Source organism: Rhineura floridana, chromosome 3, assembly GCF_030035675.1.
Source record: "Rhineura floridana isolate rRhiFlo1 chromosome 3, rRhiFlo1.hap2, whole genome shotgun sequence".
NCBI lineage: Eukaryota > Metazoa > Chordata > Lepidosauria > Squamata > Rhineuridae > Rhineura > Rhineura floridana.
Window position 1 is genome coordinate 75,587,911 of NC_084482.1, and position 140,671 is coordinate 75,728,581.

General features: G+C 42.5%; 2 protein-coding genes across 16 annotated transcripts; one reads left to right on the plus strand and one right to left on the minus strand.

Annotated features, from left to right (window-relative positions):
* The first annotated feature begins 5,104 nt into the window (after positions 1-5,104).
* Positions 5,105-35,295, plus strand: LOC133380090 (transforming growth factor beta receptor type 3-like). Of its 8 annotated transcripts, none has more exons than XM_061616649.1 (18): positions 5,105-5,207; positions 10,007-10,144; positions 13,419-13,591; positions 14,124-14,243; positions 14,706-14,889; positions 15,496-15,655; positions 16,251-16,407; positions 17,284-17,470; positions 19,332-19,582; positions 20,254-20,433; positions 21,987-22,307; positions 23,024-23,159; positions 23,672-23,746; positions 24,143-24,253; positions 26,025-26,069; positions 26,557-26,667; positions 33,651-33,756; positions 34,597-35,295. In XM_061616649.1, the coding sequence occupies exons 2-17, from the start codon at positions 10,054-10,056 to the stop codon at positions 33,734-33,736; spliced, it is 2,388 nt and encodes a 795-aa protein (XP_061472633.1). In that variant the 5' UTR covers positions 5,105-5,207; positions 10,007-10,053; the 3' UTR covers positions 33,737-33,756; positions 34,597-35,295. The 8 variants fall into 8 exon arrangements, 7 of the variants coding, with proteins under 7 accessions (XP_061472633.1, XP_061472632.1, XP_061472636.1 ...); XR_009761362.1 differs by lacking the exon at positions 5,105-5,207 and adding an exon at positions 8,448-8,763 and having other exon boundaries at positions 26,557-26,657; XM_061616648.1 differs by lacking the exon at positions 5,105-5,207 and adding an exon at positions 8,448-8,763.
* Positions 35,296-36,087: 792 nt separating this feature from the next.
* On the minus strand, positions 36,088-112,648 carry EVI5L (ecotropic viral integration site 5 like). 8 transcript variants are annotated; one of them, XR_009761363.1, is made up of 21 exons: positions 112,174-112,439; positions 86,950-87,175; positions 81,885-82,074; positions 77,008-77,232; positions 73,891-73,965; positions 70,737-70,862; positions 70,327-70,470; positions 68,700-68,789; positions 66,344-66,441; positions 61,782-61,842; positions 61,208-61,261; positions 60,118-60,150; positions 52,137-52,277; positions 50,749-50,877; positions 49,668-49,808; positions 47,992-48,150; positions 47,485-47,631; positions 46,607-46,702; positions 44,361-44,456; positions 42,536-43,269; positions 36,088-37,944 (listed from the first exon to the last, which is right to left on the minus strand). XR_009761363.1 is itself a non-coding variant. In XM_061616662.1 (21 exons), exons 2-21 carry the CDS (start codon positions 87,129-87,131, stop codon positions 43,260-43,262), a joined length of 2,277 nt encoding a protein of 758 aa, XP_061472646.1. In that variant the 5' UTR covers positions 87,132-87,175; positions 112,174-112,440; the 3' UTR covers positions 43,176-43,259. The 8 variants fall into 8 exon arrangements, 7 of the variants coding, with proteins under 7 accessions (XP_061472640.1, XP_061472639.1, XP_061472642.1 ...); XM_061616662.1 differs by lacking the exon at positions 36,088-37,944 and adding an exon at positions 44,056-44,135 and having other exon boundaries at positions 43,176-43,269; positions 112,174-112,440; XM_061616656.1 differs by lacking the exon at positions 112,174-112,439 and adding an exon at positions 112,500-112,648 and having other exon boundaries at positions 36,088-43,269.
* Positions 112,649-140,671: the final 28,023 nt, after the last annotated feature.

The following is a 140,671-nucleotide window of genomic DNA, read 5'->3' on the forward strand; positions in this document are numbered from 1 at the left end:
TGACTTGACCGAAAAAGCATAGTTTGGCTTTTAGAGCATGAAGCTTCTCAAAACTGTTTTATTAGCAGTTGCCAGCATAAATTGGTTAGATGTACACCAGAGCACTAAACCCTAATGGCTGGCTAGGCCCTGGAAATCTTAATCAAGAGACAGTAGATTAGGAGAGATCTGATTGTACAGGAATGTTATTAGCACTGAATTTCCTTCATGCTTATGGAGAGCAATGTCTCCTTAATCATTGGATTGGCTTTGCAGCTGTGAGGTTTTTCTCTTTAAGGATGGCCTTTAGACTGTGTTTTTTCCTGTTGCTGGAGAATTAGTAGGTATCTGCTTTGCTGCTCTTAGAAACTTTATTCAGTTCAAGACTCCAAATGATGGAATTGTCAAGTCCTATGAATAAGTGCCTCTTGCTATCTAACTCCTGAAAACCTATTTTGTCAATTGATTTTTAGTGGGTATTTATTGAACTTTTGTGTCACATCTTGGAACCTGGGATTTTAAAAAATGAGCCCATGATTGAAAGTAGCTTAAAATAAGCAATGCTGAGTTCATTGGTTATGTTCAGTCTTGCATTGTTTTAACTTTCCATCTGGAAACCTATACCAGCCATATTTTGGCTTTTCTGTCTTTAGTGCCTCATGTCTTCAAGTTCCAGAAGTGCTTCTCCCACAAAATTGTAAAATGAATTCACCCAAATGCTTGGAAATGTGACCTATGAGATTCCTTCTGCCCATTTTATCAAATGGACAGCAAAGCAGTAGCAGAGCTATGGAGAGGTTTTTTCCAGGTGCCTGCGTGTGCCATCTTGTCTTTCCAAGCCAAATGATGTTGTTGGTACCAGGGACTTCAGGGGAATTAGGCTAACTTGCACTTAGATGCTTCAGTACAGTCAGAGTGAAATTGAAGCATCTGTTTGAGTGTTTACAAATTGCTAATAAATGAAAAGCAGTGCAGTAGCTTGGTAAAGTCCTAGAACTAAATAAGGTTTCTAAAATGGAAATTATGCAACTGCCAATCAAGGTTAAAATTCAAGATTGGAAATATTTCTCTTAAAATATGTCCCATTCCAAGTGTAGGAAAGAAGGATAGAGCATGTGGCAAAAGTGTTCAAAAATGGGTTAGATTTAAAAACATTTTCAGAGGTTCAGAAAAATTTGGTCGTTGCTGGGTGTTTGAAGTAGAAAGTGGCTGGATTCACTAGAAATGTTTGTACAATAGAGGTGCTGTACCATGCCCCATATGAGAAATGAATGTAGATACAGTATTTTGTTTCTGTTTGGACTTGAAACTCCCAAACACTGCAAACCATCCTAAAAAGATTGGCCCCTTGAAGAGCATGCTTCTTCTTTCCTTTGACATCAGGAGAAAGCAAGAATAATCTCTCAGCAGGAGATTTCCTAACTCTCAGATGTGGAAGGAGTGTTTTCCACTCTCAAAAGAAGATTGAAATTTAGATGGCCCTGGTAGGGGTGGGTACAGGGGTTTCATAGATGTGGGAAGTGTTGGAAAGTTTTTTTCATACGTTCAAAAACACAGGATGTCTTTTCAAGAAAAACTGAGAAAAATGCAGTTTTATTGCATTTGTAAAATTATTTTTTTAATGTATTAATTTAGAACAAATCTTTGTTAATGTTATTTTTAATCTGGATGGCTAAATGTTTACAATCGCCTGCCTGACATCTGCTCTTAAAGTGTGTGGGGACATGGGGGTGGGTGGGGCACATGTGTGCAGAGTGTGATGCATGCAGTTCAAATGGGGGATTTTAAAAACAAAAGTGTAAAAACATCATGCCAAAGGTAAGGCAGAGACTAGCTGGGTAGATGGTTATATTCTAGGCATTAGCATTTCACTATATTCTCTATATATCACATATTATAAATTTGCATGTTAAAGTAAATAGAAGTAATTTCTATCTTATACCGAAAGGGATTTTAACTTTAGAGTACTTGTAAATTTGGTCACTTGTCTTCATTCAGGATTGCCTGAATACCTGAAGCTTTAGGGACTGCTTGATTTTGTTTTTGTTGTTTTATTTTTGTAGCCACCAAACATTTGCTTTGCTGCCTTTTCATTAAAAAGTGCATGATCCAAAGTTTCCTAGACGTGTTTGAGAGCAGAACTACTAAAGAGCAGCAGCAAAATTGACTTGAGTTGCAGTCACTATGGAACTAGTGGCCAATTTCATCTTCTGAAATACTATATCTTCCTTTGCTGGTCTGTTATACTGTAATCTACATCATGGAAACATCTGGAAGTTTTGTATCATGGAATTCAACCAGGATAATGCTAAACTTCTGTGAGCAGTCAGAAGATTTCAGATGGCGAGCAGTCTAGCATTCTTTGTTCAACCAGCCTTGCTCTTGTTAGTTCCAAGTAATCAAAGCTACACTAGTGCACATTTATTTATTGCCCACAGGGAACTCTTTGTGTGTGTGTGTGTGTTAATTTATTTTTTAAAACTTCCCTTTGACTTCTTATGGAGGGTGTATTTTTGAGTAGACTATTTCATCAAAGTAGAAGAATGGAACAGCAGATTTAATTTCAGGTTGTAGACCATTGTCCAAATAAATCCCAATGCTTGATTCTTTTCTAAGAGACTTGAAATGCTCAGGCTGTGGTTGGGCACTGAGGTCTTGGAACCATGTAACTAAAATCCCCAGGATTCAATGTCTTAGGGCTTAAGCATCTGTGAAATTGCTCATAGGCAATATTGGAAGAAGGAATGAGGCTGGAAATTAAGACAGTCATGATTATGCAGATTGATTGACCAAATCCTTTGTTGAAGAATTCATGAAATATGCTTTAAAATCATAATTAAGCTAATTAGTTAAATATTATTGCTTGCCCTCTGGCTTCAGATTTTTAATGTAGAACAAACACTATATTCTTTTCTAAGCACCTGATTCACAAGAGTTGCAGTCAAAAACATGAGAATTTATAGCCCTATAAAGGAGAGCCAGTGCAGTGTAGCGGTCAAGGTGTTGGACTGTGACCTGAGAGACCAGGGTTCAAATCCCCACACAGCCATGAAAGTCACTGAGTGACCTTGGGCCAGTCACTGCCTCTCAGCCTCAGAGGAAGGCAATGGTAAACCCCCTCTGAATACCGCTTACCATGAAAACCCTATTCATAGGGTCGCCATAAGTTGGAATCGACTTGAAGGCAGTCCATTTCATTTTCAAAGGAGGGGAATATTGGCTCGGGTGAGATGAGCTGTAAAGCTTGTACACATCCTCCAACACTGAATTTTATTCCAGAGTAGGGAGAGAATACTGTTCCTCTGTAGCTTCCATCACAGTGGATTTCACCTAAATACAAGAAAAATGCAATACTTCAGGATTATAACACAGGAATTGGTGTGCAATGTGAATTGATTGAGGTACATATGTAGGAAACAGGACTTCAGGAAACATAGTTCATACTGGTTTCTTCTACAGAGTCTTAGAGATGTATGTTTGCACAGTGAAATTTAGAGAAACTGCATTATCTTGCAAAAGTTTGGGATAAGGTCTGAAGAGAAGCCCTATTTCATTTATCCTTAAAGGGAGTTTTTTTTAAAAAACTACAAAAAAGTTATCTATATAGTTTTTTAAAAAAAATAATTTGGCTCTAGTTTCACATTGGTGCTGAAAACCAAACCATTTAAAAAAGAAAGTAATGCTCTTTATGCCAAAGTACTTCAGTGATTTGTTTGGAAGTTTTGAATAACTTAATTATTAACTCCTTTCAGTCTCTCGTGAACTAGGTCCAGTCTACTTGTTAATATTCCCACAACAAGCCATTTTAGTGTGACAACTATCCTTACTCCAGTGTAATGTCCAGTGTGGCATATGGATCCTCTTGATCTTGTGGGAGGGTTTTCTCACCAGCGTTGAATGTTCCCAGAGCCATTTGTCACTGGCAAGAAAAGGATTCATGTGGCTAGCATGCTAGATATAATGAGGTAAAACTAGGTACTTGGAAACAGCCTATCCCAAGGATAACATGTAGAATAATCTTTGATAAAGTAAGCACTGGTGTTTGTCTGAGAAGGGGAATGTTCTGATTTTTTATTTGCATTTAATTGATTTCAGACTTGGTAAACAAATATTCCCCCAGGCCCTCTGATCAGTTTCTGTGGATGGGAGGTTGAGCTCATCATGGCTGAGAAATTTGAAAACAAGCAGATGTCCTTTCTTTGAATATCAGTTGTACCTTAGATATAAAAGATAATTAGAGAATAGTATCTCCTGGAGTGTCTTCAAGATTTTTTGTGAAACATTTCTTTCAGTGCCCTATGGGAAGTAACCCATCCTGTAGGTTTGGTTCAACAACATAGGACAGTTCATGGTCACTTATTTCCATTTATTGTTTGCTAATCATTTCTAAATGTGTTTTCATTGCCCATGACTTGGCATGTACCAAATCTTAGAAGAGTCCTTCCTTTTCCTAGTCAGCACCCCTTTCCCTCCCCACCAGCAGTCCAAACATCTTGTCAGAAGTAGTTGTCAGTCTGATTGATTTTAGTGGAACTTTTGGATTTAGAAACACACCTACAATAGTATACAGTAAATGACTTTCTTGATTACTTCTGGAAAGCTTTTTTTTACTCTGTTTGTAAAAACCCTCATAGAAGCTTAAAAATAAAACTTTCTTTCCCTAAATGTCTCTGTCTTTCCATTTCATGCACATTTTTCGAGTTTCATCCTTTCCCAAAATAACTTCAAAGCCATGAAGCATTTTGTACTCGAAAACAATAAGAAAGGCATGCTGGCCATCTTATGAAAAGGTGGCTCTGTCATGATTTAAAATGGGTAGGGAAACTCAGGCCCAGGGTCTATTCAGTGTGGCAATTCAGGCCTCTCTATCTAGAATTCAGGATTCTCTTCAGGCGACACCCCTCATCGACCTGGCTTCCCAACCTCCATGAGTATGTTGCCTGGCTGGAATGTGTCTTTGGATTCTGATAATGCCTCTTGTGTGGATGAAGGATACAGAGGTGTGTCTGTGTGTAGAAACTAGTTACTGTCCAAAGGTAATACTCAATTTGTTGCTCTGCCTGCTTCTGCCTTTGGCCCCACCCATCAGTCACATGCCCTTCTCCCTGTAAGGTTGCCCAGAAGTGAATGTTACCCATGTGCTGGAAAAGGTTCCTCCCAATTTAAAAGATGGAGATTTCAGAGGTGGGCAGTGTTGAGTTATCTGACAAACTTGTCACTTGGAATAGGTAAGTACTCTCATTTTTATTCACATTAATCTGTGGTCTTTTGGCTCGACGGAGGCCCCCAAGCAGTTTACAATTAAAAAGAATATGCAGCAGTTTCTGGGTGCAGTGTCAAAATATGCAAATTGACTCTTGTAATGAATTGCAGTGAATATATCTGCCACATATGATCTGTTGTGACTCATAGAAATGGGGCCTTGTTTGCCTATTTCCTGCATCTCTTTAGCATGTGGGGTAAACACACTATTGTAACATACAAACAACCTTAAGGTGCTCTAAAAGTTGTAAATCTTTTCAAGTGGGGAAGGGGTCACAGCTAACTGGTTGCTCTAGGGATGCCTCATACTTTGCTTTCTGTTTTGACTCCTTTCACAAACGATGGGAGTAATTGTTGCAACTCCACTGCTACCCCACCACCAAGATTTACAACAAATGGGGGAGGAATCTGTAGTCTGTATTTGAATTCTTCCTCACAAGTGACGCCAGCCGCAATGGGCTTTTCATGCGTTTAAGTGCCGTCTAGGTCCCAAGTTCTTTTCAGTATCGACTCTCAAGTCTTGCATGACAAGGTGTGTGGAGTGGATACAAGGATGGTCCTGTGTTTTGTATCCAGCTCACCCACGTCCCAACTATCAAACACTGGGGATGTGTCTGGTGTTCTGGCAACAAAAGATCAGGTGTCAAGATCACACAGGTTTTCTCCTTGTTCTGGCAGCTGCAAAGCAGCCGTGCCCTTGAGTGGGGTTTACTTGAAGTGCCCTGTTCAAGGACTTGATCGGCTGAATAGCTTGTAAGCCTAGTGTGTGTACAGTCTATTCCTTTTGCATCAAGACCTTAAATCTTGCTTGACAACATTTTCCTTTGCCACTAGTAAAGGACTGCAAGTATTTCCCACATACTTTGTGGTCGGAGTGAACTTGCTACTGGAACCCATTTAGATGAAGATGCCAGGGTTTAAAGCTATAACCATTTATTTGCAAGCTTTGGGCTATGACACAGAGCCTCCCCTCCCCACTGCCCAGGAAAGGAGGTTGGCTTGGCACATCTGTACTGAATCGTAATTTCAGGATATGCAATGCTGATAACTCTTAATAGTGTTAAACAAATGCAAGCATTTAAATTATGTGCTTGTTAGAAATCGGACGCCAAGGTGGATGGATTCAGGCAGCCAGAACTTGCTCATTTGACACACAGTCCCATTCCTAAGTTTGCTTTTGAAAAATAACTTTTGAGTACAGCCCAGTTTAGCCCATAACTTTGCAAAGGTGAAAAGGTCTGGTAAACCTGTTGCACTCCACAGAATGCACTTAACATTTGATGATGACAGCAATTTGTTAAGCCTTCACTTTTAAATCCCATAGACACCTGTTTCTGGCATGTTTAGTTAGTTAAACATTGGTGTTTTCTGAGACACATCAGACTCTCCTCTCTAACCACTACCACTGCAAGAATTTAGATCAGCTCTCCACTGGCTGGCTTAATATCTTTCCTCCTCCCTCCCAGGCCATGCCTGACAAGTCTTCCAGGAAAGGAAGGGACAGAGAGACTGCATGGCCAGTCTCTGGATGGGATGGACTATGAACTGCAAGGGTAAAAGCTAGGCTGGTTTGAGGTTTAATCTTCCAGAATTAAATACTTTAGCAGTCCCTTATTGTGACAGAAGAGAACTCTGCCCACCCTGACATGCTTTCCAGAAGTGACTACACAACACTTTTTCTGTCCAATTATAATAAACAGTGTTTATTAAAGACAGGAAAAATCAGTGGATGAGATTGGGGGGGGAGTGTGGAATAGGTGGGATTCCTAGTTTAAGATAAAATAGTTGTATGCAAACCGGCCAGTTTGGGGTACTGAGTTTTCAGAGGCAATTAAGCTTTTTTTCAAATTCTTCTAAAGATTCTGGATTGGGAATAACCAGTACTTTAACGTTTCTAGGAACACTGGTAAAAATGGATAGGAGTTTGCACCCACCTCAGAGTGGCAGAGATCAGCACACTAATGCCAGTCTTGGAAAGCCATGAGGCTAACTTCAACCTTGGGTATCAGAAGAGTATGTACCATGGATGCCAGCATTGGAAAAGTTCCCACTTACTGTAGGATGTCATCTAGAAAAACACGTTCCATATTCAGATCTTTGGTAGGACATTTAGTGATGTGTTACATCCACTCATACAATTCCTTATCCAAGCTTTCTTCAACCCAGACTGAGCACTAGCCAAGCATGGCCTGGTGGTTTTCTTTCATACATCTTACGCAGTGGACTCTACAGTACATCTGTTGGTTTTAAAGATGCTGGAAGACACTTCGTTTTTGCTTTGACAGACATGCAGTGATACTCTGGAGGTTTGTGGTAGGGAGGAGGCAATGCATTCTAAGGCCTGCCACTGCCTTGCCATGTGGCCATGGATCAATGCCCTAGATTACACGATTTATCCCTCCCTGTGAGGCCTGATTCTTTTCTTGAGGACATGGGAGTCTGCCACAGTGCCTTGGGAAAGAAGAGCATGTTGTAAATGGGGAGCCTGTGGCCTCAGAGCCACATGTAGCCCTCGCCTAATTTTCATCCAGGTGGGTGGGTAGAAAGAGAAAAGAGGGTGGCAGAAAGAGAGGACTGCTCCTCCTGCTTTTGGCTTCAGTCCTGCCCACCACTGGCATGCAGCCCCAACATTACCCATGACAGAAAAAAGATGCCCCACTCCTGGTTATAAAAGGCCAACTTCCCTTGAGCCTCTTTGCTGCAACTTTGAAATTCCTTCCCTTCCCTGTTGTTTCTCTGTCCTCCGGTTAGTGATCCATTAAAGCCAGGACAACCACCTGGAGTTTCTCCTTCCCAGCCCTACCTCACGGGGGTGGCAGGCAGGTCACACTGACCCAGAGTGTAGCACAGCATTGGGCTCAACATACCTGCCAGTCCCTCTCAGGAAATCTCCTCCTCTGCCTGTGTTAATCATAAATCCACCCCATCGCCTAGGTAACCCAAGTGCGTGGCCTTCTCTTTCTTATTCTGTGGGACATCATCAGGGTGAAGGTCGCTTGTTTGGCTCTCGCCCTCCAAAGATCTAGGCATCGGGAGGGGGGGCATCTCCCTACCTCAGAGAGGGATGAAGCTGCTACTAGCGGGGGGAGTGCCTTGAAAGCTGAGGAGGGAAAGCCAGAGAAAGGGAGCCAGATGCTGCTCTTGAGTGTGCTCCTTTTCTCTCAAGCACCTTTCCTCCACTGCTGAATTCCCTTAGAAATAAACAGTTGCCACATAATCCATGCACCCTCCCCTTTCACTTGTAACTTGACCCTCCTACGGGCCCACTGTTATTTTTAACCTTACATTGACATATAACTGGCATATAACTTATCATTATTATTATTGTTCTGTAAACTACCAGTCTGTGGATAAGGAGGCACTGAACTGGACGTAATTTAGTACTCCTGGATTAGTAGTGTGAGACCTCCCACCTTCTTCCTGCCCCTCAGTTCAGGTGGCAGTTTCTCCAGCCTCCACTTTTAATATTTCTCCTAACCTGCATCTAGATCGAACCATAGTGGCGCAGCTGTGCTGGGCAAGGTAAGTGTTTTCCTGGGATTTCTTCTCCAAAACCTGGTATTTACCAGCAGAACGGTGCATGTTTGCTTGCGGTGGGTGGCACTAAGAATTCTTGAGTGCAGCCAATCTAATCCTGCAACCCCAAAACTTGAATGCATCTGTGTTTTAAAATAGTCAGAAAGTGGGAGAGAAGATTTTGTGGGAAACTGAGTTAGAAGGGGTGAAGTCTTTCTAACGGTGGGAAAAGGGGGTGAGGAAGCATAACTTAGTGGTGTGGAGCATGTGGTTTGCATGCAAAAAGATTCCAGAGGCAGCCTCTTGCATCTCCAGAATGGAGAAGCAGGTGCTGGGAAAGATCCTTGTCTCTGGCTCTTGGAGTCAGACTGATGGTCACAGTAGTTAATGCTGGACCAATGATCTGACTTGGTATAAGGCAGCTTCCTATGCGCAATGAGTAGAACCTAGCTGATTTCAGATAATTGGGAGTGGGGTAGTAGGCCTTTGCTATTGTATGGGTCTGGAGTCCCCCATGGGCAGCTTGTGATCACGGTGGCATCAGCCAAGGCCTCCTGGCCCCATTTATTTTTAAATTAAGGCTTGAGGGCTGTTCCCCCCCCTTTTTTTCTTTTTTGCTGTGGAGGGGGTACCTGTTTTTGTTTTTTTTGTGGTGTTGCCTTCTTTTGTGGTTTTGTTTTGTTTTGGGGAATGTGTAGGTTTTTTGCCTGTTTTTTTGAGCATCACAATCTCTTCTTTTGTGAAATGGGTATGTTGTGTACCTATGACAGTTTATTAGATTTCCAAATGTGCCCCCAGACCCAAATTGGGGACTCCTGCTATACCTAATCATGCCCTTCCACTTTGTGGTGGTAATCTGGAAAAGGTACCCCCCTGACCTGTGCTTGAAGTCACAAAAGCATAAAAGCAGCCAATATGCCCCAATGCACTCAAAAGCATGCATTGGAAAGATGAAGTCCTTTTCTCTCTGCACCCCCTTTGCTATGATTGCACATATGACAGGATAGTTAAAGGAGTGTATAATTCATCTGTATTAAGGGATCTTGAGTGTGCTTTGTATGCATGTTTCTGTAGCAGCTAGATCAGGAGAGGAGAGAAAAAAGTTTGAAGTTCTGTCCCAAAATCTGAACAACAAATTGACTTGACTGGAATTAGATCTGCAACATATTTCCAAGTAGCTCAGAGGTCCTGCAACAGCTTTCTCTCCAACTCTCGTGCTTTGTTGCCTTTGTTTTGCTTTCCTTCCTAGGGTGGAACGAGAGAAGATTCACTGCCTTATTTTGGCTTTTGAACACCATGCACGGGAACTGCCAGCAAACAGATCACCGATGGAGACAATGTCTCCTCTTGCTACTGCTGCTTGTCCTTTGGGGGTGTTCTGGGACAGGTAAAGTCTGGGCTGGTGATGTGCAGTTGCCCTTGGCCCTTAATGATAGCGCTGGTGTGGGGGGGCAGGCTGGAGGGAATGGGGAGGAATAGTAGCCCCATCCATGTTATACATTTCAAATGATTTTTTGTCAGGAGCACACTTGTATCTCTCAGTAGCTCAGCAGTTCAAAACAGAGTTGTTGTTGTTATAAGCAATTAAATGGGCTGTGTACTTAGTTATCCACACCAGAGATATAAAACCTTCTGCTTTTTTTAAAAGGGGGAGAGAGAGCAGGTGTGTAGTCGTCCAGGGGCTCAGGGGGTCTTAGACCCTTTATTTTTTTAAGAGCAGGGTCCTAGCAGGGTCCCTATATATCCAGCATGCTATGAGCCAATCGGCATAAAAGGGGTATGTGTTAGCCACGGAGAAGAGTCTTCTAACGTGCTTCTTTATCCTTTCCTGCTGATTGAAACCTTCTCGGTAGCTAATAACACTCTCAGCTTTCATGCTTATTGGCTCCTAGGAGTGTCTGTTGTTGTTGGAACAGGCATTTAATAAGATTCATATGATTCTTATTAAATGCCTGTTCCAACAACAAAAATCTCATTCTCAACCTCGCAGCAAAAAAAAAGGGGGGGGACGTGGCTGTGACTAACATGAAGGGACCCTGCACTTCTGAATTTGCCACTGCGCTACTGGGAGAGAGACTGTCCTGTGTAAATGACATTGCTGTAGATATCCTGAATGGTGTGTGTGTGTGTGTGTGAATAATCAGAATGAACATTAGTAAAACATATTTTTCTTTGCAACCTTGAATGTATTAACCTTGAATATATTTAAGAATAGGTCTTTCAACCCTCGCTAAATGGCATCTGCATGTGGGTTTGTGTGCATGCACGCACACAGAAACAAAATCTAAAACAATGTGGGCAAACTCATCTAGTTTTCCCATGCAATGGAATAGGTAGATGAAGTGGTCAAAACTTTAAATGCTTTCAAGAGGGTTTTATTCAGGGTTTTGTAATGCTATAAGACACTTCTGCTGTTTTCATCTTGTAACGGTGATCCTGCTTCTTTTTATTGGGTTTTCCTCCAGTAAACTACTTGGATTGCAAAGTATCCTTTATTTTGAATCTGCTTATTTTGCACAGGATACAATTTCTGAATCTGTTCCTTGATAACTGAGAACATGCTGCTAAGGGCATGTTTAATCTCTAGCTGTGTACTCAGTATTGGTCTTTGACATTGATTACTGTAGGGCAGGTAGAGAGCCAAGCTGTAGGCGGTGCCTGTGGGTTGTTTATCTCACTGGAACTCCTGAAGTACCTGCTAAATTCATGGCCAGCAGACTGTGGCTGCTTCCTTGAAAGAGAAAGGTAGGAGCTCCCAAGGCTGCCGAGGAGTCATAGTTTCCATTCTGAATGGCGAAGGGAAGGCACTCTGCACATGCTGACAGGCACTCTGATTATTCATCCGTTCCCAAATTGAACAAACACACTGAAAGCTGTTCCTGCCACTATGCTTTGGTTCCTGATACAGCTCTGTTCCTTTCTCATGGCTGCTTTTGGTACCAGTATGCATTGTTACACAGGGAATCATTAAGGCCAAATGAGAAGGGAAGAATCCTCATGTGCTGACTGGGACTGTACCATTTCAGGGCACTGGTGCAGGGGTGATTTTTGCTTAATACTCCCATGTGTCAAGCTCCTTGCAAAAGTAAAATGCTAGTATATTGAGGAGAAAGTAGTAGCTCCCTGGGGCTAATTAAGACTTGTCTGCCTTGAGGGTAGGCAGAAGGAAGGGAGCCCAGGCCAGGCAATTTGCCCCGTCAGTGCCTGAAGTCAGCCTGATAATATTTTGTAACATTTGTTTGTGTCAATATTTTGAATTGTAACCTGCCTTGGCAGAAAGGTGGTACATAAATGCAATGACTAAATGCAATTACGTGGTAAATAATGTGCTGGGCTCCTGCTGGGAGGAAGGGTGGGATATGAATCTAATCAACAAACAAACAAATACATGCAATAAATAAACTAGCTCAGCCTGCTCCCTGTTGTGTGGTTTTTCCTATTACAAGGAACTGTTTTGTTTATGTTGCGGAGAATTTAAAATGTGATCCTCCACACATCTGCAGTCTCAAAATGGTACAAACTGTTCTGCCACCTCAGGACTGCCTGCCTTCATTCTCACCTCAGTCTGCTGCATATGTAGAGGCCATTCCTGATTATTGCATGGGGCAGCTACTGCCACATGGCTGGTGTGTTTGTGTGTCATGTGTAGTTCCCATACAAAGCTAGAAACTTTGTGTCACATTAAATGGCTAACCCCCCCCCCAGAAAAACTAGGACACAATGGGAGACAATATCCCATTTCTCTCTCAAAAAAAAAGAAAAGAGAGAAAAGGGATGATTTACAATAATGTTTTAATCCATGAAATTGAAAGGATTGTAGCTCAGTGGTGGAGCGCCTGTTCTGCATGCAAAAGGTCAATCCCCAGCATCTCCAGCTAGGGCTGGGAATGTCCTCTGTCTGAATCCTAGAAAGTTGCTGTCAGTGTAGAAGACAAACATTGATTCAGTATAAGGCAGTCTCCTACGTTCATAATTAAAACAGACATTGAATAATAATAGTGAACTCAAAAGGCTGAGTACCAGCTGGATTGGAGCCAAATCACAACCACTGAAAAACAAGGGGAGCTGTCAGCTTGCCAGGAGAACCCCAAAGCATGCCAACAAAACTAAAAGGGGGCAACCCCCTAAAATACACACAGCCAATGAGGACTCAAAAGTTGGGTGTCTTTTGGAGAAGTAATACAAAATGTAAGGTGCCCCTTACAGCTCATAATATCTTGGAGGAGGGCATAGATGCACTGAAAAAGGAACACTTTTTTGCTAGGAGGTGAGGATAATACATTGCAACAATTTGTTGCATGCCCAACTTGTACAATATAGAAATGACTCAGTGAGCCATAGAGCAATTCAGGGAGACACCCCCACCCCCATGTGGGGACCATAAAATGCCCAGTGAGCCATTTCTGGTTCCAAGAGCCCTATCACACCAATTTACCCCCACCATCCTCAGTCATGGGCCATATATTCCATAATTTTTTATTTCTTGGACATAGACTAACTTATGCAAAAAAGTAAACATGTATAATTTTTGAACTCTAGTCCTTTGGCAGAGACTCTATTTTGGGAAGAGGGGATGCCGAATGTCCACATAACTGTAGAAACTGGTTTTCCAAAATCCGTTTTCTTCCGGTGGACCAAACTTTGCCCTCCTTTCTCTGCAGCTGTCTGGCACCATCTCGCTTGTCTCCCCATGTCTGCTTCCACCCCCCATCCTGTCCTTGGCTTCTGGGAATCGCTGCAAAGAGGCACTGGATGCACTAGCCGGGGACGGTCTGTCACAGGGCAAGAAGTCCATGTCATCAGCCTGCGCAGAGGATTGCCAGCAAATGCCCAGGTATAGGGCATTTATGCTTTTATGGGGGGATCCATGCCCTCCTGTTGTGGTGGTGCATAGACCCTTCCCATGAGGGGCAAGGCTGAAAGGTCTTGCTTACTGCTCTGTTGGAGATGCTGCCAATATGGCAAATCAGCTTGGCACTGCAATGCAATATATTTGAGTCCTTAAGGCAAGACTCTGTTTCTGTACTAGCCTGAAATAATGCTGGCCTCTCACCATGTAATCACAGTTGTCCGGACCTGGAAGTAATCTCTCTCAAATCACAGACACTACACACGTGAAGCAAAGAGGAACATCTTGGGAACAGCCGCCATTTACGTAGAGACTGGCCTACGTGCTTCGTGCCTGGGAGGCGTGTCTTGCTTGCTGCTGTACATCCCTGGGCCAGTGCCCAAGGGAAACCCCCTTTGGCTGTGCAGCCTAGCTTCCTTAGTTTGTCTTACTGAGCCCTTTCCTCTCTCCACTCGGTTTCCCCCTGCGATCATCCATGGAGAAAGGTGTATCACCTGTCTCCTTGACTCTCTTTCAGGTAACTCTTGTGACTTTGGACACAGATCCCCTCGACAAAGCCCCCATCTTTGTGCTGCACTCCCAGGAGCCTGTGCATTGGATGCTGCTGTCTACCCCTGGAAAAAATTGGACCTTCCAGGTGAGATGAGAAAGTGGGCAGAAGAGCCTGTAGAGCATCCTGGGGATCATTGAGTTAGGCACCTCTGAGGGGGGTTGTTGAGGTCCCTGCTCCATGCAAACACAGAGGATGAGCAACAGCAGTGATGCTGTGGGAAGGACGTGTGGAAACACCAATCCATGATCTCCACAACACTTTTCATAAAAACATGTACAAAATGCTTTCTAATCTAACCTTGTTTGTTTTCAGAGACATCTTGTGTAGTAAGTTACTATTCTTCCCATTTTACAGATGGGGGCTGAAAGAGGCTTGCCTAAGGCCACCCAGTGAGTCTATGGCTGAGGTGGAACATGAACCCAGATCTCCCAGGTTAAAGTGCATCCCTATTCATCCTTAGTACTTATTCATCCAGCCTGGGGGACCAGAAAGGGGTCAGATCATCCAGGCTAGTATCTTCTATCTTCGTCTTCTCCCTGTCTGCAGGTCTCCCCTGGCTCTACTGTCTCAGCCCCCGGGCCTGTGGCTTCTGCTGAGACCAACTTTCCAGAGACACTGAGAGGCCTGCTAAAGTGGGCACGGAGGGAACATGGAGGGGTCACCTCTCTGGCCGAGTACCATGGAGTCAACAGAATCTACACACGCCTGGGGGCTGGTATGGACAATGAGGGTAAATATTATGATTGCATGTCAGTTCTGTTGGGGGAATGGTGTCTCCTCCATGGGGAGGGGCAGTAGTCTGAAGGAAATAGTCTTATTAAAGCCATTAGATGGTCACTGTAATGCAGGAATTGGGAAACTTGTCCCCGCCACCACTAAGATGTTGCTGGACTACAACTTCCATCATCCCTGACCGTTGGTCATCCTGGGTGGGGCTGATGAGATTTGGAGTCCAACAACACATGGAAGGCCACCTGTTCCCCATTTCTGCTGTAGTGTGATAGCAAGAGGGAAGTGAAGTGATCCTTTAGAGTGAATTAGGGTTAGATCCCAGGGCATGGTCTAATGCAGCAATTTTGCAGAAGCTATGCAGGTCAGGTCAGTGTTTGGGTGGGACATCATCTGGGAGGGAAATCTGTGTGCACTACCTTGCGTTTAGTCATGGAAGAAAGATACAGTACACATGAAAAAAGTATCAACGGGAGAGCCTTTTCCAACATTTGTGTTGCTTGAAAACCAGTGTGTTTGAGGCTGAGTTGAGGAGATTAATCACAGCAGTTGTTCTGTGGCCCAGTTCCAATAAATGCACAAATTTTTCGTTACTTTCCTTCTTCAGATGGGACTGCACCGGCTACTTGCAAATTGCGTAGAAATTTCCTAACACCTGTGCACTTTGCCTCTGAGTGCCGACTCCAGCCTCTGAGAATTTGCCTGAATTCTGACCCCCCTCAAGACCTTGAAGTTCACATCATCCTCTCTAGAGGAGTTGCTCCAAGGTGTGTGTCAGTACACTGCCAAAGCCTAAGCATGCAGCTGTTGAAAATGCTCATAACAAGATCCAATGTTTTTAACAAGGATGGACTTTGACGGAAGGTTGAAACTGGTCTTAGGGTAGAAAGGAAGGGAGATAGTTGTGGAATTAAATGGGGATTTGAAAAATGTATATGATAAGCCATTTTGAGCAATGCTTATCTGAAAATGAACAAGATATAAACTAGGAAGCTGCCTTATACTTAGTCAGATGGACTGGCAGTGGCTTTCCAAGGTTTCAAACAAGTAACATTCCCAGTCCCTTCTGAAGATGCTGGGAATTGAACCTGGGATATTCAGCATACAGAGAAGATGCTCTACCACTGAACAATGACCCTTTCCCAGAGTTTGGGGCGAGGAGGCAGACAGGAACACTCAGTGCTTGTATAGCTGAGTCTCTGGGCCAGAATCGAGGACTGACACCTAATGGTCCTTGAGTAACGCGGGGAACTCTTGAGTGTGTCTTTGGATTAAGAAGCCTCAGTGGTGCTTGGGGATATGGCCTCTCTTGCCTCCGTCATGTGCTTAACCCTATGGTCTGATATTGGGGGATGGGGGCAGTATGATCTCTTCTAGGTCCAGCTTGGCCCATTTGACTGTGGAGCTTCATGCTGTCAGAAGGTCCCCACGCCAAGGGCTGCTATTAATACTGAAGAGTGAAGAAGCTGCTCAGTGGATGGTTCATGCCCACCGCCTCACTGGACGGCTGCATGTGCTGGTACGGGCTGGACCTGCCTTGGCAATAGATTTGTATGTGTGTACACACACACACACACACACACACACACACACACACCCCATCGGTGGCAGTGGCAGCTACCTGGAAGGGGATGTATGTGTGTACATGCGCTCACATCCAGATAGATATACTATGCAGGCATGCAGCCTTACTCAGCGGTTCAGGTAAGCAGTGGGGATTTTGTGTGTGTGTGATGGTGCTCACCGGTATGGAGTACAGGCACCTCTTTTCTTTGGTTGCCTGTAGCAGCCTTTTTGTGTTGGCATGCATAGCATTTTTATCAAGAGATGTGTACCGGCACCTCATTTTTTTTTACAAAAAAAAAGTACTGGAGTTAGGTAATTTTAGACCCTGGACTTAATGGTATTATAGTCCTGTCTCCCCCGCCCTTTAAGAAGGTAATGTGTATCACTTCAGTTTCTTCAAAATGGGGTAATCTAACGCTTCTGTTTATTGAGGTGGGGTGGGGCTCCTGCTCATTCTGCAGAGTGGGACCCTAGAGTTCTGTCCCGAAGTCTTGCCCTGACAGCCCCACTGGCCTGACAACCCTCTTCTAATAAGCTTCACTGGCGTTCCTGCTGGGATAAGTCACTGCCCGTTTGGCCTGGATCTTCGATGTATAAGCTATAACTCTAGGCTTGCCTCCCACCTGGCCCCATTTTGTTAAGGTGAGCCAAGGAGTTTTCCTTCCACTATCCCACTGGGTCACTCCCTATCGGTGGAAAGTGGGATTGCCTTTCTAGGGGCCTGTCTCGTTGGATTCCCCTGGACCATCCCCACTTTGTGGCATGCCTGTTGCTGGTCTCTTCCTCTCTGTCCTCTGTAGATGTAATTCAGGCTTGGTTTTCCTTCCAGGCTTCACACAAAGTCATAATCAGCAGCACGGAAATGGATCTACCTCTGACTGTGACCCAGCGTACCTCCCCTGGGCTGGCAGTCCAAGATCCTTTGCAGTATGCAGCAGAGCAGAATCTGCCTGCGTTCACATCCTACATTGAGGCTGAGCGGGTGAACAGGTTTATCCTTTTTGTTGGGAAGAATGGTAGGTGACGCATGGAGGGTTGAATGGGCATGAATGGGAAAAGTGTCCACCAAAGAACTTAGGCACATAGCAGTCATGACCACTGCAGAATCCTGGCACTGTCCTTTTTACCACTCGTCTTTTGAGCCTGCCCTGGAAATGTGTGTTCCATTTCCTCCTGCACCATTCTACCCAAGGCTATATCTGTACAATTCTGAACCAGTTTTACTTGAGGTATGCACCAAATCAAAGCATTTTCATGAAAAGTATGCTTTCGAGGGGACTGAAATGCTTCCCCTGCCCCCACCAATTACCCACTTGTGTACTTTTTGGTGTCTGTTCACAGCTCTGTTGCCGCTTCACTTCCATTTTTCCAAACCTTTTAAAGCGGCCTTTCCCAACTTTTGGTTTCCCAGATGTTGCTGGACTACAACTCCGATTAGCCCCAGCCAGCATGGTTAATGGTCAGGAATGATGGGAATTGTAGTCCAGCAACATCTGGGAAACCAAAAGTTGGGAAAGGCTGCTTTGAAAAGCTTCTTTCCCAATCACTATATGATCCCAGCCAATCAGGAATCATGTAGTTATGATATAATAGTATCAAATAGCCAACCAGATTTAAGCTACAATAGTAACATAAGAAGAGCCTGAGAGATCAGGCCAATGGTCCATCTAGTCCAGCATCCTGTTCTCACAGTGGCCAACCAGATGCCCACATGAAGCCCACAAGCAGAATCTGAGTGTAAAGAGAGCTCTTCCCTCCTGCGGTTTCCAGCAACTGGTATTTGGAAGCATACTGCCTCCGACTGTGGAGATGGAGCATGGCCATCATGGCTAGTAGCCACTGATAGCCTTTATCCTCCAAGAATTTGTCTAATCCTCTTTTAATGCTGCCCAAATTGGTGGCCATCACTGCCTCTTGTGGGAGCAAATTCCATAGCTTAACTATGCGCTGTGTGAAGGAGGACTTTTCTTTTGTCTGTCCTGAATTTTCCAGCATTCAGCTTCATTGGATGTCCATGAGTTCTAGTGTTCTGAGAGAGGGAGAAAAAACTTCTTGTTGCTCATATCTGAGGGCATGTGAACCCATATTGCTTTTGTTCTGAATGGGCTTCTGAGGAGAAAGGAACAGGGTTCCTGGAAGAGGTTCCCTGTCTTACTGTGCTCCAGCAGCTTTGTTGCCTGCCTCTCAGGAGTGCAAGGTAAGGAACACCTTCAGCTGTTGCTGAGATCAGTAGGTCAGTGCTTCCTGTCTTGCTGAACTGCGAAGGAGCAATGACGCTGGTGCTTCACATGTGCATGTCTCCTGGTTGTCTTGGCAATACAGAAAGAGTCCACTCTCATATAGTGGATGAGCCCCCCCCTTGTTGAAATGGAGTGGATGCCCCCCCATATGAATGAATAAATAAGATGGGTAAAAGCTTTCATGACAAGTACACTGCCCAATTTTGTGTCAGCCCCATGATTTATTGTGAATGCTGAGCCCATGGAGGAGAGGGGGAAGGTGCCCCATATTTTGACAGAATTCATACATCTATCACTTGGTTATAGATGGAACAGATATGGGGTTGCCAATGTTCTTGGGCCCATGGACATGTCTGCAAACCAGAAAAAATGTCACAAGCATCACACACCCTGCAGCCATTCACACATCGCAACCTATTCTGTTAGTTACAGTAGAACACTTGTTTTGAGCCTAATTTCAGTGGTGAGAGCGGAGGGTATGCTGCAGGTACTAGAGAAGAACTTGGTGGGGACGTGTGTGCCCACAGGCACTATGATGGTGATGCCTGGAATACATCATATTCTGATTACAATGGTATATGATGCATCTGACTGCACATGACTGCATCACACCCACACACCTCTATTTTCTTTGTAGAGGCCCCATCTGCTTTTCTAGAAGATCCTAAACTATTTGGGCCCATATTTCTGCCTCCCCCCAGACTTGCAGTCTCTCAACAGGACTTTTCAGAGGCCATCACAGGAGGCTGGGAGATGACCAGGCAAGACTTTTGGGGAGAGGATGGTTCAGCTGTCCTTTCACTGCCCACAGCCAAAACAGAGGAAGTGGAGTCTGTCCTGTGTCTTGGGGATCAGAAACCTATTTTTGCAAACCAGGATATTCAGAGAGTGAGTAACCAAGCTGGGCATCTCCAGATGGGCTGAAGGGATCAGTTTTCCTACATGCGCAATTTCATGTGGATGGGGCGTGTGGGCATTCTCCCACTGTCGATGGCCACAAACTCCTGAAAATATGAAGCTGCTTTTTACAGTTTCAGACCATTAATCTCTCCCACCTACTCCCCCGCTCTGTTCCTGCTGGCAGTGGTTCTCCAGTATGCTGTCCTTCGAGCCTTTGAACTGCAGATGCCAAGAATGTAAGGCGTTCCTGTTCTCCCAGTGGCCAGCCAGATGCCTCTGGGAAGCCTGAAAGCAGGACCTGAGTATTCCTTCTCCCACCCCTTGTGATTCCTAGCAAGTGGCATTGAGAAAGATGCTGCCTCAGACATTGAAGGCAGAACATAGCCATCATGGCAGTAGCCACTGATAGCCATATCTGTCATAAAATAATTTTAAAAGGAACCTTCTCCAATCTGGAAACTGGCATTTAAGGTTCTCAGGTGCATTTGTGAGCTTTACATTGATTAAGGCTGTGTACAAGAAATTTGAGTTGGACATAAGCGAATCTAATGGTGGCTTTCTTGGTTCTCAGCACAGGATGATTTTTTTCTGCTTAGCAGCTGGCCTCTGATTCAGACGGTGCATCAATAGCACAGCAAAGGCCCATTTCTCTTCCGCAGGTCCCCTGTGTTTCACCTTCTCCAACCCAGATATCTCTGCCAGAAACCACAGTGGCCTTCCAGGATCTTCCCTTTCACCTTGGCAATGCCCTGCTTAACCTAGAGGTCTACAACTCAGCAGCTTTTGCCAAGCAACCAGGGCCCTGTACAGTCTCAGCCAACAGCCTGGTCTTTGTGGAGGTAAAGCTGATGCCGAATCTGCAAAAGCTGGCGTTTGGGCTCAGATAGGGCAGTTGATCTGCTTGTGGCTTTATGGAGGTGACAAATTAATACTGTAGCTCTCAAAGGGACAGAACGACAAGGGATGTTTTCTGTCATGTTTTGCCAGCTTAGCATGGCAACATGCGTCCCAGGGCTGGCTAAGCTTTTGTATGCTAAAGAGCAAGAAATAGATTGAAGCCCAGTTCAAGGGATATCTTAACACCACCCTTGTCTCACATAGAGAACCCCAGGGTGCTGAAAACACAGACCAATGTGCTGGGTCTGGTAGAAATCTATACAGTAGGCATAACCATGTACTGCTAATTGTTTTGTAGACAACTGAACTCTGGGAGATGCATCTTTTTGAAATCCCTGCTATGTTATGACATGCCAAGCTGAACATACACACCCTTCTTTCATCTATACAATGATTAGTGAGAAGGCTAGTTACATACCTGCATTCTTATGCTAGAGTTTCTGACTTCCCAGTTTACTCTTAAAGAATGCTTAAGAACCAAATAGCTTAGTACACTCAAGTCCGCCTATCAAGAGAAAACAGGCAGTTTTCAACAAGAAAGCAAGTTTGATTAAGGGAAACGGATAACAGCACTTTAACAAGAAAAGACTGTGTGTATACTGTGATTCTGTGGGAGCAAGCGCAGTCAAGCTACAGAATGTTGTATGAGAAGCAAAAGTCAGCTCCCTGAGAAACGCAGCATTTTTCCTTTATTTTTAATTTTTTTAAAGTTTTTTCCCCTCATGGCAGGAGAGATACACCTGATATAATTTGGGCAATTTATTTTTCAGGAGTTGGGAACAAGATTTCACTGCCCTGCACAGTTTCTTACTACACCCTATGACTAGCAGAACCAGTATAAATTATTCAAACACTTCTCAGAACCAGTTTAAATTATCCAGACATTCCCATAATTTGCACAGCTTGTGCAAAGTATACTGACCTGTCATTGTGTGGATTTTAAGCCTCCAGGTATCTGGCAACAGGAGACGCCCTTTAGGAATCCTGGCAACACCCCATTATATTAATGAGCTTTCCTGAGACTTTGGGAGGGAGGGGTTTCAGAGGTCAGATGACCTAAGAGCCAATCCCAGTGCACTTCAGGTCACTTTGGAAAGAGACCAGATTGACTGTGTACTTTTGGATAATAGCTGTGGTGGACAAAGGAAGAAGGAGATGGGCTGAATCCATAGTCTCCATGCTGGGTGTTCCTCTGTCAGGAATCTTCCCATGAATGGGCCTTTAGCTTAAAGGTGAGGGAAGATTGTGATTGCCCATCTGTTGCATATGCACAACAGTACACTGAGATAGGACACTTGGGAGGAGTTTGAGAGGAATGGCTGCCGTGTGACTCATCAAGACACCTGTCAAGCAAAATCTGCTATGATGTGATTCAACCTGTATGCCACAGCACCTCCATGTAGATGCTGTAGCACCCTGTCTGTCTATCTCTTCCAGCTTTTTAGGAACAGGCACTTGTGCTTGCAGACTAGACAGTGTTTCCTTCCTCCTCCAGGCTTCCTTGGCTACCTATGACTTGTCTCTTGGCTTCACCATCCAGCAGTGCTTCATCTCCAACTCCTCAGATTCTTCAGTGGCCTCTCTGTATCTGCTGGTCCAGCATGGCTGTGCTGTTGCTGACGCCCATGTCAGTCTCTTGGAATCTGAGCAGGCTGCCCAGGGCCAGGTGTTGCCTCCAGGATACCAGGAACGCCAACGGCTGAGCTTCGTGTTGCGACCCCACTCCAACGCCTCCATTTATTTTTTGCATTGCCGTCTGATGCTTTGCAGCAGGGAGCCTCATGACCCTATGAAAACCAAGGGTCCAATCCCCAAGGTCTCTGCCTTCTTGAGCTAGAGAATGCTGGTCTATAGCAGCTATCTGGGGGCAGGATAGTGTTACTAAAGACTTACTGCTTCAAAATAGGCTCTCCTGATTGGGGATGCTTCTCTAGGAAGTTTATTTATTTTATTTATTTAATTTATATACCGCCCTAAGCTCGAAGGCTCTCTGGAGTTGATATACTAGGGCAGGGTGCCCACTTAGCCCAGAGGTAGGCAACATGGTGCCGTCCAGATGATGTTGGACTCCAGCTCCCAGCAGCCCCAGCCAGCATCTGGGTCAATGAACAATGATGGGGATGGGACTACTGAAGGTGTAGTCCATCAACATCTAGAGGGCACCAGTTAGCTACCCCTTGGCCCATTATTGTCTACTCTGCATGGCAGTCTCTCTCCAGTGTCGCAGGAAGAGGTTCTGGGACCTTCAGTATGCAAAACGTGTGCTCTGCCACTGAGCTGCGGCCCTTTTCAAAAAATCCTTGATATATCCCTGCTCCTGAGATAGAAGGGTGATGCCTAAGAGAAGATAGGGTCAAGATGAGAATAAAGGGGGAGGGAACTCTCTGGAATGGGTCTGTGTACAAGAACTTTCAACTTAGCCTGAAATCCACATGAAGAAATGAGAGAGCTGGACTTACTGAGAAGAGGGGAATGTATTGTGTTTCCTACTGCTGAGATCAATCACTCTTCTGAGACAGGTTTTTGTTTCAGTGTCAGTCTGAGAATGAGGCCTGCAGGGGAGAAGAGGAGGTGGTGGTCAGAGGCCGTTTCCAGCGCACCATTACAAAGCCCATCATAGTAACTGTGGGGACTCCGTTCAGAGCTGCCACGCCTGGCCTGGCCCCTGGTAGGCATTTTTACATGGGTTCTGGACAGTAGCAAAAAACAGAACTGTTGATGTAGAAGCCTTGCAATTCAGTACCTTGGCTCTATGCTGGATAGCGGTGGAGAGGATGCCCTGTGGAGTTCCTTGCTGGTAAATGAGGAAATGGAAGAAGAGACTGATGGGGGAGCCATCCTTGCTGCAGACATGGAAGTCTCTTGATGCACATGTCTCAAGAGCAGAGGTGATGAACCTGTGGTCCTCTAGCCAGCATGGCCAATGGTCAAGGATGATGGGAATTGTAGGCCAGCATCATCCAGAGGGCCACAAGTTCTCCACACCCACCCTAGAGATTCATTCATGCACTGGATCCCACCACACTGCAGGCTTAGACTCTGCCAATGACCTTTACAACTCCATGTTGAGAGACAGAATTGTGCACTCTTCCCCCCCCCCCGAGACAACTTTCTGCAGATACTCCCTCAGGTTATCCTATTTCCCATTCCTTCCTTGACTTTTATATCCTTTTTTTGCAGTCAATTTCCTGGACAGTCAACAAGGAAAAGCACCGAAGGATGCAACCCACACACGGAAGATGCAGCCAGTTCCAAGTTAGTAAACATCGCCCTGCTGCCTCACTGGCCTCATTTCCATGGAATTTGGGAACTGGGATTGGTTCTAGACCAGGACCTTCACTCCTGACTCTAGAAAGAGCATACAGCCAAGGGTTCCTGCTGCAGTATGTCTGCAGGCAAGTCTCTGTGTGTGAAACTAGTGAACCAGCAGCAGCACATATGGCCTTCTCCAGGAGCCAGGGTGTTTTCCCTCCCTGTTCATGGAAGTGAGCTGGGCTAGGAACTCTGATCCTGGGACTTGTCCATTCTGTGTCACCCTGTTTAGGGACTTGGCCCATCTCCTGCAGCTGGTCTTACCCAACGTAGAGTCAGAATGAATTCTCCCCCCCTCTCTCTTTTCCTGCACCTTCCCCATTCCCTGCTTCTCTGTAGCTGCAGCTGCGCCAGGCCTGGAGCTCCCAGCAGTAGTTGGCATAGCTTTTTCAGCCTTCATCGTTGGCATTTCCCTTGCTGGTGGGCTCTGGTTCATTCATTCCCAAACAGGTAGGTATGAGGAGGGTGCCCTCAGGGTCATAGGTACCATCTATATTACTGTAATGACTGATTTGGCAAAGCCTGGGGAAGCACATCCCAACTGGTTAGCCACATTTCTGTAAAGGTGCTGGGGTACACATCCAAGCTGGAGTGCTCCATAAAATAATGCCAGTCTTCACCAAACTGTGCCTTCTAGATGTTTTGAACTTTAGCTCCCATCATCCCTGATCATTAGCCATGCCACGTAGATCTGATGGGAGTTGTACTTTAAAACATCTGGCGGGCACTAGACTGGGGTTGGCTGGCTTATGCCAACTCTCTGTCCCATGCCCTTAGTCAGAGCCACATTGCAATCTTCAACTTGGTATATCTCTGGACAGCATTTCTAATTTCCAGTGGACACAGCTTCTCCAAGAACAGTAGGCATCTCGTGGTTTTCCTCTGTCTTAATCTATAAGACTTTCTCCTGACTGTTGCAATGAATTTCATGTAAAGATAAGAAGAGCCTGCTGGATCAAGCAAAGGGCCAACCAGATGCCTATGGGAAGCCTGAAAGCAGGACGTGAACACAACAGCACTCTCCCAGCACTGAGGAGCTTACAGTAATTCAGCAAAGCTTTTGACAGAGTGCCCCATAATATTCTGACGAGCAAGCTAGCTCAATGTGGCCTATCAGGTGGATCCACAGTTGGCTACAGAACTGTATACCAAGTCACTTATATCAATGGTTCTCATACTGAGGGGAGGTAACAAACAGGGTACAGTGCTCTTCAACATTTATATTAATGGCTTAGATAAGCAGGTGCAGGGAATGCTTATAAAATTTGCAGATGATACAAAATTGGGAGGGATAGCTACTACCCTGGAGGACAGAAACAAAATTCAAAGTGAGCTTGATAGGCTGGAGCATTGGGCTGAAAACAACAGTATGAGATTTAACAGAGATAAATGCAAAGTCCTTTACCTAGGAAAAAGAAACCAAATGCACAGCTATAAGATGGGAGACACTTGGCTCAGCAATACTTCATGCAAGAAGGATTTTGGAGTTGTTGATGATAAGCTGAATATGAGCCAACAGTGCAAAAAAGGCAAATGCTATTTTAAGCTGCATTAACAGAAATATAGATTTCCAATCACATGAAGTATTAGTTCCCCTCTATTTGGCACTGGTTAGGCCTCATCTTGAGTATTGCACCCAGTTCTGGACACCACAATTTAAGAAGAATGTAGACAAACTGGAACAGGTTCAGAGGAGGGCAACAAGGATAATCAGGGAACTAAAAACAAAGCCCTGTGAGGGGACTGAAAGAACTGGGCATGTTTAGCCTTGCGAAGAGGGGTCATATGATAGCACTCTTCAAGTACTTGAAAGATCGTCACACAGAGGAGGGCCAGGATTTCTCCTTGATTATGCCAGAGTGCAGGACACGGAATAATGGGCTCAAGTTACAGGAAGTCAGATTCAGGCTGAACATCAGAAAAAACTTCCTAACTGTTCAAGTGGTATGACAGTGGAACCAATTACTTAGGAAGGTGGTGTGCTCTCCAAACCTGGAGGTGTTCAAGAGGCAGCTGGACAGCCACCTGTCAGGTATGCTTTAAGTTGGATTTCTGCATTGAGCAGAGGGTTGGATGCGATGGCCTTATAGAACCCTTCCACCTCTACTGTTTGATGACATTTTTGAGCAGACACTGTTCATACACTTTCATGCCTTTCTGTGAAACAATGAGGTCTAGATACCTTAATTACTACATTTTAATGTGAGCCTTGAACTCTTAGGTGAGGCAGCTTTCAAAAAGAGAAGCCAATCTGCAACTGACAGAGGTAAGGTGGCCCACTGGCTTTTGAGAAATCAGTCTTTGTGGGAAAGGTTCTGATGCTGTACTCATTTCTGTCTCTGCATGTGAATTAATTTGTGCTGCAAAAATATATCGAGTAGCTAATGTAGCACCTGCAGATGCACATGAACCCCCAGAGGCCTTCCTGGCACCCACAGGTTGCATCCTTCCTGCTGAAATTAGGCTTTGTGTGGGGGGGAGAGAAACCTTCTCTTGTAGCCAACAGAAGCCACCTTTGAAGCCTAATTACAACAGAGAAGGGGCTATTTCAGGAGGAGGTCACAGCTGGGGATGGAAGGAGGATGGCTTTCCTACCCAGCTCCAACAAGTACACACTGCTGCAATTAACTTTGAGAAAAGCCTTCTGTTTGCCCCCTTAGCAAGCTTTTCCCCAAGCCTAGTTATTTGGGGGGGGGGGTTGATCATCCTGGAGATTGCAGATGAGGAGGAAATGTTAACTCTTGCTTTCCCAGCTGTTGTTGTTATGTGCCTCCAAGTTGATGACGACTTATGGCGACCCTATGAATCAGCGACCTCCAAGAGCATCTGTCATGAACCACCCTGTTCAGATCTTGTAAGTGCAGGTCTGTGGCTTCCTTTATGGAATCAATCCATCTCTTGTTTGGCCTTCCTCTTTTTCTTTTTCTTTTTAATAATTTTTATTCAAATTTTTCAAAAGACAAACAAAACAAAGTAAAAAAACATAACAATACAACAACAAAAAAATAAAAAAAAATAGTTGACTTCCGATTTGTCGCAGATCAGCTATAAGTATATAATATACATCAAACCTGTCCCTTAATATATACATACAGGATCACTTTTCTCCATAGGCTATCTTAGTTAATCGTCAAATCCCAATATCATCATTTTATTTTGATCTTTCAACAAAAAGTCTAAGAGAGGCTTCCATTCCTTAAGAAATGTGTCTATCGATAATTTATCCATCTCTACTAAGTCCATTAATTTCAATAGCCATTCTTCCATTGTTGGTGTTGATTCCATTTTCCACTTTTGTGCATATAATAATCTTGCTGCCGTAATCATATATAATATTATTCTTCCATATTTCTTTCCTATTTGTTTATCCATAAAACCCAATAAAAAAAATTCTGGTTCTGACTGAATATTTATCTTTAGAATTTTTTGCATCATCCTACCTATCTGTGCCCAAAATGATTTTGCCTTTTTACACAGCCACCACATATGATAAAATGATCCTTCTTGTTGTTTACATTTCCAACAAACATTAGAAACATTACTATACATTTTTGACAACTTTTCTGGAGTCATGTACCAACGGTACATCATTTTATAGAAATTTTCTTTAAGATTATAGCATAATGTAAATCTCAAGCCTTTTTTCCACATATTTTCCCATTGATCCATTTGTATGTTATAACCAAAATTTTTTGCCCACTTTACCATACACTCTTTTACTTGTTCTTCCTCCATATCCATTTTCATTAAGAGTTTATACATTTTCGCAATTATATTTTCATCATTTGTACACAAACCTATTTCAAAATCAGATTTACTTATTTCAAACCCATACATTTTCTTGTCCATTTTATATTTCTAACAATTGTAAATAGGCAAACCATTGAGAACTATATCCTTCCTTTATCAGTTGTTCTCTCTCTTTCATTATGTATTCTCCATGTACATTTTCTAATAGTTCTTGATAAGTTAACCATTTCTCTTTTCCAGCCATTTCTCTTCTGTAAAACGCTTCTTAACTTGAGACACATTTCTACTCCCTTCTGTTTTTCCCAGCATTATTATATTTTCTAATGAATCATGTCTTCTCATTATGTGTCCAAAGTATGATAACCTCAGTTTCATCATTTTAGCTTCTAGTGATAGTTCTGGTTTAATTTGTTCTAACACCCAATTATTTGTCTTTGTCGCAGTCCATGGTATGCGCAAAGCTCTCCTCCAGCACCACATTTCAAATGCGTTGACTTTTCTCTTATCCGCTTTTTTCACTGCCCAACTTTCACATCCATACATAGAGATCGGGAATGCCATGGTCTGAATTATCCTGACTCTGGTGTTCAGTAATACATCTTTGCATTTGAGGACCTTTTCTAGTTGTCTCACAGCTGCCCTCCCCAGTCCTAGCCTTTTTCTGATTTCTTGACTATTGTCCCCATTTTGGTTAATGACTGTGCCAAGGTATTGATAATCCTTGACAAGTTCAATGTCCTCATTGTCAACTGTAAAGTTACATAAATCTTCTGTTGTCATTACTATAGTCTTTTTGACATTCAGCTGTAGTCTTGCTTTTGTGCTTTCCTCTTTAACTTTCACCAGCATTCGTTTCAAATCATTACTGGTTTCTGCTAGTAGTATGGTATCATCTGCATATCTTAAATTATTGATATTTCTCCCTCCAATATTCACACCTCCTTCATAAGAACATAAGAACATAAGAAGAGCCTGCTGGATCAGGCCAGTGGCCCATCTAGTCCAGCATCCTGTTCTCACAGTGGCCAACCAGGTGCCTGGGAGAAGCCCGCAAGCAGGACCCGAGTGCAAGAACACTCTCCCCTCCTGAGGCTTCCGGCAACTGGTTTTCAGAAGCATGCTGCCTCTGACTAGGGTGGCACAGCACAGCCATCACGGCTAGTAGCCATTGATAGCCCTGTCCTCCATGAATTTGTCTAATCTTCTTTTAAAGCCGTCCAAGCTGGTGGCCATTACTGCATCTTGTGGGAGCAAATTCCATAGTTTAACTATGCGCTGAGTAAAGAAGTACTTCCTTTTGTCTGTCCTGAATCTTCCAACATTCAGCTTCTTTGAATGTCCACGAGTTCTAGTATTATGAGAGAGGGAGAAGAACTTTTCTCTATCCACTTTCTCAATGCCATGCATAATTTTATACACTTCTATCATGTCTCCTCTGACCCGCCTTTTCTCTAAACTAAAAAGCCCCAAATGCTGCAACCTTTCCTCGTAAGGGAGTCGCTCCATCCCCTTGATCATTCTGGTTGCCCTCTTCTGAACCTTTTCCAACTCTATAATATCCTTTTTGAGATGAGGTGACCAGAACTGTACACAGTATTCCAAATGCGGCCGCACCATAGATTTATACAACGGCATTATATCGGCTGTTTTATTTTCAATACCTTTCCTAATTATCGCTAGCATGGAATTTGCCTTTTTCACAGCTGCCGCACACTGGGTTGACATTTTCATCGTGCTGTCCACTACAACCCCGAGGTCTCTCTCCTGGTCGGTCACCGCCAGTTCAGACCCCATGAGCGTATATGTGAAATTAAGATTTTTTGCTCCAATATGCATAATTTTACACTTGTTTATATTGAATTGCATTTGCCATTTTTCTGCCCATTCACTCAGTTTGGAGAGGTCTTTTTGGAGCTCTTCGCAATCCCTTTTTGTTTTAACAACCCTGAACAATTTAGTGTCGTCAGCAAACTTGGCCACTTCACTGCTCACTCCTAATTCTAGGTCATTAATGAACAAGTTGAAAAGTACAGGTCCCAATACCGATCCTTGAAGGACTCCACTTTCTACAGCCCTCCATTGGGAGAACTGTCCGTTTATTCCTACTCTCTGCTTTCTGCTTTTTAACCAATTTCTTATCCACAAGAGGACCTCTCCTCTTATTCCATGACTGCTAAGCTTCCTCAGAAGCCTTTGGTGAGGTACCTTGCCAAACGCTTTTTGAAAGTCTAAGTACACTATGTCCACTGGATCACCTCTATCTATATGCTTGTTGACACTCTCAAAGAATTCTAATAGGTTACTGAGACAGGACTTTCCCTTGCAGAAGCCATGCTGGCTCTGCTTCAGCAAGGCTTGTTCTTCTATGTGCTTAGTTAATCTAGCTTTAATCATACTTTCTACCAGTTTTCCAGGGACAGAAGTTAAGCTAACTGGCCTGTAATTTCCAGGATCCCCTCTGGATCCCTTTTTGAAGATTGGCGTTACATTTGCCACTTTCCAGTCCTCAGGCATGGAGGAGGTCCTGACGGACAAGTTACATATTTTAGTTAGCAGATCAGCAATTTCACATTTGAGTTCTTTGAGAACTCTCGGGTGGATGCCATCCGGGCCCGGTGATTTGTCAGTTTTTATATTGTCCATTAAGCTTAGAACTTCCTCTCTCGTTACCACTATTTGTCTCAGTTCCTCAGAATCCCTTCCTGCAAATGTTAGTTCAGGTTCAGGGATCTGCCCTATATCTTCCACTGTGAAGACAGATGCAAAGAATTCATTTAGCTTCTCTGCAATCTCCTTATCGTTCTTTAGTACACCTTTGACTCCCTTATCATCCAAGGGTCCAGTTGTCTCCCTAGATGGTCTCCTGCTTTGAATGTATTTATAGAATTTTTTGTTGTTGGTTTTTATGTTCTTAGCAATGTGCTCCTCAAATTCTTTTTTAGCATCCCTTATTGTCTTCTTGCATTTCTTTTGCCAGAGTTTGTGTTCTTTTTTATTTTCTTCATTTGTACAAGACTTCCATTTTTTGAAGGAAGACTTTTTGCCTCTAAGAGCTTCCTTGACTATGCTCATTAACCATGCTGGGGAACCAATCGGTTTCTCCATATTCTGTCCTTACAGTAGCCTCTTGTCCAGAGTATAGGTTGCGCATCAGGACAATCAGATGCTGTGGCACCCCCATTTTTTTTAAAGCATTCCATAGTTTTTCATGATCTACACAGTCAAAGGCTTTGCTGTAAAGCACAGAGTGCTTTTCTTCTGAAATTCCTTGGTCCGTTCCATTATTCAATGTATGTTTGCAATATGATCTGATGCCTCTTCCCTTTCTAAATCCAACTTGGACGTCTGGCATTTCTCGCTCCATATATAGTAAGAGCCTTTGTTGTAGAATCTTGAGCATTACTTTATTTGCATGGGATATTAAGGCAATAGTTTGATAATTACTGCATTCCCTGGGATCCCCTTTTCTTTGGAATTGGGGTGTATATGGAACGCTTCCAGTCTGTGGGCCATTGTTTAGTTTTCCATATTTCTTGACAGATTTTTGTCAAAATTTGGACAGATTCAGTTTTAGTAGCTTGTAGCAACTCTATTGGTGTGCCATCTATTCCTGGTAATTTGTTTCTTCCAAGTATTTTAAGAGCAGCTTTCACCTCGCATTCTGAAATTTCTGGTTCTTCATCATACGGTTCCTCTGTGAATGAATCTGTCATCCTGGCATCTCTTTTATAGAGTTCTTCAGTGTATTGCTTCCATCTTCCTTTTATTTCATCTCGGTTAGTCAGTGTGTTTCCCTGTTGATTATTCAACATCCCTACTCGTGGTTTAAATTTCCCTTTCATTTCTCTAATCTTTTAGAACAGGGCTCTTGTTCTACCCTTTTTGTTGTCCTCTTCTATTTCTATACAGTAACTATTGTAATAGTTCTCTTTGTCCCTACGTACTAGTCGCTGTATTGTTGCATTTTCTATCTCCTTTTGCTTTTGCTTTCCTTCTCTCTTTAACCATTTTGAGAGTTTCTTCAGTCATCCATTGAGATCTTTCTCTCTTTTTAACTAGAGGTATTGTCTTTTTGCATTCTTCCCTGATAACGTCTCTGACTTCATTCCATAGTTCTTCTGGTTCTCTGTCAACTAAGTTTAAAGCCTCAAACCTGTTCCTTATTTGATCTTTATATGCTTCTGGGATGTTATTTAAATTGTATTTTGGCATTTTGATATCTTCGTTGGTCTTCTTTAGCTTTACTCTGATTTTCGATACGACCACTTCATGATCTGTACCGCAGTCTGCTCCTGGTCTTGTTTTCGCAGAAAGTATAGAACTTCTCCATCTTCTGCAACCAATTATATAATCAATTTGATTCCTATATTGACCATTTGGTGATATCCACATGTACAGTCGTCTTTTCAGTTGCTCAAAAAATGTGTTCGCAAGAAACAAATTATTGGCTTCACAGAATTCAATCAGTCTCCTGCTTCATTTCTGTCTCCTAGGCCCCATTTCCCCACAATTCCTAATTCTTCTCTGTTCCCTACTTTTGCATTCCAATCCCCCATGATTATCAGTACATCTTGTTTTGGTGTGTGATCAATTTCTTCCTGTACTTCTGTGTAAAATCTCCAATTCCTCTTCTTCTGCGTTTGCCATCGAAGCATAGAATTGGATGATGGCTATGTTGATAGGTTTCCCGTTTAATCTCATTGATATAACTTGCTCAGACCTTGCGTTGTAGCTCCTAATTGCTCTTGCTACATCACTTCTCACTATTAAAGCAGCCCCATTTCTTCTTAATTTCTCATTTCCTGCATAAAATATTTTGTAGTTGCCTGATTGAAAATGTCCCATTCCCGTCCATTTTAGTTCGCTCACACCAAGTATTGTAATGTTGATACGTTCCATTTCTTGCTTGACAATTTCTAACTTTCCCTGGTTCATGCTTCTCACATTCCATGTTCCTATTGTGGTCATCGTACAACTCGGGACTCTCCTTTTGCATCTGTGTGCATCAGTCTCTGGGCTTCCTTTCGGCTTTGACCCAGCTGTGTCACTAGTCATAGCGCTACTCGTACTTGTCCTTTGTTCTTCCCCAGTAGCTCAGTGAGTGCCTTCTGACCTGGGGGTCTCATCTTCCAGCACTATCTCATGTTGCATTTTGGATACTCTGTTCATAGGGTTTTTGTGGTAAGAGATATTCAGAGGTGGTTTACCATTGCCTTCCTCTGAGTTTGGATGCATCTTAGTCTGGTTTCAGCTTTGACCATTCCGCCTTGGGTGCCCCTGCTAGGAGTCTAGCCTCTTGGTCTAGACTCCTGACGGCATTGCTCTCAGCTTCTTTGACACTCTCAAACCCCCTCACTATGTTAAGGTGTGCATGCTAGAGGAGGCTTTCCCAGTTACCCTGTACAAAAAGATAACTCTCTCATCAGGCTTGGGGGGAGGGGGAGCCAAGATACTTTTCTCAAAGTCTAATTGCTTGCTGTGGGTGAGGGAAGAAGTATGAGTGTGTGAATGGTTGCAATGTGTACACAGTACCCATTATAGTTTCTCCTCTTTGGAAATGTGCCTATGGGCCAAAACTGTTATATTGTTATGTTATACTGGCTTTATATTTAGCTGTCATGGTTTCCTCCAAGTATATCATAGTTTGGTGAGGTGTTAAGAATTGGCTTGCAGAAAATATAGGTGTTTACCACTTTCCATGGAGGCCCCTGAACTGGTTTGATCAATCCATATTGCAAAGGCATCTGGAGTGGCCAGAGCTGGGGATTAGAGAGCTGCTTTTACCAGAGCCGGTTGTTCTATGCAAAAGATGCAGTTCATTGCTCTGGGACTAGGATAGCTTCCTAGCCAGTTTTAAATATATCCAAGCCAAGACTGTTTTGCCTTTCTGCTGGGTTTGCTTTGTCTTAGTACTTGCCAGTGGAATACTATAAATATGCAAAGACTTGGATAAATTAACATCTGGAAACAAGTAGAGGGTGTGTTTGTTTACCTTTTGGGAGAGGTTGAAACTGGTATAATGGGGGGGGAGAGATTGATGATTGCAGTACAATTGGGGAAGGGGGCATTGCTGCATTTGCTGTCTTCCTCCTGCTAGATCCTGAAGAACCATCTGTTCCCAAGCCTCAAGACATTTCCTCAGCAGTGACTGCAGCTGGACCTCCATGTGGTTCCCTGCCCTAAGAAGTCTCTCCTGAACATGGGTAATTGGCTTTAGAAATGTTCATGGGAAAAATGAAGCTGGGGAATTTTAAGGGCACAAAAAGGAGCCACAGCTAAACATACGGATCAAATTTACTGCAGTGAATGAGGATGGCTTCGTATAACTGCAGTGCATTTCTGCATCAAAACATTTTAAATCTGGCACATGGATTCCTAAAATGTGTGGCTTTAATAAGAAAAGCAACTGATGTGAAGCACTTATGTCCAATAATGAAAATGGTGATGTAGACCCCTGCAGCAGGTCAGCACTGGAAATAATTATTTATTTGAGTAATTTATACCCTGTATTTCCATGGTGTGCATCTACTAAAATGTAGGTTGCTCATTCTTATGCAAGTGGGGTGGTTATGTTCTTGGGTGATTTTTGCAGACAAATACTTTCACAGTAGATTTGTTTCCTTTTAATAGATTTTGTTGTATATTCTCTGTCTCTTGAAATCACTTTGGGATTCCTTTTGAAGTGTGAAGCAATGCATCAACTGAATAAATTGGATTATTCTTGTTATGCATTCCATGTCTGTAACTGAGACGTGAATCCTACTCTAGTAGAGATTTTGTGTAAAACTGACCCTCTTCTGTTGTTTGTCCCATATTAGCATTCACCAATGAGACATTCCAGCCAAATTAAAGGTTATTCTTAGGGTCAGTTATGAAAACATGCCTCTCCAGGTTGCCATGATGCAACAGTTAGTTGGGTGATCTCTGGTAGCAAGATGATGGAGAATGTGCAGACCACTGGTAGGATGAGAGTGGAATGAGACCTTGAGTGAGCTGAGGAGGGAGAGTGGGAAAATCTCATCCACATTTTATCTTTTTTGTAGATTCTAGGATGTTTCTCCTGCGACCAGACATGTTTCAGTGAGTCTGCTTGTATCTTGTACTGGAGACTCTCATGCTAATAACATCTTTGTGGCTTCAGTCTAGCATTATAACTGGCTTAATCATTATCTTTCAACACCAGATAACCTCAGACTTTAAACTTTAACTGAAATAAGTAATTATGTTTTCTGGAAACAGTTGTATGGGATTTGCATTGCTTTGGAGAGCTTCCTTGGGAGTTTTTCTGCTTCCTCATTGAGTGTTTCCCTTTATTTCGGCACTGCTGAGTGGACAAAAGCAAACTCCTGCTCAAATCTCTGCAAGAGTACTTTTAACATTCCAGTACCCTGTATTCGGTCTGCAGCTCCCCATGCCTTTGGGAGAAGTTAACTACCCATGGGGCCTTATAATATCACTTAGGCAGCACTTCGGGAGAAGAAAAACACCCGATTCGGTTTGGCTGACATTGCTCCTGGGAAAGTGGACACAGCATTGTCTAGTTGTTTGTTCCCATCTGATTACAGTAACATCTTGTACTCTCTTAGTAGATTATGCTGGGATGTAAATGTTAGTTTTCATGCAGCTGCCCAAGTTCACAATGGAATAAAGAGGACTGTCCCCCCCAATGATTCAAATTCAGTAAACTTTTGACTTCTCTGATTCATCACCTTGCAAATCATGTAGTTTTTTATTAAACAGCTGTGCAGCAGAACTGCTGAAGTATGTTGTCTCTCTCTTAATGGGCAGTCGAGTTCATTGAAACACCACTGGTTCTCTTGTAATAACGGGTTTGTCTACAGGAGCCTGATTCAGTAAAACAGAGAGGCTATTGATATCTGCACTCACCTCCTGACAGGTTTTTTGGTACAGTAGTAAACAGACTCTGTTTAAATCTTGTGTGGAGAGAAAAGTTGCATGTGGGTCTTTGGTGTAGTTTCTGCAGTGTATACAGAAATAGAACACAATCAATTCTACCCATAAACTATAATTGCAGCATTGCAGGGAAGCTTAATCTTCTGGTGCAGGGAAGGGAATTTGTGGCTCTTCAAATACTGTTGGACTTCAACTCCCATCGTTTGTAAATACTGGCTATTTTTGCTGGGGCTGATAGGAACTTGCATCCAACATGGAGAGCTATAGGTTCTCCACCCTTGTTCTAGGGCATTTGATACCGAAGTCAGCCTCCCTGAAGTTGCCACATATTTTGGATCACTTTTGGGGCCGTGTATTATTTCATGAAAATGCCGCTGCTTGCATAACACAGCTCTGGGTGTGATGTGCTGTCATGTGTCTGCTTTGTCAATGACACGGATACCGCGATCTGGGCCTTTTAACTGGCCACTGCAATCCAGAACTCCCCAATGCCCAGTTTTTTATGTGCATTTCTCTTGCAGAGGGACCTGTGCTCTGTGCATGTTAGCACCCTCCAGTCTATGCAAGTACTCATTTTCAGTGACTAGTACCCAGCATCACAACCAAGGTCTGAGACAGAATTATTAAGACAGTGTAAATAGTTTATTTTGTTCTTGAAAGTACATATATTATTTTGTACAATAGTATTTGTTTTAATATGGGTATGAGCTGGAAAGAATGGACGTTTGGGTTTTGAGGAGCAGAGGGGGTACACTGGTACATAGTTACACTAAACACATGATTTTAGGAACAGTTGGGGCTACGAGGAGAGAAAGACACCTTCCAACCTGGAAAGCAATAACACTGCAACGTGCACATTCCTCTTGGAAATCCAGTTGTGTGGCACTGCTCTAGCTGCACAGCATATAGGGGCTTTCAACCATGTAATCTCTGATTTTAACCCTGTTCCACAAGCTGGCACAAGTGGGAGCCAGATTTGAACATAAAAGGTGTGGTAAGTTTGTACCACTGCCTCCATGCAGTGTGGCTGCTTTATATCAGCTGGGAAACTGGTCCCCACTGGCTTTGAGTAATCTTGGATTTTTAAGTGAACTTCAGAAACTACCACACAAAACAGCAACAATATTTTACATTTTATATACACCCACCAGAAGTCTTGTTTTGAAAAAATGGTGATCTGGGATTTTCCAGGCACTGTCTTCAGAGCGAGGCTGATGCTCTCCCCTTTACCCCAAAGTTAGTAGCCAGCCTTTAACATAATGGTTGTATAGTTACAATCTCCACTAATACTTTCTTCATATACATATATTCCCCACCCAATACTGAAAAGAGTGTAGTATAATCCACTTTAGTCTTTCTCAGCATAAACAAAGCTCCTCATCTATGCTGTCTTCTTAGTCCATTGCTCCTTTCTGTCAACTAACCTGTCTCTAGGCACATTTCTTCTACTGCAAGCTCTTCCTCCTCAGCAATTTCTGCTGCAAAGTTATTCTGGTCAAGCTTAATTTTGGTACCACTAAAAGCACCCTTCCATCATAATATCATCACCATGCTCTGTGTGTGTGGTGGGGGAGGGAAACCAACAGATATGAAAGAGAGCTAGTGCAACTAGCCAGGGCCTTGGCCCGTGCAGGTCCCAAGCAAGGTAATATTTTCAGCTCACACTGAGGTCATGATTATTTGCATTTTTAGACATGTGTAATAGTGAAAGATCATTTGTTCTTATTGGGCAGGGGTTACAACTGAGAGTGAAGGCTGATGTATCATTCATTCTAAGAGTACTCATAGTGGGTTTTTCATTTGTGAAATCCAGCTTTGCAACTTGCTTTCAACGTACATAGTAGCAGCTTTAATGTTGGAATAAAATTTGTTTTTCTATGCCGAGGAGGTGGGTCTTGCTCTTGCCCTAGGACAAGTTTGCTTGGTCTTTATAAAGTGGCACGTGTGTGTTATGCATAAAAAATTTCTTCCAGGAGGAAAAAAAAGCAAACATTTATCAACAACATTGCACACAGTTTAGGAGACAGTACATGTTGGCAGTTTTGCAGGTGCTAACCAACAGGTGCCCACCAGCACTCTCTTTTTCCAAATTTCAAGCTTAACCAGACTGAGCCTATTACCAATTTCTCCAGGACAAAAAATAAACACTCACATGGTGGGCAGCGCTAGTACTCTTAATTTAGCTCTGCTACTTTTAAAATGCCCTCATTTTTCTCGGTTCAGTGATCAGAGACTAAACAAGCTAGGTCTTGGAGAATACACTGCCATTTCCTCAACCTCGGATTCCCATTCTACTCTGTCCCCTGCAGAATACCATCTTGGCAACTTGCACATTGGGGCCTAGTATGGAAAGCTAAGTCCTATACAGTCTAATTAACAATGTGCCACATGTTTTCTTCACAGTAGTATGCTCAGCCTCTCCTGCTTCTGTAGAATGGGAAGCTGTGGCATTCAAGAAGGGAATGGAGGCATCCAAGCTAGAGAACAAGTAGAAATTAAGTGTTAGAGATGGTACGAGAACAGAGTCCCAACCCCACTCTAAACACAGCACCACATTGTTTTCCCTTGATGATGAAGGGAAAGAGTAACTAGTAAAGTGCAAATTGAACCATGGCGATAGCAAGCAAAGATCACAGACAAGGCGCTGCCTCCAGCCTATCCTACCCAGGAGAACAGACTGGAGCCAGACATAAAAGCCTGCTCTAGGATATTGGTGTTGCCACATAGGTGACGCCACCATTTGCTGATGGTATAGGAATCTGCAGCCTATGGTGCACAGGTGGTCAGATTCCTGACAACCCTCTGCTATCAAAAATACTGGAGGAGCACAGGTGTAGCCCAGAGAGGAGGAAAAGTCTGTGCAAATGTATTTTTGGGCAGAAACAGGCATGCATCTGTGAGTGCTCTGTATGCAAGGCACATTGCCTTTTCTCACCAGGTTCCTACCATTCTGGGTACATATGGGAGCTACCCATACTCCAGAGCACTGAGTGGGCTGAAGTATTTGGCACCTTTGTTTGGAAAAGAACAAACAGCTAAAGAATAGCTGAAAAATGGGAAATGCAGGGGAGGATAGCTTGTAAGAGTCACTGCATGTAAGAATTGGCTTCATCCTTTCAATTCCATTCACCATATTTAGTGCTATAAGACACAGTAATAATAAAAATACTGAAGCACAACTGTGAAGGTGGCAGGGGGCAGAGGAGACGGCTTGGCCATTTTATGTCTCATGCTGATGCCCAGAGAAACTCCTACTAACTAAAGGGATCTGGATGGGCAGAAAGCCCTTACCCCAAGCCACAAGTACAATGATGCTAAGAGAGGGTTGTGTATAGCCAGACTGGCTAGCCGCAGATCTTCTCCTATGCCCTGGCAGAAGCTTGTAGTATGTATGTGTATGGCCAGTATGCAGAAGGCCAGCACTTCTAGTACACAATTCTCCATCTCAGGAGCCCCCAAAATACAGAAGTGCCCGTTTAGCCAACGATTAGAACAAACAGGCAAATCCCTTGTGTAAATTAGAATTCATGCTATACTTTTTTGTTAGCTTGATTTAAAAGGATTTAAAAAATGAACTAAAGTAAATTTGCCTGAGAAGTAAGCTACTTCAATGTTATCAGGTATAATGTGACCTGATGTTATTCAGTTCACTGGGGCTTGAGAAAAAACAAGCTATGCCAACTTGAATAAGTAGGGTACCTTGTGCTTTGTTATGAATCATGGCAAAATTAGAATGGTCCTTGCACCAAATACGTTTCATTCCATGGTACCAAGGAGTGAAATTAGGCTTTAATTAGGAATAAACTACTTTTTTTTTTTAAGTTTCATCATATGTTATCCAACCCTGCGCTTCAGAAGGATATAAATACATAGTCCCTGCTGGAGCGCTTGTCCTTTTTCTCTCTGTTGTTGCATGCATCTAGTCTTGGAGATCAGACAACTCTGGGCGACACCACACATTTCGAATGTACTGTGGTTTATGTTACCTTCCGATATGGAAGGGAAAACGTAACAGTTTCCTCCAAACTTCTGTGTATTTGCAGGTACAGAAGCAGTTGGGGTTAAACTTTGTGGAAACCTTTGGTAAAATGCATTGCACTGTTCTACTGCCATAGTCTCAAACATTGCAACAAGGTGGCAAAAATGTGAATTATTAATGTACAGTAGATCAAGTGTTACAAATGTCACTTCAGTAAGAGTCATGCCAGAACAAGCCTAGAGTATGGCCTGCATGTCTGCGTGAATGTCACATTAAAAACAAATCCCAAACCCTGACAAAAACAGGCTGAAGAAGCAGTTTGGATTTGATTCTAACGAACATATTCTTCTCCCATTTACTCCAATATAAATTTGAAAGAACACTAAAGTCAATGGGGTTTACTCCAGATTTAGAAACAGCAGCGATTAAAGATCTTCCTAACATGTAATCTTGGAGGCAGCAAGCATTCAGGTAGCACTACACAAACAACAACTGCTAGGAATTATGATGTGGAATAGTCTCCCCGAGGAGGTACGCCTGGCGCCTACGTTGATATCCTTTCGGCGCCAGGTTAAAACCTTCCTATTCTCCCAGGCATTTTAATGTATTTTAAATACGTTTTAATGTTTTGGTCTTTCTAATTTATTTTATTGTTGTTATATATTTGTATTTTATATTTTGTGATTGTTAATTTATTGTATTATTTTATGTTGTACACTGCCCAGGGAGCCTTTGGCTAAGGGCGGTTTATAAATAAAATAAAATAAATAAATAAAAATAAATACAAACTGGCAAACAGTTTCACAAGCCATCCAAAACTGCAAACATGTGCCCACTGCTAGCAAAAAAATCAGACTGACACAAGGAGATCAGAGTAAGAGTGTGGGCTGAACTCTCATTTGGATTGCATATTATGCTGCTGATCTGGGGGAGACTGAAAAATGATGGGGTAAATCACAGAAATTTGGCAATACAGTACAGCATGTGTATAGAGAATACACCTATTAAAATATGCAACGTTATTCCAAACTGGAGCCTTTTCCTCAGGCATATTCATAGAAATACATACATAATACTTCAAGACCACCCATATGATAGGCTGGGCTTAAGCGGGTGCAGGTTTGTCCTCCCTGCTTCTGCAGTGCAAATGCTGGTCTAACCTTATTAGAGGAGTCCAGGATGTGGGAAGTAAAATGACCAACAAAGTTTGCCTGTTGCTAAGAGACATGAAGAATAAAATATGGAAAAAATCAAAGGAACTCCTCCTTCACTATGGACTAAATATATTGCAAATCCATGCCAAGTGAAGAAGCATGGAGATCTGTTTCAGAAAGAGAGGACTATGCATCTGATACAAAACATTTTAAAATATGATTGTTGCAGGTTTTAGAAGTTAGGCAAAATCAAAAGGAGTATCAATTTGTAACTGCTTGGAGTAAGGAAACAGTGTTGAGTGAAGGATGAAAACTAAGTACGTGTGGATTAGCAAATACTTCCGATTAAGCAGAAACACTTCCCAGTTTGCAAACTAACTGTAACTGTCCAGAGAACATCCACAATAACCAGGGATCTTGTCTAATGAAACTGCCTACCTCCTTGGCAGTTACATCTTCAGAATTCCACATCCTTCACCACCTCTTTCATACATCTTTTGTGGACAGAACCCCTCTCCATCTCCTAATGTCATATTCATTTGCAACAATGCCTTTATTCAGACACCATGCAAGACAAAATATTTCACACCAGTACATCCTTGACCTCTCCCCATCTCCTCATCATTGGACAGAAAATGTTGCACGAGAGGGGCTTTATGGATTTTAAAGAAAGGCTCCACTGTTAGAGGGGAAGGAGGAAGAATCAAACTAGCAGGCTTCATCCTGTACTGAAAATGAATACAGAGTGATCTTTGGCTGGTACAAATCAGCACCATGCCTTTCACCCAAGTATCGCTCCATTGGTTTTCCCCAGCTGGTGTGGGTATGTCAGCAACCCTCATGCTAACCTTGTTGAGAAGCTGAAGTCCCCACCCCCACCCCCAAGACAGTTTCTGCAAGGAGCTGTTTTATGGAGTAGAGTTACATGTTAATCAAGTGTTTCTGATTGCAAACGTATGTGCAGAGGTCACAGGGGAAGGAACATATAGGATTAAACAAACTTCTCCCGCAGAATCTCCCCTGCAATCCACCCCCAATTAGTGTTAGGAGGCAAACATGGAGCTGGGGAATTTATGTTTGCTTCATGTGCAGTTCCACTACAACAATATGTGTGTTTCCATTTAAAAAAAAATCTGGGCAGGATCAGATGTCCACGCACCATAGTATTCCCATCTCACCACATGCTAGCTGTTTTCCAAGAAAAAAAAATTCTTTCAGATGCCTGAAAATTCAGCCACTTATATTGATCTTGTAAATGATGAACAGAAACAAAACTCAAGAAGGATCTAGCATTGTACCCTTCTTTCTTTAATAAAATCTATAGTCTGTGTGCTTTGATGGACTGCCACCCACCCGAAGCAAACCAGGCATTGGTAGGAACTTTACAGGAACCAGTGTTTGAAAATATAGTCATAAAGGTGGCATTAAGAAAGAAACTGGCATCATTTCGTTCAATTCTGGGCAAGGAATTTTAGAGGAACTGCCACTTACCATATGGATTAAGGCAGCACTTAAATCTCCTGTTGGGGTTGCAACAGAACAGAATGTCAAAACAAGCCATAGAAGATACCAAGTGGAATCCTTCCCTTACGAGGCACAATTAAATAGAAAAGATGTCATATCTTTCGCTACAGAAGCAGTTCTCGCTGCTCCTTAAAAGCCCTCAAGATAACTGAACTTAAAGCTTTATGCCAAGGCTCCTCTAAGGTAGATGGACTGGCAGTTACACAGTATAAATAAATAATATACACAGGAACAAAAATATAATTTCTCTCTCTCTCTTGAAACAGAAGAACACTCTCTATACACCTTTTCCTGTCCTTTCCTGGGCTGAAAATCACAAAGGAGTGTGGAGGTATCCAATTTTCTTAACTCTCCACAGAACAGCAGGGTAGAAAATCACATATAAATAAAAGGAAGACAGACCCCTCTTACCTCTCCAAGCACAGCAAGGAGGCAGAGGTTGATTAGTACTGGACTGCATTTTATAGAACCTGTGGCCTGGTTGATTCTGCTGTCCCTTCAAAGTCCTTGAGTGTACAACCCTTTTGTGTATAGGAGAGAAAAAGGGTGGTGCAACGATGGGGGGTGAGTAAGGGCAATACATGGATTTGAGCTATCAGTGAGCTGAAAAAAGGCAGTGCAGATGATGATCAACAGAGATAGAGTCCATTGTAATGCAGGCCAGCTGTAGGACGGTCTGTCCCTCATGCCATCTCAAGGGCACAGTAGAGCCCTGAGTAGAGAGCCTCTGTTCCATCTCATATGATCTGTGTATGACCTCCAAACCTTCAATATAGCATGGCCAGAGGGACCAAGTCCCTTCCAGACAGAGTTGAGGATGGCAGCATCTCTCCTCATTTGCCCAGGGCTTCGGCAAAGATGATCTCACCATTGGGCTCGGTAGTGGAGGCAGGGTCATCTGGATCGCTATCTGTAGTGCCATCACTCTCCTTACCCGAGCTCTCAGCACCCCGTAGAAAGTGAGTGTTATGGGGAGACAGTGGATACAAGACATCCTGCAGGGCACCCACCACCATGGGGCTGGTCAGCAGCTCCTCATCTGAAGAGTGCAGCGAGTCATCATCCACCGCCAGATGACTCACTATATGGATACCATCAAAGCCCATGGAGTCCTCGAAAGGCTTCTGTCCCTTCATCAGCCGAATCTGCAGGAGACAGTGAGATGGCATTAAGGCAGGAATGAGGAACTTGTGGCCCCTCAGATGCTGCTGGACCACAACTCCCATTATCCCTGGCCTTTAGCCATGCTGGCTGGGGCTGATGGGAACTGGAGTCCAACATCTAGAGGGCCACAGGTTGCACATCCCAGCATTAGAGACAGCCATGGTGGACTAAGTACTCTGCATAATGGGACCCAGTTAGCATTACAGTAACTCAGATGCAGATAAAGAACCCAGGGTGGAGAGAGCAGGATGGCTTCTTGTGTGCCTTTTGTATAATGTACACAAAAAAGCTCCTGCATATAGTGGAAATACTGTGCTCAGAAAGTGAGATGTAATGAAAGCCTTGCCTCAGATTAGAGGTAGTGTGTGTTCAAACAACAGATGCAGCATCCACTCTGGGTGGGTCAGCAGAGTACATTTGTGTGTGTGTGTGTGTACATGAACAGCCTCCTCCTCCTCCTCCCCTAGGGTTGGCAAGAAATCAGGGATGTAAAAGGACAGAGAGCAGTCACAACCCCATTCTTTACAGAGGGCAGACTTGTTTACAGGTGCGGGAGAGGAAGATATAGCTACCTTTAACACAGGTCAGAGGGAATCTTTGATGTAAAGGAATGGGGAACCTGAACTCTGCACCTTCCATCACTACTCTAGTTCCTGTCCAGTGAAATCATCTTTCTGACAAGTGGTGAGAGTCTTTGGAACCCATTTGTAGTGGTGCTCTGGCATCTGTTGCCAACCACCTGGTTGACTTCCACCTGAAAAGCTGACCTCTGGTCTCTATCAGCTCCTGAGGAAGTAAGTAGTTTTGCAAGCCCTAGGCTGCTATGTCTCTTCTCCAGTTTGAGGCCCTGCACAGAAATAGGCAGCAGGGGAGGGGAGCGGGGGGGGGGACACACAGATGAACGGGCATTTGTATTTCTTGATTGTACACAATAAAAATTAAATTTGAACAAAGCAACAGGCAGCTGTGACTCCATCCAGGATGCTAGCAGGGGCCCGCACAGCAGACACCAGAAGTCATACAACCCCCTCCCCCCCCCCCACTTCATGGATTTCTCCTCCCTTGGGCTCACCTCTGCCTTGAGCTCATCAATCTGATCCTTGAGTTCCCGAATGTACTGGGAGGAGTCAGAGTTGTTAAGCTGGCCCTGGATCATCCCCTCTTCCCTCTGTGTGTGAAAGAAAGAAGAAAGAGAATTGGGAAGGGTCAGATGCTTGATGGAGAGACAGAGAAGGACAGACAGACAGAAAGAGCACACACATTTGCTTCCACTTTCCTCCCAATGTATGCATTATTTCACGGCCTGCACAAATAAAACAAACTGACATTTGTCCAGTTTATCTACATTATACAAATTTAATACATTACCTATCAACGTGGTTGATCATGTTTTAAAAAGCATACAGCTCTACCAACTAAGCCAGCCTTTCCCAACCAGTGCGCCTCCAGATGTTGTTGGACCACAATTCCCATCTTTCCTGACCATTAGCAATGCTGGCTGAGCCTGATGGGAGTTATGGTCTAACGACATCTGGAGGCACACTGGTTGGGAAAGGCTGAACTAAGCTAAATGAGTCACACTTTTGGATTTTAAAAAAATCATTTGTTAGAGAAGAATTAAACCTAAGGCCAGTAGTAAAAGTGAATATGGTACTACAGAAGAATTAGGAGCAGGTTCCTAGTTATATTTTATGAACTTTTTGTTAGCTCACTTGAAAAATGGTACTGAATGCCTTGAACTGTAACTGAGACCAAACATTCACCAGGCAGATTGGCTGACGAAGTGAACTCGTGCATTTGATTCATAGGCAAGCAAGTTAAAAAAAAAGAAGGAAGATGATGGGAGTGAACTAGGAGATGGAAAAGGTTCCGACAAGGGCAACCAAAAGGATCAAGGAGCTAGAACAACTCCCCTAGGTGAAACCATTTGGGGCATTTTGTGCATGAGCAGAACATGACAGAGGAGTATAAAATTATGCATGGAGTGGACAAAGTGGATAGAGAGAAGTTTTTCCTCTCTCAGAAGATTAGAAGCCTGGCTCCTCTAATGAAATTGAATGCTGGCAGGCTTAGGGCATACAAAAGGAAGTACTTCTTCACACAGCATAGTTAAACTATGGAATTCACTACTACAAGATGCAGTGATGACCACCAACCTGAATGGCTTTAAAAGGAAATTAGACACATTTATGGAAGAAGACTATCAATGGGTACTTGCCATGCCAGGTATATATTACCTCCAGAATCAGAGGTCCTATCCCTCTGAATACCCTCTAGGAATCACAAGTCAGGAGACAGCTGCTGCACTCCCATCTTGCTTGTGGACTTCTCATAGGCCTCTGGTCAGCCACTGTGAGAGCAGCATACTCTAGACTAGATGAGCCTTTCGGTTGATCCAGCAGGGCTCTTCTTATGTTCTTAAGTGCTCAAAAGTACTCTAGAACAACTCCAATCAAGACTCTTGACTACTTTTAAGCACTAGGGGGAACTCTATGGACAATCACTACTGGAAAGAGAACCGCCCTATGACCTGAGTTTTGCAAGCCTGACTGAGAGTGGAACTACATATTATTAGAGACATGGGCAGTCTGTACCTTTTTGTATCCTCATTCTTATAATATAGGATTGTGTTGCAGTAAATCTGTGACAGGATTTTACATCATCAAGCCGTACATTTCCACACCCACCAATGATACAAGGCAGGGGCAGGGGAATATCATGCCATAACTTAGGCTGTAAAAAACAGACATAACCAGAAAGAAACACAGAGTGATGGCATTTCTGTCTCTCCTAGAACTTGTAATTTCTTCCCAAGTGTTCATTATCATGCACAACAGAGGTAATTCTGGGTTAGTTAATGACAGTAAAGCTTAAAAGTTTAGCCTCTCACAGTGCTATGATGCCAGTTTGCATATTCAACTTTATTCTGTATTTCATTATGTTCATAATTTATATCAAAAAATTTAAATGAATTGCCGCCCTGGGCTCCTGCTGGGAGGAAGGGCGGGATACAAATCACTAATAAATAAATAAATAAATAAAATGACTGAAAGAAAAGACAATCAGAGGAGCCAACATGGTGCCCTCCAGAACTTGTTGGACTACTTCTTCCAGCATCCATGCTGGTTTGGGTGATGTCCAACAACATGTTGGCTACCCCTAATTTAAATAAATGATTGATAATACATGTTTTTAGCCCCCACACCTCTCAACTGCAGAAATGAAAGACAGAATAGTTTGTACAACAAGAACAAATACTCCTGGGCTGATTTTGATCTGAGGTAGATTCATTGTTAATGCGTCTTCTTGGCGGCTAACCTGGATTTCCAGCTCAGCAATCCGCTGCCGCATCTCTGCCACTGCAGCCATGCTATCAGCTTCTCGCAGACGCACAGCCATCACCTCTTCTTTGCTCTGCAATAGAAAATCCAAGCCAATGACAGCAGCCTAGTAGAGAACAAGCAAGGAGACCTGCCCTGGGTAGGGACCAGGAGAGAGAAAAAAGCATTGCCTGCATTTCCTTATGGCAGCTGAAAATGTCATGAGGCTCATAATGAGTCATGAAACTGCCCGAAATTCCTAGGAACACACAAAGAAGACTCTACAAAGACAGGACAGTGACTAAAACCAAAGATGTCAAACATGCAGGAACCCAGTCTCCTCTTTGAAATAAACAAACAAAATCTGGGCTCTCATTGGATGCATTTGCACACCTCAGTAAATAAACCATAGTTAATTGTTCTCCATGAATAGACAGATGGCTCCCACTTTGCTTCTTCCCTAGCATGAGTGAAAGGAACAAACCACGATCCATGGCTTAGTATTATATCTAAACAATGGGTTGTATTCAATCATGTCCTACTTAGAGTAGACTCGTTGAAATTAATGAACCTAAGATAGTCATGTCTATTAACTTCAATGGGCATACTCTGACTAGAACTAGCATTGAATACCACCCAATGGTTGGAAAGCCAAGACTTGCAAACTGCAGCACACTGGTGCCTGGTAATCCCAATAGGTCCAAGGATTTGGAGGACGGGGTCTACTCTGGAATCTCACAGAATTTCTGTTCTGAATTCCTGCCTTGAGAGCAGTGGTATTGAAAGATTCATTCCTGGTCATACCTTCCTTGTCATATAGGAGAAGATTGGTAAAAGCAGCATATGTCAATTGCATGGTATCCCATTAGAGCTCACCTTGCATTCAGATTCAGAGTGCTTGCGCTTGGTCTCACTCAGTTGGGTCTGCAGCCCCTTGTTCTGGGCGGTGAGGTACTGGACCTTTTCATGCAGCCCAGCACATTCCTGCTCCATCCGGTTTAAATGGTTGCTGTTGATTTGATCCTGGAATAAAGGCAAGATGATACTTTGGCACTTTCAAGACCAGACATACTTCTGACAAATACATCTGTGTGTATCTCACTCTCATTTATCACCCCCTGAGTGTATTTAACAAGCACATACACCCTTCCATACAGTTCCAAATCTCACACTTCCACTCAAGAGAAAGGCATTGTTTGCAACTTTTTTAAAAAACAAACACTGGTGTAACCAGGACTTAAGTTTAGGAAACATGCTCATGTTGTGAGCGGAAAGATCTCAAGTAAGTTTCTAGCCATAAGAATGAACAGGGAGAAAAATAATTTCTCAAGGAGTTTGTATGGAATTGCCGTAACTGCAACCCAATAAAAACATGACTGCCACCTGGGTTTCAAGCTCCACCACCCTCTGGCGCAGCTCCCGGACTTCAGCTTGAGCCTGCGTCTCACGCAGACGGAGGCTCATCAATTCATCTTGGAGGTCATTCATAGTGTTCTTGCGAGGAGAGTCCTTCCATCGCCCACCTGTCCGGCTCAGGTGGGCCTAAAGCAGGGAAGACAGAATAATGAAGTTTTAGTACAAGCATATGGTGCTCACCGGTACTGATTCTGCGGAATAGACACAACAGTACAAAACATGGCATATTCTGACACTGGACAGGAAGGGGAAACGAGTAGCTCACAATAGGAAGAACTTTATTGGGTTAGACATAGGCCAATCTGCCCAATATCTTGTTTCTGACAAGGATTGGAACTGATATTTCACAGAAAATAGAGAGCACACAAGGGAATGTTTAAAAATTTATTTTATTTAACAAAATTCATATACTGCTTGAATGTAATAAAACCTCAAAGTGGTTTACATAATAATTATAGTAGTAGTAGTAGTAGTAGTAGTAGTAATAATGGCATTACTACTGTTTATTCCTAGCTTTCACCTCTCTAAAGTTTAAGAACATCCTGAACACGTGTTACTTTATATCAGTCTTTTTAAAATAGTTACAACCTTGCACATAGCATCATCTTCCATTTTGTTGCCAGTTTTCACAGTAGTAGCAAGTCTTATTATCTTTTAAATATTCTCCTGTCTTTCCCCTGTTTATGAGCTGCAAATTTTGTCACTACATTTGTTTGCTGCCCTCGTAATATCAATCCCAACACTTCTTGCTACACTTGGCTCCACTGTGGAAACTGTCTCCTTATGCTCAGCCCATGTACACTATCTTTAATGAGTTGCTGATTTGATTTCTTTTATTCATGCCACTTTTAAAACAGACTTTGGAGAAAGATCTCATGAAAAGATCTTCTGAAAATCCAAGAACACTGAGTTGTATTCAACCACATCCTACACAGAGTAGACTCACTGAAATTAATGAACCTAAGTTAGTCACAACCATTAACTCCAATGGGTCTACTCTGAGTAGGACTAGTGCCGAATACCACCCACTGTATCAGTGGCCTCACTGGAATATAGGAAGCTGCCGTACACCAAGTTAGTCCATTGGTCCATCTAGCTCAGTACTGTCTGCACCATAAGTAGCCAACATGATGCCCTCTAGATGTTGTTAAACTACAACTCCCATTAGCTCCAGCCAGCATGGCCACCGGTCAGGTACAATGGGAGTTGTCATGATGTCATCTAGCAACACTGGCTACCCTTGGTCTAAACTGATGGGCAACAGCTTTTTTCCCAGTCCTGCTTGGAGATGCTGGGGATTGAACCTGGGACCCTCTGCTTGAACAACAGCCCTTCCCCATCACTAATAGCCACATACTTATTGCTACTTTAAAAAAGGTTAGCTACTTTAAGACCAAGTTGACTATTTCCTTATATGTTATGATTACTTTTGATATTACTTATTATACCTAGCTTTTATTTAAGATACTTTTTATTAACTTGTTTGGTACTCATACATAATCTATATGATGAGCCCCGGCAGCCTTGCATAAAAAGAATTACAATATGTCAGCAACAAAGCAGAAAACAGAGTATAGGAATTCAGCAATCATGGCAAGGAAGCAGGAAGTTGCTAAGTGGGCAATCATTCTAGTAGAGCATACCTGCCAGTTGTCATTGAGCTCCTTCACTTGCTGCTGCAGCTCCCTAAAGGACTTCAGAGCCTCAGACTCCCGCACTTTCATAGCCTTCAGTTCTTCCTGCAGGCGGGCCACATTGTTTTCATCAGGAAGCAAGCTGTTCTTCTACAAAGGGAAGGGAGTCAGAAAGACAGCTGAAGCATTTCAATCCACTGGTGCTCCAATGCCTAAAATTCTGAGCGCTGCAATATGTAAAATTGCACCTCTTTAATTAACACACACGCTATCTATAGCCCCAGGATAAAAATACCCAACAGTTTCTGATGGGGATGGAGGGAAATCAACCAAAGTTGCTCTTTCTCTGTTTTCTTCCCATACTGAAGATGTCTCCTGAATGCATCTAGATAATGATAACAATCCCTTATTTAAACATGTCCTTAAAATATGTTTTCAATTGTTTTTCTATGGAAAAATACTGATGTAAGTTCAAGGTATATATTCAAAAAAGGAATACTAATCATGGAAAAGCAACCAGGAAAAGTAATCTCATGACTTTTGCTTGTCGAAACCAATTGTGTGAATTTACCCCTATATTACAATCTTCACCTACGTGAGCAATGCAGAGACATCTATATTAGGCTTCAGACAGTTCAGGCCCTACTAGCCTAGGTTAATGTCAGCTGCTTTTTAATGCATGCATGTTTTTATCCTAGTCCAGTGATGATGATGAAGAATTTGGTTTATTACCTGCCCTTCACCCTAAGGTCCCAGAGCAGGTCACAAAGCAAATTCCAACCACAAGTATAGGGTGGGTCCCAAAAATGTGTATCTCAAGTGTCAAAGGCCAAGGTAAAGAAGTACAATAAAAGCTGTATAGTAAAGGTGCTAGATGCACCTCTGTGGGAAGGGGGTTCCATAATTAAGGACCTGCCACAGAGAATGCCCTTTCCCTGGCCAACCCCCCCCGACCTTCTGAGGACAGTGAACTACCAAGAGGGCTCCCTCTGCTGTTAACACCCAAGAGGGTCTGTAGGGAAGGAGGCGGTTTTTCAGATATTTGGAGCACCCTGAATTGGGCCCAGAAATGAATGGGCAACCAATGTACCTTCTCCATGTCCAACACTTTGTCCTGCATCTCTTTAAGTGCACTCAGAGTCTCAGACTCCCTCAGGCGTGACTGCTCTAGCTCTGTTTCCAGGTGACTCACAAACTCCTCAGAGAAGCGGGGATTTCCCTGCACAGGATGAGAAACATTTTCTGATATTGTCAACAGTTTTTATTCTAGTGAAATAAACAATTCAGAAACCATGACCAAACTAGATATGATGTGGGAGAGCTGTGAACAATCTCCCAATGGTATATGTGCATTTACTGAAATGCAGTTGCAGGGAAGTTGTGAATCTGATCAGAATAGAAGGAAAGAGAGAGAGAGAGAGATGCTTAACACTTCTGCTGTGGGCTATTTTACCTACTAAAACCTCATACATCCTCTTCATTCAGCTGCTTTCTTATCCTCAGGGGTGGGAGAAACAATTGAGGGAGAGTGATTTTTGACCAAAACACTGCCCATAGAGAAAGAGCCTAACACTCCTCTTGCTCTATCAATATTGCAGTCCTCCATGGAGATCCATTTCAGTTGTGCGTTTTTTTTAAGTGGGAAGCGAGGACCAAGTACATAGTCCGGGGGTACTCCTTGATTCCACTTTGTCACTGGAGGCCAATGTGGCCTCAGAGGTGCAGAGTGCCAATTTCTAGCTCCAGCTTGTTCTCTGGTTATGGCCATTCCTGGACAGGGATAGCCTGTCGCTGTCACCAATGCTTTAATAACCTCTCTGTTACACTATTGCAATGCATTCTGCATGGGGTTACCCTTGAAGACAGCTAGAACTCACAATAGGGCCTTCACAGGGGCGGTACCTCAATTGTGGAACAGCCTTTACCCCATGAACAGACTTGGCAACCAAGATCCAATTTTCAGCATCAACTAAAAATATTTCTCTTTCTTCAAGCCTTTTGAGAGCGAATATTGGCCTGCATGGTAGGAAGGGACAGAGGGAGTGATTCTGTATCATATTTTAACTGAATTGTTGATTTTTGTACTAATTTGTATTGATTGTTTTATGTAATTTTTTATTGCTATGACCTGCCCTGATATTGGTTATGATGAAGAGAATGGATATAAATTTGACAGATATATAAATATTCACGAGGCTCTCCTGTGAAGTTTGGCCTTTAGTAGAAGGATATAATTGAGTGACCAAACTATAGTAAAAATTAAAACACACACACACGAGAATTTGAGTGCTCTGTGCTGTTAGAAAAAAAGAAAAGAAAAAAAGCTAGTCACAGGAGAGGACTGTGCTTGCTGGGAAAGGCCCTGTGCTTGCTGATCTCAGGAAAAACCACCAATACTAAGGCCAAACCAGTTAACTTACACCTCTTTAATTCCCCACCCCCACCTGTGCTGCTTCTTTTGTAATGTTAGTACATCACCTGTTGGTCCTGCATTTGCCGAATAGTACTTTGGGCCTTCTGCAAGTTCTCTGTTGCTGAACAGCACTGCTGCTTAACCACTGCTAGCTCCCGCTTGATGATGTAGTTCTCTTCAGCCTCTTGTGCACGGGTAACTTGGCCCTGAAAAAGAGACTAGAAGCAATTATCTGAAGAGAAACACACCCATCTACAATTTTTCTATGATACATATCGGACAAGCAATCACAACAGAAATGCTATGGGTAGCAATACCAGGTCCCAAGAGTAATTTAGTACTGGGGACATATTATCACTCCCCTGATCAAAATGTGCAAGATAATCTTAAAATGAACAATAAAATCAAGGAAGTATCCAAAGGAAAAAATATAATAATGAGTTACTGGGTAAATGCATAATCTGGTCATGATAAAGAGACAAATTTTGAGATATTCTAAATAACTGTGCCCTAGAACAACTGGCCACAGAACCAACCAGAGGGGCAGCAATCCTGGACTTTACATTAAGTGGTGCCCAAAATTTGGTGAGAGATTAAGTATTGCAGAACTGACTGGGAACAGCAATCACAGCACTATCAAATCCAACATATATGTAAACAGAAAATTGCCAAGGAAGTCCAAAAGAGTTACATTTGAGTTCAAAAGAAGAAAATTCTCAAAAATGAGTAGATTGATAAAAAGGAAGTTGAAAGGCAACTCCAAAAGGCATCTCTCCAAAATGCCTAGAAGTTATTCAAAACCATAATGACAGAAGCTGGTCTAGAATGTATACTGCAGATCAGGAAAGGTACTGCCAAGGCTAAGAGGATGACAGTTTGGTAACAAGCAGAGTAAAGGAAGTAATCAGAGGCAAGCAGTCTTCCACCAGGAAATAGAAGTCTTGTTCATGAGAACAAAAAAGAACACACACTTTAACAAAAGAAATGCAAAACGACAATAAGGGATGCAAAAATAATTCTTCTTCTAGCACATCATTAAAAACATTAAGACCACCACCACCACCAAAAATTTTAAATATACTAGAAGCAGAAAATCGGCTAGGGAGGCACTTGGACCTTTGGATGACAAGGAAGTTGAAGGTATGCTAAAGGAGGAAAAGGAGATTGCAGAGAAGCTGAATTAATTCATTGCATCTATCTTCACTGCAGAAGATGTTACTAAAAAACAATCAAATCACCAGGTCCAGAAGGCAACCACCCGAGAGCTATTAAAGAACTCTAATGTTAAATTGCTGAACTTCTAACAAAAATATGTAATTGTTACATATGGGACAGGTGGATGCGGCTTGGGAAAAACAACATCAAAGACCAAATTAGGACCCCTGTTGGGCCTAATTTGGTCTACAGGCTGGAGGTTTTCCACTGCTGATGTAGAACAAGTCTTGCTGAAAAAGAATTAGCATGGCTTCTGCAAGGCTAAGGCCTGCCTCACTAACCTTCAGAGTCCTTTGAGAGTATCAATAAGCATTTGGATAACATTTGGTTATGTAAGTCACTTTGAGTAAAATGGTGAGAAAAGCGACTACTTCTACTACTGCAACTAATAATAGAGGTGATCAAATCAATATTGTGTACTTGTAATTTCAAAATACTTTCGATAAAGTCCCTAGCCAAAGACTCCTAAGTAAGGTTAGCAGTCATGGAATAACAGGGCAGATCATCTCATGAATCAGTAACTGATGATACCAAATTGTTCAGGCTGGTAAGAACAAAAAGAGAATGTGAGGATCTCCAACAGAATCTTTCCAAAGCGTGAAGGGGACTTAAAATGGCAAATGTGGTTCAATGTAAGCAAGTGTAAAGTGATGTGCATTGGGGCAAAAAATCCTAATTTCACATATATACTTATGGTGTCTAAACTAATGATAACTGACAAGGAAAGAGGTCTTGTGAGTCCTAGCGGATAGCTCAATGGAAATGTTGACCCATTGTGTGGCAGCTTGAAAAAAGTAAATTCCGTATTAAGGGTCATTAGGAAATGGGGAGTGGGGAGGGAACCTCATAATGCCATAATGCAAATCTATGGTGTCACCACACTTGGAATACTGTGTATAGTTCTAGTTACCACACCTCAAAAAGGATATTTTGTAGCCCTGGAAGAAGTTCAGAAAAGAGCAACCAAAATGATTATGGGGCTAGAACAACTCTCTTGCGAGGAAAGGCTACAATAATTGGGCCTTTTTACTTTGGTAAAAAGACAAGTAAGGGGCAACACAGAGCCTACAAAATTATGCACGGAGTGGATAGAGACATGTTTTTCTCCCTTTCTTATAATATTAGAAGCTGGAGACATCCAATGAAGCTGGATGTTGGAAGATTCTTGATAGATAAAAAGAAGTACTTCTGACAGTGCATAGTTAAACTATGGAATTCATTCCCACAAGGTGCAGTGATGGCCACCAACCTGGATGGGTGTAAAAGAGGTTTAGACATATTCATGAAGGCAAAGATTATTAATGGCTACTAGCCATGATGGCTATATTATCTCCGGTATCAGTCTTTCTCTAAATATCAGTTGGTAGGAACCCAAGTGGGAAGAATGTTGTTGTGCTCATGAGCTAATTGTGGGCTTCGCATGGGAATCTAGTTGGCCCCGTGAGAACAGGATGCTGAACTAGATGGACCTTTGATCGGATCCAATGGGGCTCTTCTTGTGTTCTTAATTTGCTGTTTTTTAAAATGGTGGTAAGCAGAGTAGCATCAATTGGCATCCGGGCTTCCTAAAACATTGCTTCAGTGCCAGCCATACAGATAGATTATGCAAGTAGGCTTTACCCATTTTTCAGTCTTTTAATGCTACCTGTGGCAAAATCCAGCACAGAACTGTATGACATCACAAGGCATATGAAAGGGATTTCTCCTTCGAAGGCACCATCATGTCAAATCCTTCACATGTATGTAAAGCTAAGCTAACACTTTAGTGAAAAGGCTGAGCTGGAACCCATCGCCCTGATGCAGTTGTGCTTTGCATATAATTTTGATCTATACGGTGCTTTAAGATTAGCAACTCCTTGCAGGCATCTAGCACAGAAATGCAAGCTCTCATGCTCCTCATTCCAGCTGTGCAACACTGTCCCCAAGGCTTCCTGTCCCTCCAAATCTACACAAGCCCCACTCAGTACAGCCCCCAGATCTACAAGCTCAGTGAGGGTCTGTTATATTACAGGGGGAAAGATTCAGTACCCCTAGATTCTACTTGAGATGAATAGTCCGCAGGAAGGGAGGGCAAGAAACCAAGAATTCTGAGGTATTCTAGCTGCAAATCTAAGGGATAAATGCCTTATTAGTTAAAATTTGTGATTCCTAGAAACTGTAATATTTATACCAGCATAAGATGTGAAAACATAATGTTCCAGGAATTTGTCTTTACACAGTGTCATCAGCCATATTATTTATACAAGGAACAGATGTCCAGACATCCAAAGCAATTTGCAAAATCAGAGAGCACCAGTGGCAGAGCAGGAAATGGATTAGGGGAACTCCAAATGACAGAGTAACATCCAGTGATAAAGCTAATAACCTTCTGTCCTTGGTACCAATGCTGCTATAAATATGGAAAACTCATGTGGCTCGAGGATTAAATGCAAAGCAGCTGCTAAAGTTACAACTCTGGGGTTTGGCACCCAGTCTGGGACCTGTGGCTAGTGGAGCAACAGAATCGCATAAAACATATCCCAAATTTTGGGAGGGAGCTGGGATTTAGAGGGTTAGAGCCCTGCAAGAAAAGGAATGTAATAGGTTTAGAGAAGGAACAGGCAACTAAGTACCCTCCAGATGTTGTTGGACTGTTGTACCCTCCAGACGTTGTACAACTCCAATTAGCCCCACCCAGTATGGCCAAAGATCAGGGACCATGAGAGTTGTAGTCTGGAGGGTACCACATTGGTGACTCCCGATTTAGAGAAAGGATAAATGCTTCTCAGGTTTGATTCACAGCTGGGAGTAAACATAATATGAAGTCTTAATCTCCGTTTTTGATAAACTGAAAAAAAAATACAGTGGAAGCTCATAACATGGTTCACTGTATTGTGTATTTGGCTATACTGTGGGGAAGATTATGTCCCCCAAGTAAAATACTGTTTACAGAACGTGGCTTTCATTATAATGCAGAAGCCCTATAAAGCAGGTGCGTCCTTTGACCCTGACCCCTGCATTATAAGCATTACTGTGTGCTGTTGTGGAGCAGTTTTAATAGTTGCCATGTGGTGGTTGCTATTCATGTGCAGTTGCTCACCATGCAGATAGGGTAATTTTCTCAAAGCTACTACAAACTTCCTCCCAGTGGCATAGTGAAGTTGCCCTAGGCTGCTGGCTGAATTGCTGAAACAAACAATAACTACATGACAGCAACAATTCCCAAGTCAAGCAACTTGTAAAATAGTGCAAGATAGGGCCGTAGGTGAATGGTAGAGTATCCACTTTGCGTGCAGAGGGTCCCAGATTTAATCTCCAGCATCTCCAGGAAGGGCTGGGAATATCCCCTGCCTGAAACCTTGGAGAGCCACTACTAGTCAGTGTAGAGACTACACTGAGCTAGACAGAATGATTGCCTGATGTGGTATTAGGAAGCTTCCTATGTACATATTAAAACTGATCTATTTATTTAAGTAGCAGCATACATGTAGGCCATGTAGACTACATGTAAAAACATCTAGGTTTTTTAAGTAGCAGCATACATGTGCTCATTCACTGCAATAATTTCCATGAAAGGTCTCAGCTCACTAGAGCTGTTCCTTCAGCTTTCCCATGTATATTTGGTATTCATCAGTTTTGCTCATGTAGACCTTTTTTATTTCCTACATTCACATCCTGCCTTTTCTCCAAGGAGCTCAGAATAGTTGTTTTAGGTTCATGGCCACCTTGGGAGGTATTCTCAACTTGCCTGTGGCCAATGAGTGGGCTTCTTGGTCAGAGGGGATGTGAAACTCTTTCCCATGTCCAAGCCCACTACTTCAACCACAACATCATATTGGTTCTCCTTCTCTGAATACTACCATCTGCATTCATCATGGTTCCTCCCCACCCCAAATCTTTTCCTGCTGGAAAGTAGCTCCTCTATCAGGTCTAATTAAGAACCACTTGGTGACTGTCTGGGACCCATCAGAAGCACTGTAGTGTTTCTATAGTGGGAGGCATTATATATACTTTTGCCAAAGTACTACCCTTAGCTGTACATGAATGTATGTACCAAAGACACAAATATGTAGGAGGAAAAATAGTGTTACATGGAAAGGGTATATGAAGGCTCCATTGCTAAGACACAAAAATATCAAGATGCACCGATACATCTACTCTACTGGAAATGCTACTATGAAATACAACCTCCATGTGCCTTCTACCCACAAGAGATTTCTGTGTTCTCCCTACAATTGTCAGAACTGGGAGTCATAAAACATAAAGAACCAAGACCCAAACAATGAATGCTTCATGTAAAATTCACCACAATTTCTCTCACTCTCTCTCACACACATGTACACATGTATACACATTTGACATGCGGGGGGGGCTTTATGGCAATTTTTTTTCAGAGGGCACTGCCCTCTTGCTTACCATAAATCTCAAGATGCAGTTTTTCAACTAAAGAAACATGGGGGCTTGTAATGTCCTACATGGGGAACTATCTGCCCATTCTTCATAATTTTGAATGTGGTTCTCCATTTCTTTTCTTTTTTTACTCCGATTGAAGGTTCTCCATTTCCAAAGTTACAGAATTTTCTGTTATGGCCTTTATGTTCTTTCTTTTCTCCAATTTGTTATACTCCTCTCTTCATGATAAAGATTTGTAGTCTTTTATTTCAAACTTACATAATTTTGAATACACGTCTAATCTTGATTGTAAAAGGCAGCATCTCCTTCTCCATCAACCTTGCCACAGAGTTTGGAAGCCTGTGGCCACCTTACCCACCCCCAGCAGCAGAGTAAACCTCTCCCCAGCCCCGACAGGCCTTCTGAGTGACAGCATCAAGTGTTGCAAATCCAGCTTGTTTCTGCAACACCACTAAGGCTACCTGCAACAAATATGAAATGAGGGCAGTGCAGTCTCATCACTGTTGCTAGAAATGAGGCCAATTTTTAAAAAATGGCATTGAAGAAGCACTGGGAACAAAAGACTCTGACTGATGTGAAAAAAGACTTTTGTGGGAAGATCTTCAGAAAACATTCCCCCACCTCCTATTGCCAAAGAGTTTCGTTGAACACGTGGCTCTACCCTGCTTTATTTCATGATTCTTAATTGTTGTAGTTGGAGGGAGAGTGATCTAGAGAACACAGACATCTCTTAATCTGAGCGCCTAGGTAAGAAGAGGTTATGTAAAAGGATTAGGAGACAAAATAAGAAATACTTGAACTAAATTGCAGGTATACATGAAAGTGAAAGAACTCACAAGGGCTCTCCACTAAAAGAAACCGGTATCTGATGACTCTTAGACAGGAGAGCTATTCTCTTGCTTTCTTACACTGACAGGTGAAGAAACAGTATTGCCTGCTGCCTGGCTTTGTATTTTACATTCCATACCTCATAGCCTCAAACAGCACAGCTAGCACTAGTAAAATCTTTTCCATTTTTGTGAGTTTTCACATAAGGCTCCTAATTTTTAGATTTACTAATTCTCATAATAAATAGAGTTGAAGCCTAATCTTCTAAGCCTCCCATGTCTGTATTTGATTGCAAGGGAAGAGGCATTGTAACCCAAGAAGTATTTATATGAATTGCCTCTCTGTCTGCAGGCATCTGAGGCAATAATATAACATGAGTCCTGTAGTATAAGAAGCAAACCAAGGAGATGTAAGGCATGTGGTGTGGAGCAGTTAACAATTCCAACCAGAGTAATATATAATCCTTAATTATATCACAGCGAAGTACAGTACTTTGATCTCAAGTATCCAAACTTTAAATCCTGTATGAAATGAATTTGCTATAATGGTATTTGCTAACGTGATGTCCTCCAGGTGCTTTGGTCTACAATTCCCATCTGTCTCAGCTGCCCTAACTGGGGTGATGGGAGTTGTAATACAAAACATCTGGAGGGAACCAGGTTGGCAACAGCCATGCTATTATGAACCTAATTTTTCAGAATCCTTAACATTTTATTCCCATGCATTTCCACACAAAAATCAGAAAGAGACATTCAGTTAAGACTAGTTTTAATGGTTTTCAAGCCATGCTTCTCCTTAAAGCTATAGTTTATATAGTGGTGACTTGGAAGAAAAAATATCCTTGGATAAAAAGATACTATGTAGAAGATGCACATTCAAAGCCCAACTTTGACAACTTCAGAAAGCTTCCAGCTGTACCCCTGCAGCTTTAATAAAGTCTTTTTTCTTCTTCTAGGACTCTGCAGAATAAGTAGTCATTGACATTTATATGAAAGACATTTAATTTCCTATGAAGGTGGAATTTCCATACATAGTCATTTGCATGCTGTTTTCCAGACGTAAGGATAGTACAAAACATAATCCCCTGTAGTAATTTTTACATGGAGGTACCATAGTTTCATCACTCTTCCCCACCCACACCAAGTAGTTCTGCGCTGCATTGTTACCTAAGCCCAAAGTTTCTCAGCCCTGAGCCCTAAAACCAGTTTTAGCCAGCCACAGCCTATACAGCTAACTTTGCCTCTGGTAGAAAATTTGATTCTTCAAGAGCCAGAGCTGGCATAAGTTAGCATTGTTCTAGCCAAAGCCTGATTAGTTAAGAGTGATGTGAAAAGCTACAGCTTCAGAGTTCACATCCTTAGCTATATATAGAATAGGAAGGATTGCAGCATCACAAGATCTAATGGACACAACTTGAGCATTGCCTTTTAAAGAATATCTGAGCAGGATTATAGATGATTTAAAAAAATACTTAATTGTCAGCCTGAACTCTTCTGGATGGAAGTGCCAAATAAACCCAAGCAGTGCACAAAGACAAGATTGCAAGTGTTTTGTCTGGGCTGGAATGAAGTATCAAGATGAGAGTTGGAAACTTAAAAGGTTGTACCATACCTGGATCAATCTATCTGCCAAGGCAGCACTCTCCTACAGACCCAGAAGAGGAAGATCCAGACAAGGAAGGAAAGATGAAGAAAAGAAAAAGATACAAAAGTCACACAAGCACTCTATAGCTAGAAGCACAGCAGAAACAAAGACAAAGATCCCAACAGAGCCCAAGGAGAGAACTTCCATTCCGGAACAGTCCCAAATCTGCAGTGTGCCATTTCTCTTTATGGAGAAAGGATGGCACTTTTGCAAGCATGCGCTTGTCCATAAGGGAAGGCAAACAAATATGGATTCCCTCAAGCACACAATGTCTTATATTAACTTCACCCCAATCCTGCAATTGCTACAGCAGCCTATAATTTCATTGCCCATTAGATCAATGGAAGAGGCCCATTATTTCAGGAGTCACACATGTGTTGTCCAGATATTTAGGATAGGTACAGAAATGCAAGTCTGCAATGAGAAAGTCCCATGAACTGCTGCCTCTGGACTCCAAGATCTCTTCTAGATAACTATCAGCATGTTCTTATGCCTACATCAAAACAGCACCAAGGATCTTCTATATTTTTCAGGTAAAACTTTAATATTTAGCACAACACAAGGTCATTTGAGGCATATGTCTTAGCATAGCTGAAAAACAGTGTAAGATTCAATTGCTGCACAATGAAGTCAGCCACAAGACAGGCTAACAGGCTTAGGTTATCCAGAAAATACCAGCTACTTCTGTTTAAGTTATCATCCAGACTAAAGCTTTTTGGGTTGACAATATAATCATGTGTCTGTACTTTTGCAGAATACTCTTCCCATCTTAAGGAGTCCAGGGAGCAGATCACTAAAGTTTTACCACTTCATCATTACCAGCAAAGATTGTGAAAATGCCGAGTAACACTGCCTTGAACGTATTTTACTCTCTACTCTCTTGGAATAAACATACCCACAGCAGTCTGAGGATATACCGCAGAAACTAATGGTTAGCACCCTGAGCAGTGTTTTTGGACAACTCAGACAGGCAGCTGTGTAAGGCCTCATTTTTGGTGGCCAAACTAGTTTGGAAGCGGAGGAAGTGAATTCTCATGCGGCTGGGTACACTCCTCACCTTCTCCAGGGTTTCAATTCGCTGTTTCAGAAGGCGATTCTCAGTACGGAGCCTCTGCAAGCAAGATCAAAGTCAGCGTGCATTCTAATGTGTAAGCGTGAGCTTTTGTAAAGAGATAGCCAGCATACAAAAATTATGCTGATGTCCTGAACACCTAAGCTAGAGCCATCTGCACAACCAGCTGCTTGAATAACCAGGGAAGCAAAAATTACACCATATACACTACATTACACCAAGGTCCCAAGACAAGTGAGCTCTTGATCTTTTGCTTGAATTGTGAAAACAGAGGACACTGTAGAAAGATTACATGCCCCTACAATAGATTAAAGAACTACCATACCAGGAGTTCTAGGTCCTGATATGAAAGGATTATGTGACAACATGATGTATGTGGTCTGGATATTGGCCCTTTGGGTAACAGTGTCTTGAGGCCTTGCTTTGGGGCAATAAGAAGAAGCAACAAGTTGACACGCTATTTTGAGAAAGGAAGCAACGGGGGGGGGGGGCTCCCATAATTTTGTTCTGTGGTATGTGCAAGATAAGTGCAGGAATGTACGAGAAAAAGACAGCTTACCTTGATTTCAATCTGTTCTTCCATCTCTCTGTTTTTGATCGCTGTATACTCCTTCTCTAGTCTGTAACAAAGGCAAAACACAGTTCACCCAGCTTCCCCCTACAAAACTCTGGAGATACTCAGAGATAAACTTGATATGATGGCAGCAGACCTATGTGTTTAACCCCTGATCTTTCCTAATCACATACAAAGCAGTATATTTCAGGTTACAGTTTAAGGAACATGTGGGGCTCATGGTGTAAAAATCCAGCTTTTGCTATGCTAGCCTGCACCTGAGAAGGAAGGTTTGATTTTGGCCTGGAGAGGCCTCAAGGGAGACTCAGTCAGGCAAATCGAGTTGCAACAGCACATGATAAATTCTTGTCTCCTTTCACTGTAAACCTCTGCCATTTCAAGTTTAAACCAAAGATCATCAGAGTACTTCTAGAGAATATGGTCACCTAAATGTCACTCCTTCTACCCCGTCCCTCAAAATTACTAATCCAGTAGTTTTCAATAGTCTGGAGGCTCCTTCCAGCAGGGCTCAAAATATATGTTTATCTCTTTTCCCCATCTCACCTGGACAGCAGAATAAGATTCATTTGTAGAAGCCACTTCACAAACCTTTTAGACAAACTCTTCCTGGTTGGCACCATTTAAAAACTTTTAACACCTTCTGCTAGCAAGACAATCTGTGGTCTTTGTTTTTAAGTTAAATTTCAAACTCCACTTGAGATAAGAGCTGAAGCTTTTCACCTCAGTAATTAGGAATCTTTGGCTACCAAAGAGACCCCACCTCTCTGCCCAGAAAGCTTACCTGTGGACTGCTCCACCCTCCTTTCCCTTATCTTTAGATTTATTTTGTTGCCACAGAAGTTTTAAACTCTTCTAAATTCACCTTCAACACATGGAACCCCAGCCTCTCAGAACAAGGACAGGGAGTAAGTCTCCCTTTCTGCTCTTTTCCTTGGCAAACCCATCAGCTGGCAAAACACCAATTAATTCCCTTCTTCCCTTATCTTCTGTTTTCAGACTAATCAGGTCCCTCTTGCTAGGAAAAACCTGCTCTTTTTATTCCTCTTGCCATGACCCAAATTCTTCCAATTGCTTTCTTCTAATTCTTGACCTGATTCCTTTCCCAAAGCCCCACAAAATCTCTACCCAAACTCCCTTCCTCCCCTGACAGCCTAAAGCAAGTAACACCTTGGCCCCTTCAGCCAAATCTCCTTCCCCTCATTCAGCCAACATCCTCCTCCTCCCCTGATCACATCCTAGGTTTCCTGTATTTCCCCAGGAATGCTTTAAGAATAAATCTTGCATTGGTTTTAAACTCTTCTAAACTCAGCCTAGTATTAGTGTACTGTTTATTGGTTTTGTTTCAATGTGCTAATTCCCTTTCAATATAATAAAATTTACTTCTGATATATCTCTTTTGTCTATGTCAGCCTTTGGGATGCCTAACTCTGGAGTGCATCTAGGCCTCAATGTCAAAAGATCCCTAGAACTGAGTGTCAGGATGGCATGTGAGAATTACAGGCTTGTGTGCAAACTGCACACTTCATAACAATGGGCAAGGAGAGTTGAATCCTCCCCATGCTTGCTGGTTAATTACCTGCAGCTCCCCACCTAGGCTGTTTTCTTCCAGCCAGAATCACTTCGTACCAAAGCCTGGGCAACAAACTGAACAGAGGAAAGTAGTTGGTGGTGTAAGGCTTAAGCTGCATTTACCAGCATGCCCTTTCTGCTCCTTAAGCTAGAACCCAGCCTGTTTCCAGTACAGATTTGCTACTGTTGGATCTAGTTTGGCGCGTAGAGGACTCAAGGTTTAGAACAGTTAACCATCGGTGCTGGCACCATACAACTCTGAAGTCTTCCAGACCATACTTCGTAATTACTAAACGATGCAATACAGCCTATTTTTGACCCTAGTAGGGGAATGGATGCCAGTGAACCAGCTTAATTTGATTCTTTGTCTCCAGTATTTGATGAATGACCTTCAGTTTAGTCAGTACAAAAATTGTAATATATTCAACTGCATCCACTAGCAGTTATCAATTTGACCCCAACACTAGTTCCATTTCTAGTCTTCTGCAACTGTGTATTCTAGAATATCTCTCAATGTTAGTCTGTATCTAGGGCCTCAATTTATATACTTTAAAAAGAGAGCCAGTATCTCCTATCGTGGAACAGGTTGGATATTTAGGGTCTATGGTACTTATTTAAATAGCTCTACAAATCTCACCATTCTCTCCTAATCCCCTGATGTTTATCTTAAACTGAGCCAAAAAAAACCCACACAGGGATTTCTGGATCTGTTAAACCAGAAGACTAATTTTAATAAGATGCTTTTTGATGTGGCAACAGTTCAAACACTATACGTGCACATATACTTTGGGATAGTCTTCTGTTCATTGTGTTTTGGCTAGGAGTGGGAATACCCCAGTGTAATCTACAGTCCAGTCCATAATTTTATTCATTTTTATTTTTTGGGGGGGGGGAGGGTGTTCTTCTTAAGCCTGAAGTAGAATGATCAAATTCATCAACAAGAACTAGCTGTACAGAGGTTTCATGGTGTCAGTATTTTCACTTCAAATCCCAAATACCCACATACATTTACTGCTGGTTATTATTTATTTATTAAATTTATATCCTGTTCTTCCTCCCAGCAGGAGCCCAGGGTGGCAAACAAAAGCACTAAAACACTCTAAAACGTCATAAAAACCGACTCTGAAATATATTAAAACAAAACATAAAAACATCTTAAAAAGCAATTCGAACACAGACACAGACTAGGATAAGGACTCCACTTAAAAGGCTCGCTGAAAGAGGAAGGTCTTTGGTAGGTGCCAAAAACATAACAGAGATGGTGCCTGTGTATTATTTAAGGGGAGGGAATTCCAAAGAGTAGGTGCCACTACGCTAAAAGTCCTGTTCCTATGTTGTGCGGAATGGACATCCTGATAAGATGGTATCTGCAGGAGGCCCTCACTTGCAGAGCATAGTGACTGACTGGGTATATAGGGGATAATATGGTCTTTTAGTTATCCTGGTCCCATACTATATGGGGCTTTGAACACCAAAACCAGAACCTTGAACTCAGCCCGGTAGCTAATGGGCAGCCAGTGCAATTCTTTCAGCAGCATGTTGGCGATACCCTGTCCCAGTGAGCAGTCACGCCACTGCATTTTGCACCACTTGCCGCTTCCAGACTAACCTCAAGGGCAGCCCCACATAGAGTGCATTACTGTAATCCAGCCTGGAAGTTAACAGTGCATGGACAACAGTGGTCAGGCTATCTTGGTCCAGAAATGGCTGCAGCTGTCATACCAGTTGAAGCTGGTAAAAGGCACTCCTAGCCACTGAGTTCACTTGGGCCTCCAGCAACAAAAGTGGATCCAGAAGCACCCCCAGACTACAAACCTGCTCTTTCAGAGGGAGTATGACCCCATCCAAAGCAGGCAACTGACCAATTATCCAAGCTTGGGAATCACCAACCCACAGCACTTCCTTCTTGCTAGGATTCAGACTCAGTTTATTGGCACTCATCCAGTCTACCATGCTACCAGGCTTGCATGGCCTCTCTCGATTCAGAAATAGAGCTGGGTATCATCAGCATACTGCTGACACCTTGCCCCAAATCTCCTGATGACCACTCCCAAAGGCTTCATACAAGTGTTAAAAAGCACCCCACAGCACAACTGCCAGAGGCCACCCAATACTAATCCCTGAAAACGACCCTCGAGGATAGCCTTTTAGATCAGATTTGGTCTCTTCTTCTGAACTTTTGTTACAAATGATGGTTGCAAGTTCTCTTCTCCTTTCCAGTAATATTTTTCTCCCCCATCACCTCTAAAGTCTCCACTGATTTTGTTGGAATGAGTTCATTTTTTACTCGTCAATTTGCTTAACTTGCATTTTAATTATCTTAATGTGTAATTGTAGAGGGATTGTTAAAAGTAATGAAGTGTATATGGAATGCAATAAACACACATAGGACTAAGCTAATTATGGACAGCAAGGGCAATATCTGACATTGTGTTGTGCGGGTGGATTTCTTCTCCGCTGCCCTGCAGCCCCCCTGCACTCCCCAAAATCTGCTCCAGAGGGTCCTCCAGAATGCAGAAGCACATCTGATGGGTATGCAGAGGGCTGCAGAGGAAAGAAAGGGAAGCCCCGCTAGCGGGTGGGCACAACTCGGTATCACCCCAGGTCTTGTGACTTGAGGGAGGAACACTCATAAGAAAATGTGTTTAGCCCTATCTAGTGTCTACGGTTGACAGGATTCAAGTGCTACCGTGCTGGGAAGTCCCAAGTTCCAGCAATGGCTGAAAGCATTAAACACTATCTGGTGTGAAGGCTACAACCCCTTTTGTATGCCACTAATAGTGACAGAAAAACCTGCTTTTGGCAAGAGAAATTCCTCCAGTATAGCTGTTCTGGAGGCTTCCCATGCAACCTACACAGCTTTCTAGAGAAAGTAGCAAAGACATAGGGCAATGAAGTGACAAACCTATTACTTTTGCCTCACTCAGTATTTTGCAACTATTTAACTTACACATGCATAGGAAACACTAAAAACTTACCTCTTCATTTTCTTAGGGTTGTATTTGACCTGGTAGGCCTTAAGTATTAGCTTATCAGGACAGCTGTCAAACTGATGAGGAATCACCTTCTGGAAAAACTGTGAAAAAGGCAATACTAAAGTCAGAATGCACCTAGGATGCATACCCAGATCAGCAAGCCTGTCTCTAATTTCCTGCTTTTGTATCTACATTTTGCCAGCAAGCTAAGAGGGAAGGAGTGACTGGGCTTTGGAATGCTGTTTGTGATGTGACTCTTCCAAGTGTTGATCACTTGAATTCTACTTCTTGAGAGTTACACAATCTAGCATTATGGTCAGGCAGCCCTTAGAACAGAAGCAGGTAGGGGAACAGCACTACTCACCACATTCGTTATAGTTTATTAAAAGCGTTTTAGGAATTCTAGCTCTTCCCATCCCCCCACCCCCCAAGACAATGGCACAACTCAAAACAGGGTACTTTTCACTAACCTACAGCTTCAAGTCCTTGATACAGGATACCTTTTAACTGTGACAATACCTCCTACCACACTCTTAAGAGTGGAAGCAGCAGCAAACAAAAGCAGCCGACAGTAAGGATGTGCTTCCTCCACTAACTGCTGCTCTCACCAGATGGGCTAGGGCCCTTCTCCCCGCTCACAGAGACCACCAGTTCCAACTGTCCTGTAAGGAATAGCAGGACACCTTCTCTGGGGGGGGGGTGTTCATTGCTATCAACTGGGGCCCCATGAGACTACCTGCTGTGACATAGGAGTGCCAAGAAGCAGGCTGTCAGGGCCTTTTTAAAAAAAAAACTGTGAGGAGCTCATTTCCATCTAAGCTGGTCATTGCAAAACCTTGTAACATTAAGAATTTGGTGACCACGTTTCTCATTTTCCTCCCTATTCCTGTTGTGCAGTGTCTTTACATGATAAGACTGAGGGCTGAGACTACACTATTTTTATTGACTTGTAAGCCACTCTGGAGAGAGCCAATGTGGCATAGTAGTTAAGGTGCTGGACTATGACCTGGGAGACCAGGGTTCAAATCCCTACACAGCCATGAAGCTCACTGGGTGACCTTGGGCCAGTCACTGCCTCAGAGAAAGGCAATGGTAAACCACCTCTGAATACCGCTTACCATGAAAACCCTATTCATAGGGTCGCCATAAGTCGGAATCGACTTGAAGGCAGTCCATTTCCATTTCACCCCTCAGACTAAAAGACTCCCAGAGCAGCTTATGTAAGATCAACAGTAAGACAGTTGAGTGGCATATCAAACAGCGGAGTATCAAACAATCTTCATGTTTCCATGATCTCAACTGGTAACATTCCCACAAACTATAGTTAGGTAAGTGTATTATATAATACTGTCAGATCATCTGCAAGGGTGAAAAACTAGGATCAGCCTTCAGAAGGTTTGACACCTTAAAGTAGTAAGTTTAACGCAATTTAAATTGCAAGTAGGAACAAAATGGATCTTTGAATGGCCAGAGTAAGACAGCATTTTTTAAGGCTCCCAGGACCTTCCTTGCCATCATGCACTCTCCCTCTCACTGGATTATTTCATCATGCACTCTCCCTCTCACTGGATTATTTCAACACTAACAACTGCAAAAAAACAACCAAAGCTCCCAACTGAGGTTAACACAGTAACAACACAATCCTAACCATGTATACTCAGAAGCAAGTCCTACTGAATGCAATGGGGCTTACTACCAGGTAAATGGGGTTAGGATTACAGCCTATGTTATTTTCTTGTGATACTTCTCTCCCCTCACCTAGTGTATTCCCATACACTGATATACTGTGCAGTAGTTCTGTTGCCTGGTATCTTATCAAGGGCTCTAATGTCCAGGCAAGCAAACCCAGACTGCATCCCATCTGGTATATTTATATACAGTCACAAAAGACTGAGAAGCATCTGAGAGCTTTTTTTCACCAAAGGCAGAAATAGGAATGCAAGCAGCGAGACATGGGTTATACTAGAAAACACTGGCCATGCTAGAAGCTTTGAGCAGACCTTGTCCCCTGAAAGCAGCGTCTAGATCCCAACAGCCAATAGCGGAAACATGTTGATGGGTACATCACTTAAATCAAACTGTGAAGGAATAGGGAGCAGGCAGTACTTGGGCTTTCGAGTTTGGTGCTCTCTAAAAGTATGGCTGTGAGCCTTTGCCCTCAGGAACAGCCAAACAGAAGTGGCTGGAGTTTAGGATATTATATTCCAAGAATGCTGGTGGGTCAATTCTCAGCCAGCCCATTTCCATTTTCCACACATGCCTCTCCCCCCCCCAAATAGGGACATCTGAACAAGAAGAACTTTATCTAGTAACATCTAGCAAGTCTACCTCTAGTCCTACAGTGCACTGTAGAGCTGACCTGTGACATCCCCTCCATGTCCAGTTGCATCAGTTCAGCCTGGTTGAATTGCAGAAGAGCCATCCCCACACGGAAGATTATTTCCAGTCCCTATAAGAAGCCAGCAGAATTTAAATGTACTCTACCACAAAATGGAGTTTCCTATGAGTTGGCATAACTGTCGAAGCAGCCACACACTAGAGGCTGAGGAGATGTAAATGAGGTTAGAAGACACCTAATAGAAAGGGGGGGAAATCTGGTCCCCACCCCAAGTCATCTATCCACCTGTGCACATCATCCAGAAAATATGTTGCCTCATCTAATGAGAAGTTAGGCCAAGAGCCCTGAATTAAACATAATTAAACAACTTGCTTATGCAGCGACTGGCATACAGATGCATATCTGCACAAATATCACTGAGCATAATAGAATTCTATGGCAAATGAATCCAAAACACTACTTTGATGTCTTTAAAAGAGGACTGATGGAGGATAAAACTATCAGTGGCCGCTAATCATGATGGCCATATACTACTTCAAGGATCAGAGGCAGCAGGCGCTGGGGAACAACAGTGGGAGAGGGTTGATTGCTCTTTTGTCCTGTTTGTGAGCTTCCCTTGGGCATCTGATTGGCCACTGCAGGAAACAGGATGCTGGACCTGAAAGGCCTCTGGTCTGATCCAGCAGGGCTGCTCTCACATTATTTAAAGAATCTTGGTTAAAAGGTATGTTCTGTAATCAACAGGCCAATTTCCTGGTGTTGATATTTGAATTACTGGTGTTTGGCTGTACAGTAGGGCCCCACTCATATGACAGGTTAGGTTCCAGACCCCCGCCGGTAAGCAAAAACCACCGGAAAGCGGATCAGCTGTAGCGCGGGGGTCTGGAACCTAACCCGCTGATAATGCCAGAGGAGGAGAAGATCAGATCTTCCCCTTCTCGGGCATGATCAGCTCGAGCAGGAGTCTCATCACGCCAGAAGAGGAGATCAGCTGTAGCACGCTACAGCTGATCTTTCCCTCCTCCGGCGCGATGAGCTGGAGTGTGGGGAGCTCCAGCCCCCCTCCAGCTGATCGCCCCGCTGGCACCGTATTAGAGGAAAGCCGAAAAGCACGGTGCTGAGAAGCGGGGCCCTACTGTACCATTTTTTTGTACCGGTCCTTTGGAGTGTTAACTCTTTCCTGACTCAAGCAACAGGAGAGGAAGACAATACCCACCTGGGGGTGTCCTGGTGCCCACTGGAGAAGGAGAAAGTGCAATAGAAACCTCTCTCAGAATCTGTGTTACATACACAATTTCTGATGTTTGCTGCCCTGGGCTCCTTGGGAGGAAGGGCAGGATACAAATGAAATAAAATGTTACAGTTTTGTTGACTTCCTGGGCATGGGTTAGTAGGTGAGAATGCCAAAAGAAACATGTTTATTTTGATTCAGATTTTTTCTAAAATGTTTAAAATCTCACACTATGGCTTTGCAATCTGCATTTCATAGCATGCAAAAATGTGGAGAAGTGTCATTTTTAACACGAGCCGTTAATTCTTCCTTGAAACCTGCAGACTTGTTGTATTTGGTCACATTAAAAAGTTCATGCTCAGCCCATCTTTATGCTGCTCTATGTCCTCCCCCACATTTTTATATCAACTGTTTTACCTCATACATGAAGATGTCAAACACTCGAGTGGCCACAGGCAGAGGAAAGGTGGTGAGGAAGAGAGTAAGAAACCAAGATGATGCATACATAGAGGTAAGGAAACTTTGGGAACGGAAGTGGATATTCAGTTCAGGCAGCTGCTCCTGAAGAGACATAGAACACAGGTCTTAATCATAAGAAATACCTGCCAGCCTAGAACATACAGTCAGACTCTGAGAGTCTCCTTGCCCAGACACTGGATTCTCAAAGTCAGGGCCATACATATAGCAATGAGCAGCCTTAACCAGTTTCCTTTAACAATAAGCTCTTGTACGTCAAACTGCTGTAAGATTTGTAGGAAACAATTCAGAATTTAACAATTCTAAGACTTGGATGCTTCTTAATGCAAGTCAAATGCAGTCTCTTTTACCTGCAGCATGTACTCAAACTGGTAGATACAGAGTCCTAGCTCAGCCATAGTGGGTTTGAATAGTTCTCGTAATCTGTACTCTTGCATCAGCCGGACAAACACACAGAAGGCCTCTTCTTCAGGCATCTACAAGGGGACAAGACACTTGCATAAAGCTACCCCAAAGCTCACTAAAGTATAAATGTAAAATGTTTCTGTATTGAAAAGCAACAGTTTGCAATGCACAGTACTAATAATCACCCAGATTCTCCACTTCTTTAAAAAAGAATGCAACAGGAAGAGGCGATAGCAGTAACAGAATACAGTGCCTTGCAAAAGTAATCAGACCCCTGATCAGTGCTCTCATATGACTGAATTACAAATGGTACATTGTAATTTCATTTGGTATGATGTTTTATTTTGAAACACTGAAACTCAAAATCAATTATTGTAATGTGACATTGGTTTTATGTTGGGAAATGTTGTAAGAAACATATAAAAACTGAAACATGTTGCTTGCATAAGTATTCAGCCTGCACACATTAATATTTGGTAGAGCCACCTTTCCCTGGAATAACAGTTTTAAGTCTTTTGGGGTAGATATGTACCAGCTTTGCACACAGTGCCAGAAGAATTTTGGTCCATTCTTCTTGGCAGATTCGCTCCGGGTCGTTCAGGTTGGTTGGATGTCGCTTGTGGACTGCAATATTCAAAGAGTGCCACAGATTCTCAGTAGGATTCAGATCAGGACTTTGACTGGGCTACTGTAGGACATTCACCTCTTTGTTCTTGAGCCACTCCAATGTTGCTTTGGCCTTGTGCTTGGGGTCTTGCTGAAAAGTGAATTTCCTCCCAAGCTTCAGTTTTTTAGTGGACTTAAGCAGGTTTTCTTGTAGTATTTCCCTGCATTTTGCTCCATCCATTCTTCCTTCAATTTTAACAAGATGCCCAGTCCCTGCTGATGAGAAGCATCCCCACAGCATGATGCTGCCACCACCATACTTCACTGTAGGGATGATATGTCTTGAGGCGTGGGCAGTGTTATGTTTGCGCCACACATAGCTCTTTGAGCTTTGGCCAAAAAGCTCTGTCTTGGTCTCATTTGACCACAAAACCTTTTCCCACATCACAGCTGGGGTACTCCCATGCTTTCTAGCAAACTCCAGACATGCTTTCAGATGGTACTTCTTGAGTAGCTCCCTCAAAGTGATTGTTGGCCTATCTATGGCTTCTCTCACAAGTCTCCTTGTTTGAGCGCTGAGTTCTGAGAGACAGCCTTTTCTTGGCAGTGCCTGGATGGTGTGATGCAGCTTCCACTTCCTGATTATGGATCCAACTGTGCTCACTGGGATATTCAAACACTTGGATATTATTTTGTACCCTTTTCCTAATCTATGCATTTGTCTTACATTATCTCTCACTTCTGTAGAAGGCTCTTTGGTCTTCATTTTCCTTCAGATCCACAGCCTGACCAATGATCCTTCAACAGTGGGGGTTTTATCCTGACAATGTGACAGCAACTGTAATGGTTCACAGGTGGAGGCCAGTGGTAAGGTAACTGTGTCCTCGATAGGGCAATTTCTTTCATCTGTTAAAACTGGGAGCTTCCACAGGACAGGGGTTGAATATAACAAGCAACGTTTCAGTTTTTTATGTTTCTTACAAACATTTCTCAACATAAAACCAATGTCACCTTACAATAATTGATTTTGAGTTTCAGTGTTTCAAAATAAAATACCATACCAAACAAAATTGCAATGTATCATTTGTAATTCAGTAATATGAGAGCATTGGTAAGGAGTCTGATTACTTTTGTAATGCACTGTATAATGCTTTGCTCGCAGAAGATCTAGGGTTCAGTATCAGATATCTCCAGCTAAATGGGTCACAGGTAGCAGGGCTGAGCAAGAGTCTTGGCTTTAGAGTGTTGTTGCTGATCAAAGTGGACAACTGTGGACTAGATGGGTCAATTGTCTGTTTAGGACAACATATGTTCAACAGGTAATCACCGTTGCCACACAAGTGTGCAAAAAGAGCATCCTGGCTACTATATCCACAGCATAAATATTTGTCCAAGAAGCACCAAATCTGAAGTGCATTCAATACAAATAACTTCAATTAACTCAATATGAGAAAACATTATAGAACTGTTCTTCCCTGGTACATTGTATTAGGACGTCTCAACAAGATACTTCTATTGTTGTTCTAGTATAACACATGCTTCTATTGCCTACACCCTGGGCTCCTTTGGAGGAAGGTGAGGGATAGAAATCTAATAAATCTAATTAATAATAATTGTAATTAACATTACCCTTCATTTATAGAAGTGTAATGATGTGTGCTCAATGATGGATTTTTCAGTAATGCTTCTCCTAAGTCAAATATCCCTATTTTACACTGAAATATGCATAATACTGTACCCATCATAGCTTAGTTGAAGAGTAATGGCATCTTGTTCTTTTTTGAAGCACTGAGGTTCCATACAGTTTTCCTTAGTAAAGTTGATGAATAGGCTTACATTCTTGTAGTGATGACATTAGTACCATACACTGATTACTGGATATTGAACAGACAGATGCCCTAAAAGTTCAGCTTTTAGTCCAAACACAGGACCAAAATGAATGAGCTGAAAAATAACTTTTATTTAATTTTATTCATTCCAGATTACATTTCCCAAGCCTGGTCTGGAAAAATTAAGTTTGTAGGGCTTATTTCAAAATTCATAGGTGCTAGCATCCATATATATAGATGCCTGAAGACTTTCTGGGCCTGCTTCTAACTCAGCCTTCCCAACCTTTGGTCCCCAGGTGCTGTTGAAGTACAACTCCCATCATCTGCAACCAGCACGGCCAAAGGTCATGGATGATGTCAGTTATAGTCCAACAACATCTGGAGACCTTAGGTTGGGGAAGGCTGCCTAGTTAAAGCTCCAAAACCTTTAATAAAGTAGGGTCATATTGAAAGAAAGTTCACTTCTGTAAAGCAGCTACTTTAATAACGTAGCCAAACCCACTTAACATTTGTATTTGACACTCAAGGTTTAAAGCAGCTAAATTATAAACAAGATTTATAACTTACTCTAATATTACATAAGATATTGAACTGGTATAGAAATCCCTGAGTAAAGATAAACACTTGGGTTTAGAACAGGCATCTACACCCATGTTGCACAAACCTGCATCAGGAGCAGTCCAACGATGAATGCGCTTCCCTGGCAGTACCCAACCTCACGGTCTACTAGAGAGTAAGCCTGAAAGAGATGAAAATCTTAAGGAATAGAAAGACTACATCACCACATCTAGAGCTCACAATACAGCCATCCAAGAGATGTGAAGACCAATTAAAGTCCAGCATGACTATGAGGCAATGTTTTGAAACCTGACATAATTTGCTCGATCACCTTGACCCACAGAATTTTAGATTCTTTACATTAAGAAGTTGCAAATAGGAGCAGCAGGTCAGGAACAAGTCTAGAAATATGAGCTCTGCTGGACATCTGGTGCAGCACAGCAGGGAGGGGAATTGGGAAGGATGCAGGTCATGACACTCAAGTCCCTATATACACCCCCCCCCAAGAGAATGACAGAAAATATTTCTACAATACTGTAAATGAATGGTATAATGACTACCTTAATACAATTAAAATTCAAAGACCTGGGTGGGTTCAAAAAAGGAACAGCACAAAGAGATAATAAGCTAAGGAAAAAAATATCTTCAAAGTGAAATGTCGATCTTTAAGTACTTAAGAACAAACAGCATTTTGTTCCTCACAAAAGAGAGAATCAAGCATAATTTTACTGAATTAGCTGCAGCTCCTGGCTGTGTATCTCTCACTGTTTTACCTTGCCATCCTCTAAGATGCTTAGGATGTGCCTCTGTACTGCATCCTGAGAAGGTGAGTAATTTAAAAATTTGAATTTCTCTATGTAGATTAGGTTAAGCATTTGTCTTTCCAGACTGCAATTCAACTGCAATTCTTGTGTCTACAGAGCCAGTTGGGAAGGCTGAACACATAACTAGGCTATCCCAATTTCAATGTCTAATTACATACAAGAGCAACTTGCAGAACCACCTCCATGTCATTAGTAGCTACTTCCCCCATTACGAACTATCTGATCTATACTCCCCTTGGAAGTCTGGAAAATTTTGCCTTGGCAATCAATTGCATGAGGTCATCACTGACCCTCATCCCAACAGATGAGTCACTTCTAGAGTAGTAGATGAGCCAAACATCAGAAAAGGGGAGAGCAACAAGGACTGCTTGTTTCCTTCTCTAGTGTCTCACATGAACTGCAACAGACCTCCTCCCCCTCTGCATGTGAAGAGGGCTGACTGGAAGGCAAAGGTCTCTCTCATGCCTGGTACAGTGACACCCCTCCCCAAGCTTTCTGTAATTTGCAGGTGCCTCGATTCTAAGACAGGGTAAGCGGCCTAGTGGTGCTATTGTCAACTAGCTTTCTTTATCCCTGCCCCCTACAATCCTTATCTTGGTAGAAGGTTGGTTCTCTTCACCGCCACACTTTTGGTTTTGGCTATACTAACTAGCTTATTAAGTAATACTACTATATTAAGTAGTATTAAGTTGCTCAATTAAGTAGCTTAATTTTACTTAAATTTTAATTTTTCAGGATCAAAAGTTTGGGCACAGATAATAGGATACTGCAGTGTGTTTTCTGCTATGCAGTGCCCAAGGATGTTTCTTTGCTAGAAAAAAAGCATTAGGCCTGCAAAGGAATGAACATCCCATTCTTAACTACAGATGTCAAGCAACTCCTTAAGACGCTATTCAGTGATAAGCAAGAGGTTTTGGAGGGCTCATTAAAAAAAGAGCAGTGGCAGCTATGGACAGCTCTGCAAGTTGCACTCCCTTTAGACAGTTCAGCTCCATATGGGCTCCATGACAGTGACTGAATACAAAATCATTATGCAACACGATCATGCTCACAGAGGCCTTCACAAACTCTCAAGGCTTCCTGATATTAAAGAGGCCAAGTGCAGAAGACATTATCAAATGAGACACTGTTATCTAGGAACAGTTAAAGCCTATTACTTTCACCTTCTCTCATTTTTTCAACCTCGTTTGCCTCATTTCTGCTTCAATTTGCAATATTTTTTAAAAAGTCCACACAAAAAGTTGTATGCGTTTTCATGCAGATTCCCTAATACATTTATTTTATTTATTTAGTTGCATTTCTAAACCGCCCTATAGCTAGCAGCTCCCAGGGCGGTGTACAACATGATAAAACCACAATATTTAAAATACAGCAAGTGTGTATTGCGCAGACAATATAAACATTATATAAACAAAGTGAAAGAAAACTAAAAAAAATAAGATTAAAAGCTTAAATACTTTAAAATGCCTGGGTGTAGAGGTGGGTTTTTACCTGGTGCCGAAAAGATGACAGAGAAGGCGCCAGGCGTATCTCATCTGGGAGGGCATTCCATGCATTTTTAATATAATTTTACCTAATATACATTTGTGAGGAATTTCCCATAATATAATGTCTTTTGTACACTTGCAATAATATATGCATTTTTGTGCTTATGTTTTGGTTGGAGAACTGCATTACAAAATTCAGAAAGGTGACAATTTTGAAGGGTAGCTGTGTTTCAGTTCACTAATCAGTTCAAGGAGTGAAAATTAGGTAGGCTTGCATTAAAATGGGAATGGAACTATTTTCTCCCCCATTCCTACTTTATATATAGACCCCAAGTCTATATATAATACGAGAGAGCCACCATATAGACCAGGTAGCTGAGACAGGGAGAAACGTTACAATCTGCTTCATTTTTACTTACTGTACATCGCTCCACTTTTTAACAGTGCAATCCTAACCATGTCAACTCAGAAGTAAGCTGTACTGAATTCAATGGGGCTTACTCTCAGGCAAGTGGGGTGAGATTGCAGCCTAAGCCTATTTCTATATTTGATTTCCTTCATATATGACAAGTTTAAAAGGATAAAGGTATGCATTAGAACAGGCCACTTTGCAGTTTACCTATTCAATCCCCAATAATGCTGGCAAGCAAAGCTATTTTAGTCCCATCTGCCAGGCTAACTACCAATCTGGCAGTTAGCTACTTTGCTTTATAAGCAAGCAAGGCAGAGTGAATAAACTATAGGAAGAGAGATACTACTTCTGAGCAATTAGAAAAATTCCCTGATGTGCAGGTTAAGTTAAATTCATGAAACAGTCGTGTTTGCATACATATGGAAAGGATGAGACATATGGAAGATCAAGCACTGGATGCTTATTTCTAAAGCAAGTTCATTAGGGAGATTCCTACTTGCCTTCATAACATTGAAGAGGACCTCTTGGCCCAGACTGTCCTGTCCCTTGAAAAACTCATGCTCTGGGTACGTCCTAGCAATATCCCTCCTGATCAGCTTTTCACAAGGAGAAGACATCTTTAACAACTCTGAATACTGGTTCTTCACTGGCATGTCTGTAGCACTGCACAGAAGCTGCCAAACAATGGCTCGGAAGTGGTGGGGGATTCCTTTTCTTATAAGCTCCTGAGGAAAAAACAAAGTATGAGAAAATGCCAAGTGACACTTATGTGGGATAGAATTCCACAGTCCAAGTCTTTCTACGGCTTCACTTTATATACCATAAGGAGACTGCAGATTTTAAACCTTTGGCATAAGCTAGGATGCACACTGGACACAATCCCGTTAGTTCTATTATCATGATCACAGCATATGGAAAAGTCAGTTTAGGAGACAGAGTGTCTGTGAATGTGTGATTTCTTTTGCAAGATTTGAATAAAAAGTTTAAGCTTTCGATACTGTAGCCAAAAGCTATTGGTAGAGAATTTCTATTTTCCATCTAGTTCTCTGGGTGGTATTCAACTAAATAGTTGCCCCCATGCAAATATTACTGCTAGCACAACAGGGCTTCCCCTCTCTGCCCCCCCTGCATTTGCCCCACAACATCCCCAAGCTCTGATCCAGAGGGTTGGGGGAATCCCCAGAACAAATTTAGGGGGCGTGCAGGGGGGAAAGCAGAGGGGGAGAATGATCTGTTGTGCAAGGAGAAATGCTTGCACTGACAGAATATTCACCTTAGTGCTACATTGAATACAACCCTCTGTCTGTAACTATGAACAATAGTTTTTCATGTATTTTTTATTTTACGCAGAAGTACAGGAAGAAATTGATCACACACCAAAACTGGATGCTTTGATAATCATGGAGGAATGGATTGCAAAAGTAGGGAACAGAGAAGAACTAGAAATTATGGAGAAATGGGGCTTAGGAGATAGAAATCAAGCAGGAGAGAAACTTATTGAATTCTGTGAAGCCAATAACTTGTTTCTTACAAACACAGTTTTTGAGCAACCAAAAAGACTAATGTACATGTGGACATCACCAAATGGTCAATATAGGAATCAAATTGATTATATTATTGGAAGCAGAAGATGGAGAAGTTCCATACTTTCTGCGAAAACAAGACCAGGTGCAGAAAGCAGTACAGATCATGAACTGGTCATATCGAAAATCCGAGTAAAGCTAAAGAACAAAGCAATCACAATGCCAAAATACAATTTAAATAACATCCCAAAAGAATATAAAGATCAAATAAGGAACAGATTTGAGGCTTTAAACCTAGCTGATAGAGAACCAGAAGAACTATGGAGTGAAGTCAGAGACATTATCAGGGAAGAATGCAAAAAGACAATACCTCTAGTTAAAAGGAGAGAAAGACCTCAGTGGATGACTGATGAAACTCTTAAAATGGTTCAAGATAAAAGCAAAAGGAGACAGAAACACGGTCACAACCCTAAATGCAATAATACAGCAACTAATACGTAGGGACAAAGACTACTACAACAATAATTATTGTACAGCAGTAGCAGAGGATAATAAAAAAGGTAGAACAGGAGCCCTATTCCAAAAGATTACAGAAATTAAAGGGAAATTCAAACCAACAGTAGGAATATTGAATAATCAACAGATGGAAGCAATACACTGAAGAATTATTATCTAGATCCATTTCAGTCGGGTTTCAGACCCGGTTTTGGCACTGAGACGGCCTTGGTCGCCCTGTTTGATGACCTATGTCAGGAGAGAGACAGAGGGAGTGTAACTCTGTTGATTCTCCTTGCTCTCAGCGGCTTTTGATACCATTGACCATGGTATCCTTCTGGAGAGGCTTGCGGAGTTGGGTGTTGGAGGCACTGCTTGGCAGTGGTTCCGCTCCTACTTGGCGTGCCATCTCCAGAAGATAATACTTGGGGAACATTGCTCGACACCGTGGGTTCTCCAATATGGGGTCCCGCAGGGTTCGGTTCTGTCTCCCATGCTTTTTAACATCTATATGAAGCCGTTGGATGCGGTCATCCGGAGTTTTGGAGTGCGTTGTCATCAGTACGCTGATGACACGCAGCTCTACTTCTCCTTTTCATCTTCTTCAGGTGAGGCGGTCGATGTGCTGAACCGTTGCCTGGACGCGACAATGGACTGGATGAGAACGAACAAGCTGAGACTCAATCCTGATAAGACTGAGATGCTGCTGGTGGATGGTTTCTCTGGTCAGACAGTGGATACATACCCTGTCCTGGACGGGGTTACACTCCCCCTAAAGGAGCAGGTTCGTAGTCTGGGAGTTGTTTTAGACTCTTCCCTATCACTCGAGGCTCATGTAGCCTCGGTGGCACGGAATGCGTTCTACCAACTTCGGTTGGTAGCCCAGCTACGTCCCTATCTGAGTAAGGAGGACCTTACATCAGTGGTACATGCTCTGGTAACCTCACGTTTGGACTACTGCAACGCGCTCTACGTAGGGCTACCTCTGAAGACGGTTCGGAAGCTACAGCTAGTGCAAAATGCGGCGGCCAGACTGCTAACAAGAACCAAGCGGTTTGAGCATATAACACCTGTTCTGGCTTGCCTGCACTGGCTTCCAATATGCTTCCGGGCCAGATTCAAAGTGTTGGTACTAACCTATAAAGCCTTATACGGCGCGGGACCACAATATCTGCTGGAACGCCTCTCCCGATACGAACCGGCTCGTACACAACGGTCTACTACGAAGGCCCTCCTCTGGGTCCCGACCCATAGGGAGGCCCGGAGGGTAGTAACAAGATCTAGGGCCTTCTCAGTGGTGGCCCCCGAATTGTGGAATAGTATCCCCGAGGAGGTACACCTGGCGCCGACACTATTATCCTTTCGGCGCCAGGTTAAAACCTTTCTCTTCTGTGAGGCATTTTAATCTAAGTTAATTTGAGTAAATGTTGTAATTTTATTTTAGATGGTGTACTTTTATATACTTGTTGTATTAGATCCTGTAATTTTATTATTGTATATGTTTTTATGTTCACCGCCCAGAGAGCTGTTTGCTAGTCGGGCGGTATATAAGCTTAATAAAATAAATAAAATAAATATAAAAGGGATGCAAGGATGACAGATTCATTCACGGAGGAACCGTATGATGAAGAACCAGAAATTCTAGAATGTGGGGTGAAAGCTGCACTTAAAGTACTTGGAAGAAACAAATCACCAGGAACAGATGTCATACCAATAGAGTTGCTACAAGTTATTGAGATGGCATCTGCCCTAATTTTGACAAAAAATTGTCAACAAATATTGAAAACTAAACAATCACCCATAGACTGGACGCGTTCAATATACATCCCAATTCCAAAGAAAGGAGATCCTAGAGGATGCAGTAATTATCGAACTATTGCCTTAATATCCCAAGCATGTAAAGTAATGCTCAAGATTCTACAACAAAGGCTCTTATTATATATGGGGCGAGAAATGCCACATCTCCAAGATGGATGTAGAAAGGGACAAGGCACCAGAGACCATATTGCAAACATAAGTTGGATAATGGAATGGACCAAGGTATTTTAGAAGAAAATCACCTTATGCTTTATAAGCTACAGCAAAGCCTTTGTTTGTGTAGCTCCAAAAAACTATGGAATGCTTTAAAAGAAATGGGGTGCCACAGCATCCGATTGTTCTGATGTGCAGCCTATATTCTGGACAAGAGGGTACTCTAAGGACAGAATATGGAGAAACTGACTGGTTCCAAAGGGTGTGAGACAGGGGTGTATTTTATCACCCTTTTTGTTTAACCTATATGCAGAACATATCATATGGAAAGCGGGATTGGACCAAGATGAAGGAGGTGTGAAAATTGGAAGGAGAAATATCAATAATTTAAGATGCAGGCGATACCATACTACTAGCAGAAACCAGTAATGATCTGAAACAAATGCTGATAAAAGTTAAAGAGGAAAGCACAAAAGCAGGACTACAGGTGAATGTCAAGAAGACTAAAGTAATGACAACAGAAGATTTATGTAACTTCAAAGTTGATAATGAGGACATTGATTTTGTCAAGGATTATCAATACCTTGGTGCAGTCATTAACCAAAATTTAGACAATAGTCAAGAAATCAGAAGAAGGCTAGGACTGGGAAGGGCAGCTATGAGAGAACTAGAAAAGGTCCTCAAATACAAAGATGCATCATCGAACACCAAATCAGAAATCATTCCCGATCTCTACGTACGGATGTGAAAGTTGGACAGTGAAAAAAGGAGGGTAAGAGAAAAATCAACTTATTCGAAATGTGGTGTTGCAGGAGAGCTTTGCGCATACCATGGACTGCAAAAAAGACAAATAACTGGGTGTTAGAACAAATTAAACTAGAACTATCACTAGAAGCTAAAAAGATGAAACTGAGGTTATCATACCTTGGACATGTAATGAGAAGACCTGATTCACTAGAAAAGACAATAATGCTGGGGAAAACAGAAGGGAGTAGAAAAAGAGGAAGGCCAAACAAGAGATGGATTGATTACATAAAGGAAGCCACAGTCCTGAACTTGCAAGATCTGAACAGGATGGTTTACAGCAGATGCTACTAGAGGTCATTGATTCATAGGGTTGCCATAAGTCATAATCTACTTGAAGACACATAACACACACACGGGTGGCAGTATATAAATAATAATTTATTTCCCTCCAATACTTTGTCCCTGATCAATTTTGCTACCTCCAAATCACCACAAACACATCATTAAATACCATGCCTAGCCCACAACTGTGATTCCAGATGCACAGCCAGGAAAACAATGACATAGTTTAGTCAAGCATACTTGTAAGAGTATTTCTGCATCTTCATGGGTATACACATCACCAGAGCAGATTTCCTCACCCTGAGCAATTTTTCTTTCTTTTTCCGCCATTCTTCCCATTCATTTACAATCCTACCCCACAGGATCCAAGTATCCTCTTCAAGATGGCTCAAATTGGATGAGGCAGAAGAGCTTGAGACCAAAGAGGATCCACTGTTCCTTCGAGAGCCATTCATGGAGCGCAAAGATTTGGAATCTGCTTCCAGAAGCCTGGAAAATGACATCCACAATTAGTCGCATCCCTGCCAGCCCCCACAGCCAAGTTAGACTTACAGAACTATGTAGGTGTGCTGACGTCCAATGGAGTTAACCACAGAAGTAGACCCCCCCAAAAAAATTACATCAGTTGAGGGGTCACTTTCACACATGCAAAGATGTATGCACAGAGCTACCAATTCAAATGACGTCAAAGTCCTTTTGTACACAATCTTTTTGACATGCCAGTATACAAAGCACCTCCACAGAAAAGACAGCTACCAAACGTAGCATATGAAACAGCAGCAAAAGTTGTTTGGTTACAAAAGCTGTAATGCTTCTGTATTACTGGAGGGGGAGGGGAGAGAGAAGACAGCACATTCCTCATCAGAGCCTACTTTAACTGTTAAAAACTTAGGCAGTAAGTCAAGAATGCTAAGAAAACCTCTCCATGTCTATTGTGCATCTTCGTTTCACCCAATTTCTATTTTAAACCCTTTCTTCAGAATAAGAGTATGATTTGTATTCAACCACAAGACTAAAGAATTAAGACAAACTGATTTCTGTAACTTTCACAAATCATTTTCAATGCAATCTCCTAGTAGAAAATAAATTTTTTGGGTCTGTCTTCACAGTAAAGGATATAGGGCAGATTCCTGAACTAATATCTGCAGAAAGGCAGTCTGAGGAACTGAGGCAAACAGTGATGACAAGAGATGAAGTTCTAGGCTTAACAGACAAAATAAAAACTGACAAATCACCAGGTCCAGCTGGCATTCACCCGTGAGTTCTCTAAGAACTCAAATTTGAAATTGCTAATCTTCTAACAAAAATAAGTAACTTGTCCCTCAAATCTGCTTCCATACCTGAGGACTAGAAAGTGGCCAATGTAAAACCAACCTTTAAAAAGGGATCAAGGGGAGATCCTGGAAATTACAGGCCAGTTAGCTTAACGTCTGTCCTGGGAAAACTCGTAGAAAGCTTTATTAAAGACAAGTTAACCAAGCATATAGAAGAACAAGCTTTGCTGAAGTAGAGCCAGCATGGCTTCTGCAAAAGAAAGTCCTGTCTCACTAACCTATTAGAATTCTTCAAGAGTGTCAACAAGCATACAGATAGAGGTGATACAGTGGACAAAGCATACTTAGGCTTTTTAAAAGCTTTTGATAAGGTACTTCACCAAAGACTCCTGAGCAAACTTAGCAGTCATGGAAAAAGAGATCCTCTTGTGGATCAGGAATTGTGAAGTAGCAGGAAGAAGATAGTAGGAATACATGGACAGTTCTCCCAATGGAGCGCTGTAGTGGAGTCCCCCAAAGATTGGTATTGGGACCTGTGCTTTTTAACTCGTTCATAAAAGATCTAGAGTTACATCTAGATCAATGAGACAAGTACTTCAAAGAAACAGCCCAACACCATTTACCGAGAAATCATTGCCTATTCTACTCAACATTTGGTGTTAGCATTACAGGTTCTTTGGCTGTAATAATCATTTGATGTTATGATGCCATCACAGGCTATTTGGAAATCAAACAGGACATCAGCAGAAGGAAGCTAACCTAGAGCTAATGAAAGCAGCAATTCTGTGGTTGTTTACATGATCTGAGCAGCTGCCAATTCAGCTTATCAAAAAAAGGGAAAGGCAGATCCAAAAATAGGACTCTCATTACCTGCCTACTCCATCTTACATCTACTTCTTGGATATTACCTACTTTGGCAAGAATTTCTGCCTCTAAAAAAGATGGAACTTCACCTAGACTATGATGTCTGGACAATGAAATATAAAGACAAATCAATGTTTGCAGTTCTGCAAGAGTGGGTTCTAACCACAGATTATATATTTGGCTGACCAGCCATCACTACTCCTAACACACTTCTTTAACTTTCATGCTCTAACATGCACCCAAAGCACCGATTACTACAAGGGAGAATATTTACTTTTCTGGAAAGAGGAACAGCCATTCAAATGGAGCAACATTCAAATGGAGCAACAATGGAATCTGTTAATTCTAGCATCACAGTAAGTTATCCCACATCTTTTGACTTTTAGAGAGGCTCTGGTTAAGGTGCTGGACTACGACCTTGGAGACCAGGGTTCGATTCCCCACACAGCCATGAAGCTCACTGGGTGACCTTGGGCCAGTCACTGCCTCTCAGCCTCAGAGGAAGGCAATAGTAACCCCTTCTGAATACCGCTTACCATGAAAACCCTATCCATAGGGTCGCCATCAGTCGGGATCGACTTGAAGGCAGTCCATTCCATTCCAAAGTCCAGCAAGGGTGGGAAATACAGGAAGACTAAAAGGCTGCCCTAATGGCCTCTCCATCATCTTAGCTTTAATATCCAATTAGTATTCATTCATGTGTGCACAAACGGATTCTTCCATATGGTCGAAATAGGAATGTTGAAAGAATTTAGGTGGTCCGCATTACCACCTAAGGCAGATTCACCTGATCTACACCTCACAAACAGATGTGTGTGTTCCTCCTCTGAATCTGTACCACTCAAGGAGGCTCTACAAAGTGGTCTGCTTGGAGAAGCTAGTAACCATGGCAGCTGCCATGCTCATTGAAAACATGGCCACAAATGGCCCTGGGAGTGACAGGATGTGATGATGTGCCATTCCTTCATGTTATTAGGTTGTGTAGTGGCACTGTCAGAGCAGATGAAAGGAAAGGGGTGACAGCTGGTTTTGTCAAGGACTAAATCTCTCCCATTTCACGGTACCGAGATGTCTGTATTTGCACAACATGCTCCAGAAAACATTAAAATCATATACCTTTGTTCAGCATCCCAACTAACAGGATTAACTTCTCAGCTTTAGTGCTCACATTGATTATTATTATTATTATTATTATTATCTTTATTTATACCCTGCCATTTTTCCAAAACTGGAACTCATGGCGGCTTCCAGATAAAAAATACAAATAATTAAAAACATACAAAGTCTACATTAAAATAAGATTAAACTATTTCCAATATTAAAACCATACATACATATAGCTAAAAGAGTTCAAACTAGTTTAAAAATGATATAGTAGACATTAGCAATGCAGCACCCTTCACGCCCTATCCTTAGCCTTCAATTCCAAAGGCTTGTTGGAATAGGAAGGACTTTGCTTGTCGGCGGAAGGACTGCAAAGAGGGGGTCATTCTTACCTCCCTAGGAAGGGAATTCCAAAGCCTAGGGGCAGCCACCGAGAAGGCCCTCTCACGCGTCCCCACCAGTTGTACTTGAGAGGGTGTGGGTATTGAGAGAAGGGCCTCTCCTGAGGATCTCAGGGCCCGGGCAGGCTCATACAGGGAGATACGGTCTGATAGATAGCCTGGACCTAAGCCATATAGGGCTTTATAGGTCATCACCAGCACTTTGAATTGTGTTCGGAAACAGACTGGCAACCAGTGGAGCTTTCTTAACAGGGGAGTTGTATGGTCCCTGTAACCTGCCCCAGTTAGCATTCTGGCTGCAGCACGTTGTACCAACTGAAGTTTCCGAACAGTCTTCAGAGGCAGCCCCACGTAGAGCACGTTAGAATAATCTAAACGGGATGTAACTAAGGCATGTGTCACCGTGGCCAGATCAGACAGCTCAAGGAACGGGCACAGTTGGCGCACTAATCTTAATTGTGCAAAAGCCCTCCTGGCCACTGCAGAAACCTGGGACTCCAAATTTAACACTGAGTCCAGGAGCACACCCAAACTGCGAATCTGTGTCTTCAGGGGGAGTGTAACCCCATCCAGCACAGGCTGTATCCCTATTCCCTGATTTGCCTTACGACTGACCAGGAGCACCTCTGTCTTGTCTGGATTAAGCTTCAATTTGTTCACCCTCATCCAGTCCACCACTGACGCCAGACACTGGTTTAAAACCGAGACAGCTTCCTTGGAATTAGGTGGAAAGGAGACATAGAGTTGGGTGTCATCAGCATACTGATGGCACCGAACACCAAAAACCCCGGACAACCTCTCCCAGCGGTTTCATGTAGATGTTAAATAGCACAGGGGATAAAACTGAGCCCTGAGGGATCCCACAGGTCAATGGCCAAGGGGTCGAACAGGAATCCCCCAGCACCACTTTCTGGGTTCGTTCCTCCAGGAAGGAATGGAGCCACTGCAAAACACTGCCCCTAAGTCCCATCCCAGCAAGGCGGCCCAGAAGAATACCATGGTTGATGGTATCAAAAGCCGCTGAGAGGTCCAGCAGAACCAACAGGGATACACTCCCCCTGTCCAGTTCTCTACGTAGGTCGTCCACCAAGGCGACCAAAGCCATCTCCATCCCATAACCAGGCCTGAAACCAGATTGAAATGGATCCAGATAATCTGTTTCATCCAAGAATCCCTGGAGCTGGGAGGCCACCACACGTTCTATTACCTTACCCAAAAATGGAATATTGGACACTGGCCGGTAATTATCCATTATGGAGGGGCCCAGGGAGGGCTTTTTTAACAAAGGCCTTACAACTGCCTCCTTTAGGCAACCTGGAGCTCTGCCTTGGTGTAAGGAGGCATTAACCACTCCCCTCACCCACTCAGTCAGTCCCTCTCTGGCACTTTTTATAAGCCAGGAAGGGCAAGGGTCTTTTAACTTTTAAAAATAAACCCTGATGGGTACGCATACTATATCCTAGTTAAGTCCATTTCACCCATCTGATACAGGTAGGATAGTACTACAGCAGATCAGGTAGACTTCAAGGTTTATACCATCTGTGATTAAAATACTTCCTACGATGCAAGCTTATCTCAGAATCTGGATTAATAATGCCATTTTTTCATGATAGGAACCTTAATATTAATATAGCAAAGTGGCATTAATTCTGGCCTATAGCCATTATTACTGATTGGCCTGGATCAGCAATAGAGCAGAACTGGAACTCAGAGCATCTTGCCTGTTTTGTTCTTCAAGCTTTGCCAATAGCTCCAACTCATCTGGGCTCAGATTCTCAGAATCAGAAGTGGGGGAGCAGGCAGGCATGGAGTTGACAGAGGACAGTGCTTCATGGGAAGAAGAGTCAGGGCTGATCGCCGGACTTGCCATCTCAGGCAGTTTGAGAGTTGCAGGGATGTCCATTCAAAAAGTATTCAGGAACAGTTTCAGGAAGGTCAAAGTATCACCTGAAAGGAGGCAAAACATTTCTCAAAGCAAAACTCATATTTTATTTCACTTTTTGCTTCTACCCCCTAATTGATGTCAATATAAAGAACTGCCTTGATGGATCAGACAAGGAGGTCCATCTAATTCAATGCTGTTCAGAGGCTTCTGGCTGGATGTTGCTAGAGATCAAACAGGGCATTATTCTAAAATAAAGATCTTTTAATATTTGCATTGTATTGTAGTCCAATTAACAGTGTTACTTGTGTGTAAGACATATTCCAGTAAAGACAGGAGCAGGGCCATGTTTTTAACCCCACCCCTGACATCGGGTCTTTTATTTTTTTTTAAACACCCGTGCACTGAACAGAACTCAAAGGAGCAATTTTAAGGCTGTGTACATATGACATTTATTCAAGAATCAATGGAGACTGAGCTCTTGTTTTTTTCCAAGTTCACACACAATCTAGACCAAGAATGGAGAACCTTTGTTACTTAACTACAATTCCCATCAAACCCAGCCAGCATAGCCAATGGTCAGGGTTGATGATGGGAGTTATAGTTCAACAATATGTGAAGGGCCAAAGATTCCTCACACCTGAACCAGGCCTATTGCACATTTTATGCCTCTGAAAAGCACTTTTAGACAAACTCACTTCATTCTGAAAATAAAAGCTTGTTGTAGATTGATTCTGTGTTACTCCACAGTGTGTCCATTTGAAAATAGATATAGGCGGCTCCAGCAATGGGTGTGCATGCATATCCACACTTGCCATATGATGTTGTGGATGGGTGTATACCAAGATCACAAGGGGAGGGTTTTCAAACACATATCAAGTAACCACACCCACCCACCTGTATGGCAGGATCTACAATCAATCTAGATTGAAAGCAGCATGAATGATTCAGTATTGAGACAGACTACATTTTTGTGCTACAAATGTGTAACTGTATACAGCCTCAGCTTCTTCAAAATCCACTCAGGTAGATTAGGCTGAAAAACTGAATTGATTATGGAATTTGAATTTGCCTAAATATAAGCCACTGCAAGTCACTGGTAGGTAAGAATACACACCTCAACAAATTTTATTTGCAAAGTTATCTGGGATAGCCTGTTCCATTCTGTCAAGAACTACACATTCCACGATGCTATGACTGAATAATCAAGTCTACATCAGGCCCCCTCTCCAACAGCACACCCATCTGGCTACCTTCTGGTCAATAGCACTAATCCTATAGCACAAGCAGAGACTTCTCTCCCTAGTTCTTTGGAAATGAGCAGCCAATGCCTGGCTGATCCCCTACTGTGGCACTGGCTGTGAAAAACAGGGACTAGACTAGCACTTTATTTATACATTGCAAGGCTTAAAATCTACTGATAATATGCTGCTGAACCCTTTCAAGACCTGTACAGACTCCCATCACTTATTAAAGAGTTGTCATGGTAAAAACCCAAAGAGGCATGTGGCTGCAATTAAGGTCCTGAACAAAACATTATTAAGAGCTGCCTCTTGGTGGTAGCTATTCTTTATTCCAGAAGTGTACACAACCAGTCTCATCAGTCTAGATAAACAAAAGTCTTTGCTGAGTACGATTTAAACTGCTGGTGCTAACTTTTAAAGTCCTAAAAGATTTGGAACTAATGTGCCCAAAGAACCACCATATGAACCTTGCCAGTTATTTCATTAGTTATCCTAGGAGGTCCTTCTCCATCTTCTCCTATCCTCTAAAGTTAGGCAGATGGTGAATGGAGAGACAGACTTCTCAGCTGTGGGATTCCTATATGGAATGGAGCCCCAGTATCCATCTTGGTATGTTTTCAGTGCCACGTACCTCTTGATTTGCCCAGGCCTCCTTATGCACCACCGGCTGATTTCAAGCTGGTGTTTTCATTCTGCTTTCCTACTAACCCTGTTGTGTTTTTCAACTGGAAAATTCTGTTTTATTTCTGTGTATTTTATGTCACTGGGAGCTTGCTAGTTGAAGGTTAGCAGATATAACGGGCAGTATTCAACTAACTTATCCTATCAGCGCAAGGATTTCTGCTTGCACAATGGGACTCTCCCCCCCCAATGCCCTCCTGAAATCTGCTCTGGAGGATTGAGGTAACCCCTAGGACAGAGGAGGCATGCAGGGAGAGAAGAGGGGGAAGTCTTGTTGTGCAAGCAGAAATCCTTGCGCTTATGGGACCATGATTTAGCACTATGTTGGATGACAATAGTCAAGAAATCAGAAGAAGGCTGGGGAGGGCAGCTATGAGAGAACTTGAAAAGATCCTCAAATGCAAAAAAGTACCACTGAACACTAAAGTCAGGATCATTCAGACCATGGTATTCCCAATCTCTATGTATGGATGTGAAAGTTGGACAGTGAAAAAAGCGGGTAAGAGAAAAATCAACTCATTCGAAATGTGGTGTTGGAGGAGCACTTTGTGCATACCATGCACTGCAAAAAAGATGAATAAGTGGGTGTTAGAACAAATTAAACCACAACTGTCACTAGAAGCTAAAATAATGAAACTGAGGTTATCATACTTTGGACACATCATGAGAAGACATGATTCACTAGAAAAGACAATAATGCTGGGAAAAACAGAAGGGAGTAGAAAAAGTGGAAGGCCAAACAAGAGATGGATTGATTCCATAAAGGAAGCCACAGAACTGAACTTACAAGATCTGAACAGGGTGGTTCACGACAGATGCCATTGGAGGTCGCTGATTCATAGGGTCACAGTAAGTCGTGATCGACAAAATAGAGTATTGACAACGCCAGTCTGTTCTTTGGGTGCCTAGCCCTCCTGGTTGTGGAGAAAGGCTGAAGACTTGGAGCACAGCTAGCTACCTGCAAGTGCTCCTTCCTAAATCCGCAGGCGTGTTGCCCCATGCTTAGACAGATATGCCAAAAGAGGATCCAGAAGGTTATAGAGTTATCTATAGGGTGACTAAATAGTAAGGTTCCAGTGGTAACCCAGAGTTACTCAATGGAATAAGTACAGGCCAAAGTATTTCAGGCATTAGTAACATCTACTGATGGCACACATTCAGAGATTTATTGCTAGGGACAAACCCAGTATTATTCTGCTTGGTCCTGACACTTCTATAAAAAACTTCTCTACATTTAGCCATTCCTATTGGAAAAATCTTTCTAACACAAACTTACCTTGAGCATCAAAGCATATATTTTGGAGCTTTACAGATTAAGCACACAAAAACAAGTCCTTCTTATTCCACCTGTGACATAGGACCAGAGACACACCAAATGTAGTTTATCTACATGTAAGGAGCAAGTTATTGAGGCCCATCATTCCACCTCACCCTGCCACTTTGCAGCTGTAGTCAGTCCACCCGGGTGGCACTTGCTCTGCTCGGTTATGAGTATCTAAAGATGGGAGGGAAACAGGGCACCTAAGGATCAAGCTAATAAAAGGGACAGTTCGGTGTTTTATTTATTATTTGTTTAATAAATTTATATCCTGTACTTCCTCCCAGTAGAGGCTCAGGGTGGCAAACAACAACACTAAAAACACTCAAAAACATCATAAAAACAGAATTTAAAATATATTAAAACAAAACATCTTTAAAAAAACTTAAAAAGCAATTCCAACACAGATGCAGACTGGGATAAGGTCACTACTTAAAAGGCTTGTTGAAAGAGGAAGGTCTTCAGTAGGCGCCAAAAAATAATAGGGATAACGCCTGTCTAAGATTGAAGGGGAGGGAATTTCAAAGGGTGAGTGCCACTATACTAAAGGTATACTTCCTATGTTGTACGTAATGGATCACCTGATAAGATGGTATCTGCAGGAGGCCCTCACCTGCGGCGTGTAGTGATCAACTACTTGAGTCTGAAGAACACACAAAAGAGTTACAGGTCTAGTGAACCCTTATTAGCTCAACCGTATGCTAGAGCAGTGGTTCCCAACCTTTATGAGTATGGGACCTCCTTTGTAAGGTCAATTTTTTTTGTGACCCCCCCATTTGTAATTTTAGTCTCTGTTAATAGAAAAAATGGTGCATGGCAAAATCACATCTCCAAATATCCCTTTCCATAAAAAGCTTCCTGCAGACAGGGAGATATTGCTTTCTTTTCTTAATGCAATTAAATTGGGATCCCACTCCCCCCCCGACAGTCTGAAGATGTACAAACCTGTCTTCCAACACAAGTGGTTTACAGTGCTGGGCTAAAATCCAGGTTCAAATCCCCACCCAGCCATGAAGGCCACCCAGTTACCTTGGGCCAGACACAGTCTCTCAGCTTGACCTCTCTCACAGGGTTGGTGTAAGGAGAAAATGGAAAGGAGGGGAACCATGTGCACCACCTTGAGCAAGGGGAAAGTGGGATATAAATGCAATAATAATTAAATAAATACATTTCAGCTGCAGTATGTGGACCCCAGCCTCAGCCAACCTGCTGAGCTTTTTAAAAACAACAGTAATAGTAACCAAGCAGCAGCAATGTGGTAGTGGTGGGGATGCCAGATTGTGAAGACAAAAGGGTGGATAGATTGAGGAGGGGGTTAGTGCTTTTAGGTCTTGGGATGATCATCAGAACTGATAACTTGGTTAGCGTGCACTTGGGGAATGAGAGTGGAGCAGAAGACATATCAGCACGCACATACATAAACACACCTGCCCCTCCTGCAAGTATCTGTAGTGCATGCATTTGGGCATGTGGGAGGCAGGAAGCCCCCAACTGCTGCAGCATCTTAGAGAGAGGTTGGGGGGCAGAATGTAGGTGAAAGAAAGGAGGGATACCGGCACACACACAACCCCAGAGATGGGGGGCAAGCAAGCCCTGAGCTCCCTCACTGCTCCTTGGCTCAGTCTGGGCTGAAGGTGAGATCTGGGTAGTCTTGCAAATAACAATAATTTTTAAAAGGAGGTGGCAGCAAAGCAGGGGTCAAGAAAGGCAGTCCGGCTGGCTGCCAGGAAGGAAGGGGAAAGCAGCCTTTCCTTGCAGCCTCGCTTCTTTTTGCTTCACGAAAGCCCCTCTCCTCTCATTCTGAGTAAGGGTGTCGTCAGCAGCAACAGTGCGAGGAGATGAGAGTCGGGAGAGTAATTCCCTTTTCTTCCTGGTAGTACCTCCCTCAGCCTCCTTTGGCATCTGTCATGTGCGGTATAAGGAGATGCCTGCTCCCGGCACACCTGAAAGATGTTCTGGTGCTTCAGCAAAGTCCTCTCCTCTCATTTGGAATGAGGTGTCATCTGCAGTGGCAGTAGGGAGCAGACAGCGTTCAGGGAGTGAAGACTTAAACAAAAATCATTTCTTTACTGCCCCCCCCCGGATTACTTCATAGCTCCCTGGTTGGAACCACTGTGCTAGAGAATGCAGCACAACAAATTTCCACCCGTATCTCTACAAACTTATCTCTTCACTTCTTACAAGAGAAGATGCAGCAAATGCAAACTATTAATGTGTCTATCCTGATGGCACCACGGTCTTACATCAGCATTTAATCGCTGGCTCAAGTATTTAATTTTTGCTGCCAGCTGAACTTCATAGCTCATTACTGAATTCAATCACAGGTGGGATCTTACAGATTTCACTGTGAGTTAAGGAGGCTCAGCACTTTCTGGAAAACATCATATGCAAAATAACCTGGCAATATTCCTTGCCACATGCTACTTACATTTGAGAAAGATGCTAGCCTATCTTCAAGTCTGTGGACAAAGGCTTGCTGTGTTGCATCTGTTTGAGACAGACAAGGAGAACTTTCCTGTACTGTTCTGTTCAGTCACTCTCCCAAACTATGCCAATACCTGTAGCTACAAGAGTCAAGCAGTGACCTATGATAAAATACCCAACACGGGGAAGGGGAAATACAAAGATTAATCAGCAAACAGTATTCTGCAACCTACACAGCCTATACAATGCTGCAGTACCAGCACGAATACACTCAAACAGTAGGGATGCTTGAGGAATTCAGCTGGTCCATACTGTGAAGTGAGCTTGATCTGCACTTCCTGAACTAAAGCACAGGTTGGAACACAGTTATATTATGGATTTTGCAAAACTTTAGCATTATGAGGTGACTCGAGGCCTGACTTTTTCTTCTAAAAAAGCCTTGTTTTGCAGGCGATAGCTGATCCAAATGGCTAGAAAGCTCAGCTGCTGCTGCAGCAACTGCAGCATATACATTCAAGATGGGGCCACAAATGCCCCTGAGACCATCAAGACCATCCCTCCCAGGAAAAAAGAAATCATACCTTAATACAGAGAAAGAATGAACAGATTTAGGAATGGACACAAGTGAAAGTGACACTGATCCATTCATCCCCTCTCAAAATACTCAACTACATAAACAAGCAAGCAGTAGTAGATGCAGTTGGTCAGGTAAAAGCAGACCCTGTTGAAAGGTGCTAGCAAGAATACCTAGTGTCTATCCTGTGCTTAAAGCCAGAATCAGGAGGAATACATGAACCGGGGACCACAAAACCGAACAGCCCTAAGTTCAGTTTTGTTTTAAAACAGAAGCACACACTATTGCACAATACAACAGCTATAAGGTCTTCATTCCTGACACAAGGCTTTCAAGTACTATGAGCTGCACTAAACAGGTATAACACTAATTCAGAAAAGATATGCAATGCAGACAAGACCATCCTGAGCAAGTCAGCTAGCACTTTTTATATGACAGCACCAAGTGTAATTCACTGTGAAAGTCACAGAGAGCACAGAAGAGGAACTTGTGATTAACATTTAATTCAGTATATTTAACAGCTCTAAGCAAGTACTTCAACTCGTACTAGAGATTTCATATGACAATCAAGTGTAACTTGTTAACAGAAGAGACTTCCAGCGACATGGCAAATCTAAATGATAAACACAACATATAGGGGAAAACAACGTGTTAAAACTAGCATTTCAAAGAGAGTACAAAGGTTATGAATTCTTGGCTCTATGGGGAGATGACAGTTGAATTGATAACTCAAGGCAGTAGTTCAAGATACAAACTTTAAGACGTATCAGAACTGTATGAGAACTAGATTAGTGTTTTTTTCCAGTTTGCCCATTTTGCATCTGGTGATCTCTTTTAGATTGCTAAAACACAACCAACATCCCTATCAATAGCATGCAACATTTTACTTCTAAGCTCACAAATAATTCAGGTACAAGGTTTAAGTCCTTGATGTGAAAAAACTTTCAAGGTTTTTTTTAAAAATTCCAAAAGGCTCATACTACCTTTCTTTAGTCCACTAATTGTTACACAGAGAAATGTTGGGCTTTATTTAACTGATGTTTCTGCAAAATTTAAAGGATCTGTAAAGATATTTACCAAAAGAAATTACTCATTCAACTCCTCATACTTTAAGTTGCTTGGTAGTTTTTTAAAAATGATATTTGTAATTATCAGTGACATCTGAAAGAGACGTCAACTAAGTTTCCCAATGAAGTTACCAAGTCTTATGACTAACAATGCAATCCAAACCATGTCTACTTGAAATAAGACCTATTGAATTTGTGGGGCTTATTTCCAGGTCAATGGAGTTAGGATTGCAGCCTAGGGCACTATTTTTGCAACATGCTGGATTAAGGATGCAAACCTGCATTGGAGTTAGACCAGCTGAGGGGTTTTAGGATTTGTTTTAAGCCCTGCTAAACCCATAGAGTACCAAGTACACCCGTGGAACTCCACTGATTTACCTGGCCTATCATACAAAATGGTGGTGGTGGAGTGGGGTTTCATAGGGAGGCCAATTGCATCCCAAGAATGAAATGAAATGAGTGTGTACAGTGTGGTATTTGGGGTCTCAGACTGCTTCCTGCAGGACTGCCTAGGGTCTCTCAGGAGCCATATGCTTGCTGCCTGTGCCACTGGGGCTCACATGTGTGATGGGGTGCTGTGATGCATGTGTACTGTGTACGAGCCAGTATGGGTTGGTTCACCCCTATTCTGAGATCAATGGGCCACAGTAGTGTTGCCAAGGATGCTGGGGCTGCCATTTTTGTTGTTTTTAGATTTCTCTTTGGCCTGTTCTTTATCCTCCCACCCCTCCCCCCAATCCTGGGATGAGTATGTGTTGGATACAGTAACAGTTCCCCTGGTATTATGGCAGCATAGCTCTGGCCCAAGCATAACTGCAATATAAGATTACTCATCCCAGTTCATCAGACCAACTGTCGTAATGCACTGCAATCCAAACCCCTAACATGTTGGCTTTTGAGGGTAGCCCTGCTTTCATGTGCAACCACTAGCTTCAAACATGACCTTTGAATTTATACTCCATTATTAAAATCACAGTGAGATATCTATTAGCAAAAACAAAATCACCCTATTCCCAGGCTTTGTTGCATCATTTCTTTCCCTAACACGTCAGTTATCTACTTTCTCTTTAAATCTCACTCCCCAAAGACAAATACACATGGAGAGTGTGCTTGCAAGGTGGTAATGGACAAACAGCAATAGCTTATCAAAAACATTTGCTCTTCTACAGTAAATTTGCCTATTTCAATGTAAACACAATTTCTGTGGCACCTATATAGTTTCTAGATGTGTTTTATAGATGCTCTCTCTGTTGTTGTTATATGCCTTCCAGTCGATTACAACTTATGGCAGCCCTATGAATCAGCGACCTGCAAGAACATCTGTCATGAACCACCCTGTTCAGATCTTGTATGTTCAGGTCTGTGGCTTCCTTTATGGAATCAATCCATGTCTGCGTATCTTCAATTATTGATATTTCTCCCTCCAATTTTCATACCTCCTTCATCTTGGTCCAATCCCATTTTCTGTATGATATGTTCTGCATAGAGATTAAACAAATAGGGTGATAAAATACACCCCTGTCTCACACCCTTTCCGTTTGGGAACCAGTGAATTTCTCCATATTCTGTCCTTACAGTAGCCTCTTGTCCACAGTATAGGTTGCCCATCAGGACAATCAGTTGCTGTGGCACCCTATTTCTTCTCAAGCATTCCATAGTTTTTCATGATCACACAAACAAAGGCTTTGCTCTAATCTATAAAGCACAGAGTGATTTTCTTCTGAAATTCCATGCTCCCAGGGCTGTGGAGTCAGTACACCAAACCTTCGACTCCGACTCTATTTTTCTACTGTCCGACTCCAACTCCACCCAAAATTGCTTCCAACTCTACAGCCCTGGAAAGGGCTGTAAATGTCTTTTTAAATTGGAAGCTCTCATAGGAGCATTTTTATCGCTGCCTGAATATGCGCTGATCTCGGCATCACAGCATTTGTCTTCATCTGGGTCCTGTGTCATACACTGACACACAAAATGTTTTCCATCTTGAGTTATGGTGAAATGCTCAACTACAGCTGACTTCATGGGAAGCTTCTTTGACATTTTGAATTTATATTTTAAAACATTTGTCAATCAATATTTATTTTGAAGTCGGAGTTGGTACATTTCTACTGACTCCGACTCAGAGTCCAACTCCACCCAAAATTGCTTCCGACTCCAACTCCACAGCCCTGCTTGCTCCGTTCAATTATCCAACGTAAGTTTGCAATATGATCTCTGGTACCTCTTCCTTTTCTAAATCCAGCTTGGACATTTGGCATTTCTCACTCCATATATGGTAAGAGCCTTTGTTGTAGAATCTTGAGCATTATTTCACTTGAATGAGATATTAAGACAATAATTGGATTACTGCATTCCCTGGGACCCCCTTTCTTTGGAATTGGGATATACAGTGGCATGAAAAAATATTTGCCTCCTGTATGATTTTCTGTGTGGTTGTATATTTTTGCACTGAATGTTATCAGTTCTTGAACCAAAATCTAGTATTAGAGAAAAGGGAACCTGAGTGAACAAACACCACAAAATTTTGATACTTATTTCATTTATTTATTAAAGAAAGTTAAGCAACACCCAATGCCCCGTGTGACAAAGTAATTGCCCCCTTAGACTCAAAACCTGCTTACGCCACCTTTAGAAGCTTCCTGTAGCTCTTGATCAGTCTCTCATAGCGCTGTGGTGGAATTTTGGCCCACTCCTCCATGCAGAACTGCTTTCACTGACATTTGTGGGTTTTCAACCATGAACTGCTCCTTTCAGGTCCTGCTACAACTTCTCAATGTTGGTTAGGTCTGGACTTTCACTAGGCCATTCCAAAACTTTGAATTTCTTGTTTTTCAACCATTCTGATGTAGCCTTGCTGGTGTGTTTTGGATTATTATATTGCTGCATGCCCCAGCTGCGCTTCAGCTGAAGCTCACGGATGGATGGCCTGACATTCTGCTGCAGAATTCTCTGATACCAAGTAGAATTCATGGTTCCTTCAACGATGGCAAGTCGTCCAGATCCTGATGCAGCAAAGCATCCCCAAACCATGGCGCTGCTACCACCATGCTTGACTGTTGGTATGAGGCTCTTCATGTGGAATGTAGTGTTTGGTTCTCGCCAGACATAACGGAGCTCATGTTGCCCAAAAACTTCCATCTTTGACTCATCTGTCCATAGAACATTGTTCCGGAACTCTTGAGGATCATGCAGGTGCTTTTTGACAAACTCTAAATGAGCATTCATATTCTTCTTAGTGAGCGGTGGTTTCCGCCTTGCTACTCTGCCATAAATCCCATGTTTGCACAGTGTCTTTCTGAGGGTGGAGTCATGAACACTGACCTTAGCTGAGGTGAGAGAGGGCTGCAGATCCCGGGCCACTGTTCTAGGGTCCTTCACGACTTCCTGGATGATTTTACGCTTTGCTCTTGGAGGGATTTTGTCAGGATGGCCACTCCTGGGAAGATTCACTACTGTCCCAAACCTTCTCCATTTAGTCAATGTGGTTCAGTGGAGCCCCAGAGCCTAAGAAATGGCTTTGTAACCCTTTCTGGACTGATATGCATCAACAACTGTTTTCCAGGGGTGTTCAGGAATTTCTTTAGATTGTGGCATGATTTGGCTTTGGAACCTGTGCATTAGCAACTTCAGTCTGATGTTAAGGGCCAAAGTTAGTCAGATTTATGTTGGGCAGGGCTGGCCCAAATCACGCCTGATTGTTTACCAAGGTATTCAAATGTCTGGCCTTAATAATCCCTTTCATTGGGTTGAATTAACTAGGGGGGCAATTACTTTTTCACACAGGGCACTGGGTGTTGCTAAAGTTTAATAAATAAATGAAATAAGTGTCAAAATTTTGTTTACTCAGGTTCCCTTTTCTCTAACATTAGCTTTTGGTTCAAGATCTGATAACATTCAGTACCAAAATATGCAACCATGGAGAAAATCAGACAGGGGGCAAATACTTTTTCACAGCACTGCATATTGAACACTTCTAGTCTGTGGGCCATTGTTTAGTTTTCCATATTTCTTGAAAAATTCTTGTCAAATTTTGGACAGATTCAGTCTCAGTAACTTGCAGCAATTCTATTTGGTATGCCATTTGTACCTGGTGATTTGTTGATTTGTTTCTTCCAAGTATATTAAGATCAGCTTTCACCTCATATTCTAAATTTCTGGTTCTTCATCATATGGTTCTTCCGTGAATGAATCTGTCATCCTGGCATCTCTTTTATAGAGTTCTTCAGTGTATTGCTTCCATCTTCCTTTTATTTCATCTCGGTCAGTCAGTGTGTTCCCCTGTTGATTATTCAACATCCCTACTCTTGGTATGAATTTCCCTTTAATTTCTCTAATCTTTTGAAATAGGGCTCTTGTTCTACCCTTTTTGTTGTCCTCTTCTATTTCTATACAATAGCTATTGTAATAGTTCTCTTTGTCCCTAGTATAGTCGCTGTATTACTGCATTTAGGGGCCTGACTGTGTTTGTATTTTGTTTTGCTTTTGCTTTCCTTCTACCTTTAACCATTTAAGAGTTTTGTCAGTCATCCATTGAAGTCTTTCTCTCTTTTTAACAGATACATGAACAATATCCATATACATAAACACAATGTAAAAGCCAGAGTAGGCCACACGGGACCTAAGTGCAAAAGATTCAAACACTGGAATTCCTTGTATGGGCCTCAGGAAGAATGTATTTGCAGCTGATACTCTGAGCTCTGATAAACCAGGCAGGTGATGGGGATTTAGCACCCATTGACAGCGCTAATGTCATCAGGGAAAATGGGGTCCCAAAACTGTCTGCTCCCTGGACTTCTGTGGTGAGATGTTTCAGTTTCTTCATCCAGGGTGTGGCGTGCATGGCCACACTCGTCCCCCCAATGCACCACCCTTTCCAGTCGTCTTCTGCACTGGCACCGACCAGCCCCCAACTGCAACCGCCCGGGTCAACTCCTCATCCCGCCCCACCGTAGCCGCCCAGATGCTAGTCCTAGACAAACAGGTCCTGGATGAGATGAAATGGCTTCTAGGCCCGGAGATCGCTGCTACCGATGCTTTACTAGGGAGACGCTGCGAGCTCTTTTGGGTGTTCACCATGGCCCCACCGCAACCACCCCTGGAAGGCACTATCGCTGGCTCCACTGCCGCCTCTGTAATGTTACGGTTTGCTTCACTTCTCTACGCGCCGACAGCAGCAAGAACTTTAAAAGCACAAGAACCATTTTGTCAGAGAGGTTAAACCCTAGCCACCACAATTATAAAGTGGGGGCTTAGCCCCTCAGTTATGCTTTCTGCAGGGGAAGAGAGTTTTAATACCCAGCTATAGGTTAGAAAAGGAAGACAATATCAATCCCAAATAATGGGGAGGGGGAAGCATCCCCTTACATCCCTATTCTTAATGGATCTCCCTTTTTCTTGCTCAGTCTCTCCCCTGCTCTCATTTTCCCAACCTTCCCATCTCTTTCTTTCCTTCTTTCTCTAATATTTCTCCTTCCTTTCAGTATCTTTTTTGATCCATTCTCCTTTCCCATACTTTTTCTTTTGGTTCCAAACTGTTGAGAATGGATAGTGTGCTAGCTCCTTGTACATCAGAAGGAAAAGCTTAGAATAAACCCTTAGCCTTTTCTTTTTTTCAGTGGACAGTTGCTGTGGATTTACTATATCAGTTAATGCAGCCTTCACCAGCCTGGTGCTTAGAGATGTCACAGCCCAGAAAAAAAATCAGGAAAAGGCTTGAGAAAAGCCTTCCGCCCCCCGGCCCTTCATATCTCTACTGATGCTCTCCAGATGTGTTGGACTACAAAATCCCATCAGCTCCTGCCAGCACAGCTATTTTGGCTGGGGCTGATGGGTGTTGCCCAAAACATCTAGAGGGCACCAGGTTGGCAAAGGGTGAGTTAATAGTATGTGGATAATACTTGCCTACCTTACAGTGTTGCTTTAACATTTACAAAAGATACTCTGTAGCTTTTCAAAAAAGTTTGTTTAGTTATTTTGTAAATTTTCATTGGTTATGTTTTCCTCCTATGTTGCTTTGCTTAGCTATTTCCTGTAGCCTTAGATGATAAATATTATGTAAAAATACAAGAAAAGCATTCAATAAGATAGGAATCAAAAAACAACAAAATACATTTGGGACTTTCAGATAAGCTCTGAACTCCCTTTGACATCTTTATCAGATGTTTTGACTATTTTTCACATAATAAAGTAGCCATTTAATGGGTGTAAGATAAGCTGTATGCAAATTTTAACCATTCTAAATGGTGTGTGATTTCTTATTATACTTCTTCCTTTCTCTTTCCACTGAATTTCCCATTTTCAATTTCAAGTTTGTCTGATGAGAAAGTTGAAGGCATAGACTTCTAACTGCAATCAAATTCAATTAACAAAATATACTTTTAATTTAAAACAGGGGTAGGGAACCTCTTGCAGTTGTCCCCAAACCATCTACACATGCCCCACATCTTACAATGTATGTGACACTATGCGTGGAGCAGATAGCAATGTCAGTGGACCAGCACAGCTGATCCCTACAGAAAGGAGGACTGAATTTCCATGCATCAGCTGATGTGCAAGGAGTTCAGTCCTGCTTGGTCACTATCTCCCCCACTGGCCAACTCTGACAGGTGGGTAGAATCGCCCACCTGTTAATGTTGTTCTTCCAGGTAGGGCAAGATAAAAGATCTGGTCCACTGGGTCAAAATGTTTACCCCCTCTTTGGTTTAATATTTTGTGTTAAGGGATTTCTGTTAACTCGAGCTCCAAAATGCTAAGAAATTACAGCTGTTCAGAGCCACTCCCTTAACAGACACATTATTATATGAATATAGTAGGATAGTCTGTGCTGATGTTTGTTCACCACTACTTTGGAGCTGGATGGCTGTCAGTGGCAGAGATGTGCACCTGAGTCCCCAAATTTGACTGTTCACATGGAGTCTATGCAATGCGAGCTACCATTCCATATCACCAAACCGGCAACAGAAAGTGTACGTATCAAAGGTCACTCCCTTCCCCCCCCCCATGCCACCCTGAAGCATTTTGAAACTGACTGTACACTCCTCTCCTCCTCTGGACTTTCTGCTGAAGTGACATGATTTAGGCTCGGGTGTGGATGTGTGTGCTAGTAGTAGGTGACATGACAGGCATAGCTTCATTCAAAGAACTAAGGCTAGCAAAATGTGTGGTGCTTTAGGTTACATAGTAGGAAACACTTCTTTTAAAAAAATAACCCATGTTTTGCATATACTCAACCTGTTTCTATACAAGTTGGTAACTGGATAAAAAACAATTGGTATGACCTAACCCTTCCTCAGGCATTCACCTGAGCATGCAAGGGTTTAACAAGGATTAAAACTGCAAAGAAGGGTAAGGCATGTACACAAGCCTCATGAACTGGTGTCCCAATGTTGGGAGGCAGGGCTCCTTTCAGACCTTCATGTACTTAGCTCAAAGATCTGAAAGGGGCTATATGTGTTCTGCTGATTACAGTAAGAAGCCTCTGTGCAATTAGGTCCCTGATACGGCAGGGTTTCCAATTGCACAGAGGCTTCCAAGTGCATTCACCCAAAAGCATACCGAAGCTTCCTTTAGACCTTTACACTCTATGTGCAAAGGTCTGAGAGCAGCCCATGAATGACCACTGGGGCAAGGCATGAGTGCACATCCCAGCCTTTTAGAGTTTTATTTATTTATTTATTTATTTATTGTATTTGTATACCGCCCCATAGCTGAAGCTCTCTGGGCGGTTTACAACAATAAAAAACAAATATACAAATTTAAAAACACATTTTTAAAAAGCAATTTAAAAACACATGCTAAAATGCCTGGGAGAAGAGAAAAGTCTTGAGCTTGTGTGTTCAAGCTAGTGCCTAAAAAGGACCTCAAACACATACAATTCACTACATCCCAATGGCTTGCCATCACTGACCCCTTCATCCTGTAATTATTTTATGTTTACTTCATATCCAGCTTGTCCGAGTACAGGGTTCATTCCAGTGTTCATTATTAAGATTTCTAAGCCAGCAAGTTTTGTTTAAAATCTCCTTAACACAAATCCTAATACGCCTTGGAAAAAATATCTAGTATAGCAGTGGTATACATTTAAACAGCTCAAAACCTTGTAAAATAAAAGGAGCACCAGGACACAAAATCTTAGTATACCAGGCCTCCCTGCAAGAGTGCTAAGATTGCAAATGTTTATTACTTCACTCATAAATTATGGCATTTTTATTTTTGTGTCTACCTTTGGGACCAAAGACACTATCACATCCTGAGCTGTATATCAAATGCTTACTATAGATGGCGTGACCCAGAATCCCCAGTCACTATACAATCAACCTGTTGATCCAAGTCAAGGCAGATTATGACAAAAGTATATGCAAGACACTGTTTGTGAATACTCTTTAATCTGGGAGAAGGAACATCAGCTAAAGCTACCAACAGTGAATCCCAGATAAGTTATTGGTCACTTCAACTTTTTCCAAATAATAGGGTCCAGTTAAGATTCATCCTATCCAATTTGAGACTGCATGTGTGTAATTTATACACGAGACAGGAGTGCACACAATGTTACCACCAACTCTGCAGGCTGTATTATAAGAAACTACATGACATTCCTACATTTCTAGAGGGACGGCTCCACATGGAAGTACCCTCTTGAGGGATAAAACTTCAAGGCCTGGTTTTAGACCATACCTAAACACTGAGGATGGTGAAGGAAAATTACTCCATGAGAAGGCAGTGAGAAGACAACAGAAGTCATTCATCACATCACCCTGTGTAGCTCAGATGCTTTAGATAGCTTCCAGATAAAAATACCAAACACATATTGAACATAAGGCAACGGTTTTAAGATGAGTTTTCTTGCATATATCTATGGAAAAGGTGGCAGATTTATGGAAAAGTGTTACTCTAAGGCTATAAACCTATGCATACTTATCTGGGTATAAGTCTCCTTGGATTTTACGTTAGCACACAAACACACACACACACAAAGGACTGGGCTGCACTTGTATTGCCAGGAATAGTTGCTTTGTACTGCATTTGCTATGTATGACAGACAGGTCTACACACACCAAAATCCAAAGACTTCAGAGTATAAGGATACACATGAACCTAAAAAAACACAGTTGCAAAGCTGCTTCATATTAGACTTGAATTTAAAAACTTCACTACTGTAATACTTCTAGAAGCCTTCAAGCTACCATTTTATTTTAAGTTACTGTATCAGAGTTTGAGAAGGACATATAAAATGTAGAATGCAATGAAGTCAAAGTTATTCTTGCTGCTCTGTTTATGGTTGCAAAATGCAGTGAAGCAAAAGTATGAAAAATTACCATAAAAGGATGCATCACAAAAATAACAACCTATTCTTACAGCAGGCTTGTAAATAGTTACTTGCCTGGTCACCTGAGTGTAAGAAATGCCTCCAAGCAACTAGAAAATGGAAGCTTTGAAGAGCTTCTATTTTAGTCCAGTAATAGCAGTATGCAAGCATCTACTTCAAACTAGATTCTATACATAAGATAAAGCCCAGACAGGTCCTGCCCAGGTGCATGACATAGGACAGGTTTGCGTGCATGAGGAATACTTACTTTTGTGATATGTTTGTAAGGCTGTCTTTAAGCAACAGCCAATGAACTGCTCAAACTGTGGTCATTTTACTCGTCTTTCCCCACCCAGCCTCCTAAAAGCTTCAAAAGTAATATACTAATGGAAGGGGTTATAAAAATTGAACTCTAAGCCCAAAGTTGACCTCAGAGGTAAGTTGAATATGGGCAACTGAAAATTCTTTTGAGATAATCAACTTAACAACTTGAACAACCATATATTGATCTGTCCTCTCTACAGGAGGGGTGAAAAACCTGAGGTCCTCCCGATGTTGCTAGACTATAACACCTATCATCTCCAACTACTGATCATGCTGTCTGAAGCTGATGGGAATTGGGAATCCCAACAAATGCGGAGGGCCTCAGGTTCCCCACCCCTCCTCTACAGAGATATAACAAGGTCTTAGTTCCCTCTATACAAGAAACTCATTACCCAAAGCATCCAATCCATAGTTTCGACATCAACCATTTTATGACAATTTCTTTTCTGTTTCATGGGCTTTGACCAACAAACCCTTATGCCATAATAATCTAGTCTTTCATGTGGCCTGCTGCTGCAATAAACTAGCATGACTACTTCTCCAGAATTTCTCTGCAAAGCCTTTGGATACAGATATTGCCAGCGGACCAAATACTTACTACACACCAGTGATGCTGCTTCACGCTGTAACAGGTTTATGACTAGCCACTAGTCTAGCTTCCTGAGGTGAGTAATCAGCAGCAGCCAGCAGCCAACCATGCAAGGAAGATTTATACAGGTTGGTTCTTTACTTTCGTCTCTCTTGGCATAAATGGAGAAGTATGTGTGGGTGGTTTGGCTTGTAAGCATCTGTGAGCTTGTTAAGTTCTGCAGACTTATTGCCAACACTACAGTAAAGTCTGAAGAGATTTCACTGAAGGAACAAGGAGGGGAGGCAAGGCAAGTATTGCCATTAATACTTGATTGATGGCTTGATGGATGGCTTTTCTGTTTCTTGCTACAGGGTTGATTGGCATTCCTAACATATCTAATATGACTGAATTGTATTTTTGATTTAGCTATTTTATATAGTTTTGATTTATTTATTGTACTTTTATTGTATATTTCTTTTGTGTTAGGAAATTCTTTTTTGTTAATATTTTGTAATTGTGAGCTGTTTTGAGCTCTATTTGGTTATTGGAAAAGTGGCATACAAATACTAAATCAAAATTTCAAAAATCAAATTTTCTCTCCATTCTCTTTTTCTCATTCCCAACCTTATTCATGCACACTGATTTGCAGCCACAGTGCCCAACAGTTAGGGAGGAGAGGTCTTTCTGTGGACAACCAAGAGAGCCTACCAGAGGCTTGCAGCCTTCCAAAGACATAGTGAAGTCACAGTTTGAAGCTGGACAAGAAATTTGACTGGGGGTGTGAGAGAGAAATTGATTTTAACATGTCAGTCTTTTCTGATCGAGTGATGACATAGTAAAGCCATCCTAAATTGCCATCTTTGCCATGGTAACCACTCTTTAAGTTCTCCAACATACAATGAGTCTGTAGTTCACAATCTCCTAGCACAATCCACAGATTGAAAGTCATCCACTCAGTGGTGAGTACTGCTCATTACATTACTCTACATTACTCATTAGTTTCAATGTCCACAGTGCCAGAAAGAGGCCAAGTAGGTGTAGCTTTTCCACATCCAAAAAATTGCAAATTGATCTGGTGTCCGATCTCTATGTATGGATGTGAAAGCTGGACAGTGAAAAAAGCGGGTAAGAGAAAAATCAACTTGTTTGAAATGTAGTGTTGGAGGAGAGCTTTGCAGATACCATGGACTGCAAAGAAGACAAATAACTAGAAGCTAAAATGATGAAACTGAGGTTATCATACTTTGGACACCTAATCAGAAGACATGATTCACTACAAAAGACAATAATGCTGGGGAAAACAGGAGTAGAAAAAGAGGAAGGCCAAAGAAGAGATGGATTGATTCCATAAAGGAAACCACAGACGTGAACTTACAAGATCTGAACAGGGTGGTTCATGACAGATGCTATTGGAGGTCATTGATTCATAGGGTCACCATAAGTCATAACTGACTTGAAGGCACATAACAACAACAATGTACTAAGAGGAAGCACTGTGGCTCAGTGGCAGAGTATCTGCTTTGCCTGCAAAAGATCCCAGGGTCAACCTCCAACATCTCCAGGAAGGGCTGGGTATTTCTTCTGTCTGTAGTCCTGGAGAGCAGCTGCCAGTCGGTGTAGACAATACGAAGCTAGAATGACCAATGGCCTGACTTTGTAGAAGGCAGCTTCCTATATTCCTAATATCACAGGAAGCCCATCATTTAAAAAACCCACCCAGTTTAGTGCATAAGTGCATGCCTACAAAGGTTTGTGCAAGAAAGAGCAAGATAAAAGATGGGATCAAGTTGCTAGGCCTGAAATATAAGCATACTTTTCATCTGCATATTGTCTCACCCTCTTACAGCCAAGTCTTCAGCAGATAACAGTGAAGCATATGGAGATCTTTCAAGATTCACTACATTATATAGCAGACCGTAACTAGATGGCCCATGCAATAATGCTAGCTCTCCACTTGAAAAGAGAAGATGGGAATTTCACAATTTCTATTTAGACTATTATCCACTTTGAACATTTAACAGTGTAGTATTTTAACATTATTTTTCCATAACACATGAACTTTTAATATAAACTTTGACACCAGGTTGTGTATTTAGTTGTATAGAATCATAAAATGTTTCGGACAATGTTTCCCTATCGTACAAGATATTCACCCAACAAAAGAAGTTATTGAAAAATCAAATCTTTCCCACTTGATCATTTGTAAACATTTTAAGTACATGACTTTTTCATTTCAAGCTGCTTTTTGTATGACAGTAGATAATCCAAGATAGAAGAACTTTCTTCACCAATATATGCTTTCAAACTAATGAGACTTCAGACTGTTGTGATATAAAGCATGAAAAGACAAAGCACAACATTTAGGCAAGAAAAATTGGGTATAGTAGTCAAACCATGACTGGAAAGAAAATGAAGCATAGCACTGGTTCCCACTTGAAAATTGGTGGGGATTTTGGGCAAACCACTTAATTATTTCTGTCTGTTATAGCAGTTATAATGTGTTGTGCTAGATATTGTATAACTTTTAACTGTATTTTTATGGACATGCCATGAAGTACCTGAATGAAGCTTGCAGATCATCAGTGGTCTGCAGACCACAGTTTGGGGACCCCTGAACTACATCAATGAAGCAACAGATTTCCCTCTCTCAGGGACAATGAGCTAGATCAGAGAGTCATACTTCAAGCAGATTCACTGATATTAATGGGGCTTAAGTCATTACTAAGTTGGATCCAACCCAATGACCTGGTTTGCATGCAACATTAAAGCAAACCATAGCTTCGCGTGAATGAGCAAGTATGTGGGTTCCCAGAGAGACGACTGTGGCTGCTTTGGTCCTCTTCCAGTCCACTGCTACTGTGCTGTTGTGAGCTAAACCATGGTTTGGCTTAGCATTATATCCAAATCCAGGCTCATGATTATCTTTTTTGAGACAAATCACAAGTGGGAATTCATAGAATAAATCTTGGCTACAGCTCCTGGTTTGTCTCAAGCAGTTTAAACTATGAGCCTGGGTTTGCACATAATGCTAAGCTCCAGGTAGTGCAGCAGTAACAGGACCAGAGGAGGACCAAAGTGGCCACATGATCTTCTCTCCAGAAAACTGCATGTTTGATCTGGCTTAGTATAATATTCGAACTGCTGAGCCTCCGTCTGAAAACAGCGGTTCTTGTAAAATAACTTTTCAAGTAAGGAACTATTCTTTTCCTCAGATTTGCGGTAATGAGAGTGAGCTGCTACCCCAAATTGTTCCACAAAGTGGTTACTTCTTAGCCATGCCAATGCAATACACCTGTAAATGCTGACACACAAAACAAATATGCTATGAATAAGATGACTGATACCTCACCAAAGGCTTCTGAGGAAGCTTAGCAGTCATGGAATAAGAGGAGAGGTCCTCTTGTGGATAAGGAATTGGTTAAGAAGCAGAAAGCAGAGAGTAGGAATAAACGGACAGTTCTCCCAATGGAGGGCTGTAGAAAGTGGAGTCCCTCAAGGATCGGTATTGGGACCTGTACTTTTCAACTTGTTCATTAATGACCTAGAATTAGGAGTGAGCAGTGAAGTGGCCAAGTTTGCTGACGACACTAAATTGTTCAGGGTTGTTAAAACAAAAAGGGATTGCGAAGAGCTCCAAAAAGACCTCTCCAAACTGAGTGAATGGGCGGAAAAATGGCAAATGCAATTCAATATAAACAAGTGTAAAATTATGCATATTGGAGCAAAAAATCTTAATTTCACATATATGCTCATGGGGTCTGAACTGGTGGTGACCGACCAGGAGAGAGACCTCTGGGTTGTAGTGGACAGCACGATGAAAATGTCGACCCAGTGTGCGGCAGCTGTGAAAAAGGCAAATTCCATGCTAGCGATAATTAGGAAAGGTATTGAAAATAAAACAGCCGATATCATAATGCCGTTGTATAAATCTATGGTGCGGCCGCATTTGGAATACTGTGTACAGTTCTGGTCGCCTCATCTCAAAAAGGATATTATAGAGTTGGAAAAGGTTCAGAAGAGGGCAACCAGAATGATCAAGGGGATGGAGCGACTCCCTTACGAGGAAAGGTTGCAGCATTTGGGGCTTTTTAGTTTAGAGAAAAGGCGGGTCAGAGGAGACATGATAGAAGTGTATAAAATTATGCATGGCATTGAGAAAGTGGATAGAGAAAAGTTCTTCTCTCTCTCTCATAATACTAGAACTCGTGGACATTCAAAGAAGCTGAATGTTGGAAGATTCAGGACAGACAAAAGGAAGTACTTCTTTACTCAGCGCATAGTTAAACTATGGAATTTGCTCCCACAAGATGCAGTAATGGCCACCAGCTTGGATGGCTTTAAAAGAAGATTAGACAAATTCATGGAGGACAGGGCTATCAATGGCTACTAGCCATGATGGCTGTGCTCTGCCACCCTAGTCAGAGGCAGCATGCTTCTGAAAACCAGTTGCCGGAAGCCTCAGGAGGGGAGAGTGTTCTTGCACTCGGGTCCTGCTTGCGGGCTTCCCCCAGGCACCTGGTTGGCCACTGTGAGAACAGGATGCTGGACTAGATGGGCCACTGGCCTGATCCAGCAGGCTCTTCTTATGTTCTTATGTTCTTAATTATTGTAACAAATGAGAATGTGGGAAGATTAACAGCCCCCTTTCTTTGTAGAACCCAATGCTCTGTGAATGTCAAAATGATATTTGAGCAAACCCTTAATTTCTAAAATGCTTCTATATCCCAGGTACACTGTACTTCAGAAAGGAAATCACTTTATTCAGTTTCAGCTGTGACATACCAAATTCCTGACTTCAAGAGGTTAAATATTAAATCTTAAGGACATCTGAGGACTGAAATGCCCAACAATCGCCCACTCTTAAGCAACATCTACTTACCATCACCATGTGTTAAACAATAGGTCAGACACAGGACATTCTTATCATTTCTGTTTTGTTTGACTATGGAATTCCACACTAAATCAGCAATTCATGAGCCACTATCAGCCAGGAAAAACAGCTTTTAAAACATTGTATTAGTATCCATAAGATTCTCACAGATAGAGCTTCTAAGCAGACACAGCCAATAGCTGTTTAGTAACTATGATTGGCAATTTGGATTTTTCTCTGGCCACATTCACACCATACATTTATCCCACTTTAAATAGTCTGGGCTTCTCTCAAAGAATCTTGGAAAGTATATTTAGTGAAGGATGCTGAGAGTTGTCAGAAAACTCCTGTTCCCTTCACAGAGCTACAATTCCCAGAGTGGTTTAATGGTCAGTCCCTCTTCCCAGAGAACTCTGAAAACTGTTGCTCTGTGAGAGGAATAGAGGTCTCCTGACAAGTCTCAGCACCCTTCACTAACTATACTTCCCAGAATTCTTGACTCTTTAAGGTGGAATAATAGTGGCATAAACATATAGTGTGAATGTGGCCTTGCTAATACACAGTCATTTTTTCAAGACATGTCACAGCAACAGTCTGTACCCATGCATACATTCATTCTTGCTTCATTTGAGACACACTGTTTGGAAACAGTTCTCCCATTGTTTAAGCGACAACACTAGACTTCAACTACAGCTAAAAACAAATGCCGAATATTATTAAGAAAGCTTCCCACTGGTACTTGATGGTAAGCAGGCAAGAACAGCTGGACTTTCTTCAGGATTTGATTAAGGCAAAGACAGGAAGTCACTGGATACCAAAAGTACAAATCTGAGTATCTGCTGCCCTAACATTCAACTTGGTTATTCACTTTCCCAAACTCAAAATAATATAGCAACAACAAGCAGCAAAAATAAAAGCTTATCTTCACAATGGAAGCCATTTTGGTCAATTGATTACATTAACTATTAAATAAATAAATAATAGACATTAACACTAAAGCTGAATGTATGTGGCAATCTTTCAATGAAAAGTAGCTGACAGTATATTGTAGAAAAATGTATCAAGACAGACAAGTGTCCTCAATTCCTATCCTACTCACTAAACCCCACCAGAAGTGAACACAAGAGAAAAGCTTCCCACTGTTAACTGGGCAATGACAGCCCACATTCTGGGTGCATTTAATTAGATCCTGAAAATGTCAAAGTCACCAGAAACCAACCTACAAATCAGCATTCATACAGAGATATAATTAATGGGAATGGTGGGAAGAGTAACGGTGGAATATTGCTGAGGATCATAAGCAGCTAATTCCATTCTAAAGCAGGCAATCAAGAGACAAGTCTGTTCCAGCACAAGAAAAGAGTCACCCTGGCTGGGAGACTAAATTGCCATTTTCTTTAACCTTTAAGCTGGTTACACTTTCTAAAACAGATACACCCTCTCTTAAGGAAACCTGTCAATCAACATTTTAATACCAAGAACTTCGTAGGACAGAGAATGGAAACCTCATCAATTCTTGGCCAGAAAAGGTACTGTATGTCTTCACTGATCACAATGAGCAATAGACAAGGAAGTAAGATCATAGATGAAGTCCTCAGATCAAGATAATCCATGTCCTTCAGCAGTTTCATTTCACTTGGGAGGTGGCAAGACCTGGATGGGCCAGAAAGCCATTACCAAAACAAAGTCGTCTCTGTGATCCAACTGATTTATGTAAGCCATGAACCTGGGTTCAAGCTGCAGATGAGCTGCAAATATACTGGGTATCCACCATGTGGTCCATAGATGCGCTTCAGTGAGTCTGAACCAAGAACACACAAAAACCCTTCCAATGCAAAACAATTAATTCTGTTTATTTATTTATGGGATCCATAGCTTTCATCAGATTCTCAAAAGGGTCCATGACCCAAAAAAGGTTAAGAACTACCACACTGGCAAGTTACGGTGTTCAGTCTCAGTATCCAGTCTGAAATGTCAAGAGTTGCAATGACTTCATCGTGGAAAGAGAAAGGGTTGCACAACCCTTTGTACATTCAAAGTGGGTGATAAATGGTAATTGCTGACATGCCTAAGGGAAAGGAAGAGCAAGCCATTCCTTAAGTGCCAGACAACAGGGAAGGAGAAGTCACTTCAGGGGATTAGCATGGAGTAGGACACACCTTCAGGATTTGGAAAAGAAGTATCTTCCCTTCCCAACTCGAGAGTCTAGAAGAACACTCTTCTTTCCCCTTAGAGATAGGACACCGAAATGGTTGAGTAGAAACCTTCGCTAGTCTTCCCATAAAACAAGGTGGCCTGTCCTGAGCGAGTACATGGAAGGGTGTTATTGCAATTCGGGAAAATCCAAGAGTCCCAATACATTTAGGCCAAGTGCCCCATAGAGGTAGGAGAGATGGGCCCAGGACCTGCCTAAAAGCTACGAGAAAAAAGCAGGAGAAGACAGCTATCCCACAGACCTCTGGGGTGGATAAGAAACCAAGGCGGAGGAAGACTTCAACGTTACATGGGGAGGGAGGGTACAGAAAGCAAACTACGGGGAGAGGGAGGGAGAGAAAAGCATAACCCACCCGTCCTCTCACAGAGGGTACCTTGCGCTACTCGGCAAGAAGCCGGGCCGCCCAAGCGGAAGAGGGTGGTCTCCTGAGAGGCTGCAAGGGAAGACCTCTCGCCCTCATCTTCCTCCTACCTGCGCGGCCGGCACTGCCATTTCGGCTCCTTCTCAGGGAGGCGGGGGTCCTGAGCCTCCAGGCCCGGCCTCGACGGCCACCGCCTCCCCCTTCGTCAGCACATGCAGCAGCACGGCGGGGGTAACCACGCCGGGAACCACAGCGGCCATGGAGATGCTGCGGGCGGCGGCGAGGGAGGAGCTCCCGGAGAGGTCCCCACTGCCTCCTCCCTCCTACCGCGGCGGCGGCGGCCCCAATTCAGGGACTGACGGGCATGGGCTCCACCCCCCTTTCCCACCTACTGGCCAATTCTGCACCGGGCGCTCCACGCTTGAAACCCGCCTACCCAGTCTCATCCTCCAATAGGAATTCAGGTTTCGCCAAGCAACCGGATCCTGCGCTCGCGTGCCCCCGCCTTTCGTCGCCCGCTGTGCATAGATAGAGAGAGAAGGGTCGGGATATGGCTGTAGCAACGGCTGGAGAGAAAGGGAGCCCTGAAGGGGGCGGGAATATTATATACATATATGGCAGGAGAAGGGACGGTAATAAACCTGCATAATTCTCTGAGGGCCAATAGCATGACTGTGTGAATTAATAGGTAGTTAGAAGTGCTTGCAGAAATCTACCCGAGTGACAAAACCACCAACCAATGAGGTTTATTAAGGGCAGATCTCCTTTATTCCTTGGTACAGTCGATGTCTAGAATGGTCGAGTGAAACGGCTGCGAAGGATAACAGGAACTACCTTGTCCTTCTCTCTCTCCATCCAACCTCTCCCCCATTCCAGTACCAAGCCATGGGCGTCCGTATCGAAACATTTCTAGCAGCACCACGACAAGAAATTACACATCCAAATTGCTTAAGGTGGTGGGGAGGGGATCTGTTCCCATTCAAATGCATTAAGATGATGCACTTCTCAGCTCCAGGTTTTCCTGGTTGATGCTGATGACAATAGGGTGTGTGGGAGATATATAGGAAGCTACCTTACATCGAGTCAAACTGTTGGTCCGTAGGGTTTAGCACTGTCTACCAAGACTGGCTTTTCAGGCTGTCACATAGGAATCTTTGCCAGCCTGGAAATGTCAGGAACTGAACCTGGGACTTTTTGTATGCAAACCGTGTGTACAGCTAGCGAACTATGATCCTTCCCCTAAGCCAAGGGTAGCCAACATAATGCCTTCTAGATGTTATGGACTACAATTCCATCCATTCCTGGACATCATCTCGAGGAAATGGAGTCTTAGACCCTGTGAATTGTTTGCAAGGCACTTTGAGGGTAAAGTTACTTGCCTTATCTACTGTAGTCCCATCCACATCTACTGTAGTCCCCAATGAGGTGTCCAGTGCAACGTCTGCTGCGACTTCTTGGGAATGGTTTCGGTTGATGCGGCCTGATGACGTGGACAAGGTGCTTGCGATGATGTGGCCAGCAATGTGTCCTCTCGACCCTTGCCCTTCTTGACTTATTAAAGCTTGCCGAGGGGGTCTGACCGAGTGGATCCAGGGTGTGGTCAACACATCATTGCGAGAGAAAGTGGTTCCAGCCGCCTTGAAAGAGGTGGTGATTCAACCACTCCTGAAAAAGCCCACCCTGGACCCATTGGTTTGTGACAACTACCAACCGGTCGCAAATATCCCCTTCTTGGGGAAGGTGATTGAGAGGGTTGTGGTGCAGCAACTGCAAGTACTCTTGGATGAAACAGATTATCTTGACCCATCCCAGTCTGGGTTCAGGCCTGGTTATGGGACTGAATCAGCCTTGGTCGCCCTGATGGATGAGCTTTATCGGGAGAAGGACGGGGGAGTGCGACCCCGTTGTTCTTACTTGATCTCTCAGAGGCTTTTGATACCGTTGACCATGGTATCCTTCTGGGCCAGCTTGGTGAGATGGGTATTGGAGGCACTGTTTTACAGTGGTTCTGATCCTATCTGCAGGGTCGTTCTCAGATAATAGCATTGGGTGACTGTCTTTCAGCCCCCTGGCAGCTGTGCTGTGGGGTGCCGCAGGGTACCATCTTGTCCCCCATGCTGTTTAACATCTATATGAAGCCCTTGGGAGCAGTCATCAGGAGCTTTGGGGCGAGGTGTCAGCACTATGTTCAGGGCTGGTTCTAAGGGGCAGCCAGGTGGGGCACTGGCCCGAGGGCCCCTGGAGCTACAGGGGGCCCTCCGCTCTCCTTCCGCGATCCGCAGAAGCATCCGTGGACCACCATCCCCCCACTATACCTACCTTTCCGTTGTTTTTTGTGGCACGCAGATTTGCCATCAGTCAAGATGGCGGCTGAGGTTTCCTTAAGGAGCTGAAGCCTCTGCTGCCATCTTGGTTGATGGCACACATGCGTGCTACATGGGCACATTGCTGCGATCAACCAAGATGGCGGCAGAGGCTTCAGCCCCTTAGGGAAACCTCAGCCGCCATCTTGACTGATGGCAAATCTGCGTGCCACAAAAAACAACGGAAAGGTAGGTATAGTGGGGGGATGGTGGTCCACGGATGCTTCCGCGGATCGCGGAAGGAGAGCGGAGGGCCCCCTGTAGCTCCAGGGGCCCTCGGGCCAGTGCCCCACCTGGCTGCCCCTTAGAACCAGCCCTGAACATAGTGCTGACACCTCACCCCAAAGCTCCTGATGACTGCTCCCAAGGGCTTCATATAGATGTTAAACAGCATGGGGGACAAGATGGTACCATAAATATCTTCGTAGAATTTCTACTACGAGCAGTGCCTTCTCAGTTGTGGTGCCAGCTTGTAGAACATCCTCCAAAGGCAAGCCTTGGGAGCTTTGTATATTTATTCTGTGATTACTCTTTGCTTTCTGTGTTTTGCATGTTGACAAACTTGCAGGATTTTTATTGATCCCCCCTTTTAAAAAAACAACTTATGCTACTTTGGATGTTTCATTTGCCCTGTGTGTTTATACCTGTATATTTTGTATTGATTGACTGTTGTGTTGTTGATTTTAATGATATTTTATGCAACTTAAAAGAATAATGAGTGCATAAATAAAAAAGGTTGCTAAGTCAAAGGGAACATATTCTAGCATTGTAGCACAGACAGATCTTCCTCCCCATTCTACTCCATAAGATAGTAAGAAAGGAGGAGCTTTCTGGTCCCCACAGCTAACTGCTTCAGATATAAGATTTAGGGCACAATTCTATGCTTGAGATCCACCAGCTGAGGGCCGGTACCTAGTGAAGAGCCTCTTCTCTGGCAGGATGCACAGGTGGAAGCTTAGAGATTTTAGAATCTTAAAGATCATAACTGAGAGGTTTTTGAAACAGTAAGCAATTTATACATGCTTTAAAATAAATATATCATTCATTCATCATTGGCGATCACTCGTGGCCAAGTAAGATTGTCTTCCAAGATAAGGTCTTTAACAATGGGTCTGTAAGTGACTGTGGAGGCCAATTCTGGATCCACACAGCCTCCCACAGTGAGGACATAGGTTTCCAGGTGGAAGATGGTTGCGATGAGGATTTGTTTGGCATAAATATATAATGCTGCCATGAAAAATACGCCAGTGGAATACACCAAATATGCAGAGAGAATACTCTGGCAAAGATACACCAATGGAACAGTGTAGCGTCATGAATGGGACATTGGGAGGAGCAGACTTGTGACATATCCTATTGCCCTTATTTATCCTCATAAAGAGGTTCAAAACAGTTACCACATAGGGCTCAATCCATTACAGAGTTAGGCATGTGTAAGCCCATTGGTTTCAAATGGCAATCATGCATAGCTCTGTGCTGCATTTGGATTACAGCAAATAATATACCAAGATTCCATATTATTTAAATAACAGTAAAATCCTAAAAGATAGCAGTAAAACCCTAAAAGATACAAGCAGCATATGAAACTATTGTTTAAAACAGTGCCATTAAATTACAGAAATGCAGGCTGGAATACAAGCACATTTCACTTGCTCCCCAGTTACCCAAGTAGTGAGGTGTCCAGAAGGGGTTATGCTACAGGGTATTGGGGGAGGGGAAGCACATAGTGGGCATGTCTAGTTCTGTAATATATGGTTTATTTATTAATATATGAGTGTGGTCAAAGCAAATAGGCTTACTCAACATGTGGCAAAAAACCCTGTGCCTGCATCAGATTTCCAGAAAGCAACAACGGTATAGTAGAGCCTGCCCACCCCTAGCACACACACCTGGGCTCTTTTCAGTCCAGCTAAACTCTCAAAAAGTTAACATCTTTCCGTTCCTGAAATGTATTAATTGTGAACACTGTTTTGATGAGAACAGATACTAGAAACCTTTTTAAACATTTTCTTTTGCTTTTACAATATTAACAATAACAAATACAAACATCTATGGCCTGGTATAATATGTGAATTTATGATACATGTCATGACAAATAAGAATATTTTTATTTCTCCTGTAACAAGTAAAGTTTATAATTTCAAGATGTTTTATGTCTCTGTGTGTCTTAACCCACCAAGTCTTTCCATAACATCCCCTAAGTAGTTGAGGCTGAAGATCTGTTTAGCTGAGTCCTGACTGACTGCATGAACCCACACCATTATCTGTAAAAGTCATCCTCTGTGTTTACTTGTCGATGTTGTTATTTGCTTTGACAGTTTTTCCAATAAAAAGTATATTACCATATTGTGGAACTGTTCTTGAATTGTGCCTCCTCCTGATTTCCAGTTTCTTGCTATTATTTTTCTAGCAGCAGCCAAGAGAAGAGATAACATTTATTTGTCTGTGTTTGTGCTTTGTCTGTGTTTTCTCCATCATATATGGTCAGAAGTACCAGTGAAGGTGTTACTTCAATTTGATTATTTATAATATTACTACTTCTGTAAAGATTTTTTCAGAATACTTGAAGCACTCCACAGCTTCACCACGTATGCATGTACATTCCCATTTCTGAAGATCCATTCTGCCAGCAAAGTAGGCTAACAGAGATATACATCAGACTTAGTTTTCTAGGGGTAAGATACCAGTGGTATATAATACTGAGAATGCTTTCCCTATTTTTTACTGAAATGGAACTCATTTTTTCCTTCTAAATTTCATTCCAATATTTCTCTGTAACTGGGTGACCTATGTCTATTTCCCAGCAAGTTTTTAGACCTGTATATTTTTCTACCTTAACGTTTTGGAAAACTGCATAAATGTCAGAAACTAGGTCCATTACCTGATTTTTGTACTGAGTGATTGAAATTTCCATGCTAGGCAATCACCTTGTTGCTTGTGCTTTGACAATCGGACTGGCCCCCAAATAGAGAAATTAATGGATATTATACCAGGAATGTCTAGTTTCTTGTAACTGGTCCTTTATTTATTGCCCAGTTTTTAGTTGCACTCTATTACACAGATATTTAATATATATCATTCTTGTCCCATTCAGCAAATTGGTTATATTTATCTGGGCAGTAAAAATTAGGATGATAGAGTATTGGAGTTTGAGGAGAAATGCCTGGAGGCCCCTCTTTAGCCTTTTTAATCCAAATTTTATTTTTTTTATTATTTATTTATTAAATTTATATCCTACCCTTCCTCCCAGCAGAAGCCCAGGGTGGCAAACAAAAACACTAAAAACACTCTAAAACATCTTAAAAACATCTTTAAAAACATCTTTTAAAAAAAGCTTTGAAAACATTAAAAAGCAGTTCCAACACAGACACAGACTGGGATAAGGTCTCTACTTAAAAGGCTTGTTGAAAGAGGAAGGTCTTCAATAGGTGCCAAAAAGATAACAGAGATGATGCCTGTCTAATGTTTAAGAGGAGGGAATTCCAAAGCGTAGGTGCCACTACCGTGGTCTCCTTTCTATGTTGTGTGGAATGGACCTCCTGATAAGAGGGTATCTGCAGGAGGCCCTCACCTGTAGAGTTAGTGATCGACTGGGTATATAACAGGAAAGACAATCTTTCAGGTATCCTGGTCCCAAGCTGTATAGGGCTTTATGCACCAAAACCAGAACCTTGAACTTAGCCCGGTAGCTAATGGGCAGCCAGTGCAATTCTTCCAGCAGTGGGATGATATGTTGGCAATCCCCTGCCCAAGTGAGCAGTCTTGCTGCTGCGTTTTGCTTCAGCTGCAGCTTCTGGACCAATCTCAAGGGCAACCCCACATAGAGTGCATTACAGTAATCCAGCCTGAAAATTACCAGTGCATGGACAACAGTGGTCAGGCTATCCCAGTCCAGAAATGGCCACAGCTGTCTAATCAGCCAAAGCTGTTAAAAGGCACTCCTAGCCACTGAGGTCACCTGAGTCTCTAGCAACAAAGATGAATCCAGGAGTACCCCCAAACTGAAAGAGGGAGTATGACCCCATCCAAAGCAGGCAACTGACCAATGATCCAAACTGAGGAACCACCAACCCACAGCACCTCCGTCTTGCTAGGATTCAGACTCATTTTATTGGCCCTCATCCAGCCTATCACCGAGTCCAGGCACCAGCCTAGGGCTTGCACGGCCCCTTCCCATTCAGATGTTACAGAGACATAAAGTTATCATCAGTGTACTGCTCACACCTTGCCTCAAATCTCCTGATGAATGCTCCCAAGAGCTTCATACAGATGTTAAACAGCATCAGGAATAAGATGGTACCCTGCAGCACCCCACAGCACAACTGCCAGGGGGCCAAAGACAATCACCCAATGCTATTCTCTGAAAACAACCCTGGAGATAGGACCAGAACCACTGTAAAACAGTGCCTCCAGTATCCATCTCACCAAGTCGGCCCAGAAGGATACCACGGTCAATGGTATCAAAAGCTGCTGACAGATCAAGTAAGAATAACAGGGTCACACTCCCCCTGTCCTTCTCCCAATAAAGGTCATCCATCAGGGCGACCAAGACTGATTCAGTCCCATAACCAGGCATGAACCCAGATTGGAATGGGTCAAGATAAGTTTAAACGTCATTTTCAGAAAGGGGTTAAATAGTCCATCTGAATGCTGCACTCTGTTGGAAGTATATATTATTGCTCTAAGTTTGTTTAAAGGTATTAATTCCTTTTCCTTTCAATTCACTGCATTGCTATCATTATGATTAATTATTGAAGCTAATTGTCTGATTTAATAGGCATAATGCCATTCAATGTTTGGAATATCTAGTCCCCCCATTTCCTTTCTCATACATAATTTTAGCATTCAGCCTGAAGTTTTCCCCTAGGCACATTTGACAGGATAACTGGTTTAATAAGTAATGCAGCAATACTTCAGAAAGGATTTTCATAAGGTTCCACCTGACATTCTCTTAAGTAAATTACAGACATATAGATACACAAGCAGTTATCCTAAGATAACTGGTTGGAAAGCTGGGCCCAAATACTATATATTAAATGGACATGATATTCAAAAGAAGAACGAAGCAAGTAACAAGAAGTGTTCTGCAAGGGCTTGTTCATAATGAGATGATAAACACCACAATCCTGTAGTCCTCTTTGGCCTTGAGGCTCACCAGCTGGCATTAACTATGCATTATGTACCTGCCCATATGTACCTGCCCGGGATTTAAGATCATCTGCCTCTAGTCTCCTCTGCGTGCCTGGAGTGAAAGATGTTAGACTGACAGGCACGCGGGAGAGAGCCTTTTCAGCTGTGGCCCCCAAGCTTTGGAATAGTCTACCCCAAGAAGTTCGCTCTGCTTCCTCCCTGTTGGTTTTCCGGAGACTTCTGAAAACGATCTTGTTCCGGAGAGCCTTTGGGAGGGACTGAAGGTAGAGCCTGACACTGATTTTATGCCTTCTACGTTAAATTTTACCTTTGTAGTCCCTTTAGTACCAATCCCTATATATATGTGTGTGTGTATGTGTATAGATAGATAGATATAGATATATATTGTATTTTATGTATTTTAATTGTATTTTATGTATTTTAATTTATTTTAATGTTTTTGTGATTTTACTGTTTACAATTTTATTATGTACATATTTTATTTTATTTTTGTAAGCCACCCTGAGTGCCCTATTATAGGGTAGAAGGGCAGGATATAAATATTTTAAATAAATAAATAAATAAATAAATAAATGTGGAGGATCTGCAATTGCCTCTCCTGAAATTTTCCTTCTTAAACCAGCCTTGTGCAGTGATGGGGATCTTGATCAAGACTGTTGCATGGAGGAAGGGGTTAACCCTTCGCCCTTGCATTGATTCTCTGATCCAGATCACACCCACCCACCGCTGCTATTAGCCATGGAAAAGAAAACATATAGGCACCCATATTATTCCTGTACATTTTCCCCTGAAAGAAAGAAATAGTTCTCTGCTGCTCTGCACTGCTTACTTATCAGCTCTAACATTACATCCAGATTTGATCATCACTTTTTAAGAAGGATACAAACAACGGAGAGACACAAAGTTGGTTAAATATAGAAGGGTGAGGGGAATTTCATATCTCATACAAACAGAATGAATACTGCTCTGATCTAGCATGTAGGACATAGTAGGAAGCTGCTTAATAGCAGGTCCAACTATTTGCCAGTTTAGAATCAGTAACTGGTTAAAATCAGGAAGCAAAGCGTAGGAATAAATGGGCAGATGTCACAATGGAGGGATGTAAGAAGAAGGATCTGTGTTGTTGGGACTTGTGCTTTTTAATTTATTCATAAATTAAATGGAGTTGGAGTAAGCAGTGAGGTGGCCAAGTTTGCTTATGACACCAAATTATTCAGGATGGTAAGAACAAAATGGGATTGTAAGCAATCCCAAAATGATCTCTCCAAACTGGGTGAATGGGCAATAAAATGGCAAATGTGTTTCAATGTGAGCAAGTGTAAAGTGATGCACATTGGGGCAAAAATCCTAACTTCACATATATGCTTACGGTGTCTGACTGGCCAAGAAAGAGTTTTAGGGGTCTTGGTGTTAACTCAAAGGTGTTGACCCAGTGCGGGGCATCTGTGAAAAAGGCAAAAATTGTGTTAGGGATCATTAGAAAGGGAACTGAAAGTAAAACTGCCAATATCATAATGATGTTCATGCTATACACATCTATGGTGCAACCACAGGTGGAATACTCTGCATAGTTCTGTTTGCCACATACTCAGAAAGGATACTGTACAGGGGTGTCACTAGGGGGGTGCGGGGGGTGCAGACTGCACCGGGTGACACCATCAGTGGGGGGTGACTCTCAGCTTTAATTTTTTAAAAAATTAAGTTTCTAGGTGGTCCGGTTCTCGAGATATACATAAAAATGTCAGCCGCCCCCTTTAAATCTTTTTTTAAACTGCTGTATAGCACTTCGTAGCTTTAACCCCGCCCATTCAGGATTGCAGCCAATCAGTGAAGTGTTTGTTTGCCCTGTGGCAGTGTCTAGTAAACCTCATTGCAAGGCCAGAAAATGGTGGTTCCCCCCCCCCGTTTATCTGAAAATCTCATAAATTGGGTAAGTATATACATTTCAGTTTTTTCCCCTCTTGTGTGTAGGAGTCAGATCCTGGGCACTGTTTTCAAAACCTTCCCAGTACTTGCTTTTGTGGGGGTAAAAGCATTGCTAATCCCATATGTCCAGAGTAAATCCCATTGAATTCAATAGGATTTACTTTTGAGTAGACATGGTTATGAATGTGCTGAAAATCAATGGGACTTTGGAGTGAATGTAAAAAAGAATTGTGTTTGTGTTCTCTTTCTGTCCCTCCCTCCTCCAGTCCTATTTTAAAGCAAGTAGGCAGGGCTTACTTAGGTATTAGTTTTTTATTCTGTAGGAAATGAATACTGATCTTTTTAAAACTAATACTGATTTTTCTGCAATGACCAACTGGTTTAACAATAATTATATGGGCTGTATGTATTTATACATCTGCAGTGTATGTGTGTGTAGTCTTTCCAACAACCCTGTGAGGTAGGGTTGGAAACCAAGGCAGCTCACAACAAGAAATAAAGCCATTTAAAATCCAATAACCATAAAGCAAGAATAAACAGTTGGAAAACAGCCTAGAGAGGCATGATTCTGAATTTTGGGTTGGGTGAAGTTTATTTATTTATTATTTGATTTATATCCCACCCTTCCTCCCCGTAGGAGCCCAGGGCGGCAAACAAAAGCACTAAAAGCACTTTAAAACATCCTAAAAACAGACTTTAAAATATATTAAAACATCTTTGAAAATATTTTTTAAAAGCTTTTAAAAAAAGAAAAGGCTTAAAAACATATTAAAAAGCAATTCCAACACAGACTGTTGTGTGACTATCTGTTGCAGTGACTATCTAAGGGACAGATTCTCCAGGGTATCAAGCATCATCTGCTACCCAATCCTTTTAACTGGAGATGCTAGGGATTGAATTTGGGATCTTCTGTATCAAAGTGTGAGTTCTGTCACTAAGCTATGGTCTCTATTCCTGCTGGGGTAAACCTATTGTCAACTTTTTATTTCAAAAAATCTGGTATGTGGGTGGGTATGTGGGGCAGAGTTAATAGCAAAAAGTTTATATTTTGGCTAGTATCTGGTGCCGATTGTGTACCGATTCAAGTGGGTAAGAAAATTTTTCACAGCTACTGCTACCACCAAGTTTCTGCATTGCTTTGTCATTACCCACACTCTCTCTAAGCTCAATGGAAATTGTGGAGATTTCTGTGGAGGCAGCACAGACACACACACACACACACACACACACACACACACACACACACACACACACACACACACACTGCTGTCTCTTGTGCAGCAGGGTGTCAAATGGTGAGGAGCTCAGCAAACTTGGCTCTTTAGGGCAAGTGCAAATGCACTTGTGAAAATGAAGCTGCTGATTTATGCTCACAACTTCTGGCAACCACCCCAAATTCTGACTTTCACATTTGGAAGAAAAAAAAAGAAACTGGCTCATAATTAAAGGAGGGGGGGTTACAGGGCTCTTTTGGCTTTGTTTCTCTCTTCCCATACAGTCTCTTCTGTTGAGTCTCTTTTTCAGTGCTCCAAGTCTTCTAATACAGCAAGTCCAGCAAGTCAAAGCAGCTCTCTTTGTGAGCTCATTGAAGAAGATGATGTATATGACTGACAAACCTGACTGCAAGGGATTAACACAAAGCGGCTCCTAGCTCCCAGTTTTATTTATTAAAATATTTATAAGCTGCACTTTTCATAAAAGTATATCAAGGTGGCATTAAAAAATACAAAAACATAACAGAATTAAAAGCCATTAAAAACACTGGTAGATGGCATGGTTTCTGCTGAACGTCATTGACAGGGATTTCCACAGGGCAGGAATAGTAAAGGTTCGGCTGAACCTCGGGCGTAAGGAACCACTAAGAGTGCCCTGTCAGAATACCTGAGTGATTGAGATGGAACCTAGGGAGTCAGGCAGTCCTTAAGGTACTTTGGACCCAAGTTGTTTAGGGCTTTGTGAATTAACACAAGTATCTTGAACTTAGTCTGGTAGCAAATTGGCAACCAGTGCAGCTCTTTCAGCAGTGGGGTAACATGTTGCCAGTAATCTGCTCCTGTGAGCAGTCTAACTGCTGCATTCTGCACTAGTTGCAACTTCCAGACCAGACCAGATGCAAGGGTAGCCCCACAAAAAGGGCATTACAATAATCGAGTCTTGAGGTTACCACTGCATGGACCACAGTGGTAAGGCTATCACTGTCCAGGAACAGTTGCAATTGGCATACGAGCCGAATCTGGCAGAAAGCACTCCTGTCACAGAGCTCACTTGAGCCTCTAGTGACAAAGATGGATCAAGGAGTACCCCCAAACTGCATACTTGCTCTTTCAGAGAGAATGCAACCCCATCCAGGACAGGCAATTGTCCAATCTCCCTAACACTGGAACCACCTACCCACAAGGCCTCCATCTTTTCAGGATTCAGGCTCAGTATATTGACCCTCATCCAGTCCACCACTGCACCCAGGCACTGCTCCAAGGCTTTCACTGTCTCTCCTGATTCAGATGTAATGGAGAAATAGAGCTAGGTATCATCAGCGTGCTGATGGCACCTTGCTCCAAAGCTCCCGATCACTGCTCCTAATGGCTTCATGTAGATGTTGAAAAGTACTAGGGACAGATAGTACCCTGTGGCACTCCATAACGTAAACATCAGGGGCTGAGGAGTACTCTCTGGATATGACCCTGTAAGTATGAACAGAGCCACTGCAGCATGATGCCACCAATGCCCATTCCACAAACCAGTCCAGAAGAATACCATGGTCAATGGTATCGCAAGCCACTGAGAGATGGAGCAGGAGGAGTAGGGTTGCACTTCCCCTGTCCTTCTCTCTATAAAAGTCATCCATCAGGGCGACCAAGGCTGATTCAGTCCCAAACCCAGGACTGAACCCAGACTGAAATGGATCCAGATAATTCTTCTCATCCATGAATGTCTGCAGCTGTTCCACCACAACCCTCTCAATCATCTTTCCCAGGAAGGGAGTATTTGTGACTGGGCAATAGTTGTTACACTCCATTGGATCCAGGGCTGTTTTTTTTCAGCAGTGGATGCATTAGGCGGCAGGCACCACTCCCTCATCCAAAGATGCATTTACCACTCTCTTAACCCACCCGGTTGCATTCCTTGACTCATTTTCAGTAGCCATGACAGGCAGCGATCAAGAGGGCATGTACCTAGAAGTATTTCTGCAAGCATCCTGTCCATGTCATCAGGCCTTATAAACTAAAAGTGAACCCACAAAGTCAGAAAAACCCACAAAAACAGCTAGGTTGGTGGGTACTAGGGAGAGGGCTTTTTCTGTGGTGGCCCCCACTCTCTGGAACTCCCTCCCGTTTGACCTCCGACATGCCCCTTCCCTGGATGTATTCCGCAAGGCCCTGAAGACGTGGCTATTTCAACAGGCCTCGAGATCTTTGGGATGGGTTAATCTCCATGATTTTGTCATCTACTATATGCTGTATATGTAAATGTTTTTATAAATGTACTGATGACTGTCCAGTATTTTATTTATTGAGATTAATGTGACTGCATTTGATACTATTGTATTTTATCCCATTTTAATGTATGTCGCCTAGAGTGGCTATCTGCCAGATAGGCGACACACAAATTAAATATTATTATTTATTATTTTTATTAGAGAAGACATAGCATTGGATACCTTAGCTGGAACTGTAGCCATAATAGTAGTGTCAAAACTGCTGCAGAATAGAGCCACTTCATTCTCAAAATGATGGGCTAAACAGTCACAGCAGGCTTCCATTCCCTGCAGAGACCCATCCCCACCAGCAGGTGGGACGAGATTCCAGCTAACCCAGAACAGCTCTGCTGGATGTTTGGTTTGTTTGTTTATTTTATTTTATTTTATTTGTATCCTGCCCTTCCTCCCAGCAGGAGCCCAGGGTGGCAAACAAGACACTAGAAACACTTTAAAACATCATAAAAACATCTTAAAATACATTAAGACAAAACAGTGTTAAAAACATTTTAAAAATTTTTTTAAAGGGTTAAAAACATTATTAAAAACATATTAAGCAATTCAGACACAGACTGGGATAGCTCTCAGCGTAAAAGGCTTGTTGAAAAAGCTGTTGATTACTTGAGGCCGCATTAGTGGCTGTGAAGTAAGCCGCCTTCACTGCCCCTATTGCCACATGGTAGGTGTGATTATGCTCTAACAAGTGTTTGATTGGCCTTGGAGTGAGTTCTGTGCCATCAACGCTCTAGCCGTTGTCCAGGCTGTTTCATTTCACACAGCTCCCTAGAGTACCAAGGGGCATTGTGGGCTCCACTGCACCAGAAAGGGTGCTCAGGAGCTATCATATTGATAGCCCTCCGCATCTTACCATTCCACAGTGAGACAACAGCCTCAACAGGATCACCTGCTCTATCCACTGGAAAGTTCTCCAAAGCATTCAGGAATCCATTAGAATCCATAAGTCTCTGGGGCGGACCATCTTAATTGGTCTCCCACCCTTGCAGAGGGGGATATTTATCATGAGTCCAAACTTAACCAGGAAGGAGTCACAAAGACATCCCCACATTTCCAGACCACTCCTCTCCTCACTTGGAGCAAAAACCAAATCAAGGGTATGTCCTGCTCTGTGTGTTGGGCTGATGACAACATGAGACAGTCCCATGGTTGCCATGGAGGCCATGAAATATCAAGCCAGTTCAGCAGCAACCTTGGCATGAATGTTGAAGTCACCCATGATTATTGTCCGGGATTCTTTCAACACTACACTTCAAACTACCTCAGCCAGGGAGATTGTTGGGCAGCTGGGTGGGCGGTACACCAACAGCATCCCTATTTTGTCTCTAAAGCCCAATGTCAGATTCAGGTCCTTGAGTCCCACTCCAAGGTGGAGAGGTTTCCAGTGATGGAGAATGAACTCTAGTAAACCACAGCAATCCTACCTCCCTGGCCCTCTAGCCTGGGTTGGTGCCATACCAAGTACCCAGGAGGGCACAGCTGGGTAAGATCTGACCCGCCCATCTCCCCTACCCAGATCTCAGTAATGCAAGCTAGGTTGGCACCCTCATCCTCAATTAAATTGTGAATGAATGTGGTCTTATTACATACTGACCTGACATTTAGCAACAGTACCACCAAACTGTTGGGCATGGTGGAAGAACACCCAACAGCACCATGGGGCTGTAAAGAGTCAGAAAAAGGCACAAGTTGCAAACATCTGTTGTCCTGTTTCCACACTCCCCATCCCCAGCCATCCCCTCAGTCAGTGACATACACAATAGCAAAGTATCCTGGCTCTGTGCAACTCCCCCTAAACATATGCTGCAAGCAGCTAACCACAAATCAGAGCAACAATCTGTGTCAAACAATCACAATACAGCACTCATCCAATCAACCAGTCAGTACACAACATGAAGATACATGAACAACAGGGAAGAAAGGAGAGATAGAAAGAAATTATAGAAGAAATAAAGAGAGAAAAGAAGATGATGAAATGAAGACTCAGGCTGTCTACCCTGCCTCTCACCAGAGATACTGTACAATTTGCCAACCCCCACCTCTCACTTAGGGGTGCTGATTCCCACTAGATTGGCAGACACTTATCCTGGCCATCTTTCTCACAAAAGAATAGAAAAAAATGAAGTAACTTCCCATATAACAACAGCATACCTCAAAAAAAAAGTTAGGGGGTGGTGCTATTGCCCTCACTGCAACCCCAAAGTGTCAACACCAAAGCAGCAAACCCTTTTGGGGCCACCCCTTTGGGGTTACCCACTGATGTCAGCCTGCTGGGCCACACTGGATCACAATTTACGGATCTTGGGAGCTGGACCCCACAGATCGGATGATAAGTATGTCACAGTCCCATATATGCAAAACCATATACAAAACCATTGTGATTGTTATATCGCTGTGGAGGGAGGTTAACTACTAGCATTCATCATCATCGTCATTATTATTTTAAAAGAGTGAAGAAAAAAACCCCAAAGAACTCCAAGACAATTCATATCAGTACCAAGAAGGTTCAGTATTTCTGAATAAATTTTCTGATACGAAAACCAATTTGGACATTTGTTATGCGGCTAGAGGAGCAGAGGTGGGCAGAGCACATTACCACTATTATTAATTTTTCTGAGATGTTTCATTGTAGGTATTGGCAGTAGTTGTGGTGCCTATGGTGCCTGCACTATGGTGCCTGCACTGCGTCTTTCAAGAGAGAAGGTCCTGTACCAAAAGAATATTGCTTTCAGACAGAAATATCTCCGGTCTTGAAAACTTTATGTGAGCTTGTCTAGCCTTGGAACTGGAAGATGTCAATTACAGCAATACCTCACTTAACAAATACTCCAGGAAAGAAGCTCCTTTTAACAAACTCTTTTTTGGGTGTGGAGGGATGCACACTCTGACATAGAATGTGGCTGTTTGTCTACTGAATTGCAGCTGCTGCAGGCAGCTCTCTCATGCATGGCTGGAATGGTGCTTCTTGCCAGGTGGTACAAGTGCCTCTGCAGTAAACAGTGGTTCGGGTGCCCAAGAAGCACTGTTTACTGCAGACACATCTGCTCAACTGTAGGGGAGGATGATAGAAAGAGACAGAGAGACCAAGCACAGGGTGGAGGCGGCTGCCTCTTGCCTGCCTGCTCGAGTGTATGGAGGGGAGAACTGTGCTCAAAGCTTTAGACTGCTATAGCAAGATGCTACATGATAAAATAAAAATAAAAAGCAAGGCGGGCATCCCTGGATGCATTTTGGAAGCAGCCTTCAAGTGGTCGGTATGCAAGGCTTACCTGACCTAGCTATTTCATTTCTGACATGTATATTGCTAGTTTTGAATAAAAGGTTTGCTGAAACATGTTGAACTGCTCCTTTTTTGTGATGTAGGAACCTATCCTTATTATTTTCATATTATTCCTACCTCTGGTACCAAAGTTTCTGTTAAAGAAGTAATGTGCAGGAACGCATCTACTTCATTAACTGAGGTATTACTATATATATTTTTTAAATCCTGGAGAAGAGTACCCCAGCACTCAGCAGAAGGGAAAAGCTCATTTTTGCACAACAGAAATAATAAAATATACTTTGCATCTCCAGGCTATCAGCATTTAGCTGGAGGGATTAAAGCATACACTGGGAAATTTAGGTTTGTGCAATGAAAGTGGATTAAAGCACTTCCTAGCACAACAAATCCACTTTTAAAGAAATAGAATTTTATTGGTTAGGAAGGGAAATGCACTGAAAAGTGTGCAATGAACAAATGGTTAACGGGATGACGTATAAACACCCTGCCAGCAAATCAGGATGAATGCTCAATAAATAGAGGAGCAGATCGTGTACATCAAAGACATGCAGATATACAAGCTTTTAGTGATGCAGCACCAACCAATGAAAATGTCTCTGCTGGCCACTAGAGGCAAGTCTGCAATAGTACAGTGTGGGCCAGATCCATCACATTCTCTCACTCAACTGGCAGTAGTGGAATAACAGATACATGAGCCATCAGGAACAGCAGTGTACTTTGTCACAACTACAACCATAGTAATTGGTCAAGGACTGGGGAGGGGCTATGATCATTAGAATATATGAAAAACAAACACAGAGACACAGAAAAATCAAAGAAACAGTTTGTTCAAGCCCAAACAGCTATTATTATTGCCCTGTAGATGGTGCACCTCTCTTTCTAACAACTTGTAGCTATAGCTGCAGAGCTATGACACGTGATGACTGGTACATCTTAGCCAGAATCATAAAAATACATTTCCCAAGTACTTCTAATCGTGTTTTTACCAAGTTATATTTTTTATTTGAAGATATTTAGCTCAGGCACCACACTGCCTTTCTGATAACGCCATGACACTTCTAAATCTGCTCTCTCCAGAGAGTAACTTCCAGTGCAATCCTAATCATGTCTACTCAGAAGAAATTCCGTTTGAATTCAGTGGTGCTTACTCCCAACCCAAGTAAATGGGGTTAGGATTGCAGCCTGAGCAGGACTTGTGGGCCTTGAACATATATGCTTAAATTCTAGTTTTGTCATAGATTTATCGAGCGGTCATTGGTACACCTTTATTTCTTAGTCTCAAATGGAAAAAATACTGATAATTTCATAGAGCTGTTTTTCAGGCAAGCAAGTTAAAGTCTCTAAAGCACTCTTAAGATTAAAATGCCATATGCATTATTAATAAGAGTAATACCCATTTATATTCTCTCTTTCTGAAATGTCTCACTCAGAGGGAGCTTCTTTTACCTCTTTTTCATTTAGTGGTGTTTTTTATTGCCCTCTTTTTGTTTATTGTTATTGCTTTTGTAAGCATTATTCATTAACCTGTCCAATTTAATATTACGTAAGTTCTGTTGCACATGAGATGACAGACTACTTTTACAAAGCTTTGTCTTCCTCCCTGCAACGTTCTTTAAGCTTAGTCCACAAAGAGAGCTAGCATTTCTCTGTACAGTGGTATGGGTTAACTCAGGGTTTCTATCATGCACTATGAGTTAAAAGCAGATTTGTCATAGATTTTGGAGACACAGGCCATCAGGAGGTGACATTCTGTAACACCCCAAAGAATCCCCCTGGTGAAGGCTATACTCACCATCTACCACCACAGGGATTTGAGTTGCTCTGAGGACTTCATTTGAGGGAAAACCAGGGAGGCTGGCAGGTATAAGAACATAAAAACAAAGAAATATCAAGCACCAGAAGAAGTGGGAACACAAGTGAGGTCCAATAACAACTCCAGATATCCCTGTGGTGAAGACTGTGGTCATCATCTGCCACCACCGCGGTCTGGACAATCCCCACACGGGTGAAACTGAAAGCAAGGAAGGGGGCTGCGTTCTTCCCTAGGTTTGTTTGATGGAGAACGAGGGAGACCAGTACCTTAAAGAGGAAACACTGAGTGCCAGGAGCCTGAACCAGAGGGGCACAGCTGGAGACCTGTTCCCCCCAAGTTGTATCCCTCTAGCAACATCTAGACTCTAGATGCAGACATGCCTGGAACTATAAGGGCAGGTGATTGAGGACAAATTTTTGGAACTGAGAGGGTATGTGGAGGCTAAGCAAGACCTTTTTGCATGACCAAAGAAAAAGATGGAAAGGGTTGTTCATGCCAGTTACATGGTTAATGAGTTTGTAAGCTGTAAGAGTGGCTGGAATGGGCAGTGGAGGCACAGTGCAAATACATCCCATCAAGCACTGTCCATTAGTTTGGATGGGAACCACTGAGACAGAATTCAGCTGAAAGCACTCAAGCGTACAGTCAAGCTCACAAAAGTTGATATGTGTATGACTCACATGCCCATGGATACTCTGGTCTCTTTATGGAAGTTATGATAATAGTTCTTAATAAAATTAAGATCATTTACAGAGCAAACCTATACTTATATTATGCCAGGGCCAGAAATACATTGCCATTATCCTGCTGGAACAGCCATTATATCCAGTGCTTGCTCAGCATGGGAGGGGAACCACCCACAACTAGAAATCCAAGGAAAAGGGCAGATACACCGATAGACTCCCTGCATTCTCTGCCAAAACCTACAAACTAAGGAGTGTGCCAGTGAAGCCACCTACATGATACCCACACATGGGGGGGGGGAAGCTAATGAACTCATCATTATGAGAAGACCCCTCCAACACATCCCTGCATCAATTCACACACACACACAACCTGCAAGGCAACACCATAATGTCCCAACTCCATCACCCCAGTGTGGCACAGCTGGGAGAAATACCACTACTGCTAGTGTTGGGATAAGCAAGCTTGCATGCTTTTAATAGGTAGATGTCCCTTCTGCCCAGAATTTGGGGACACCTCTGTGGTTGTTTACTGTGATGTAACTTCCTGTTGATTAGATAGATTTTTTCCATTCTCTTCATCTTTCTTTGTTAAGAGAGGAGTTGTTATCTTTTGCATATCCTCCATTAAGCCACAGGAGAGAGAAGCTTCCACAAGTTTCTCTCCCAGATGATCTCAATCATGGACTAAAATCTACTACCTAATTCTATCTTTTCTCTTAAAACTAGAGCCTATGTTTCCTGAAGATATGAAAGGTTGTAAGTAAACATTCTTAGTACTTTTTACCCAAGAAGACTATATCTGTTGAGGGGAAGGTGGGCTAGTTAATTCTCATTCCGCTTTGCAAAATATACTCTGCAAAGAGACAGAACTACTTAACTATTTCTATCTCATTTAAACCCAATAGCTAGTTCCCAAGCCTCAGTCCCTACAGGCAGGGGTTCAAATCCTCTTCACAAGCACTCATTATGCATATTTCATGAGCACAACACACAAAGGGAGGAATGAGAAGATGCACACTGCATAGCAGCCACATACCTCCCTAGCAGGGTTGCCAGGTTCATGGCCTGAGACTGATCCTGTATCTTTAGGAGAAGATACCGCAACCAAGAGGTCTTCTGTATCTTTAAAAGTTGTGCAGGAAGAAGGGAGAATTCCACCTTGTGGTTTTTCCCATTACAGCGTTGCAAGAACACCTGCACTTGGCTGACTTTCTCTTCTCCTAAAGATACAGGATTAGTCTCAGGCCATGGACCTGGCAACCCTACTCCCTAGCCAGGATGCCTGGAAAGAATACACACAACCCTCCCAGGACAAGAATTCAAGAGCCCCACTGTCAGCTCTACACTGCATCAGCAGTGCCAGTGGGGGCTGGAAATTCCTGGGTTGTTGGCAGGGAAGCAAAGTCCTTAGCCAGCAGTCTGGCCGTAAATCTGCCAGGGCTAGGAGGAGGGAACCTGATAAGGGCCAGGCCTGTCCAAAGTGTACTTGCCGAGTCAGAAGTCCAGAAGTGAGGTCAGTAGAGATCCAGGATCAAGTGCCAAGGGGTCAGTCCAAAAGAGGTTGCAAGCAAACTAGGAATACACAAAGCCACGCCTGACGTTGCAGTCAGCAACAAGCGGAGGCCAATGTGTGCCTTATAAGGAGCAGGTTTGACAGCAGGTGTGAGCCCTCAGCATTTGGGCCTTAAGGGGCCAGGCCTGCCTCTCTTCTGCCTGACCTTCTGCTGTCTACGTTCTGCAGGTGAGGGGGGAGTATCCTGTTCACTGTCTGCGCCTGGCTGCAGGGCCTCTACTGTATCTGGGGTGCTCTGCAGCTGAGGGGGAGAAGGAGCTGGATTCTCAGGAGTCTCCTCCATGTCTCCTTCTGGGTCTGCTGCTCCTGGGCCTGCTGCTGTTACTCCCGAGTTGTCCTCATCGGAGGAGTCCTCTGGCGGGGCCATGACACCCACCCAGAGAGGGAAGAAAAACTCTCCTGACAAGCAGCCCAAGGGAAGGACCAGACACCAGGGGTGGGCAAAACTGTCCCTTTCAGTTTCTCATTTTCACGGTCTTAAGTGTGGTTCTCCATATTGTTACATCAGTGTGTGGATTTTTTTTAAAAAAATCAGCATTTCATCAGCATTATAGTGCAAATTTCTCCTAAAACACACATTTTTAAATGCAATTTTGGCTAATATACACATTTTTGCAAGCAATTTCTTCTAATATAATGCATATTTGTATGTTATTTTCACCAGTATATATGCATTTTATGCACATTTTTACTCTAGTAAAGACAGTTTGTACACATTACTTGGCTGGAGAACTGCCTTGCCAAATTTAAAGAAGTGTGAGTTTCAAAGGATGGCTGTGTTTTGGGTTGCGTATTGTTTCAGAAAGTGCAAACTAAGTAAGTTTGCCTTTAAATGCAAAATGAATTTAATTTCTCCCCTATCACTACTGGATAGACACGCAACAAAGGCAGCCACTGACATATAACACTGGCAGCAACAGCTTCCAGTGATTCACTGGAAAAGGCATGGTGGTTGGAAAGCAGTAGACAGGAGTGCAAGTCTTACCAAGTGGAAGGGGGGGGGAATGCCCTCATTCACTCCTGCATGCTGAGGGAGGAGGAAGAGGCATGTTAGGGTCAAGAGACAGGAGGCTCCAGGGACTCAGTTCCATACTGCAAAGGCCACAGAACAGTTCCCTCTCTACACACCAATAGCAGAAGACAAAAATCAAAGACATCATGGACTTTTATTTCTCTCTCTGACCACATTCATACATTTATTTCACTATTGCTCCACTTTAAACTGTCATGGCTTCCCCCAAAGCGAGAAGTGTAGTTTGAGAAGGATGCTGAGAGTTGTTATGAGACTCTTATTCCCCTTATAGAACCACAATTCTCAGAGTTCTCTGGGAAGAGAGACTCACTTTTAAACCAGTCTGACAATTGTAGCTTTGTGAGAATAGGAGTCTCCTGACAACTCTCTGCAACTCTCACAAACTACACTTCCCAGGATTCTTTGGGAGAAGCCATGACTGTTTACAGTGGAATAATAGTGGAATAAATATATGGTGTGAATGTAGTCTCTCTCCCCCCCGCCCCGACACACTGCCAACCTCAGCACCTCAGTAATCATTGCCAGGAGTACAGAGATGAAACAAGTCAGTCTGTTTAGAACTTTGACAGGACATTGTGCGCTGCAGAGTAACTTGTTCAAGGGTGAAGGATTGGCACTGACCTTTGTGATGTTTGTGGGGTGGAGAAGACAGCTGACCATGTAGTGTGGGATCGTCTGAGATACAGGGATGAAAGGGAACTTCTTCTTCATAAGGTTAATGGCTTGTAGATTATACATTTGTCTTTATGGGTTGTCCTTCAGGACAAAAATCTATGGGGTCCAGAAGGGGTGATTTTATGGAAGTTATTTCAAGATGCTAGATTTTACAAATAATTGCAATGGAGAAATAATAATGTTCCTGCCAGTAGGTAGCAGTGAAGGCTGGTCCATAAGGGAAAGGGGCGCCTGCCCTGCTGTAGTGTTCTCGTTAGATGCTGGATCCCATGGAGAATGCAGCAAGCCCAGGCAGGGCAAAGGCTGATGGACCACAGACAGCTCCAAATGAGCAACCTGCTCCTACAAACACTGGGAGCAGACTATTTTCTGTTATTCTTACATGAAATATTCATGTAGGGTTTTTCCCCCTTCAATAGAACAATTTAATACAGTTTTAATGATATGGGTTATCAACCATTATATTTAACAGGGGAGACAATTTTATATATTTCTGGTAAATTTCAGCCTGGGTTGCCTGAATAACAGTTCAGTTCTTAATACTGGTAAAATTGCTGTTAGTTCAGTTACTCTGCCATATCTAAATATGATTCCTTTAAAAAATCTGAGGTAATTCTAGACTATTTTTACCCTCTCGGGTATTAAATCTTCTTAGCATTCCTTCTGAATTAAAATATCATTCATGAGGACCATGTGATGTTAAACATGTGGTTTAAAGTTGGGTGTATCTTTTGCTGCACTGTAAATAGCACTCACTAGAGGCCCCAATTAAAACTGAGACCATATTGCATTGGGAGGAGGGGGCATTAACACTTTCCTCCAGTACCATTGACAGGACAAAAATCCTTGTAGCTATTATTTGCACCAGCTCTTACTGGTGCCATTGGTGGCCTTCTCCCCATACACCGTTGTCTTGACTGGCCACCTCAGTGGCTTTATTTAGAGTAGAAAAAATAAACATGTGAGATTAAGTCACATCTTTAACATCATGTGTAGTGTCCCTGAAATGTAACACTGATGGGCACATCATTGCTGTGTACAACAGAGAAACATGGCCTAGAGATACAACCAATTTAAAATGATATTTGCTGGAATCACTGGCAGGTTGCTGCAGCTGTATTCATGGATGAGCTGGGTCATGCATTACATGTTCTTGATGTGAATGTGACCATATGTGAATGGTTATGGATGAACATGGGGGAGACAAGTTTGAATGTGAGATTCCTTATAAATGCTCTCCTTGCTCCATTATGTATATTAACTGTCTTTGGATAAGGGTGAGAAGACTGCCTTTGACTCCTCCCCAATCATAGCAAACCACTTCCTGCCTTGTCATGTGTAAAGGGTTATGGTAAAGTTCATCTTAATAATTCCAAAGCCTGCAAACGCTAACAATAACAGGTCAATACACCAGGTTGATCCTGGCATGAAATATGGGGTGAAATTTACATCTGTAAAAAACAGATAAGATCATTACACAATATACTGTTTCTGTTCCTCTTACGAAGCAGAGATGTTTGTGTTAATACAATAGGATCTCAAGAAAGGCCATTGCCATGACTAAGAGTCTGCTGCGTTCACATAGCAGGGGTTGCCAACCTTTTTGGGCTTGTGGGACATATGGAATTTTGAGAAAGTGCAATGGGTGCAATTCACAAAATGGCTGCCATGGGGTGTGGCATATCACAAAATGTGCCATGGAGATCTTGGCATAACCCTAAATGGTTGTTGTGAGGGTGTAGCATAATGACTGCCACATCTAAAAGAGCAGAAAAGGAGACAGAACCACAAATTGGTAAGGGCATGACTTCCATCAACTGTGGCATCAATGGAGAAAAAGGCACCTACATCAGTCACTGCTGTGCTTCCTCACAAAGAAAAACACTTTGTACCTCTACTTCATTCAGAACAGATGGGAGGGTGCATGTCCAATCCTGGCATCTAATAAAGTATGGGTATGTTTAAGGAGGGGGGTGTTCAACGTATAAGAGGCTGAGCCAGTGTAAACAGGAACTGAACACAGGAATATAGAAAGCTGCCTTATACCACCAAGTCAGATGATTGGTCTATCTCTCTCAGTATTGTCTATACTAACTGGCAGCAGCTCTCCAGGGTTTTGGTCAAGGTTCTCTCCCAACCCTTTCTGAAGATGCTGTGATTGAACCTGGTACCTTCTGTATGCAAAGCAGATGCTCCACCACTGAGCTACAGTCCTTCCCCAACAGGAAGAGCAAACAGCCTCTTGTGTATTGTAGATTTATGAGGGACCATTTAGTGAGAACTTTTGTAGGCACCATAGGAGGTACTGACAGGCACACTATAGGCACCACATTTTTGACCCCTGCCTCATTGGTTTTATGCATTAAAGCCCCAGATAGCTTTAAACTTATTGTATGAATATAATATCCTAGCTATTATCCACCAGTACCAGAAAACCCTTGCCGTTTGTCACAGAATATGAAAAGTCATATTGTCCTAGTTCACATGTAATGCTAAGCCACACCATGGCTAATTGGGAGCATGTGAACATGCTCCTTCGCCGGACCTGCTGATGCTGTGCTACCTGGAGCCAAGCTAAAGTTTGGCTTAGTGTTGCATCCAAGCCCAGGCTTTTGCTTTGTCTCATTCCAGGCAAACCACAAACAGTAGCTAAGGTTTGTTCTTGGCTTATCACCGTGTGTCAGATGTAATGCTAAGTCAAAGAGTAAGGCAGCAGGAGGAAGCAAAGCAGCCACAAGTTTTGCTATGGGTACCTGCACATTCAGGTGTTCACACTCAGCCATGGTTTGGATTAGTGTTATGTCCAAACTGGGCTACTATAATTTTTTTTTCAATTAATTTTTATTCAGATTTTCAAAACCAACACAATACAAAAAGAAAAAACACAAATCAATAACCAACACAATAAAAAAAGCAAAAAATATATAAAAAATATTGACTTCCGATTTGTCATAGTTCAGCTATAAATCTATAATATATAACAAGCCTGTCTCTTAATAGATTATAAAAACACCTTCCTCCAGCGGCTATCTTAATTGGTTTTAAATCTCATCAACATCATATCATTTTATTCTTCTACAAAAAGTCAAAGAGAAGTTTCCAATCCTTGAGATATATGTCCATCGATATTTTTTTTCTAGATAAACATGTCAATTAATCCAACTCATCAAGTCTACTAAGTCCTGTAATTACAGATCACTCTTCTTCCTTTATCCGTATTGGTTCCATCTTCCATCTTCCATCTTTACGCACCCAATAATCTTGCTGTCATAGTCATATAATAAGAGTCTGATAGGAATTTCCTTTATCACAGATATTTTCTTGCCATCAATTCCGAACGTATCATTGAAGTATTGTTGCAAAGCCGCATCTCTGTTCCTCTTTTTTACATGATACACTAGCACATCTCTTGAAGATTTTTCCATTGACACAAAGCAGGGATTAATTCTGTTAACTTTCTCCATTTCAAGTTCCATCAAGTCCTTCCAGTCCAGGAATTTTTTTGAACCGATAATATCTTTATCTCCAATCTCTTCAATTCCTTCAGGGACAGTGCTGAGTTCCAAAGCGTAATATTTATCTCCAGGATCCATCACAGCCAGGAAATCCAAATCTTTTTCCATGTCCATATTTAATCCAATCTCCATAGTTTGAACCTTGCCTTTAATTTCTCTTTCATCCTTTTTTGGTTTTCCAGATCTATCTTTAATCTCCTTTTTCATAGAATCCTGAATTTCTTTCAGCTCCTGTCTCATTTCGTCGAATTCAATTCTCAACGCTTGACTATTATTTCTTAGTTCTTGTTTTATTGACTTAATCCCATTCATTATTTTCTGAAACATGTCTAAAGATAAAGTCCCTTCTTGTACATCCATGATCTTCTTAATTGTCATTCTTAAAGCCAAAGGAACAAAACTCTTTCAATTTTCAATGTCCCAAGCAAAGAGCAGTTTATTTCTTTATCCAGTTACAGAGGAGTTAATCTTTCAAACCAACTGGCGTCACACTCTAGACAGCCCTTATCTTTTATATGCCCAGAAGTGCAAAAACAGCTTTAGTTCACAGCGTCCAAATGACTAGTAACAGAAAGAATGTGCAGATTCGTCAAAAAAGAAAAAGAAAAAGTAGAACAGGAAAAATAGTCCCAGACTTTTATTACACCAAAGTCTTATAAATCAAAAAGATTTTTCTTTTCACTTCCAATCAGAAACCCCTCATCCGTTGTAATCTTTAAAATGCTATTTTCCATTTCAGTTTTTTGCAATAAAAAAAAAGATAGGGTATTTTTATTTTCTTCCCCCTTAATTCCGTAAGTAAAGAGAAGGAAAGTTTTGACTCACCCAGGTTTTCTTAATTGCTGATCCTCTGACAAATCTCTTTAGCTGTATAGATAAGAAAATAATGAGCTTAGACAGGAGGATGTTTGCCTGTTAGTCCGTTTTCTTTAAAAAGAAAAAAAAAGGGTCACTTATTCATCTGAGATGAGCTAGAAATCCTCGCTCCGTCTGTGCAGCTGGAAGACCTTCTTTCACAGACAATTCTGACGAATTCCAGTCTCCAACAATCACAACAAAGCTGTGTGGAAAATCTCACGTTTCTTCCTTATCCGGAAGAAATTATCCCCAGTCAAAAAAGACCCTTCTGACTGGTTAAAGCTGAAAAAGTTTCATCCAAGACAGGAGCCCATCTCGGAGGCTGCACAGGCGGAGGGATCCTCCTGGGAAGTCCCCAAACTGGGCTACTATAATTGAGTGATAAAGGGTAACACTGAGCTCGGCTTTCTTCTCTGTTCCCTGTTGCCTTACAGTTTGCAGGGCATTCAGGAATACTTTTTATGATTTTAACTTTATAGATGTATCACTGAACACTAAAGTCAGGATCATTCAGACCATGGTATTCCTGATCTCTATGTATGGATGTGAAAGTTGGACAGTGAAAAAAGTGGATAAGAGAAAAATCAACTCATTTGAAATGTGGTATTGGAGGAGAGCTTTGCACAAACCGTGCGAAAAAGACAAATAATTGGGTGTTAGAAGAAATTAAACCAGAATTATCATTAGACACTGAAATGATGAAAATGAGGTTGTCATACTTTGGACATATAATGAGAAGACATGATTCACCAGAAAAGACAATAATGCTGGGATCAAACAGCAGATGGATTGATTCCATAAAGGAAGCCAGGACCTGAACTTACAAGATCTGAACAGGGTGGTTTATAACAGATGCTACTGGAGGTCACTGATTCATAGGGTCACGATCAATCATAATTGACTTGAAGGCACATAACAACAACAAATTCTTGCTGAGATTTTTGTGACAACCTCATCATTGGGAAAATTGCTGAGCTTATTATTTCTCCCAAGAACACAGCCTGCTGAGACAAATTGAGCTTCTGCCTTTGATGGGTCATTGTGGGGCAATGGGCACTTGTACAGATTTTTTTTTACTGATGTCAGTAGGCTCCATGGCACCAAACTTCACCAAATTCTCATATGTCTAGGAGAGGTTACTAGCTGATACATCTCTTGACCTTAGAAGCAGGAGTATGTGCCAAGAGTGCACTGTGAGTTGGAAATGGACTGCCTTCAAGTCAATTCCGACTTATCGTGACCCTATGAATAGGGTTTTCATGATAAGCGGTATTCAGAGGGGGTTTACCATTGCCTTCCTCTGGTTGCATGGACTCTGTTCTCAGATCATACTATTAGTAGTCGTAGTCGTAGTCATCGTAGTAGTAAATTTATTACCCACCAGTCACCAGCAGGTCCAAGGCCAGGTTACAACATTTTAAAATTCCATGTTAAGAACAGTTAAACAGATTACAGTCACAGGAATAGGGTGAGTCCTGAAAACATACATCTCATGTCAAAGGCCAAGATAAAGAAGTGAGTCTTCAGCATTCACCAAAAACTGTACAGTGAAGTTGCCAGATGCATCTCTGTGAGGAGGAAAAGCCACAATTTAGGGGCTATCACAAAGAATGCCCTCTCCCAGTCCACCATCCCTCAAACTCTGAGAGTGGCAGAACTACTGAGAACATCCCCTCTGCTGGTCTTAACATCCAAGAGAGTATGTAGGGAAAGAGGCAGTCTCTCAGATATTTGGGGCATGAGTCACTAGTACCCCAAGTTACATGCAGGACTCCACTGACTTCCTGAGAAAACTACTATTTATTGGCAATCTCTCAAAAAACATAATCTTAGCTATCATAGTTGTGGAGGACCTTTGCATCAGCATCCCCCACATAGACAGTACAATTTGTTAGTAATATCATCACTGATAGGCCTACAGCACTCCTGGTTACCAAACTCTGCCACTTTATACTTACCCACAAATTCCTTCAGCTTTGGGGAGAGCGTATAACTTCAGATCAAAGGCACCACCATGGATACTCACAAGGCTCCACAGCATGTCAACATTTTCATGGCTAAGTTAAAACAATATTTTCTCAGTTCTTGTCCCCAAAAGCCTCTCCTCTACCTGAGATACACTGATGATGTCTTTAGCATCTGGACTCATGGACAGGAGACATTTGTGCAATGCTGCCAGGACTTCAGTCACTTTCACCGCATCATCAATCTGAGCCTAGATTGCAACTACATAGGAGACATACAA

Coding starts and splice junctions, on each gene's coding strand:
- LOC133380090 (XM_061616649.1), top strand. CDS start 10,054: ATGCACGGGAACTGCCAGCAAACAGATCACCGATGGAGACAATGTCTC. Junction 14,890..15,495: donor GGCTGGTATGGACAATGAGG/GTAAATATTATG, acceptor TTCCTTCTTCAG/ATGGGACTGCACCGGCTACT. Junction 19,583..20,253: donor CAAACCAGGATATTCAGAGA/GTGAGTAACCAA, acceptor TCTCTTCCGCAG/GTCCCCTGTGTTTCACCTTC.
- EVI5L (XM_061616656.1), bottom strand. CDS start 87,131: ATGGACATCCCTGCAACTCTCAAACTGCCTGAGATGGCAAGTCCGGCG. Junction 52,278..60,117: donor TGGCAGATAGATTGATCCAG/GTATGGTACAAC, acceptor TCTCTTTTTCAG/GGCCAAGTTACCCGTGCACA. Junction 48,151..49,667: donor AGCTCAATGACAACTGGCAG/GTATGCTCTACT, acceptor TCCCTGCTTTAG/GCCCACCTGAGCCGGACAGG.